The 135,989-nt window shown below is 39.1% G+C and overlaps 3 protein-coding genes and 1 long non-coding RNA gene across 5 annotated transcripts; 2 read left to right on the top strand and 2 right to left on the bottom strand.

Annotated features, from left to right (window-relative positions):
* Nucleotides 1–42,849: 42,849 nt before the first annotated feature.
* alox5 (arachidonate 5-lipoxygenase) lies at nt 42,850–74,201 on the bottom strand. Its single transcript, XM_004915925.4, has 14 exons — nt 73,987–74,201; nt 66,873–67,071; nt 63,281–63,362; nt 62,504–62,626; nt 60,338–60,444; nt 59,186–59,358; nt 57,170–57,316; nt 56,189–56,392; nt 54,552–54,638; nt 53,414–53,592; nt 51,260–51,381; nt 47,431–47,531; nt 45,806–45,976; nt 42,850–45,311 (listed from the first exon to the last, which is right to left on the bottom strand). Exons 1-14 carry the CDS (start codon nt 74,134–74,136, stop codon nt 45,132–45,134), a joined length of 2,025 nt encoding a protein of 674 aa, XP_004915982.1. The 5' UTR covers nt 74,137–74,201; the 3' UTR covers nt 42,850–45,131.
* Nucleotides 74,202–79,209: 5,008 nt separating this feature from the next.
* LOC100493285 (caltractin) lies at nt 79,210–90,606 on the bottom strand. The gene is made up of 5 exons (XM_002935973.5): nt 90,403–90,606; nt 85,064–85,209; nt 83,679–83,783; nt 81,243–81,346; nt 79,210–80,740 (listed from the first exon to the last, which is right to left on the bottom strand). The coding sequence occupies exons 1-5, from the start codon at nt 90,517–90,519 to the stop codon at nt 80,568–80,570; spliced, it is 645 nt and encodes a 214-aa protein (XP_002936019.3). The 5' UTR covers nt 90,520–90,606; the 3' UTR covers nt 79,210–80,567.
* LOC105947754 lies at nt 90,007–91,591 on the top strand. Its single transcript, XR_001171209.3, has 2 exons — nt 90,007–90,043; nt 90,556–91,591. It is a non-coding gene; the product is annotated as an uncharacterized LOC105947754 (long non-coding RNA).
* Nucleotides 91,592–95,953: 4,362 nt separating this feature from the next.
* On the top strand, nt 95,954–122,814 carry LOC100493453. Of its 2 annotated transcripts, XM_002935974.4 has the most exons (20): nt 95,956–96,258; nt 97,407–97,478; nt 98,233–98,718; nt 100,085–100,126; nt 100,212–100,286; nt 101,268–101,306; nt 102,719–103,326; nt 105,899–106,037; nt 107,603–108,421; nt 109,738–109,916; nt 110,452–110,599; nt 112,900–112,970; nt 113,872–113,890; nt 114,367–114,431; nt 117,853–117,981; nt 119,460–119,636; nt 120,153–120,253; nt 120,458–120,611; nt 121,131–121,297; nt 122,080–122,814. In XM_002935974.4, the coding sequence occupies exons 2-20, from the start codon at nt 97,427–97,429 to the stop codon at nt 122,372–122,374; spliced, it is 3,765 nt and encodes a 1,254-aa protein (XP_002936020.4). In that variant the 5' UTR covers nt 95,956–96,258; nt 97,407–97,426; the 3' UTR covers nt 122,375–122,814. The 2 variants fall into 2 exon arrangements, with proteins under 2 accessions (XP_031761936.1, XP_002936020.4); XM_031906076.1 differs by lacking the exon at nt 122,080–122,814 and having other exon boundaries at nt 95,954–96,258; nt 120,458–120,567; nt 121,131–121,240.
* Nucleotides 122,815–135,989: the final 13,175 nt, after the last annotated feature.

The raw sequence follows: 135,989 nt of genomic DNA, 5'->3' as shown, positions 1-135,989 counted from the left end.
CTTGTATAAAGCCTCCAATCTGTGCCCAATCTCCCTCTGCTGCTTCTAAACTCTCCTGTTAGATTTATTGCATATCTAGTGTGGAACTGTGCCCGTTGAAAGTCTGCCTCCCTGGCTCTCAGCCACTGGGATTCCAAGCACTTTGCTCAGGCCATAATCAATGGATTCCACTGAGAATGATCAAAAACTCTAAGAAAAAATAAAAACAATTGAAAAGTTGCAAAGAATTAGCTATTCTATAACATGTTAAATGTTATTTTAAAGGTGAACCACCCCTTTAAGTTACAACTTGTTGTTTTCCAAATGATATTATAAGAGCAGGGTTAATTATACATTTGCTTTAAGGTGAGGCATTCTCCATCCCTTTAACTAAGTAACAAAGCCCTTTACTAGATGATTTCAGTGGGTTTTTGACAGCAATGTCTACCTTATTTGATGCTATGAGAACCAGCAATGCCATCTCTTCACTGGCTGCTAGACTGGGGGGCGTGTTTAGTAATCTGATCTTAGAACAACTGATCATGCCCAGGAGCCAACAGCCAAAGCAAATTCCTGAGGAAGGGGGCTGAGTGGGTTAGAAGAGGAGAAGGAAATCTAAGTGATTAAGGAGATGTTACAGCCTTACTATTAACCTCTGGACAAGCAGTGTGGCAGGTATTGACAGATTTCAAAGAGGCTGTTCACTGATTACATTTTTGTGTGTGGGGTTTACATGTCCTTTAATACTGCTATGTATAGTTGGAATAAAGTATTTTCTTCTTCTTTATAGCAATAAATATTATTTTTAGTTTCAGCAACTGTCAAATTGGGTTGTTATGTCAGTAACATGATGTTCTGTGTTTTGGTTTAGATGCAATTATTATATACCAGAGACCAATAGTAAAATCAACTTGTTGGTCTAATTTGCCCTGTAACCACAGAATGTCAGAGATATTGTTCCTTATGAGAAGGATGCAGGTGCAACCTTGACATTGGGGTTACCACCCTAAGACAAAAAATGCCACAAGAAGTAAAGAATCCCATTTCTGTACCACCAGTTACTCTCTGTTTGATGAACAGACTCTTTCTCGTATATAACTGGAAACTAAAACCTAAAATTCTCAAAGTTTTTAAATATCTTAATTCCATATTTTGGAAAGCTTGGGTTTGATCATTGGGCTTTCACTGAGGTCTTAAAGGAAAGGCAAAGTCACTTGGGGGTGCCAAAATGTTAGGCACCCCCAAGTGACAAATCGCTTACCTTGTACCCCGGGCTGGTGCCCCTGTTAGGAGAAAACAGCACCAGCCCGGGGTACCTGCAGCGAGCGCTTCCTTCTTCCGGCTTCGTTTTGCTGGGACAGTCGCATGCGCAGTAGAGTGAATAGCGGAACTTTAACAGAGAAGTCGGTTTTTCACTCTCCTGCGCATGCGACTGTCGTTGGGTCCCGGCAAAACGAAGCCGGAAGAAGGAAGCGCTCGCTACAGGTACCCCGGGCTGGTGCTGTTCTCTCCTAACAGGGGCACCAGCCCGGGGTACAAGGTAAGCGATTAAAGTCACTTGGGGGTGCCTAACATTTTGGCTCCCCCAAGTGACTTAGCCTTTCCATGTCCTTTAAGTTAGTTTCCCACTAGGTATGTTTAGATATTGAATGGGGTACTAAATAACATACCGTATCTACTAGTATATACTAGTAACTACAGGTATTGGACCTGTTATCCGGAATGCTCGGGACCTTGGGTATTCCGGATAAGGGATCTTTCCGTAATTTGGATCTCCATAACTTAAGTCTGCTAAAAATCATTTAAATATTGAATAAACTCAATAGGATTGTTTTGCCTTCAATAAGGATTAATTATATCTTATTTAGGATCTGTTCTGTTTTATAATTACAAAGAAAAACAAAATCATTTTTAAAAATTAGAATAATTTGCTTATAATGGAGTCTATGGGAGATGGCCTTCCCGTAATTCGGAACTTTCTGGATAAGTGGTTTCCGGATAAGGGATACCATGCCTGTACTAACGCTGTAGTGACATTGAACTGGAACTTACTGACAATAGAAGTGTCACTTATAAAACAGTGCAAATTGTTTAATTGATAATACAGTTTGCAATGCACAAAAATGGTCTCAAAGTCAACACTGACACTTATAGAGATAGATTCACTTGGGTAGGGGCAACTGACCACATGAGGGGCACAATAAGGGACATCTTTTTCCAGCTGACCCACACAGTCCGTGTACCATGTTGTGCCAGATTTTGGCACGGTTTTTCCTACAACCACAAAGCTTGTCATTTCCCTGAAAGTTATTACCCAGTGATTTTTCTATAGCAACGCTAGAGAGTGGTGGTGTGCACTGGAACCTATATATCTCCCATTAAGGCTAATGGATATTTCATGTGCCAATATACCTTGTAACCCACAGGAGGAGACAGATCTGTTAAAGCTGCACTATTTTTATGTAGTTATACTCTGATATGTGCCAAACTGTTGCTGTTACCACAAGGCGTTAACGGGCCTTGTATCTTTTCATATGTAATTGTTTATTCCTTGCATATTAATTATTATTGAACCCTGTTTATATGAGCTCTATTATCTGAGAGCAGTTTTCTACCTCTGTTACTTTTGAATACCACTGCTCAGTTGCAGCAAACAGCCCCTGTGCCATAGCAATTAGAATAGATACATGTATACAATAAGAACCTACATACAAATCTAGCCTAGTGCTGCTTTTAGAAGTATCCCTACACTGCACATGTACCTTGCTATTAAATTGTATTTGATACACTTACTCACCATAATAATTTCATTGCTCTTTGGGTGACTATAGACCAAAGGACCCCAGTGCCAATTCTTCCCATGACTTTCTCCCCTTTGCATCACCTTCCCAAGTTGAGATCTTCACATTGTGTGCTCCTAGAAGTCCCAGAGGGCCTTGAAACCTCTTGGCAGGGAGCCCTGGTGCATTCACACCCTCTGTACTCCAGGCAGTTACACCATTGGGTGGCCTATATTAATACTATTTTATCTCTAAGATATTGGATAATACAACAAAGTGGACACATCCATCTCTGAAAGCAATTATACCCGACCATTTATGCTACCCTGCCTGAATCCTTTGAAATTGGTGAATATCAGCAGATTCTAGATATAGTTTTGCTCGTAGCATTGACGATAAAGTGCAGACATGGGTCTCCTTGACTGTATGCACTTTTTCTGTATATACTGTTGTGTTTGGGGAAGTAATGGAAGGCTATTGCCACCAAGGTAACCTTTGTTTAAGGGCAGAGGCGCAAGTCATGCCTACGGAAGTCTGACAGCTTCGTTCATTTGCTGAATTCCTGCTGTATTAGCCAGTTCCAATATAATTCAACATTCTCTCCTAACTCATCCAGCCTGCCCCATACACCTGCCCAGGCAGCACAGAGCATAGCTTGCCACCCAAACCAATAATACCATATGATAAGTATTATCGGCAGCTATGTAAATACAGTAACAAATGGAGATTATATGATATAATTAAAACCTATGTGCCTACGGCATACGGGGGTGTTTTAACTGTCACTGTGCACTAGGGCAGAACTGCAGTGCTCAAACCGCCACTCCAACTAGAATCCTTCATGCATTTGACTGGACATCTAAACAGCACTATATTAAGCTTTATTACCAAATAATATTGACAAGCAAACTGCACAATAATCTCAATAGGTTGCAATACTGAAATAGCACAAACATTTTCATAAATTGCATGAAGAAAATATAAATCTAAGCAATTTTCAGTTGTACATTAATTTTGACTGGTTCACCAAGGGCCCCCAGATAACCTAATATCAAGGCCCCAGCAGCCAGAGCCCTTGAACTTTTCTTTTAGATAATTAAACACTGGTAACCCACATGAGAGATTCGATGTTCAAATGTAACACTGTTTTTCAAAATTGCCCACTAGATTCCAATTTAGTCAAGTCTATGGGAATCATTTTCTACATCACAGCAACCAGTGTGGCAACTTCTACAAACACACATTCAGGACTAACTCTGTGTGGGCATGTGTGCTTTCTGTTTGTTGCATTACTGCTAGCATTCTTAGAGCAGAGTGCTAAAATAACCCTTTCCTATCTTTCTTACTGCTGGGAATTATTAAAAACACAAGCAGAACCTCAAAATGGTACAAAATAGTTAATCTCAGCCATAAAGCAAAATGGGACTACTACTATGTGAGAAAAAGGAGGCACATTACACTTCCTTAGTACAGACAAAAGTTATACATTTATTAGTAATCCATATATTCTCATTTTTATTGTAGCATTTACTAAATGTTTAGGAAAGTCAGTCTGTTCACCAGCCTTTATATGTCAGCCTCCTCTCCCTCCCAACAGTTTATCTCCCAGACTTCTTCCTCTTCTTCCTTCAACTGGAATATTACAGGGTAACTGGGAGAATATATCGTTTGGCTGGCCTTTCCTATGATATTGCTTCCTTTTTTGAATTAGTAGAAGTAACTTATCTTTTGGCAGATTCAGAAGCTGATTCATTAAGTTTCAGCTCATTTTCTATCCAGCCATGTAATGTTTACTTTGGGTTCCAATTCAACCACACAGGTATCTACTTTTTTAGGAAATTCAGTAAACTTTCTTCTCTCAAAGCAACCAATGAGATGTTTTCTCATTTTCTTGCTCTCATACTTGCAGATGGGGGTTCCGCCAGACAGGAACTCAAATGCATTAGCAATAGCATAAACCCCACAGTCATGATTGTTTTCTTGTTCATCAACATCAAGTGTTTCCATAGTTCCTTCAGGATCATTCACTAGTTCACTATAGCAGTCATTTATTTGCTTCCTCAGTAAGGTGCAATGGTGTTTAGTCACAGCACTGTCTGCAATCTCCACATGATCCATTTTAAAGCAGCTTGTCAACCAATGTCTCTTTACACTGTCATAATGAATCTGTACTGATGGTTCTTTAACTGCATGAAATCCAATTTGGGAAAGGAGGCAGCTTTGAAGCCCCTCTGCCTCAAACTGGATTTTCAGCAAGGACTGAGCTGCATCAATGATTCTGTCGTCCAGACATTCCCTGCCTCGCAGGGCCATTTTATGCTCTTGTGTCAGGTTCAGTTCAGGGATCCAGGCATCAGTCCCGTCAGGGAAGGGCTGGCCTGGAACTCCAATGTACTTGCAAGAATCATCAGAGAATTCATTCTCTTCATCCGCATAGAATCTTGTGCGTGATTTGTATTCATCCGCTATCTTTTCTCTCTTATTTTTTTCCTCTGCCTTGATAGTCTGTCTGTTGTACTTTCTTCCTTTCCTTGCCTCCTTTTTGTCCCTTCTCTCATGTGAGAAGGGTGTAATTTCATGCTCCTTATTCATCCAAGGAGTGAAATCCGGTTCTGGTTTCCATTCCTCAGTTTTGTAAGTGAATGGCTCATTTGTGCAGGCATATAGGGGTTTGTATAAGCCCACAGAGTCCCATTCTGGTCGTTTCTCTATTTCTGCCTTGATAAGGCGTTTCTTAGCTTTTCTCTCTTTTCTGGCCATCTTTTTGCTATTTTCCTCCTTGGAGGGTTTTTCTTCTAATTCAACCTTGATGGTCTGTTTGTTATTCTTCTTTCCTTTCCTTGCCACCTTTCTGGTCTTTTTCTTCTTTTTGCTTTGATGTTCCTCTATTTTGCAAAGAGGGGAATCAGGTTCAGTTTTCTGTTCCTCCTTTTTGCAAGTGGTGGAATCATCTTGATTTTCATTGCAGGTCTCAGATCTCTCTTCCTCTAGGCTGTTGGTTGAGAGATTCTGTTCCTTTTCATCTTTGCAGTCAGATTCTGTGGTTTCTTCCGGTTCCACATTTGAGAGATTCTGTTCGTTTTCATCTTTGCATTCGGATTCTGTGATTTCTTCTAGTTCCACAATTGCCGCCTCTTTGGGGCTTTCCTCTATTAAGCAGAGAGTGGGGAGCTCACATACCTGTTCCTCATCTGCGCAGGCACTGAAGTCTGTGCTTCTTTCTTGCTCTGCTTTGCAGGGGACAGGGAGCTCGTTTCTCACTTCCTCTGTTATACACGTGCTTACAGCAGTGTTTAGTTCTACATTATCAGCGCAGGTTTGTGGTTCTTCTTCTAATGTATTTGTTTTTTTACAAAAACAAAGTTTTGAAAAAAATCCAGAAACCTTTCTTGTCTTAGCTTCAGCGTTTTGTGCACTGTTTTTCACGGCTGATCTTTCATTGTTATGATTAGATGAATTTTTGCTTCTATTTTGGATGTTACGAAGTTGAATAAAAGGTTTAAAGAGTTTTCTGAAACAGAAAAAGCGCCTAGCAGAGGCCATGGTATAACCAAAGTCTAAAGGGGAAAAGGATGGATTATTAAAATATGTTTATGTAAAAAACAATAAGCATGATGATGTCACAAGACAAAGTATTTAGGAACTGGAGTTAATAATCATAAGAGTAATACAATCTGAATATAAAGTTCAGCTTTTCAAGCAGATTTTATCATTGTAATAATTATAAGACTTTATGATCATTAACTCTATTTCATACAAATACAAATATATAATGTGAAAGGACTGTTACACTACAATCTTTGTTTTACCATAGTTAAACGAGACTTCTCAACAACAAAAATGTGGCATTTGGGGACCACTATGTCTAATTCTGATATGCTTTAATACAGCTTTCAATTCAAATTGAAATCAGTTCAACAATAAGATCTTAAAAATGACTTTTCTAACACTTTTATTAATCTCTGCTGGTGTATACAGATGTGCAAACTGTTCATATAAAGTAAACATATTGACCCCAACTTGTACTCACCTCTGCCAGTCACCAAGTCTGAATGCAGACTGATCCCACTGTGCCTGTGATGTGTGTAACCCTTCTTGGGTATTGTGATGTCACAATGCCTGTATCATGTCACATGACCAAGCATTGTTGTATTGAAGATAAACATCATAACGAGTCATATAAATGTTACAGTATTGAAATCTAAAACTGGAATTTCAGTTTTGTAATCGTAATAATTATAAGACTCTTTATGATTTTTAACTGCAATACATACAAATGCAAATATATTAGGCACACAAATATAAATACCTCTAGTGTAACCAGTGAAATGAGTGAAATGTATCGGACAACTGCCATGGATACAAATACAAAATGCATATGGATTGCTGTATTGAAGTATATTAAAACAAGACACTGCAATAAAAAGTCATGTTTGGGAAACATCAAGTAATTTTAGCTGCAGCAACTAATTCTGATATGTGTTAATACAGACTTTCATTCACATTGAAAGGGCTTATTTATTAATTGAGGTTTATATATATATTTTTTACTGCTTATACACATTTTTTAGAATGATCTTTGTTAATACAATTTAGGTTAGTTTACATATTCTTGCTCATTTATATAGGAACTTTCTAATAAATTAAACATAAACATATTTGACCACAACTTGTACTCACCTCTGCCAGTCACCGAGTCTGAGTATAGACTGATCACACTGTGCCTGTGATGTGTGTAACCCTTCTTGGGTATTGTGATGTCACAATGTATCATGTCACATGACCAGGCATTGTTGTACTGGAGATAAACATTGTAAAGAGTCTGTTTAAAGTCACATGACCAAGCTTTGTAGTAACAGAGTTAAAGATATTAAGGAGTCCTGTAAATGTTACAGTGTCACATAATAAAATTTAATTGATGCAGGAAAAATGTAGGTACAATCTAGGTACATTTGAAACAAAAGGAAAATAGAAACAGATTGCTGATTATGATACTTCACTGTCTGATTACTCAAGATACATTAAATATGTTTCCCCAAATCAATGGGTCTTTATGGAGTGTTTTAAAGTTTGGAAAATGTAAAATGTCTATGGTTTGAAAAAAAAACACCAGCCTACAAATCTGAGCTACAATACTGTTTTTCCAAAAGCTGCCCCGGAAGTAATAATCCCAATGTATTGATACTTCTGTTACCACCTTTTTTCCACCTCTCTTGCAAATATTATATTTTAATTATTAACATGTTTCTATAGGTCCTTTGGTTGCACAAATGTGCATGTAATCATAAGGTAAAAAAGTGCAATTTCAAACGCAATCGTCATTTTCCCTAAAATTTCCAGAATTCTAGCACAGTTGCAGTTGCAAGGAGGTGTTGTGTCTGAAGCAACTGTGTTGCATCTGGTGCAATTGTGAGGGATTCCTTTAAATTAAAGCAACTGCATGCCCATTTTGTCGCAAATTGAACACAATCACTTGACGTCATTTCCAGGGTTGAGCGTGCAATTGGCAGATGCACCCTATTCTTTAGATGTAACTGCGCTGCCCCTATTGAGACAAGGTGCAAAGGGAACCCTGGAACTACCTCCTGGTTCAGATGGTGGTAGCGCCACATTTCTCCGGCGTCTATAGGGGCAGCAGTACTTCATGCAGGGGAGGAGGCGGGAAGGACTAAGCAGCACTGAGCTGCAAAGAGAGCATTTTGATGCAAGTACCTTTAAATAATGGGGTAACGTGCAACTTACTGCTGGGAAAGCACAACTGCACTTGTGGTTGTAAATGACCCTTCTTCTCGCGCCTTCACAGACACACACACACAAAATAGGATAAACAAGATATTATTCTGAGCACATCTCTATAGTTTTTTGTAGCAAGGAATGTTACACTACAACTTGCTATTATATATATCTAGGTTCAGCCTCATTAGAATTGGCTGAGCATAAAATTCAGATTACATCACAGAATCACGAGTAAGTTTCACGTTTTAAATAAGTGAAAATGATGACTAATGCATAGGCAGGAGGATTGCTTGGGAAAGTGCTGAGTAGAACCATGTTACCATGTTTCAGTGGAGTTGGCTGGATTTAAAAGTAAACTGTCACCCAGTGACAAACAGTGGGCCCCCTGGCATAAAAATTGTGAGACTGACAGCATTTTACACTTCACCATTGAAAGGTGAAATGTGATTGGCTGTTGGTGGCTCCGCCTGCTTTTTTTTTAACTTTGAATGGCAAATACCCAGTGACTAACTCTGAAAAGTTTAACAACCCTGGAATTAATACTTAAATAATGGCATCAGATAAAATATAAACCAATGAAATTTAATGGGTGGAAATGGATTGGCTCCGCCCATTTGTTCTAACCCTGAATATGTAGTCAGCCAGTGATTGTGTAACGTTTGGGAACCCTGACATTAATAGTGTGAGAAAAGCAGAATTTTAAATTTAAACCAAAAAAAATCAATAGGTCAAGTCTGATTGGCTGTTGGTGGCTCCACCCACTTTTTAAAACCTAAAAATGCAGTCCACTAGTGACCCTGGTGTAAATGCTGTAAGAATGGCAGCAGGTTGAATTTCCCCACTGAAAATCAATAGTTAAAATCTGATTGGCTGTTGGTGGCTCCACCCACTTTTTCTAAATCTGAACCGCAGTTAGCTGGTGACTAGCTCTTCAGAGTTTGGGGACCTTAGTAGTAATATTTAATGAATGGCAGCAGTTTAAATTTAAACATATGAAATCTTTAGGTAAAATCTCATTGGCTGTTGTTGGCCCCACCCACTTTTCTAAACTTGTAACATAGTCACCCAGTGTCTGACTATGCAAAGTTTGGGACCCTGGCATCAAACCAATAAAATTCAGTAGGTGAAATCTGATTGGCTGTAGGTGGCTCTGCCCAGATTTTAAAAACTAAAACTGCAGTCCCCTAGTGATGAACTGTGAAAAGTTTGGGGACCCTGGGGTTAATACTGTGAGAATGGCAGCAGGTTGAATTTCCCCATTGAAAGTCAATAGGTAAACCCTAATTGGCTGTTGGTGGCTCTGCCCACTTTTTCTAACTTTGAACCGCAGTTACCTGGTGCCTAACTCTGCAAAGTTTGTATAGTATGTTGGGGGGTTTCAACCCAACACAATAAGTACTTCCTTTACACCTATGAGGAAATAAATCAGTACACGCTAATGTGACAAAAGGGTTTGAGGCACACACCAATATTCTGTTGGGGTAGAAGAAAAAAATCAACAAAAAAATCAACTAAAGGGCACATTTATGATTGCTCAAGCCTTTTCGGCTAACACAGGGTTTTGGGCAAAAACACCTCATTCGTTTTTTGTTTTTTTTCGCCGAGCAGCTTTCTTAAATAAGGAAATCTTCAGCAGCTTTAAAACACCAGACTTTCTATTGTTTGGGACAGTTTGCTTGGGGAAAAAAGCTCAGCAACAAGGTATTTTTGCCCGAAACCTTGAGTTCCTTAACTCATGTGGGGGTTTCCTTTATGATTTCTCCAGCCGAAAGGCCTGTGCAATCATAAATGTTCTCCTTAATGTACTGGATCCCATCAGCATGTGTCTTTCATGGATAAGAACATCAGCCTTGGTCCCTTTCCACTCTGGTCCCCACACTTGGCAGGGGTCACCTGGGGATTAATAACCCCACATTGCTCCTCCTTGGCAGATCAGAAAATGTTCTTGCAAGTTACTCCTGACTCACACTCCTAGAGTGTTACATAAAGAAGTTTGCCAATCACTTGTTTATCCTCATTCAGGGGATCCTTGTTTACTGAATTTCATTAATGTTTATTAAGGGTTGAAAGCATCTTCTCAGCTACTGAGACCTCTTCTTGCCTCAGGCCCTCCATTAAATCCACATACCTGCTAATGTGGAGTTGCTCAGATGAAAAAAAATTATGGATTTCCTTCCCTTTTGAAGGATAGAGAACTAGGGAATAGCCATGATACCCATGGGCCAATGGGAATACCTACCTCCCATACAGAATAGGTTACCTCCATGTGACTTCCTGGAAGGCAGGAGAAGGTAAATATTTTATATCCTCTACAACAGATTTACATATCCTCCAATAGATTTACAAAGCTGCTAATTGATAGCTGAGATTTGATACTGGGGTAAAGTAATAACCGGCCCCATCTTTGCTCAAGGTTCAGTAACCAATTACAACCAATGAAACTGTTTAAAGAACAGACACTGAATGCTGATTGGCTTGTTTTGGTAAAAGTTTGCTCCTATTATTATGTCACTATTAAATAATAGGCAGGAAAATGTAAATATTTTACAAACTCTATAATGGATTTACATCTCCTACAATAGATTTAGAAAGCTGAGATTTGCCGCTGATAAGTTTCCTGGAAATGAACAATGTCACGCAGGGCCTTGATTACTGCCTTAAGGCGCAGAAAGGGTGAAGTAGATTTCTTTACCTCAACTGGTTGTATCGGCAGATGCTTTCAAAAGTTTATAAAATATACTTTGGATGCTGTTATTCAGTATCAAACTAAGGCTGATGCCACATGTGGCGTTTTTCCGCTGCGTTTTTTCTCTGCCTAAAAACGCCGCACAAGCCACACATGGCGTTCTTCAGCCTAGTACTGGTGATGTAAGTAAATCCTGTTGCCATGGTGCTAATAGTGCGAAATAGCAAAAAATGCCGCGTATTTCCGCTAGGTCTGGCAGCTGCCTTTGCGTATACATAGGAATAGCTTCCTTTGCAAATACTGGCGTATTCCGGCCTACGCTTGAAAAATCTGTGCTAAGGTGTTTTCTAGCGTATTTCCGCATTGTGTGGTTTGCTTTGCGTCTTTTCAAGCTATTTCTATGGATGATGATATCGGGCGTTTTTCAGCCACCGAGAGAATTAGAAAATACGCAGCGGAAAAATGCCACGTGTGGCATCAGCCTTACTTAGTGGGGAACTTATTCAAAAATTGACTGAAGGCTCTTTACATTACATTACGTTTAAAAAAATCTTAAATCTTTTTTAGGTCTTAGTAACCATCCAGAAATCTGTCCCACTGTACCCTCTAGTTCTCCAAAAACATAATTACAGATAAAACACAACTCACCAGGGAGCATTTTACTGACCAAAAAGGGAGTGCAAGAGAATTGACCAATGAGATTGCTGCAGCACCGTGTTGGGCACCTTGCTGTTATCTTACATACAAAGATTATTGTGGCTTCATTATATTACACTGGAATCTCACACGGGGGATAAAGAACTGATTTGTTCGGTGGCAGAAAAGCTTTTAAAATCAATTGCAGGTACAAACGCCATGGAGCCAGGGTCACACAGATCAGAGGAATTCTTACTGGAATAATATTTAGCATTTTAATGGCTGAGGAGTGGTGGTGAGTAAGTTGTGGTTGAGCAACAGTTTTTAGATTCCCTTTAATATCTTTAGTACAGCACACACAGGTACTAGTCCAAGTACTAATACATTTTTTTGAGACAGGAAAGACATTTCTTTCCATTAGAGATGGCTTCAGCTTTTATTTCTGTTTTATCTTCATCGAGAAGTTAGTTTGGATTTTCTTATTTCACTTGTTTTAACCTGAAACACTTTCTATGTACAAAGATTTCCCAGTACAGTTGGTTCAGTCAGGCCCGGACTGGCAATCTGTGGATTCTGGCAAATGCCAGAGGGGCTGCTACACAGTCTGTCACTATTTATTGTGCTGTTTGGGCCTCTGTGTACGTGAAATGGCAGGGCCTATTTTGAATCCCAATCCAGACCTGGGTTTAGTCCTTTGCCGAAAGTCTTTCAGCAAAGGTGCATGTTCATTTTCATTCATTTATATTTTTAATGCTTAAAGGACATGTAAAGCCTACATTTGCCTACAATGTATATCAGTTGGGCACGTCTCCCCCGCTCAAATGGCATTATTTGTACTGCATATATCCCCTCCGTTTGCCAGCACCATCACATTTTCCTAAAGCAAATAGCAGCTTTCACCCGGTGGCCATTTTCCCTCTGATACATAATCACATTTAAATCTGCAAACAGCATACACACACACAGACCCAGTACTGCCGCTCCCTATACGCAGAGTATGCACTCTGCGTAGGGCACCAACTCCCAGGGGGGCACCCAGTACCGCCACTCCCTACGCAGAGTGCGCACTCTGCGCACCAACATACCAAGTCTTCGCCAGCAGCTCCTTCTCTCTTATGCAGCAGCGACAGGCCCTTTTATAAGGTTGCGCCCGTGCGTATGACGTCACACGTCAGCGACGAGGCGCAACCTTATAGAAGTGCCTGTTGCCGCGGCATAAGAGAGAAGGAGCTGCTGGCGAAGACTTGGTCTGTTGGGGGTACATTCTATGGGGGCAATTGGGGGCACTGTGTGTGGGGGCTACTGTCTATGGGGGGGTACTGTTTATGGGGGCAATTGGGGGCACTGTTTATGGGGGCAATTGGGGCACTGTGTATGGGGGCACTTTCTATTGGGGGCACTGTTTATGGGGGCAATTGGGGCACTGTGAATGCGGGCACTTTCTATTGGGGGCATTGTTTATGGGGCAATTGGGGCACTTTCTATTGGGGGCACTGTTTCTGGGGGCAATTGGGGCACTGTGTATGGGGCAGTTCTATTGCGGGCACTTGGGTGCACTGTTTATGGGGGAAATTGGGGCACTGTGTATGGGGGCACTTTCTATTGGCGGCACTTGGGGGCAGTGTTTATGGGGGCAATTGGGGCACTGTGTATGGGGGAACTTTCTATTGGGGGCACTGTGTGTGGGGGCTACTGTCTATGGGGGTACTGTCTATGGGGCAATTGGGGGCACTTATGGGGGCAATTGGGGCACTGTGTATGGGGGCACTTTCTATTGGGGGCACTGTGTATGGGGGGTACTGTCCATGGGGCAATTGGGGGCACTGTTTATGGGGGCAATTGGGGCACTGTGTATGGGGGCACTTTCTATTAGGGGCACTGTGTATGGGGGGTACTGTCTATGGGGCAATTGGGGGCACTATTTATGGGGGCAATTGGGGCACTGTGTATGGGGGCACTTTCTATTGGGGGCACTTCCTTAATGTTTGGGGGAGGGGGCACAAAAGTAAATTTCTGCTTAGGGCACACATTTGCACAGCAGCGGCCCTGGCTGTCTGGATAGGGAGGGGTCAAAACGAGACAGTGATTTGCGCTCTTTGGCCTGGTGCAGTAGTTAGAGGCAGCAGCAGTGAGAGATATACAGTCTGTTCTGGAACTTCTGGTCCTGCAACTGCAGTCTGCAGCAGGGGCAGACAATTTAAATTTCAACACTAGAATAGTATAACTTGACTGACCGTGACCTGTGTAACTTGATATTTTTTTAATGGTGTGAGACGGAGCCTGGCAGTTTTGGGACAGGGGTGCTGTGGTTATACTTATGGATCGCTAGGTTTAGGCCAATGATCCGGGGGCATAAGACTGGACATAGGTAGGGCTAGTTCATATTGTGGTGGATCACAGTGCCTTCTTGCTAGCTTGTCCTCTTGCCTGTTCCTACTTAGATTAGGACCATTGTTCTAACAGAAGTTTATTCTGTCTAAATGTTGATAAAGCGCTAGTTAGGATCATTACTTGTTACTGAAGTTAAGTCAATGTAAATATTTTTAGAAGTGTCTTTCTAATTGAAGTTTAGTCACAGTCTAAATAATTTTATTCAGCACTTAGGAATGTCTCTTGTCGTTCTAATTGAAGTTCAGTTGGTTGATACGTTTTTTTATTAACTACTTAGGAGTATCACTTGTAATTGAAGCTCAATCTAAATAATTATTAAGCACTTTAGAGGGTCACTTGTTTTGACATTTAATCAAAATAGTTTGAATTAGGCGCTTCACTTGTTCTCACTGACGGGTCAGTGTAAATTATTATTCAGCAGTGTCAATCATTCCTGCTGACAGTTCAGACTAAATAGTTTATTCAGCATTTAGTGTAGTGCCACGTCACTTATTTAAAGGAGACGTACAAAAATTAAGAATGTATCAGTCAATTATACTCTAAATATAGAAGGATTGTTCTTAAAAAAAAGTTGTATTTCAAACTGATTTATTGAGAATTTCCACCAAAACCCCACTAGCCCCGCCCATCTGTTCCACTTCCTGCTGGCTGAATTCTCTGGATGTGCAGAGGAGCCGGCGGCTCTCAGTACAGGACACTGTAGGATAGGAACCAATCAGCAGCTAGGCTGACCTGATAGGGAACTGAAGCCTGTCTTTGCTTGTGTGAGTGCAGGGCTGTGATTGGCTCTCCCCTCCTACTGTGCTTCCGGCAGGGACCGTTAGGACACGCCCACCCTTCATTAGAAACAGGGACAGAGCTGATAGGATCTATAGGGAGCTCCAATAAAGGGGCTGTTTTTACAGATAGGATTAAAGTGGACCTGTCACCCAGACATAAAAAGCTGTATAATAAAAGCCCTTTTCAAATGAAACATGTAACCCAAAGTCATTTTTTTATTAACACATCTATACCCATTACATAAGCATTTAAAAGTCCCAGCTGTCAATCATATATTGCCTGACCCCCCTCTATGCCTTAGGCATAGGGGTGGGGCAGACAGTTACTTTCACTTTCAATTCAGAACTTCTTAGATGTCACTGCTCTCCTCACATTCCCCCTCCCTCCTTGCCATCTAATTATATAACCAGTGCATGGATATTGGTGTCAGGTCCCCCCATACTGGCACAGAAACAAGATTTTTAGCAGGATGCACAGCTTGTCTTAATAATAGTGCCACAAAATGGCACCTGCCTGTTTTCTGCAATTGTGAATTCCAGTGCTAAAGGAAACCTGTTTAAAATAATTTATATAGTGTAACTGAAATTTATTTTGCTTGACAAAGACAATAGAAAACAATTTGTAATTATTTCTTAGGGTGACAGGTCCGCTTTAATTTTTAACCCAAAGTGAAACCAGCACCATGTATTATTCATAATTGCCTACAAAATGAGGGTTTTTTCCATTTATCCGATATGTCCCCTTTAAGTATAATCTAAAGATGTCAAAAAAAAAATATTTAAGCTAAAACATTAAATATCGTAAATATTGCTAAGCAAAAACAAGTGAAGAAATTAGTCAAGATACAGTAGATACTATAGTGCTGATTCACTACGGTGCGTTAAAATGAGCGCTATTTATAGCATGCGTTAAAAATTTTATTGCGTCTTATTTTTCGTGTCTTAACGCACGATTCACTAAAAGTATATTTGCGTTAATTTAGACGTGATGCTGTTTGCGTTATTTAAGTCACGAAGACTATTTTTGTGCGGTATTTGACGCAATGTGCGCTAATTAATGCAGCACGCTACTTGTCGCAAGCGCTAATTAACGCACGTGCGCTACTTTTTGCGCCCACGCCATATTAGCCATACACACCATTACGTTCGTAAAACTATTTTTTTAAAAATGACCATTTCGCTGAAAACTGGTGGCTGCATCACTCTAGGGCCAACACAGACTTGAATAAATCACACTGCAAAGTCCATATTTTATTGCCAAAAGCTCATGAACTGTACTTTTCTATAATTACCGCCTGCCCCAAGTAGGTGTTAATTTTCGCATAGAGTAATTCGATATTTAGCACGTCTAAGTGTTTGTGAATCATGCGTTAGTGTTATTTCTGCGCACTAATTAACGCAATGTGGTAAAATGAACACATGCGGTTGCGTGCTAATTAATGCATGCGATATGCGACTTAACGAATACTTTAGCGAATCATGCGTTTTTTCGCGTCTATTTTAAAGCAAAAAAAGCATGCAATAAGCATTATCGCACTTTAGTTACAAGACAACGTTAAAGAAATAAGTGAATGTGGCTGTAGCTCTGCAATAGGAGACACTGGTTAATGACAGTCACAGCAGACTCTGAAAGAGTAGCAGAAAGAAGTGAAAGTAATGATTATTCAGACAAAAAAGGAGATGCCCAAGAACAGACATATAAAAATATGCTATTCAATACCGACAGGGGTCTGTTTCCAGACAAACTAGATGATAATTTGGAATTAAAAATTCTTTTAGGCAAACCTTGTAGACCTCAAGGACCTTTTCCAAAAGATTCAAAAACTGACCGATCTTTTAGCAGTTACTATTATTATACCCAAACAAAAGCAGGACAGAAAATAGAACGACTCTTTTATTCCCCTACTTTTAATGGGGTATTTTGTGAACCATGTTGGCGGTTTTCAGGTGTTTTTTTATGTCAGCTTGCTTTCTGGGGTCATCGGGAGAATATTCAAGTAAGAGGAGAGCAGAGTGGTAATTTTCTTAATATAATTGATCTTCTATCCCATTGTGACCATTTACTTATAGAACACTTATCTAATGCAAAACTAAATAGTTAGACCCAGTCCAAAATGAAATGATTTTTTGCTAAGTGACTGTATTGCAGGAAAATATCAGGGAAATGAATCAGCAGCCTTTTCTTTCCACCATCTTAGACACAACTGCAGACACATCAAAAAAGGTTCAGCTAAGTGTCATTATACGATTTTTTAATTTGAATTTACAAAAACAACATGATGAAAAGTTTGAAATAAAAGAAGTATTTTAGTTTTTTTTGCGGTAACAGACCACAGTGCACAGAACTTTGAAAAGAGGTCATAAAAATTCTAAATGATATGGGTATAGGTCTAAACAACTGTGTAGGTCAGGGTTAGGATGGGGCTGCCAACATGAGTGGAAGATACTCAGAGTTACAAGCTCGTATAAAGACGCACGTGCCAAATTCATTGGATATAATCATCCAGCAGTTAACCTGGCGTTTCAATAGTATGAAGACTGTTAATTACGATTTTTGCTTCTTGAACCCTAAGCAATTAGTGCAAACGAACAATGAAGAGGTGCAACATCACTTGCGGAGTTGTCACATAGCTTAGTAGACCAGTTAATAAGCTTTAAAGAGATACTGACACCTGAAATTAAACTGTTTACATTTATCATTACACTGTCTTTGCATGAGCTCTAGAATTTTGCCATAAAAGTATTTGTCCAATGCTTTAACATTACCTAACTGATCCCTATTGTTCCTCTATGAGGGGGCGGCCATATTTGTGCAGCAGTAGGCCGTTACCATTAGAAGCTATAACTGACAGGCAGAGAAGGGACAGTCAGGTTGGCAAAACAGTCAGGTTTAGGAACTTTAAGTAACAATGACTTACAAAAGCAGCCCTATCAGAAAAAAATGATCAACATGACCTATTGGTAATTTTTTAATGCACATTAATATTTTGAAAAGTAGTTTTTTCGTGTCAGTATCACTTTAAGTCAATCATGGCCCCAGAAATACTGAAAAAAAAAAGATTTTTTTTTTATTTGTTACAAACTGTTGTTTAGCAAGTAGTTAACCTGACTTCTGCACAGCTTTTCAGTTATACTTAACTCTGCCAGTGACAACCAGTGGGGCAGAAAGATCATTCTCAAAACTCAAGTTAATCGAAACATTTTTAAGAAGTACAATGAGCGAATCTAGATGAAGTGCTCTGGCTATATTGCGCATTGAACATGAAACATGTAGAAAACTTAATCTAGATGACGTTGTGGAAAAGTTTGTGACTTTGAAACAATGACGTTTGGGTAAACTGTGATCACTGGTGCTTTTCATTTCTCAATCAAAATTTTCCACAGTTTTAGATTAAATCTTTTTTTAACTTTTATGTGAACATTTTCATATCTCTTCAGAAATGGATTACTATGAATGATAACATTCTTCAGCCCTTGTTTAATTTGTTTTTACTTCAAGTAATTTCATTTCCATAAATTCCATATATGTTATTCTTACTTCAAAAAGAAAAAGTGTATATTTAATATTGTCATTGACTAATATAAATGGTGGGGGCATTGAAAGTTCCTCTGCAGGGGGGCCCCAAAAAACTAATTACTCCACTGTCTCTTGCCTAACATGTTTAGTGAAACACTAAAACCCAGGAAGAACGAGTTCACTCAGGACCATTCCAGTTATTTGTCTCAACCCCACCAGAACAGGTGATGATAAGGTTTTAATCCGTTGGTTTCATAAATGCCTGTGGCTATGTGAGTGTTAGTGAGGGATCTGGGGCACACCATAAATAGTCACTTTAAGGGCCCACTGCCCAAGCCGCCAGAGTCCCCATGTGCTGTTATTGAAACTCTTGGTTGTTTCTTTTTAATCAATGTCAGTCTCCTCCAGCAAGGCAGTCTGCTGCCTTGTGTTATATTGTTTCAAGTGCCAGAGCCACCAGGGTGAATAGAAAAGATTCTGAACCAAATACTGTAGTAAAATATTTTAATTTCAACTGTATAAAGTTAATTGTCTCTGGGCTTGCACATAATGAGGCTTCCCCCAGGCCCCCCCCCAAGCATCCTTCAGCTCCCCCCAGGGCCCCCCCAAGTATCTTCAGCTTCCCCCAGGGCCCCCCCAAGCATCCTTCAGCTTCCCCCAGGGCCCCCCCAAGTATCCTTCAGCTTCCCCAAGGCCCCCCCCCAAGTATCCTTCGGCTTCCCCCAGGGCCCCCCCAAGTATCCTTCAGCTTTCCCCAGGCCCCCCCAAGCATCCTTCAGCTTCCCCCAGGGCCCCCCCAAGTATCCTTCAGCTTCCTCCAGGCCCCCCCCAAGTATCCTTCAGCTTCCCCCAGGGCCCCCCCAAGCATCCTTCAGCTTCCCCCAGGGCCCCCCCAAGTATCTTCAGCTTCCCCCCCCCCCCCAAGTATCCTTCAGCTTCCCCCAGGGCCCCCCCCCAAGTATCCTTCAGCATCCCCCAGAGCCTCCAAGCATGCTTCAGCTTCCCCCAGGGCCCCCCCAAGTATCCTTCAGCTTCCCCCAGGCCCCCCCCAAGTATCCTTCAGCATCCCCCAGAGCCTCCAAGCATCCTCCAGCTCCCCCACAGCACCCCCAGCATTCTTCAGCTTCCCCCAGGGCCCCTAACCTACCCCCAGCGGCCTCCGGCTCCAGTGATGTCTTCCTCTCTGTGCCGCGGCTCCCAGCTGCTTCTGTGCTTTTATAAGGTTGCTCCCTGTGTGTGTGACGTCAGTACGCACGGGCGCAACCTTATAAAAGCGAGGATGCGGCAGAGAGCCGCGGCAGAGGAGGAAGACAGTTCGCCGCATAAGACGCACCAACTTTTCCCCCCCAGTTTTGGGGAAGAAAAAGTGCGTCTTATATGGCGAAAAATACGGTAAATACTACTTCTAATAGCAATTACAAGTCAAAAACCATTACAAATTTAGTGCAAAGTTGCTTAGAATTATGTTTTCTTTTATAAGGCATAAAATTATGTTTTGGGTTGACTAATTTATTTAAAATATAATTAGTTGCAAGGTTTCACATCAAATGTATTTTATAGTGTGACTTCTTGCAGTGGTGTATGATAATGATAAACACAAGTACTGCACCTACTCTCGTGGATTTGAATGGCCATATACTGTATGTTTCACAATAGCCTGCCTGAAGGACCTGTCAAATTTTCATTTATTATTTTTATTTAATCTAAAACATATAGAAGATGCCAACTGTTTGTTTGTTTTATGTATAGACAGATGAACAATGATTAATAATGCACATAAATATTCATACTGCACCATCATGGGCCTATTTAACCACCTGGCAACTAGTCAAGTTCTATGTCTTGGCCCATACTTGCCATAACAGATATGAATTTACTACTAAGAATGCATTGTGGCATTTGTCATGTTTGTCTGTAGAATACATAGGCGTAGTTATACAATTATCTTCCAGTGGTAGAGTGCCCAGCACTATTGAAAAATCCATGCAGTTTTAGATGATATATCTGCAAGGGGTGTGTGCAAGGATGAAGGGACCCTAACTCATAATATGTGGAAATAGCCCTTCACTGTGAAAACTAACTTCATTTATTCAGAAATAGAAGATCTGGATAACTTGAAACAGAAACCCAATGACTGCAGCCCAATAGAAAATGTCAATTCTTGTAACTGCTGAATGCCGCCAAGATGCATACACCCAAATAATGGAAACGTGAATCCCTCCCAAATTATTGGCTACTTTAAATTCAGCAAATACATCAAACTGAAAAGTGGAAAGTAAGCAATAACGATGAATGTCAATATGACAAATCCTCTAGGAGAAGGTTTAATGGGATATCTTTCTCAGTAATGCAGGACTACAAAGATTTATGTGCTCAATGGGACCACCTAGGGACACCAACGAACGTCAATAATTTAAATATATACAGAGGCTTTAAAATAACAGAACAGTAAGGTCTGACCCATTGGGCAAGGTTGACAAATAGGTAAATTAGAAATGTGCAGAATTTATTCTTCCCTTTGACCCTATTTCTTCTCTTTTCCTTAGGTCATGAAATCAGGTTATAAAGGATGGAAAAGTATAGAGAATTTGTAACTTCCTATAAATTCCTGTTAAAAAAATCAATAAATAAAGACAGAAAAAAATGAGCAAATGTGATTGCTGCAAAACTGCAATGGAATCCTTATAATGGTTCCCTGCACCACCCAACTGAACTTGGCTCTGTTGATCTCTTCCTGGGCTGTAGGGGGCACCGCTATTGAGTAGCTGGTGTTCCAGTCCCATCAGGGATGTCTAACCTGTGGCCATTTAGTGGAGGACTGTAGAGCTGACATCCCCAAATTACATAAATATTTTCCCTTAGATCAAGACCCCAGACTTTATGCTGTAATTGGGACCCCTATATCTCTAACTCCAACTCTGCAACAGAAATCAAGTTTAAAGGCTGATTAATTGTACGTTTCATTAAAAAGACTGTATTAATTAGCGTACATCGCATGTAGCAATCTAGCAACTTCATGAGCAAACTACTGATATAAACAGGAATTTATAGGCATAAGATAATTGGTGTTGTGCTAACTAACTTCAATCTACATCTGTAAGCACAAAAGTCCTGTGATGACAGATAGGCTGGTAATTATAAATATAGGGCACATGTTGCAAAAAATATTGTATAATGGACAAAAGCTTTAATAAACTGATAATGCTGGAACACTGTAATGCAATGATGAGAATATTGCTGGATGATTTGACCTTTGTATTTACTAAATATGCCATCAAGCGTCTGTAAACCTTTGCTATTACTGATTAACTGTATTAATTAATATACCCCATTTATTTGTTTGTGTTGTGTGCACAGAGCATCTCATGTGCTTATTTGCATTTATGTGTATGAGCTGGAACAGTTATGTTGCTTGCCTGTGATGAGGCATTCATATTCTGTAACAGAATTATCCAGGAACCTGTTATCCAGAAGGTTTATTATTTAGGTTTAATAATTTAGGTTTAATTATGGGAAGACCATCTCCCATAGAGTCCATTTTAAGTAAATAATTCTAATTTTAAAAAACAAAATCCTTTTTCTCTGTAATTATAAAAAAGTAGTTTGTACTTGATGGCAACTAAGTTACATGAATCCATATTGGTAGCAAAACAATCCGTTTAGGTTTTTTAATGTTTATAGATATGTATGGAGATGGAGAACCAAATTACCCTGATACAGAAAAACCCATGTCCCAAGCATTCTGGATAATAGATCCTATACTTGAACCCTGTGAATGATTTTGTCATGCAATCTATAAAGAATGCTTTCACCAAGGCACTTGCTTACATGTGAATATGCAAGGGATGCACTCTGTTGACATAACTGAAAGGTATCACTAGGTTTCCCTGCGGGAAGTCATCTTTAGTCTTCTTTCTTTATAGTACTTGTGCCTATAATATATACACCCCAGATGAATCCTAAACAAGGAATGTAATTCGGGAAGTAATGGCAGGGACAGATTTACTTTCTATTCCACTCCGCTTTGCTTCCAAGATGGCAGCTCCCATGGCTGCAACACTATGTTGTCCATGTGACATAATCGCACTGTATTTTGGTGTGAATATTTTAAACAGAAAGCGCTAGTGACCCAGGTTTAATGCTTGAATATACGACTTTTCTTGCAAGTTCCCGAGTGCACTTTAAATTTCTTTCTTGAACTGTTATTCTGCTTTTGGACCCTTTTTCCAGATCCTGATTTTGCTGTTTGCTGCCTGAACCAACCTGTTCATGGAAATCAACTAAGAAACTCTTGTTAACCCTTCTGATACTGCGTGTTGGACTGTTTGCCTGAACTCAAGCTCCCTCCTTGGTCCAACTACTATCCTGGCAGCAGCCAAGCAGGCCCTGACACTGAAGCCCTTCTGCTTCCCCATGGTGAATGGCCACAGCCTCTTTCATATCCCAACAATAATAGGCAGAAATGGCTGCTGAACTCCCAGCCTTCAGTCAGTTTCCACCCAAATACATGGACATATTTTAATAAAGGTTTGCCTCCCCAAACTAACTTCAATAAATTCACTGCACCCAACAGGATGGTATTATACACGATAATGGCACTGCCTTGGCTCTGGGGTTATCGTACATGAAATTGACACTGTATTTACATTACCATAAGATCTGGAGGTATTATATATGGAAATGGTGCTGTATATATTCTGCCATGTGTTCTGGGATTTACAAAATTGGCACTGTATTTATCCTGCAATGTGTTCTGGGGAATCAAATTGGAAATTTGTCCTACATTTATCCTGAAAGGTAACCATGATACTGCTAAGACATTGACCTCGCTTTATTTACATTTGCCCATGATTAAGGTTTTAAGTACAATTCAGCTTAATTACTGTATCTCCCTCAGTGCAGTTCTGACTGCTGACTGTTCTTAATGACCTGCATTCTCACACCATGTCCTTTGCAGTCAAATGAATCGTTGCTTATTGATTTTGCCTTTCAAGTCAAACCAAAGCAAGGATGTCAAACAGAATGTCCTTTCATTCAGTTGCCCTATCTTACTATCTCTGAGTAACGCTTAATACCAATATCAGCTTGATGCCAACATGGCAACTCTTCCTGTGAAAAATTAGGTTAAGTAGTCATTCTCACTATAATTCCTGCCTAATGTGTCCCATCAGTCACTCCATCCTCAAAGACAACAGAGTCTCTTTTGTAGCCATTATTTGTAGGCCACAGTTGGCCATCTTGTATTCATGAATTTATACCTTATTGAATGTTTATGACTTGATGCTGGTGTGGAAGCACTTCAGAATACTTTACCTCCCTCATTTATTCAAGTGCTTCCATCACTTTGGTAACTACTTGAGGGAGATGAGTAATAAGTTAAAGCTCACTAAAGCAAAGTGTTCCTGGCCTTTCACATACTCTAGTGCTTTTTGTTTCAGGAGATTCTATTCATTTAGACACGTAAGAGCAGATTTTCAGTTTGCTTAAAACAGTGACCTTTAAATTTGTTCAACAAGTCACTTTCCTTCATCTTCTTCTTGTAATTATGTGAAATCATTGTATCCATGTCTGCATTAGAGCAATAATTAGCCTGAGTATTTTGATTGCGATGTGCACTTTGTTTAGTTAGCTTTAAGCATGGGCGCCCACAGAAAATCTTCCATGGGGGGGACAAACTCATCAACCAAAAGCAACATGTTTTTCTAGGCTAAGCCTGTATACAGGTGCTAAGATAATGGCACGTTTGTAAGCAATTTCTTTTCTAGGCCAGAAAGTCACTTATTATTAATATTGTAACCTTAATAATGTAACTTGGGGGCACTGTTTAAGTAGAGAGTATAAATGTGTTGCACTATAGATAACGCAATAATAGGTGATATTATTTAGGAGGAAAGGTTCCATCCTTATGGCTTAGTTCTGTTATCCATGGGGCTCAGGTTTAATACCCGTATCAGCTACTGCACAGTATATATGAGAGAAAAGCCGAAGCACTTGCTATTGGTATTTCAGCCAAAAGGGAAAAATAATACAGATTTAATTCCTTTTTGCTGCATAAAAAAGAGAAATGGTTTCATTTCAGTGGAAAACAGTGGAACTGGGGTCTCAAATGCAGTTATAGCACCCTATGGAAACACTATAAAGCTATAATACTATGGGAGAGTATCGAAATCAGCAGTAAAGGTGGCACATACACAGGCAGATTTTAGCTGCCGGTTTGGGTTCTTCAGACCAGTTTGGCAGCTTATCTGCATGGGCCCCCCTTATGGGCAGATCTCTGTAGGGCAGGTTGGATTTTCTCGTCTGATTGGGGCCACGTCAGCTTGGTGATGCAGTCCTTGTTTCGATGGCACCTATATCATATCAACTCGATCCAATTAGCTTGATATCGGCCACCTTAGGTGGGCATATCAGGAGAAGATCCATTCGCTTGCCACCTTGCCCTGTTTGAGGGGTAAATTCCAGGGGGCAGGAATTGGCCCCTTACCCCTTATTATGGACACCAATGGTGATATGTAATCTATCCAAACATATAATGGCTAATGTAAGCTGTTTCATATTTGTCATCTCTGTCCCCGGTTTTTAAAAAAATATATGTCTTGTTCTTTTTATTTTTTGTGTTAAGTCAACACAAAGGTGAAGAGTTAGAGTATTGGAACATGAGCTTAGTGATTTGTCATGTAATATGGGGTCTTACATCATTGTGAAATTCCTATTTTTTATCTGTTTCCTAATGAGGACAGAAAATTTCACAATTTTCTAGAAGGAAATGCTGGATGCTATGCTGTTGTAACCATTAGCAATCTATGGATGGCTTAATGTACGATACTGCATAGTCTCTGTCCATGCCAAAAGTTCTTTCCAAGCAGTCCAAAGTATAATCTATTTTTTAGTTTATTTAAAATAAAGAAGAAGTTAATGCTAAAAATGTTTTTCAGAGAGTATTGTAATACTGAGGGTCCACTGGTACCACTGGTAGGTTATGATGTGAATGGAGGACTTTTATTTATGGTTGGATTGAGGAGGAGGTTACAACTGGCCATATGGAATCTCTGTTAGTGGAAAGTTAGGAGAGTGACCCTGTGTGCTGTGTTTGGTAAGGGGCAATATGCATGGCCTTCATAGTAGGTTTGAAACAAATGGGAGTTTTATCAAATGAGCTGTTGGACAGAAGCAGTGCCATGTCAAGGCCCCTCATTGTACGTGAGCCCTACACTGTCTAATGACTTTGAGTCTGTGATGCAATTAAAATAAAGTCCCCCAGCAAACAATGTGACTGAGTATTAAGACCTATTGCACCTACCTTTAGCTCAAAAAGGCTCTAGTGGAAAAGCAGGGAGCTTTTAAGCCCCAGCTCATTAGCACACACATGAAAGTGATTCATTGGTTTAAAGGCTACATAGCAGCTAGAAGCAAAATTTGGCTACAATTTGTACACAAAACACAGAAAGAAATCGCCAGCGCTCGGTCTAACCCACGCTGTAGTGTTGGCCAGCTGCTAGAAACACACTATTGTGCCAGCGCTCGGTCTAACCCACAATCTGGAGTTGGCCAGCTGCTATAAACGATAAAAAGCCATTAATTATACACAAAGAGAAAGAAAGTTTGCCAGCGCTTAGTTTGCCTTTAAAAATAATTTTTACAAAAAATGAGGTGTTAGTACCACACTTTGGCCAAAATATGTAAGCTCACGTGCCACGTCAAGGCCCCTCATTGTACGCGAGTCCTACACTGTCTGAGTGTCTGAGGCCCTAGTAGCCAAATTTTGCTTCTAGCTGCTATGTAGCCTTTAAACCAATGAATCACTTTCATGTGTGTGCTAATGAGCTGGGGCTTAAAAGCTCCCTGCTTTTCCACTAGAGCCTTTTTGAGCTAAAGGTAGGTGCAATAGGTCTTACTACTCAGTCACATTGTTTGCTGGGGGACTTTATTTTAATTGCATCACAGACTCAAAGTCATTAGACAGTGTAGGACTCACGTACAATGAGGGGCCTTGACGTGGCACGTGAGCTTACATATTTTGGCCAAAGTGTGGTACGAACACCTCATTTTTTGTAAAAATTATTTTTAAAGGCAAACTAAGCGCTGGCAAACTTTCTTTCTGTTTGTGTATAATTAATGGCTTTTTATCGTTTATAGCAGCTGGCCAACTCCAGATTGTGGGTTAGACCGAGCGCTGGCACAATGGTGTGTTTCTAGCAGCTGGTCAACACTACAGCGTGGGTTAGACCAAGTGCTGGCGATTTCTTTCTGTGGACAGAAGCAGTGGATGGGCTTCAAGCTCTAGTGAAAGGGTGTTGAATGATCTTGGCAGGAGAATGAAGCAAAGGCTTTGTCATTGCATTTTACCCAAGAGTGAATGGTTGATGGCTGTTATCGAACTGAAGGAGGGTAAGTCATGCCAACAGGATGCTATCATTGGTTATTTTAAACATGTCTGATTATGTGCGGAAAATATGTTTGGTTTTAGGGGAGACAGGTAGTAATTTCATCAAAGATGAGAGAGCTAAAGTTGAGCTGCTTGTGATACAGAATCTACATGAGACGTAGGGGCATATTTATTATAGTGTGTAAGCCAACACTTACACTTACAACTTGTAGGTGACCATTCAAATCTAATTGCTGATTGAATGCTATGGGCAACATCACCTTATCTTTTAAGCATTTTGCATCTTTAAAGGGATACTATCATGATTTATATGGTGTACTTATTATTTCTAAATTACACTGTTTACATAGCAAATAATTCACTCAACCATTTAAAATTTTATTCTTGAACCAACAAATGTAGTTTTTTTAGCTGTAATATTGGTGTGTAGGTGCCATCTCAGTGCATTGTGCCTGAGTCTGAGCTTTCAGAAGGAGCGAGCGCTATACATTAGAACTGCTTTCAGGTAAACTTCTTACTATTGAGTTCTATCCTGATATCTACTGGGAGCTGCTGTCTTGTTACCTTTCCACTGCTATGCTGATTGGCTACTGGGGGGGGGGGGGGGGTGGAGGGAGGGGGTGATATCACTCCAACTTGCAGCTCAGCAGTAAAGTGTGACTGAAGTTTATCAAAGAACAGGTCACATGGCTGTGGCACCCTGGGAAATGAAGAATATGGCTAGCCTCATGTGAAATTTCAACATTAATTATAAAAAAAAAACTGTGTTTTTGATAAACATATTTCAATGCAGGATTCTGCTGGAGAAGCTCTATTAACTGATGAAATAAAACATGTTTTCCCAGGACAGTATTCCTGTAAAGCATGTTAGCAATCAAATACATCTCTTAATCCATACAGTTATTATACCAAAGGAACTATGAATTTTATCTTTCCGGAACTTATTGGATTTAGTAACATACATCCTCTTCAAAGGATGGCTTTGAAAGTGTGATTTGCCCCTACCTATGCCAACATATAGATATATTTATATATAGGTTGCTGGGGGGAGTCCTTCATGCTTTGTTAGTGTGTAGTTTTGGGTGTTTCTCGTGACCTATTTTGGATTGATTGCTGACTACCAAATACAGTTAGGGTATCTGTCATGAAACTTGGTCCTCATTACTTAGACCAGTGCTGTCCAACTGGCCCCCCTCTGTGTGGCCCCCCACCTGTCTGGCTGCTTTGATGGCTTACTCTTGTGTAAACTTTAAATGGTATCAGTACTGAGATTAACTGCCCCCCCCTGCATGGTTCTCACCTCAGATTCAGGCTGTAATCAGGCTGTATTGTTTAAATATGTAATCCCCTGTGTTGTTCACACCCAGGGCCGGATTTCTACTTGGCCCCAAGGCCGCCCCCATTCGGCGCCCCCCCCACCCCCGCCGCGTAAACGCGAATGCGCATGCGCCTAACTTGCGCATGCGCGAACAACCCCTATCGCTAATGCGCATGCGCAAGCGCCTAACTTAGAACTCCCATACGGAGCAGTGGGGAGATGTCCCCATTGCTCCGTATGGGAGCAAAATGTTAACATTTGCTTGCGGCGGGGCCGCCCTAGGCCCGGGCCTTTGTGGCCTCGCCACAAATCCGGGCCTGTTCACACCTTTTAATCTCTGCATTGTTCACCCCCTGCAGTGTTCACACCTCAGGCTCAGGCTGTTATCACCCCCATTGTTCCCCTGTTCACACCTCTGGAGCAGTAGAAACCCACAAATAATCCCTGCATACCACAAAAAGAACATATACTGAGGTGGTACTGCAATTAAAAAGTTTTTTAATATATAGTTATTGTGCAGACTGTAGGAGCAGTGCCAGCATTGTGTCACTGTAGGCTGCCTGTGGCATAGGGCAAGCAGAGTATGGCACACACAGGCAGGGTAGGGAAGGCAGAGTATGGCACACACAGGCCAAGTTTGGCACAAACCAGCCAAGAATGGCACACACAGTGAAAGTATGGCACACGCAGGCAGGGTAGGGAAGGCAGAGTATGGCACACACAGGCAGAGTAGGGCAAGCAGAGTATGGCATACACAGGCCAAGTTTGGCACAAACCAGCTAAGAATGGCACAGACAGTGAAAGTATGGCACACACAGGCAGGGTAGGGAAGGCAGAGTATGGCACACACAGGCAGGGTATGGCAGGCAGAGTATGGCACACATAGGCCAAGTATGGCACAAACCAGCCAAGAATGGCACACACAGTGAAAGTATGGGACACAGGCAGGGTAGGGCAGGCAGAGTATGGCACACACAGGCAGGGTAGGGAAGGCAGAGTATGGCACACACAAAGGCAGGGTAGGACAGGCAGAGTATGGCACACAGGCAGGGTAGGGCAGGAAGAGTATGGCAGGTTTTTGCTGTACTACAACCATTAATATGGGTATGGTCATGTGATAACATGGGTGTGGTTTCAAGTGGGTGCGGTTTCAAAAAGGGGAGTGGTCAAACTGTCTTCCATTATCGGCCCTCCACCACGTAGGTCGGAAAAATTCTGGCCCTCGGTACAACAGAAGTTGGACAGCACTGACTTAGACCATGATACACATTTGCTAGCTTATATGTTTGTGCATTCATGCATTTACATTTGAATGTGTAAACTTAATATTAGCACCAACAAGTATCCACAAATGCTAGATAATTAAAAATACGAATAATTATTATATCACAATAAGCCATTTAGGATTCTGAACATCTGTTTATTTCAAAGAATTTCAGTTTATAAGAAACATAAACCGACATTATATCCTTTACCATATATCCCTCAGTTGCTAAGGCAATTTTTATTTAGCAGTAACTACTACAAGTAATTTATAAGAAGTGTTTCAGAGAGGGAGAGAGAAGCATGAAGGAGTGGATTTCACCCATTATATCTTATTAGAAAGAAATTCCTGGTACCTAGACAGAGGCAGAGGGCTCCTTAATAGACCCTGAATATTTCAGGCTGTATGCTGTGCTTGCTTAATGAGCAGGGGTATTACTCATACTGTAGAGCCTAACCTACAGCGGCAGGTTTTAACTGCACAGATACATGAATTGGTTCTGATGTCTTTCCTAACTTTTCTGAAATTCCTTTTTCTTTGGGTTCATTTGGGTGAATTCAGAGGATGAGGTTTTTTATTTTGTTCTCATTGGTAATAAGTTTTTTTTTTTAAGTGGGAGTAGGAGTGTGGTTTTCACTTGATGGCATTATAGGAACAAATATACACCTATATAGTCTGCTAAAGGATATTAAAAGAGATGAAGGCAATGTATAAAAGCATGGCAGAGGAGAGGCACTGGTTGCTGCCATCATATATTTTAAATTGCTGTACTTTTAGTTGTAATACCATGCATGTACTGACAGAGGAGCTGTTGGATCTAAAAAAGTCAGAAAATTGGAAAGTGACTAATATAGGTATGGCATCTGTTACCTGGAAACCTAATATCCAGAAACCTATTATCCCATAGCACTAAAAGAACTGAATTTCTAGTTTTGAAAGCAGAAATCTTCAAGTAACCAGGAGTGGCTTTTTGCTGCTGCAGGTAACTTGTGGGGCACTGGTGCTGAGGCAAGTTTCTTTACTCCCCTCATGTCAGCAGTGTCCCTGAGAATAAGCAGAATCTAAGCTTATGCTTTAAATTGGACAGTGTTTGCACAGATGAATGTCTTTCTGGCCCCTGAGCCACCCTAGCCACCGCATCACTAGTGCATTGAATAAACTGTGCTCTCTGCACTAGCAATGCAACATTTTCTGTTTAAAAACTGTAAAAAAGGCTTTTAAAGTTACCAGTAGAGGCTTTTGCCACCCCTGGTAACTTTGGGTGTTCTGCCGCCTGAGGCGAGTCTCTCAACTTACCTTATGGCAACAGGGCCCCTGTGGGACTGGACCCTTTTAACAATCAAAGTCTCTTTCTTTGTTGACAGAAGTAGCTATACAATTTACTGCAGTTTTAATATGTACATTTACTATGTATTATTAATGTTATTCTGCAAAGTTATTATTTGTTCAGAGCCTCCTTCCAGCCCCTAGCAAAGTATAGTCCTTTAGCTGTTAACTTTTAGTTGTAATACCATGCATGTACTGACGGAGGAGCTGTTGGATCTAAAAAAGTCAGAAAATTGGAAAGTGACTAATATAGGTATGGCATCTGTTACCTGGAAACCTAATATCCAGAAACCTATTATCCCATAGACTCCATTTTAGTCAAATCATTCAAATGTTTCAAAATGATTTCCTTTTTCTCTGTAATAATAAAACAGTACCTTGTACTTAAGCTCATGAATCCACATCGGCGTCAAAACAGTTCTACTGAGTTTATTTAATGTCTACATGTTTTTAGAAGATTTAAAGTCTAGTGATTCAAATTTCAAAAACACCCCTTATTTTGAAAACCCCAAGCATTTTGGATAATAGATCCCATACCTGTAGTACTCTTTCATCACTGACCTGCAGAAAATCTACAATTCTCATAATGCCATGAAAGTTGTACACCTAGGGGCACATTTACTAATCCACGAATCCGAATCCCGAATGGGAAAAAATCGGATTGGAAACGAAAATTTTGCGAATTTTTAGTCGCCGTCGCGTTTTTTTCGTATTTTGCGAAATTTTTTCGTCACTGTCACGCCTTTATCGTATTTTGCATGACTTTTTCGTCGCCGTCGTGATTTTTTCGTATTGAGCAATTGTAAACGGCGGAAAAACCAATCCGATTTTTTCGTGACGGCAACGAAAAATTTGTCGAAAATATACGATAAAGTCGTAACGCCGATGAAAAAATTTCGGGACATACGAAAAAGTCGCGACGGAGATGAAAAAGTCGCAAAAATACCGACCATTATGAAAAAAACGCGTTTGGACGATTTCGGTCTGTTCGTGCATTAGTAAATTTGCCCCCTAGAGAAGGCAACTGTTTCTAGCCCTAATGCCGTCTGAGGTGCCTTTCCCAGTGCCGCTCCCCCCTCAGCCCACTTCACACTTACCTTTACTGCACTGGAGGGGGTCTGGGGTGGGAGCATCGCTAGGGCAGAGAGTGCAATTGCGCCTCCTGCACTAAAAGAACTGAATTTCTAGTTTTGAAAGCAGAAATCTTCAAGTAACCAGGAGTGGCTTTTTGCTGCTGCAGGTAACTTGTGGGGCACTGGTGCTGAGGCAAGTTTCTTTACTCCCCTCATGTCAGCAGTGTCCCTGAGAATAAGCAGAATCTAAGCTTATGCTTTAAATTGGACAGTGTTTGCACAGATGAATGTCTTTCTGGCCCCTGAGCCACCCTAGCCACCGCATCACTAGTGCATTGAATAAACTGTGCTCTCTGCACTAGCAATGCAACATTTTCTGTTTAAAAACTGTAAAAAAGGCTTTTAAAGTTACCAGTAGAGGCTTTTGCCACCCCTGGTAACTTTGGGTGTTCTGCCGCCTGAGGCGAGTCTCTCAACTTACCTTATGGCAACAGGGCCCCTGTGGGACTGGACCCTTTTAACAATCAAAGTCTCTTTCTTTGTTGACAGAAGTAGCTATACAATTTACTGCAGTTTTAATATGTACATTTACTATGTATTATTAATGTTATTCTGCAATAATTATTATTTGTTCAGAGCCTCCTTCCAGCCCCTAGCAAAGTATAGTCCTTTAGCTGTTGTCTTTGCAACATCAAAATTATAACTGCTTCTCTATGTAAATACAAAGAACAAAGAGATAAGAGCTAGTAAATGCAAAACATAAAGAGTGAAGCTTAAATAAATCCCAGAGAGATGAACAAAGGCTGTTACTAAGCAGTTGTCAGAAGGTTAGAAAAACAGATAATGAGAAGCTATACCTGTCGTTGGTAGGAAGCAAATACAAGGATGGAAACTCCTGTCTGGGGCAACAGATAAGGTCAGCAGAAAGGGCAACAAGGGATAATGAGAAAACAGCAGGGACAACAACGGACAACATTCTGATTGATGAGCAAAACAGTAACTGTCTAAGGGAAGATAACTGTGGAAAGAAATTACTTTATAATATTTGAAATCATTAAATGAATCCATCTTAGAGCTTTTGACCTTGATCGGTCATTTAATGAAGAACCAGGAACATTATTTTTAATTCAATCTAAACAGTACAAACTTTTTAACTAGTTAGAGCAAATAATGAGTTTTTAAGATCTAATGCTGGGGAGCCAAAAGCAGAAATCCCCAGTTCCAAGCATTGAGCCCTAAGTTAATGTGAGTCAGAATGAGGTAAAGGTAGTGGTACTGAGCTCTTGTCACACCACAGTCATATGAGTTGTGAGGACAGCTTAGCACGAGTAATTCACTCCAATAAGTCAAAGTAGAGTAGAATTAGTACTAGCAACATCCACCTATGTGTATGGACGACAAATAGTAAGGGACTCAGGCTACTTTCATCCCTGAGAGGCTTCTACTGGATAAAATCCATTTTACTGAGGTGTTCCAGATTGGTGAGACTATCCCTTCTTCTGTTGCCTATCGATAATGGTATATGAGCTCTGTGAAATGGCTTATTCTTTGGTATACCAATAAAGACTCAAACGTCTCGCTGTTGGAGTGTCAACTACCTCGCTATTGGTTGTCATTCAGTGAATTTCTTCTCTGGTTAAGAACCATTGGCACCGCATTTTTCATTTATAAAATCTGTTGCTATCCAGCAGCTGGGGTAACAAGGGATTTACTGTGATCCCCATTCTTATCAGGTAATACTTACACATTTACTATAGCTGAAATGAAGAGGAGCTCTAACTTTTTTCACTTGCTCCTTTGCTAATGTGCTATATACTGTATATATACACCAACTGACATACCGAAAGGGTTGCAAACAGGGGATCATCTGTGATCTGAAAGGGCTGATGGATGGTGTTTCGAAGGCAACTTTTGACCAAGCATAAATGCCCAGGCAGTGGAGATGATGATTTTTTTTCTTGAACTACAGTTTCCGTCATATAAATGGGCTGTGTGGCATACAGAAAAATCTTTTTTGTAGCATAGGAAAGTAGAAGTTAAAATATCATTATTTCAGTGAAAAGATAAAACATATGGTCCGTACATTCTAGAAGAATTCAAAACCCCAGATGGGATAAAGAGGATTTTTTTTATTTGATTGAAAGCCAAAAATGCCAACTATATACAGTAATTAATCATATAAAATGAAATAAAACAATTTTTGAGACATTATTTAGAGATGTCAAGATTCGGGGACAAGGGGTTAGTCCTGTAACATTGACAATTTAAAACTAATGTACATCATTTAGTAGGCACATTTTAAAGCTGTGTAAAGCTATTTTGGAGTTGCACCACTTGTTGGCACAGAGGACACTGTCTTTTTCCTTCACCACACAGTCCTTTTGAACCTCCTGTCGTCAATGAATGGCCCCATCCAACAACTGTGCTGCCACTTGGGGACACTGTGAAGTATTTTACTCATCCCTGCACTGACCTTACATTGGCATCACAACACTGCAGCCTTCAATAACTACCTTTCCTGTAAAGTTGGTTAGTAGGACACTATCTGAATAGAATTTGTATGTTTTTCACTTGTTATGCATTCATCTTTGTGCTCCAGGTCTTTCCAGAACCATGCAAGCAACTTTAATGCAAATATGTTTAACCTTGTTTTCAGCTCAATAACTGCCTTCCCAGTACCAGTAAAACATGGGTTACACTGAACTCTCTCGCCCAGAATACGCATTCGCTAAGTGAAAGAGGAAGGTGAGGGTGTTGTGCAACAAACCTCGCTTGCTGCTGCGCAAACCACACACTGAGTTTATTGAACATGGAAGGGGAAATGCGTAATCATTGCACCCGCTACATATAATGAATAAAATCCATAGGAACATATATCTAGGATATAGTTAGTGGCCTAGTTGCTGGTCTCAGGACTGAAAAAATGGCATTTTCAAACATACATCCCGGACAGACTTCAGAATTCATGGAGCCCCTAATATTGCCAACCCACCATATCCTGGATATTTAACTCTATTCCCGAATATATTCCAAACGGAACGATTTCACTCTGGGTTCCCACCTTGGAACCTGGTGCCTCACAAGACTCCCACGTGCCCTCACCCACTGAGTAACACCTCACTAAAACTCAAGGGGGCAGTGGTGGAAGCCTTTTCTTCTGTCTGTAACTAACATTGCCTGCTGTTTCTCAAGTGCTATATGATACCATACAGTAACGTTTTCATATGATTTCCCATCCAAGAGGTTTTTATTTCTTCCTATTTTTGTTACTTGTTTTGTCAAGAAGAAAGAACAACAAACATGTTATTATCAGAGCTCAGGCTTTTTATTAGTCAATATATCAGCACGGAACCTGGAAAATAAAAACAGTATTTTTACTGTCAATTCTACAAAGAAAAAAAAAGAGTAGAAGTACCAGTCTTCCATCAGTACTTGACACAAATGAACCAGCAAATAACAATGAGCTCTATTTTCCATGTCATGCGTCATTATAGCGTCTGAACTGTCAGAAACAAAATATGCATTAGCTGAGCTTTTTCTTCCCGATAAGGGTCTCACTTTGCCTCTATCATCAGGGTGGAGAGAAAAACGATATTTCTCATTGGATTTTTGTTTAGGAAGAACAGAAGTATGCTTTGCCTGGATATCAGGGCATGTTTATAAAGAACAGAAGTATGCTTTGCCTGGATATCAGGGCATGTTTATAAAGAACAGAAGTATGCTTTGCCTGGATATCAGGGCATGTTTATAAAGAACAGAAGTATGCTTTGCCTGGATATCAGGGCATGTTTATAAAGAACAGAAGTATGCTTTGCCTGGATATCAGGGCATGTTTATAAAGAACAGAAGTATGCTTTGCCTGGATATCAGGGCATGTTTATAAAGAACAGAAGTATGCTTTGCCTGGATATCAGGGCATGTTTATAAAGAACAGAAGTATGATTTTATGCTTTGCCTGGATGTGCAGTCTGCTTGAGATACCTCGACATGTTTATGGATTTGAAAATGTAGCTAAAGATACATATTGTGAGGTTATTATACATTAAAATGTACAACCACAAATGTATTTTCTTATAAAGCAATATAAGTCCTTTTGTTGTACTTCAATCCAGTTCTATTTATGGTGCCTGTTATTCAAATATATAAAGATGTACATTGGTTATTTTTTAAAACAACAAATGTTGGGGCTCCGGGGGCCCAATAGTGCCTCCACCCCTGTTGTGCACCCTGTTCCTGCACTAATAGCTGTCAAGTCACCCACACATGTGAGCACCCTGCCCCCCTTCCCCCATGTACATGCATAATGTCGTGTTTTATTAGTTACCGCCCGGCCAAGTCTGACGCTGGGCAAGGGGTATATGCTTTCCTGCCTCCCTGAATATTTGTGCAGTATCCCATGCCCTGCTCCCCAAGTTACAGTCTCTATAGATGTTTTTTAGCAGCTTTTTCAGTAACTGGTGTTAAACTGTCTCTCTTTCCCCTGTTTTTTTTCTCCTACCTGGAGTTAGTGCACTGCTCTTAATTTAGTGCTCTGAATACATTTTCTGAAATGGTCTTGGTGACATGTCTGGAGTAAATTTAGTGCTCTAATTCCTTTTTCTGAATGATCTTGGTGACATGTCTGGGGTAAATGTAGTGCTCTGAATCCATTTTTTGCAACAGTTTTACTAGAATGTCTGGGGTTCATACAAGGTTGTGAATCATTGTGTGCAGCTGAGCTTGGTAGCATGTCTGCTGTACTTATAAAGGGGATATTGCCTAATACATTTTCTGGTTTGAACTTCCAGCTTTAGTGTCTGAATTCTGCTGAGACAGTTCTGAGTGTGGAGCTTCCTTAAAGGGATGCTGGAGTAAGTCAGCTAGCAGAGGATCATTGTCTCCACAAAAGAGATTAGTAGTGTCAGTAGCTCCTACTTGTTTAGCCACTAGAGGCCTCATGGTACAGTCAGTGACTTTTTCCCTGTCTTTTTCCCCAGGCTGTCATACCACCTGGCTGGTATTTTACTGGCCTAGCTGGGAAAACATCTGCCAAAGCAGGGGCTGGTATTACATATTTAACGGCAGACGTGTTAATATTTTTTGTACCCGTGTCACTGTTTATGTCTAACTGTATTTTAATAAGATTCACAGCTGTTTGTATTTATTCTATGCAGATTTATTAGATATGGGTATATATGGTATGGATCTTACAATATGGACAGATGCGCTCCCTCCAGAAAAATGTACAGTGCCATAAAAGCAACTGGATGGACCTGAACAGTTCCAATGTCAGACAAGCAATGTCTGTTCTGACTTATAGCAGTTTGCCTTCAGCAGATCAGCAGAACAATGGACTTGACCCTGTAAGTGACAGTAAGCTCCCCAGGCAAGGCTGATAAGGTGATTACTACAGGCACTGCTGGCAGCAAACTGTTATCAGTTAACTCGTTGACTCGTACAGTCTTCCTATAGCTTTGACACGTTTAAGTGTCTCAGGGTAGGAGCCATATGTAATAAACACTAAAATAAATACAAACAGATGCTAAATTGAGAATATATTGCTTTAAACTGGTTTAAACATGTGGTATTATGAAGCACCAAGGTCCAGTGGCATCTGTTTGGGATTTTAAGCATCTCAGTGTCATGTTTGTCATTTCTGTTTTCTGTAAATGTATTTAAATATTAACTCTTATGTGGTAAAACATTTATACAAACAATTAGCACATGATACATGCCCAGTAAAGAACCTTTATCAACAAATAAAAAAGGTTTGCTTGAAATATCATTTCTATGATTTCTGTGAATGGGAGGCTCTGGTTTATATTGCAGTGTGTTTGCTCTCAGCTGTGCCTGAATAATGCTGCACAACTCACAGAGCAGTAGAGGCCGATAACCAATAACAGATAAAGACAAATAAAGCCTCCCCATTGACATTTATAATTCAGTACCAAAGCTCCTGAGCCATATTCCTCACCCCGCTGTGCACCGTGACTCTTATCACCTCCATGCTATGCTTTGCTCATGCCCAGGAAGTCATTTAAGTCTAGTAATTTGCAGGCATATTCAATAAATGTGGGAGTGGGGTTAAGCAGGTAGCTGCTGCAGGTTTAGGTGGTTGGCAAGTCCGGACTGGGATACAAAATAGGTTTGATACTGGAAAGTCAGTGTGTGCTCTACGTCCATGCCGGAACCCAGACGGCAAAATTCCCAAAAGCAGCTTTTGAGAAAGTGGTGTGATACCACGAAACGCGTCAAGCGTGTGGTCTTTTTTTTGTATGTGCACAATATGTTTTTAAAGTGATTTATAAAATAAAGATAAAGATTTTTTAACAGCAGTGTTGGATTGCTCCATACAAATCTTTTTTCTTTGTTTAGGATACAATATAGGCCCTGGCATTATAAGTACACAGAGGCCCAAACAGCCCCCAACCAGGCCAATAAATAGTGACGGTCTTTGGGATCTTATAGCAGCCCCTCTGGCATTTGCCACAATCCAAAGATTGCCAGTCCAGGCCTGGTAGTTGGTGGGTCCAGATTTGGTATTGCCAGACCTGCCACTGCGAGCCCCTGCATGTTACATGCCGCCAAGCCCTCCCTGCGTGTGAAATCAGTGGCAGGTAGGATTGCCACCTGTTAGGTTTTTCTTAGGGCTGTTTGGGTCACAACTGTTTGGGTTCCAGCCTTTTAAAAACCAAACAATAATCTGGCCAATAACCACCTCTGATGTCACAGCCCCCCCCCACAAAGTACAAACATGTCCCACAAATGTTATGACCCCACCCACATAGTAACATAGTAACATAGTAACATAGTAAGTTGGGTTGAAAAAAGACATACGTCCATCAAGTTCAACCATAATGCCTATACCTAACCTGCCTAACTACAAGTTGATCCAGAGGAAGGCAAAAAACCCCATATGTCACATATGTCACTGCTATGTCCCAGAGGCATAAAACCTGTCCCTTTCAGTTGGGCCTGTTCAGGAACATTTCTGTGGCTGAATTAGAACTGCTCTCAACTAACAATTATATATACAAGAATGTACTCATGGGGATATTTATTATAATGTGTAAACCAACATCGCTGGTGATGTTGCCCACAGCAACCAATCAGCAATTGAATGTGTACAGTCACCTACAAGGTAGACTATAAAAGCAAAGAAAATATATGCCCCTAAATGTTCAATATAAAAGGTTCTATAGGATCTATAGATTCTACATGCATCACAGAGTTTAGTAGAGAGTTCTTTGGAGCTAATTGTTTCAGTTTCTTCTGTATTTTAGGGCATGGATCCAGTTACACAGCTCTATTCATAGTTCTTGGGACCTTCAACATCTTGTAATATTTGTTCCAGCCTTTCTGGGGATAAGTCTAGCCAACTGTCATTTGAAAGGGTATCAATATGCCAGCTCACTGAGAACAGATAACATGGGGTAATAATAATATAAATAGGGATAGGGTACCATGTCCGATTGACTCTTTTATCTCTGAACCTCTCTTCAGCCAATCCAATTTGCACACTGTTTGACTGGGCCTAAAGGGGGCCATACATGTTCAGATTTTAGTCTCTTTCCGAGGAACATTCCGACATACATTTAATGATCTAAAACTAACATTCAGACTGAAATTGTAGGGTAAAGCCTATAACATGAGATAGTTGGCAGACACCAGTCTTACAAAAGTGACTTTGTGGAAATAAATTTTAGGTCACCCAAGGATATCATCCGATACACAATACATGCACAGATGTTATAGTTGTTTAACTGAAAGTTTCTAACCTGTCAATCGCCATGGTACTAAAATTGTCAGGGTGATAATTTGGAGCCCACACATGATCTATATTTTATTTGTTTACAGTGGTTTGTGTATGGCCAGCTTTAGGTTAAGGCTAGTGCCACACCATCATAGTTAGTAGTGTATTGGTGAATTCTCAGCCTGCGTATATCCGCTGGCTGAGAATCTACCTGGTGTGACAGTAGCCTTATACCACACGTTATGGATTCTCAGCCTATGGATAAACGCAGGCCAAGAATTCATTCCTACTTTTGTGGCAATCGGAGCGGATTTCCAGAACATGAGCATGCATTTTCACATAAATCTGCTTGGTGAGCCTGACATTGGCTGACACAGTGGCTCCTGGTGCAGAAAGAAAAGTGCTGATATGGGGGGGGGCAAGAACATTTTGAGAATATTTTTCTCCTGAATAATTCTTATTTGCAAATTAGGATTAAGTGCATCCATAATAAGAAATGGGGCTTTTCCCCTTGTGTTTAATTTTACTTTTAGTGCTGCCTCAGTTCCTGCCTGTGTGGGCTCTTATAAAAGTACAGTATTTCTACCAGTAGCAACACAAGGGACTACATTATACACTGTTTTGCTGCCATCCAGCTGCAGAAAGTGACACAACACTAGAAGCCCTGTTTCAGTGCAGTTTCAACATCTTTGTAAACTATATTTTAGCATCATTCATGTTAACAAACTGCCGTGTAAATACATGTTGCAGGGCATCACTGACTGCATTTAAATTAAATTGCAATCAGTTCAGCCCAGTTGGCTGGATTCTCTAGCTGCATCCCTGAAGTGATCGGGTCACCCTACTAAAATCACAGTTCAAAACAGGAATTTTATATACTAGAGATTTGAAATATGTTACCTGTTGCAGTACATTTGGATCAGTCAGCATTTAGGCAGATTTCATTTGGACAGAAGAACTTCACAGATGTGTTTCTTATTTCATCCTAATTTATAAAGTTACTAAGCCACTTGTAATCCCTGCTTCTCACAGTATGTAAAGTACTTGGAGTAACAGTACCTACCTTTTTCACTGTATCTAATGTGCTTTGGGGTTCAGTACACACAGGTTTATATTGTACATAATGTGCAGGGGGTGCAGTTTCAGTACCTGAATACAGTGCCAATACCCATTTCTTTGATGGTTTAATTACTGACACAGCACACACTAGCTTTCTGCTTGTCAGTGAGTTATACAAAAACTATATTGGGTACCAAAACCCATCTATGTAATTTGTCCTTTATATGTGTGGGTGACCACGTCCATTTTTGTGACCACACCCCTAAATACCACTCCCATTTTACTAAATTTGCCAGGTTTTTTAAAGTTTAAACACATTTCTGGGGGTTTTGGGGTCCTGTTTTATGTGTTATTACAGTTTTGCTAAAAAGGTGAAATTGCCCTTTAAGCTGCAAGTCTCGGTTCCCCAAAGAGACCTATTTAGCTTAATAATTACAATTGTATATAAGTGCAGGTGTGGCTTGTTAAGTTTCTGGGCTCTCTGCCAAAAGCCCACTTGTTTAATTAAGTGTGAGAAACATTGTATCTATGTGCAGGTATACTGTAGCTCAGTGCTGTCCAACTTCTGTTGTACCGAGGGCCGGAATTTTTCCGACCTACATGGTGGAGGGCCGATAATGGAAGCCAGTTTTGACCACTCCCCTTTTTGAAACCGCACCCACTGGAAACCACACCCATGTTATCACATGACCATACCCATATTAATGGTTGTAGTACAGCAAAAACCTGCCATACTCTGCCTGCCCTACCCTGCCTGTGTGTGCCATACTCTGCCTTCCCTACCCTGCCTGTGTGTGCCATACTCTACCTGCCCTACCCTGCCTGTGTGCCATACTTGGCCTGTGTGTGCCATTCTTGGCTGGTTTGTGCCATACTTGGCCTGTGTGTGCCATACTCTGCCTGTGTGTGCCATACTCTGCCTTCCCTACCCTGCCTGTGTGTGCCATACTCTGCTTGCCCTATGATGCCTGTGTGTATGGCACACACAGGCAGCCTACAGTGACACAGTGCTGGCACTGCTCCTACAGTCTGCACAATAACTATGTATTAAAAAACTTTTTAATTGCAGTACCACCTCAGTATATGTTCTTTTTGTAGTGTGCAGGGATTATTTGTGGGTTTCTACTGCTGTTGAGGTGTGAACAGGGGAACAATGGGGGTGATTACAGCCTGAGCCTGAGGTGTGAACACTGCAGGGGGTGAACAATGCAGAGATTAAAAGGTGTGAACAACACAGGGGATTACATATTTAAACAATACAGCCTGATGGTGAGAACCATGGAGGGGGGGCAGTTAATCACAGTACTGATACCATTTAGAGCTTACACAAGAGTAAACCATCAAAGCAGCCAGACAGGTGGGGGGCCACACAGAGGGGGGTAGCTTGTAGCTTGTTAAGATTTCTGGAGTCTCTGCCAAAAGCTACTTTTTAATTAAGTTTGTATCTTTTTTTAGCATTCAGTGCAGGAGAACAAAGGGAAATGAGGGACTTTTCAGTAAGAATTCAGGACTGCGGGCTGAGCTGTTAAAATCGGGACAGTTGGCAGGTATTCTGAAAGTAGGGGTAGGCAGAACAGGTATATGCCTAATGAGCAGTGTTGAGGGGGCCTACCCCTAGCCTTGACCCCACCAACATGCGTCACCGCAAGATTCCCCAGGGACATCACAGCGTGTGCGCACAAATGCGATGGAGGGGACGGGGTGGCTGGCAAGACTGATAGGCCCACCTTAGCCCAGTCAGTTGGAGGTGTTCATTTTTACCCCAGTTAAATCCCACATGTCAGATTAGCTTTAAGTCAGCCTATGCATAGCCAACTTTAGCAATTCATTATATTCTAGTTTTGTGTCTTTGCCACCAAATTTTAGTAGTATTTGCCCCCCCCTCCTGGAAAATTTAATGTGGACACTCATGCCAGAAACTGTACTAAACGTGAGATTCCAGAAGCAGATCTGATTCAAAACACCGCAAATGGGTTTCACCAATTTGCACCAATTTTTGGTTGTTTTTCAAATTTTTCAGTGAATTGAAATAGTACAGATTCGCTCATCACAAAGTGACACAAAGTAGCTAGAATTCTGGGAAACATCCTGCAGTTTGGGAAAAAAAGAAGACACTGAGTCTGTTGATTCGCAAGAATGCGAAAATGGCAGCTAAACACTAGCCTGTTTCCTTCTGAATCTCACAAATTTACATGTTTTCAATATTTATATAATTCATAAAGAAAATATGTTCATACCCAAAAACTCATTTTGTATTTTTTACTTCACATACAGTGTTAACATGTATAAAAATGGCTTCACCTTACATTGTTGCATTTGTAATAAATAATCTGCAGTAACATTTATTGAAAGCCAAAATAAAATGGATAACATTCCAATATATGTGTTTCATATCTCTACATTGGCCTTTATCATGTAAAAACAAAAGAAAGCAAAACAATATCTCATGTCCTATACATGGAACATGTGCAATGTTTACTGAATGAGGCCTCAAATTTGCACTTCACCATTCACTCCTGCATTTTAGGATCAGTGAATTCCGTGAAAATAGAACATTTTGGAGCAGTATTAGACATTCATTCTAGAATTCTTTATGCTTTGCATACAAACAAGGGGAATGTATGTTTACTAAATGCTGCTCTTCCCCGGCTCTGCATATTTTGATCAGAAAAACCAGTGAGTCAATAAGAAAAAAAAAACCAGTATGTATTTGGGGGTTGATCAGCAACTGCCCTGGCTGTGTTTTGGAATTCAGTGGGTGAACTTCAGTAGGGTGTAAATAGGCTATTCCATTAAAATGGAATGAAAGGAGTTGTACTTGGTTTCCTTTCCAGAATTCCTTCTTTCTAGGCAGTTACCAATGGAATGCAATAAATATTCAGTTTTATCAGACATTTGTTTGGACAGACTGAGTAATTGCACTGGTTCAGTTTAGCCTCAGTGTCCCTAAATATTTGGACACAGGAAAAAAACACTATTTATTTGTGAAACAGATTGATTAAACATCCACTTTAGCCAACAAATAACAGTGTCCTTTTAATAGGGGTTCCCCAATCTTGTGCCCACATTCCATAAGTCTCAGGTATTTGCTGACACTTTGTTACTAAACCTGTGCTAATGTATAAGCGGGAAAATTGACATGGTAGAATTGTATTGCAAATTGAGAAGCCAATCTGAATTGGGTTGTGCCACCTTTACTTCAGTAAGCCAAGGGTGGGAGTTAAAGGCTAGGCCCCTGGAAAGACATACCCAGACTCTAGTTATTAGTCTACAACTTGGACTGTTTTTATTCAGTTCCCACAAATTGTCAGTTAATTACAAGTTTTGAAATTGTTGTGCAAAGAGAATATTGCTTAATGGCTTTCCTTTGCTACCCAAGGCTTTTTCATAGGTTACAGCCTCTAATGTTAAAGGGGATGTAAATTTAAAATTGTAACTCAGTGTTTATATATATAGCCCTTAGATAGGATAAAACTATAACAAATCTTGTTCTAAAAAATCAGATGGCAAAGCAGTTAAAACAGGATTAAACACAGCTAACTGGACCTTTGTATTCCTCCATGGCTGCAACTGAATAAGGAGTGGTATAGGGCAGTCCCTGCTTTTGTATTTTTTCAAGTCTGGTACAGAGCAGTCCCCTGCTTTTTTTCACATCAGGACGGCCACTGACCCTGAAGGAGTTGTGATCAGAGCTTATTATAGGGGAACAGGATAAGATGCAAAATACAAGGGCTTTAAATGTTAAAAACGGTAGTGAATTAATGGGTTTATGTTGCAAATGTATTTCATTTGGTCTAAATAGCACACAAGGATTATGTTTCTTAACTTAACATCTCTTTTAACAGCACCCATAGAGTGGCCGTAAAAAATGATGGTTTTTGTTATAATTGTGCATGAAAATGCCTAAGGCAAGGCAATTTACATTACTTACATTATGGATTTATTATGGATTATTATGTCATTTTGTATTGTATAAAGTTACTCTTCAAAACCATAAATCTGGGTAGAGCCTTGGATATTTACTTAGCACTGAACTCTATAACACAACGATTGTGTGTTGTTCCTATATAGAACAAGTAATACTGAAAATCAGTAGCATGACTGTAGGTAGATGAGTCTTTGTGGCTGTAGGGGCACCTGAAGGCAGAGGGGGTAGGTAAATTCCCATGAATCCCACTCTCCCACCTGACTGACTGCAGTTGGAGACCCTCTAGGACTAGGCGATGCCCATGATCTCTTACACACAGAATGGTGACTGGATGCAATTTTATATCCTGCTGCAAACGCATATGACTAAATGTACAGACAGCAACACTGCATTAGAAAATAATGAAAGTAAATGTTATACAGGCTTATACTTAACAAATAAAAATATCAGTATTATCACTGGACATCTGGTTTTACACTCATATATTTCCCTGACATACACTTAATATATGGTTCACAGACAATTATACATCTTTACTTTGTTAGACAGCAACGCTATTTGGGATCCTGTCTGGCGACAGATAATAATAAGGCAACTTCTTGTTCTTGTTTCGGTCTTGGATGAAACTGGCGATTTCCTCAAGGTTCTTTCTGAATTTCACCATCGCTTCCTTAACTGATTTCTCAACAAAATGTTCATCTGGGTAGTAGCCTAGAAATAACTAGATAACAACAGGCAACAAAATGTGAGCATTATGGGGGACAAGCAGGTTTCTAACTCTTGTTTCAAATGCACAACATACAGTTATGGCCATCTTCCGCACTACAAATGTATAAGCACTATATGTGTAGAGCTATGGCTCAGGTTTAGGTTGCCAGCAAACATCCCTCGCTGAGCTGTAGCTCCACAAATGAATGTGGAGGATCAGTGATTATTTTCATGTATGCTATTTTATGCATTTATTTCGTAATTCATCATATAACTGGAACATGGAATTTGGTACTGCTACAAAAGATCTAGACAATGAAACCTGTTCTCCCAGCCTTCTTTTCTTTCCCCTCTAGTACCTTGTGACTGCAGACTGTTAAACTCCCAAACAACAATTGCCTTACAAGCACTTAATAACATATAAGATCAGGGATAAATCCCCCCCCCCCATAGATATGCCTGTCTGTATTTCTGTACCAGCATTCAATCTTGCATGATGTTACTCACTTCATTATCCTGAAACTGGCTTAATGCCCACACTGCACCAAGGTGCCAGCAAGAGCGCCCTCTGTCTGGCAGACTTTCAATAATAAACTCAATTGTGACAACACCCTTCTCCTTGGGTGGAGGCTGACGCATAGTGGGAGGGGAATTTGGAATCCATGAACACCAGTCATACTGCAGGAAAGAATAAATTACATGTTAAATAACTAACAATTTATTTCTCACTAAATTTCTTTAACTATACTGACTCTCCCAGCATTAACTACTGAATGGCAGTTTTGATAATATCTGAGATCTGCCCTGGCTGCACCCTCATGTACCCCATATGTCCTACTCCTTGGTGCAAGAAGTTTTCCATAGCATGTCTCCACCATTTTCATGTTTTTATACACCATTAGTAACTTATATAGCACAGTATGTTCCCTGTCTTGGGAAATAATCTAATCCCACTGCACACTTTCCAGCCTTAATGACTGTTCTAGGTTCTGGAGTGAGTGTTTCTCATGCAAATAGAAGGCTGTTTCCATTCAAGATTAGCAAGAAGTTTGCTTTAAAGTGGACCTGTCACCCAGACATAAAAAGCTGTCCTTTTCAAATTAAACATGAAACCCAAAATAATTTTTTTTATTACCACATCCATACCCATTATAAAAGCATTTTAAAATCCCAGCTGTCAATCATATAATGCCTGCCCCGCCTCTATGCCTTAGGCATAGAGGTGGGGCAGACAGTTACTTTCGCTTTCAATTCAGAACTTCTTAGATGTTGCTGCTCTCCTCACATTGCCCCTCCCTCCTCACCATCAAATTGTGTAACCAGTGCATGGACATGGGCCTCAGGTCCCCCCATACTGGCACAGAAACAAGATATTGGCAGAATGCAATGCCTGCTTTGATAACAGTGTCCACAAAATGGCCCCTGCCTGCTTGCTGTGATTGCTGCAATTCCAAGGCTGAAGAAAATAAGATTAAAATAATTTATATAGTGTAAGTAAAGTTTATTTTGCTTGACAAACACAATGGAAAACAATTTGAAATTATTTCTTAAGGTGACAGGTCCGCTTTAACCAACAGATTACTGCATTCACAGATTACTGTATTATTCAAAGATGAGATTTATTAACTAGATAGTTTAGGTATGGGATCCATCCAGAAAGCTCTGAATAATGGGAAGGCTGTCCTCCAATTTTATCAAATAATTAATTTTTTTTAAAATTATTACCTTTTTTCTCTACTAATAAAACAGAACCTTGTACTTGATATCAACTAAAATATAATTCATCCTACTAGGTTTAATCAATGTTTAAATTATTTTTAGTAAAAGGTCCAAATTATGGAAAGATTTCTTATTCTGAAAAGCCCCAGCTCCTGAGCATTCTGGATAACAGGTTCCATACCTGTACAAGCATACATAAAATTATAACTGGAAGTTGCAACAACAAGGTGGCATAATATTAGCAAAGCTTAATCTTCCATACTTACTGTATGCTTGATCATTTTGAGTAAAGGGAAAGTAACACCAATAGACCAACTACTACACTGACATATTAACTGGCATTTTTCCACAATCAATCAAATTATTTGCTGTTTGATGAGTGATAAACACAATAAAAAGAAATATTGATTTACCTGCCCAAAATTCACAGCTGCGTGCTGTCCGGAAGCAGTGAATATCACTAATGTCAGATATTCAGTTAATTTGTCTTTGGTCTTAATAGCTTTGGGAAAGCCTACAAATAGAGAGAAAAACATTTGTTTCACTCTTTTTGTATTTAAAAAAGGTAAGTTATAATATAGTTCCTATAAAGACACAATACAGGAAATACCCATATTTCAGCATGGCAGCAGTGCCATTTAGCATTTATTTCATAGTTTGACAAATATTAAAATGTTGATGATAAACTTACTTCAGTATACTGAAAAACTCTTTCTGGAATATCTAGTATAAATCAATCTAAAGCAACTGGACATGTTAAGTAATCATTGAAGACGTTTCACTACTCATCCGAGCAGCTTCTTCAGTTCAACTGACTGGTATGGGAAGTCCTTGGCATATATACCGTATATACTCGAGTATAAGCCGATCCGAGTATAAGCCGAGGTACCTAATTTTACCTAAGAAAACTGGAAAAACTTATTGACTCGAGTATAAGCCTAGGGTGGGAAATGCAGCAGCTACTGCTAAGTTTCAATAATCAAATTATTTAATAAAAGGACACTCACAAGTGCTTACATGACTATCATATTAATAAACACAAGATATGGGCTGGAAAATGAGGCGCATCCAACCTAAGATAACCATATGCAAGGTTGTACACGTTAATATCTCATTTAATTTTACATACATATTGAAATTGTGATGTGTAAATTTGTTATTTAATTCTTATATAGTTCCGTATACTTTTTGGGGTGAGTGATGTAGAATCACAAGTTTTAGTTTATCTAGAAACTCCGGCTCCATAACTGCAGCCTGAAAGGGAAACAAAATGTACTTCCTAGAGCATGCAAATGCAGGGAAATATATATATATTCACATGTATAGATGTTATCCCAAAATTTTATGTGCAGTATTCTGAATGTCTATAACGTGGCAGTAAAAGACATAGCAAATAAAAGGATTAAACTGAACCTGTACTGGGCTCTGAAATGGCAGTGAAAGGGAAGGTGATAGGTTAAGATTGTAAGCTCCTTCCAACATGCATCATACCAATATAGCAACTGGAGCCCACTTTGCCTCAGGAGTCTATGAAGGAGAATAACAGTATGACAGCTCCCTTAACCATAAATAAACACAAACCTACAGACAAACAGCTTTCTACAATTTAATAAATATAAGAGGGACCAGTAACCCCACCCCCAAGCAGTGATATCCAAATGCCAAGACAGCAACCATACCACAACAACGAGTTCCTTATAGTTATATTACTACCAATGTGTAACTTACAATTTTCCTCTTCTGTGTCTTAGCCCAAAAAGACAGCCAGCTCTTCCAGACATGCTGGACTCCATGTGCGCCGTAAGTTTCAGCGTCGCGTAACCATGGATACCGAATAGTAGCGTACAGCAGTAGTGTAAGTAGCGAAAGCGCTCCCTGCGCTTTAGATTAGACAAATATGCCCCGAGGGGGGGTTGCGTACAGCAGTAGTGTAAGTAGCGAAATCGCTCTCTGTGCTTTAGATTAGACAAATATGCCCACGGGGCGGCAGGGTGGGGTTGTGCTCGTCCTTCAGAGCGCCGAACGAACGTCCCCGGTGGGTGCGAGCGAGCGCACGTCCAGGAGCGCAGAACGTAAACTACCATATATACTCGAGTATAAGTCGAGGGTGCCTTTTTAAGCACATTATTGGTACTGAAAATCTCGGCTTATACTCGAGTATATACGGTACTCTTTCACTAATACAATCACAATGGCACTTTGTAACTCTTCAGAAAGGTGACATCTGAAACTCACAGAGGCGTGAATGCTGTGGAGGTACTTTGAAAGGATTACCAAAGTATCATGCAACTCATCAAAACAGGTGTTACTTGTTAGGGCTCTGGCACACGGGGAGATTAGTTGCCTGCGACAAATCTCCCTGTTCGCGGGTGACTGGGATGGCATACGCGGCGGCGCGATTTCAGTGACATTGCAGAAGTTGCCTTGAGATTAGTGGAAGAGTATATATGCTGAGGACTTCCCATACCAGTCAGTTGAACTGAAGAAGCTGCTCGGATGAGCAGTGAAACGTCTTCAATGATTACTTAACATGTCCAGTTGCTTCAATCTCCCCGAAATGCCATCCCACCGGCGAAAATGTAAATCGCCGGTGGGATGGCATATGCGGCAGCGCGAATTCAGTGAAATCGTGGAAGTTTCCTCTCAAGGCAACTTCTGCGATGTCACTGAAATTGCGCCGCCACGTATGCCATCCCACCGGCGATTTACATTTTTGCCGGTGAGATGGCATTTTGGGGAGTTTAGTCGCCCGCGAACAGGGAGATTTGTCGCGGGCGACTAATCTCCCCGTGTGCCAGGGCCCTTAGAGTTGCATGAATGGATGTGTGAAGAGTTCTGAAACTGCCGGGGTACAGATGTTACCTCAACGGAGCGATTCTATTTCCCACAAATCCAGGTGTCATATTCCCTGCCCACAATTAGAAATTCCCGCTCAGTGGGTTTTACTTTCAGTGATTCCATGCAAATAGAAGGCTGATAGTTTTGAATAACAATGCTTTGTTTGTAAAATCGCTCGAAAAAGGGTCTCATAGAGATTCAGAGCAATAAGTGATCTTGAAGTAGTATTGTCGGTTTAGGTACTGGCAATTTATAGTCTTCTCTATGCTGCCAACATAAGTGGAAGATACTCAGAGTTACAAGCTTGTATAAAGACACATGTGCCTAATGCAGAGTTTGTTCATTGTGCTGCACACAATTTAAATCTTGTTCTAAATGATTCTGTGAAAAACATAGTTAAATTGCAGCAATTTTCTGAAAAAGTTGAGGATGCATATACATTTTTCAGCAGTGGTGCTACTCGTTTTCAACAACTTAACAATGTTTTGGCAGATGACACATGTATAAATAAAACTATTCAAAAATTGTGTCCAACCAGATGATCTTTACGATTTGACTCATTAATCACTATAAAATACAATATTAAACTTGTTATGCAGTGCCTATCGAATGTTGCACTCAAAAGCAAAAAGGCAAGTGAGAGACAGGAAGCTGTCAGTCTTAAAAAACTGGAATTTGTTTTTATTACTTGTATTCCTAAGTAAGGTTATTGAAAACATTAACTTAGTTCCTAAACTACTGCAGAGTTTGGAAGCTGATCTTCACAGAGCCACAACACTTCTTAACATTAAGTAACATTTCATCATTAAGAAATAACTTTGAAAGTCTTGTACAAGAAGCAAGAAGGTTAGCAAAATCATGGGATATTCAACCACAATTTGTATCTAAATGTCAAAAACAAGTGAAAAGGTTTTTTAGTGAGCTCTGCTCTGATAAAAGAATAGAATATCCCATGAAAAATGTTCAAACAATTGCTTTTAATGGTAAACTGGCGTTTTATTAGTATGAAGACTGTTAATGACGATTTTTGCTTTTATAACCCTAAGGGCTCTGGCACACGGGGAAATTAGTCGCCCGCGACAAAACGTGTGCCATCCCGCCGGCGACTTACATGTTCGCCGGTGGGATGGCGGGTCATTGCAACTCAGGGAGATTAGCAAGGGAGATTTGCCAGAGCCCTAAGCAATTAGTGCAAATGGACAATGAAGATGTGCATACGAAGGCAACGTCGCTTGCTGATAAATACCAGTTGGTATCCTGGTGGAAGTACTGCAGATGGCTTGCTTAATAAACCTGCTGTATTAAGTAAATTGTTTAAAGTACAATTTACTTTTATACCTACCCTTTCCATCATTTGCATTGTTTTAAAGAAACAAATTTGTTTAATTTTAAATTGGTCTTTACCTGAGTCTGTATTGTCTCGAAGTCCATACACAAAAACATCCTTCACAAAAGCTTGAAGTTCTTCATCCTCACATACAGTCTCATCACTTGCATAGTAAATGTTTACCACATCTTTCACAAAGCTGCATGAAGTGAAAATACTATTATGCCTAGAAATTAGACTTTATTCATACAAAGCTTTTTTCCAAACAGAATTTAGTTGGCTTATACAAGATACAGAGCGTTAGCAAATGACAGAAGCAGGAATAGTTTAAATGAAACCCTAACTGAATACATTTGAGATTTGACAGTATAATGATTACAAGGGGTTATTCAGAAGCCAGTGTATATTGCACCATGAACCATGGACCAAGTTGACAAAAAAGCTTTAAACCTATACTATATTCTATTTAAAGTAAAATTATCATGTAAACCCTCAACCCCTGTGGGGTTTCTAAGAATAATAGTGCAAAAAGAGGAATGCAGCTTGCAAGGCTGTGCTTATGTCAAGCCTCAGTCCCCCTGCCGTGCGATTGCTCTGGCTGGTATTTGAATCATGCGCAACAGATGCTGCATTGGAACCATGCATGCACAGTAGACTCCAGGGCCCCGCTAATAATGTGCAGATGCATGACATCAGCAAGCTGGTAAAGTAATGGCAAGCAATATGGCTGCCATGGAAAGACAATACTGGAGTGGCTTTTGGTGTTTGGGAGATTGGGTCCTTATTAGGAGGTAAGAGGGTGGCAGTTTGTATGGGGTTCCAAACTTAAACTAATTTATTGCCAAACACTGCAGTACCACCATCAGACCAATAGGGAAATATTTATACATTCATTCTTTCATCCTGATATTTCCATATTTCAAAGCATTAACTAGGGTTGTTAAATGAGAATTAAACCCTTAAAACATGTTTTATATACTAAACTTCCTACACCGACCTAGAGGTTCAGCATCTCAATAGCAGTTGCCACAGGAACTCCCCATTTTGGAAAGTATCTGCAACACTCACATATTCAGTGTGCTCTAAGTAGCCATTGGGAAGCTAAGCTTAGGGGTTGTCTCAAATCATTAACCATAAAATGAGGTTGGTCAGTCATATAAACTGATTATTAAATGCAGATGCTAACTGTGCTTGTTTCAGAACTGCTGTGTAGTAATTATCTGTATAAATTACTAATCAGCCTTATATTATGATATTTATATTCTATATGTACAGTATATTGTTTATCAGCCCCTAAGCTCAGTAGACAGCAGTAAATCAAGAGAAAATATTATGGGGAGCTCAAAACATTTTCTACATTTCTAACCTACTTCTTTAGTTAAGCTTTAATTCTCTTCTATGGTTTTTTAGGTAAGAATCCTGTATGTTAGCAGCTACCTTCCCCTTTGGGTGGATGTAAAACCAGACTACAAAAGCTTAGTTAACTCCTATTGTTTGTTTATCAGAAACCTCTCTTAAGGTGGCCATACACGAGGCGATTTCGCTCGTTGTGCGATGAACGATTATATCGACAAACGATCGTATGGCGATCGAGTTCCCATACGATATGCCATCCACGGGCAACGATAATTCGGGAAAGATTTTGTTGCATCATTATCGTAAAATATGTACGATCGTACATCTACGTACGATCGAATGTCGTTGACTTCCGCTGCTGGCAATCGTGACATGCGCAGAGAACAATCGTTGAAAGACAAATGTCTGACACTCACACCAACTGGCAGATTTTATCGTTAACCGACCAAAATTTTTAAACCTGGCCGATCGATTTTGGGGACGATAATGTCGGCTCGTTTAGTGGGCCGACGATCGTTCGTACACCACCAACTATACGATAACTTAACGATAGCATCGGATTGTTCGGGAATCGGTCGTTTGTAAGTAAAAAATCGGTCCGTGTATGGCCACCTTTACACAACACTATACTTTGAAGTTTGATAGCACACATTTCTGGTGCATCAACAAAGCTAGTAGCAAAATAATTCATACAACAGAGTGCTGGATTGACTTGAAGCCCAAAGAATGAATGTTTGAGTAAAAACAAGCAGAAATTAAAATCCCAAGACACTTCTCTGTAACGTGTGGAAGATTGCTTTACTTTCCTGAGGGTTTGGGTCTTCTGAGTGTAGTGAGCTATAAGGAGATTTAGAAACTGCCAGTATTTTTCTTACTTTAGTGTTGCTTCCCAAACTTTCAAGGCATCATCTCTATAGTAATAATATGGAATATCTTCTTTACTCTCCATTCCCCTCTTTTGGATTGCTTCAGGCAAGCAAAGGGATTCATATGTAAAATACTTCATTGCACGTAGCAGCAACTCCACATGCCCACCACCTCCAGTGGCATTTGCCTGCAAAGGAAATCAAACTGTGTCAGAACTTAAAGGATATGTAAACCCTACATTTTCCTACTATGTATATAAATTGGGCACATCTCTTCCACCCAAACCACACCATGTGTACTGTATATATCCCCTCTGTTCACCAGCACTATTACATTTTCCTACAGGATAACAAATAGCAGCTTTCACACTGGAAACACACTGTAAAGTTTATACAACCAAGAATGCAGGCTTACACAGGCAGAACTTACTTTGATTAAATGTTCTGCTTGGATTAAGCCCTGTAACTGTTAAACTGAGCTCAGAAGAGGGGGTTAAGAGAAAAAACATGTTTCGCCAGAAAAGTGCACAGCTAGAGCAGTTTTTATGGCAACCAGTAGTGCCATCTCTACATTGGCTGCTAGAATAGAGGGTGTATTTGGTAACCTGATTTAAGAAGAACTGCACATGCTCAGAAGCTAACAGCCATAGTAAAATCCTGAGTATTACAGTATGTAGTTTTAGATGTCCAGTTTTTTTAAAGGTCTAATATAGATCCCTGACCACATTTAAACCATTTTCATAAACATAATTGTTATAGGAGAGCCACACATATACAGCATGCAGCTGGGCTGTGTCTACCAATTGCCTCTTCATATATAATATCATAATCCCATGGTGTGGCTTTTCATTAGTAGCTTCTGTTTTACAAGGAGGAGCAACCAGAGATGGCTGACTAAGTAAAATTCAGCTTTCAGCTATTTGAATAAAAGTCATAATAGATAGGGATAAGTTAATTATTTTGGCAGGCATGGATTTGCTGCAAAATTCTGCATTTCGCAATTGGCAGAGTGAGGAAACGGTCACGGTTGCATCAAAAAAGTTGTGGTTGCGTCAAAAAAAGCGAAATGGGACAGCTTCGCTCATCACTAATAATAGATTTTGTAGATACACATTTTTGCAATCCAAGAAGTAGGGAAAAGACAAACCTTATCAAACAGACCACATTCACAGATGAGTTGTTCCCGAGCTTTTGTATTAATGGCAATGGTGAATCGCACATGAGCTATTAGGAGCTGAAAGAAGAAAGAGGTCATTTGAAGATTTCTGCTGTTACATTAGTGGCATTAACCTTCTTCTGTAATGTGCTACTGTTTGCTCCACACTTTATTATTCTCACCTTGCTAGATAAAGACTAATATATTCCATGCTGGGATGTAACATTATCATTTATTGTTAAGACTGCAACACTGGACAATGAAAAATAACTCCATAGTAGGTAACACATGCTGCGTTGTGAAACAAGATAAGGACTGCTTGCTACAGATGGTGCAATCTTTACTCCATGGCCTTTAGCACAAAACAGAGGGAATCTTGATTCCACAAAGTTTGCATTTTCCCTGAAAATCTCTTGTTTTGGAGTTCAACACTTTCTCAAGCAATATGTATAGTTTGGTCATAAACTGAATAAATTGTATGAAAAATCTGTGTATAATTAGCAAACTTTAGAAATTGATAACCACAGCCCAGTAGTGTTTTAGAGCATATAACAAAAATAATATATTGGTTGCTATGGGTTACTGACCAGACTAAGATTTGCCCAGTGTTTATAAATGAGCACTGCAATACAGTTGCACTCTGATTATTGGTTTCCTTGTCTAGTTGGTAGTTCAAATAAATTGATTGATTAGCATTTTAAAAAATGTTACTTTTAAAGATTACTCATGTTTGTACTGCTTGCCTTCACAGTGCTCCCCAAGGCAGTTTCTTACTTTAACCCTCCCATTGTCTATCACTATTCTATTCCAATATCTTCATTCTTAAGGTGGCCATACACGGACCGATTTTTTACTTACAAACGACCGATTCCCGAACGATCCGATGCTATCGTTAAGTTATCGTATAGTTGGTGGTGTACGAACGATCGTCGGCCCACTAAACGAGCCGACATTATCGTCCCCAAAATCGATCGGCCAGGTTTAAAAATTTTGGTCGTTTAACGATAAAATCTGCCAGTTGGTGTGAGTGTCAGACATTTGTCTTTCAACGATTGTTCTCTGCGCATGTCACGATTGCCAGCAGCAGAAGTCAACGACATCGATCGTACGTAGATGTACGATCGTAGGTATTTTACGATAATGATGCGACAAAATCTTTCCCGAATTATCGTTGCCCGTGGATGGCATATCGTATGGGAACTCGATCGCCATACGATCGTTTGTCGATATAATCGTTCATCGCACAACGAGCGAAATCGCCTTGTGTATGGCCACCTTTACTCCCATCCACATACTCCATCTCCTGTACACGCTACACTACAACTTCTTGCAACAATGGTTACTTGCTCCTACGGTTACTCCCAATATATGGAAGAGCAGTCACTTCAAGTATACTTCCTATATGCTCTCTCACATTTACCTGCTTTTACTGACTGCAGGGCAAATCCTGGAACCTTCTCCATAACAAATTAAATTGTCTTTATTCTTGTTACTCTTTGCTTAGAACCTTTCAACTTTCACTCTACCCCTCTAACCTTATTCGGAATCCCACTCTTATTCCTACCTCCCCTTTTCTTGTGCCCTTATTCATTTAAACATGATTTGTTTCATTTGGAATAATATCCTACCTTAAAAATGGGATGAACTGCAGGCAACTGCCGATACATTGCAATTGCAAAAACCTCTGAAAGAAGATGAGACCTCAAGAGGTGGCTTACAGTTTGGTGCACATGGAAGTCAGATGAACGCACCCATATTTTAGCTAATAACCAGTCATAATGTGTGTCTGATGGCAGAAATATTGGGTTTTCTGGCCCAGGCTCTTGATTTAGCTATAAAGAATAGAAAGAATTGTAATTACATAACATGTGGACAGAAACATGTACAAACGTTAATATTTTGAGTGCATAAAATCTATACTAAGATAATTTCAAAATATTTCTATAAGGTGACACCTATAAATACATATTTGATTTTTCAAATAATTTTATAAATATCAGATCTTAATTACAAATATAATGCATAGTGTAGCAGGAATGATTTTGTGATACAGGCTGACCAGAAGGTGCTTCTATTCAGTGTTTGTGGGCAGGGATATTTTCTATATTGTCCCTTTAAAGGTATTGCGGAATACAAGGATTCTGTAGGCTCTACAAGGAAACGTTCCATGGGCAGTATGCCTGACTATCTTGATTATCTCTTTTGACCATATTGCTTCAGAAACATTTATGGCTTTGAAATTTTTTTCTATATTTTGAGACAATTTGCAATTTAATTTTGTATTATTTGTGTTTTGTGGAAGACCGGAAGGTAAATAGAAGAGGACATGAATAGAAAGATAATCAATACAAAATAACAATAAAATTATAGCCTCACAGAGTATTAATATGTAGGCTGCTGGGGTCAGTGGCCCCATTTAAAAGCTGAAAGAAGAAGAAGGCAAATACATTTAAACATTTTAAAAATAAAAAATGAAGACCATTTCATTACATAAGCCTTTTATGCATTACACTCATTTAACTCATTTAATTGGCTAGATATTGCCTCATACTAGTTTCCCACTTTCTAGAGCATAATCATTTTCTTTCTAGAACATAATAATGCTTTACCTGTATCGCAATGGGGACAATCTTGTTTTCCAGGTTCTTGTATAACAAACAGATGGGAGCAGCAATGTATTGCATTGTGCAGGGGTCAGTTTTGTTGGCAGAGATACCATCCAAAAGTTCATAATTAACAATAAAAATATTTCCCTTCTGTAGAAATAAAAGAATATACAATTAAATCAGGTAATGATTCACCTTACATTTGTATAATATACCAATACCAATATTGTCAAAGACTTAACTCTACAATATGGGAGTGTAACATAATATTCAACTCAGAAGTTTTTACCCCAAATAAATACATTTCACAAATTGCAAGTCTGGCCAAGCAAGTGGAGCATCTGCTTAGTGACTACAGCTCATTTAATTAGTACACACTGATTGGTTGCTGTGGGTAACTGTCCATGGGCAAATGTGCCCAGTGTTATTAAATGAGACCTAATGTTCCCTTCTAAGCACAGAGAACTGGAGATACATAATTTAGCACCAAATCAGAGGCACTCACCTCAGAAAGCACATAGTTTTTCAAATTTGTGCATAAGATCATTTTTGTGCATGAGTTTATAGTGAAATTAAAAGGGAACTCTGGCTTTTTGAAACTAAATTTGGTAAAAAGCCTCACACATTACATAAAACCCTAATATAACTATTACTGTAATCTGTTCCTTATAAAAGTATGAGTTATGCTGAAATCCATCTGCAAAACAGTTCTTCTCTTTCTCCATCATTTAAAATCCTGGCAGGGGAGGAGGGGCTAAAACATTGATGTTACAAATTGTAACAACGTCTCCACGGCTTACAGACAGCATGCAGGAACTACATAACCCACAATGCACTTTGATGTTGCATTCCTTATTGACATTATGTATACAGGGAATTGTGGGAATTGGAGGATGCAGGCTGAAGGCAGGCTGAGGACAGTCAACTACTATTACATTTTTTTTGAGACAGCCAGATCAGCAGAACGGGGGCTAGGCTTAAAGGACAAGGAAAGTCAAAATCAATTAAGCACACTATTAAATAGCACTACTATTGCTGTGTAAAATCGCTATATTTCTGGCTTGCCTAATGAAAGATTTACAGAGATACACATACTAGAACCTACATACTTGTTTCAGTGAACGGCGCCGCCATCTTGTCCAGCATGTCTGTATGGGCTATTGCTGAAAAGCACAAGCACAAGCCAGCCCCCCCTCCGATCCCCGCACCTGCCACAAACCCCCCCGGCTCCCCGCACCTGCCGCAAACCCCCCCCCGGCTCCCCGCACCTGCCGCAAACCCCCCCCCAGCTCCCCGCTCCTGCCACAAACCCCCCCACTCCCCGCTCCTGCCACAAACCCTCCGCCACTCCCCCCACCTGCCGGGTCTGCATGTCACAGAGCAGAGTTCTCCTGTCGGCTGCGTCGCCATGGCAACCAGACGCTCCTGCTGTGTGCGCATGCGCCGCCTACAGCCCCAAGTCACCAAGTCTGGGCAGGAGCGTTGCATTATGGGAATCTTCTCTACCCTGCTCAGCGTTTTTTTTATTGTTTGGCTTCTAATCTTCTGAACAGGTGAAGTATGGGGAGACTTAAGGGCACTATTGAGACAACTGAAGGTATGCCTGCAGCTTGAGATTAACTCTTTGTTAGCCTTTCCTTCTCCTTTAAGTAACTTTTCCAAACCACATTATTATATTAAAAATCACGAAAAGGCTGCATATTGTTTAACTGGTGTATCAATATTTCAAAGTTGCTTGAAATGATGTTTACGTTTCAAAGGCCTCAAGTTGTGGCTGGGTAGAGTTCCCCTTTACAAGGGAACATTGTGCACCACATTTATTTTATAACGCAGAGCTGCTTACAGCTTAGATGCATACTATAGACTTCACTGAGGAGTTTGCACATGGACAGAATTACATTTTAAAATTGTTAATGCCATTTTACATTGTAAATGTAACATTCCTGAAACTTCCTTGGGTAACACAATGCACATTTGTATATGTGTATTCAAAGTAAAATCCATTCTTACAATATTTACCTCAATTTCTTGCTCTAAAGTCAGATTCCGTTCCAGGCTGCATTCCACCATTTCATTGGTGACAGGGAAATTGGCAGGGATTTGTTTGCATTTTTTAATCATGACTGGGTTGCAGCCGTTCAGAAATTGGTATCCAAACATAAAATCTTCCTGCCAATGCTGCATCACATATTCTGTGAAGAAAAATTACAATGCCATTATTATTAATTATTCCTCATATAATTTGTTCCTAAGTTTTGCTCAGTATCATTCAGAACTGCAATATAAACACTCAGGTTTAGTCTCTGCCCAGCAGAAGAAACAAAGGGGCAAAAAACTCCAAAATAAACCTTAAGCCACATTGATCCTAATTAACCCTCCCCATGGTTAAAGTGGCAGTATAACCCCTTTCAACAAGAGCCCAATGAACAGCACTGATGATTAACATACTTTTTGCAGATCATTTTAATTAAGGTCTGTATTATTTGTGGTTTTTGTTGTTTCAAAAACTAAATGCGAAAATAAAAACGTCTTTTGATTTCTAACTTCCTGTTAGAAAATTAACCCCTTCTGCCAGGTACAGGACCAGCTGATGAAACATTCTAGTCCATAAACAGGCTCTCATTACAAAGATCTTGTCCTTATCTTATAGATGTTCATACATGGGCCCAGAAACATTGCTGACAGTCGGTGCTTATTGGCTAGTATATGGTGACTCCCTGATGGCCTGCCTGACCAATATGTGGCTGGAATTTGGCCAGAATATACCAAGCATGTTAGAATATCCCACCAGGCATGACTGCATCAGCAAGTTCCTGGGATCTTCTCCTGTCCAGTTTCTATAAGCGCATCATATCATCTAATTCTTGGCCTGGTGGCCCAATAAACGATTCAGCCCATTTTGGCCCAGGGGGTGGGTGACCAAATTGAGTACCTCTTCATTGTTCCCTCTAAGCTGTGTGCTCGTGCCCACACACGATTTTAAAAAATGCACACAAAATACATTTTGTTGCCCACACAGACCGCTCATTTGGTGAGGTTGATTAAACCATAAACAAACGGGTGAAAAAACAGAGAGGAATTCAGCCACAGATAAACACGCACAGCGGACACTCACATACTGACACAAACACAAGGAGACTAACACAACAAAATCATTTTACTGAAAAAAACCTGAAATTGTATTGCTGATTCTTACGAAGATCTTCTCAAAGTCAGCGAAGTCGTTCCATGACGACTGGAACATGTGCATGAAGCTGTTAACAAAGAGGTTTTCCATCCTGCAAGGCAATATCGTCCAGGTTTCATTTTCAGGGTTTTGAATGATTTCAAAATATATAACAATTTTGATTAATAGGTAGTAAATTTGAAACATTTGGGTATATTTATTAATAATATTTCATTCATCTTTTTCTAATATTTTAGGTATAGATTTATATTCCTATTAACCCCCTTATAGGAAGTAGGTAGGCGGCATTCAGTAACATCTCATGGAGAAGAGTCCAACATTATTGGGCAGCTGAAAATGGCTAGTAACTAAATATAGCAGACATAGCATTGTGAGGAACACATTCTTACTGTGCCCATAGTCTATACACAGACATTCCAGAGTTAATTTATTATTATTGAGTTCTTTATACTTAGCAAAGTGTAGCAGGAAAATGTGAGTTTATAACGGGAAGTAAAGGCAATGACAAAATTGCTTTATACTGTTTACCCTTTAGATGAATGGTGTACGATACATGAGTCATGAAACAAATGACAGCACTACCCTCCAAATTTAACCAATGACATCACTCAGCACCATTTATAAGGATATCATTTACATTACAGGATATTCATGGCTCGTGTGTTATATATATACTGTATATATATATATGTGGGCGTGTGAGTGTGTATATACACAGAGAGTTTGCTTATGTTAACAGCAAGATAAGGAAGGAAAATAGGAAGGAATGGATGTGGTTATGGCTTTCGAAAGAGTGTGAACAACAACTTCCTCAACACGTACTAGAAGCTAAAAAAACAGATGTTGTAAGAGGCTCCAGTTTGAAGAGCTTAACTTTTGAAACTCTCAAGTAGACTAGCCTTGTACAAGAAGCAAAGGAAGCTGGTAATGAGGTTCGCTGGATTTTTTGGGGCTTATTTACCAATAGGCAGCAAGATGCAATGTTCAAACATGTGCAGGGCACCACAATGCTGTTCTAGAGTTGTGCATTGCACACTTAGGCCCAAGAATTAATAACAGTGAGTTGTTTTATGCATCAATAAGATGTACTTATTGATGCATGTACTTATTGATGCATGTACTTATTGATGCATGTACTTCTAGCCTGCAAAAAATATTTATTAAAAAAAAACATACACCCAGAGTTGATTGCTATTTTGTGTCTGTTGTATGGTGACCTGGTAGGCTTCAGTTAAAAGAGAAACCTAATTCTAAATGTCTAATTTGCACAGACAGGATAGCTGCTGCTCCTTATATTCATAGGGATTAGAGGGAAACATGGGTGTTTTGGATAGTTACTAATTCCTCACCCTCTCTCATCCTGTAATCCTTTTTAGAGATTGCATTTATCTAATTAGTAGGGCTCTAACTAAAATAGTAGGGCTCAATTACGAAGCACAAACTGCACTTGCATTCAAGGTTGGGGCAGTTGTTGTGCAATGTGGCACAATTCATTAATTTACTTGTGTCTTAAGGTACTTCTTAATCATAGGTAGCCCGTAATCATATGCAGTTGCACTGCCACAGGGGAAACCTATTATTACTGCCACCGTTAATTGTATCTAGTAAAATATGTTAAATATGGGAAAAGTAATTATTTTTGCATCACAAAAGTCAGTCCTGAAGAAGTAACTTTAATCAACAAATTGGGTTGCCACCTTTCCTTCCTGGACAGGAAGGCAGGACGTGACATCACGGGGGCGGTCCGTGCCGCCACAGGGGTGGGGCTATGACATGGTGATCAACGATTGGCTAATCGCTGTGTCAGTCTTAGAGAATCCTGCCCAGTTTTTAAAATAACGGGAAGGTAGTTTTGATCTGGACAGCCCTAACAAAATCCAGGCGGTCCAGGTAAAAATGAACAGGTGGCATCCCTGTTAACAAATTACAGAATTAAAAATTTCGAATGATTGTCTGGGTCCCATGGATGTCCCAAGATGGACAGTCACTGCGGGTGAGAGCAATCATTAACCCGTTACATACCACTGTGTAAACTCAAACTGGTACAGTGTCACAGAGAGCTAGATTTACAAGCAAATCTAATAACTTTTTCTTCTTGCATAAAACATCACTTTGCATTAAAACATTGGTTTGTTGTTTTCTTCACTTACGCTTTGGTGTAATTTAAGACAAAATCAACTCCCTTTTCACTGTCAAACTGTATGTCATGTGGCAAGTCACTGTGAGAATGTGCATCAATGCTCAGGGGGAAACCCGGGTACCACTCTTTCCATCTACAGACAAGGAACAAAATTGCAGAGAAATGCATGTTTCATTTCTAATATTACTACAACATGTATTTATAAAGCACCAACAAAATCCAAAGCACTTTACAGGTATGGGACCTGTTATCCAGAATGCTCTGACCATAGGTTTTCTGGAGAAGGGGTCATTTTGTAATTCGGATCTCCATACCTTAAGGGTAGTTGGGATCAAGCAAAAGGTGCTGGTTTATAGGGAAAAAGGAAATTTCTTTTTAATTTCAATAATTTGATTATAATTCAGATTGAATCTATGGGAAATGGCCTTCCAGTAATCAAGAAATTTTCAGAACTTTCTGGATAACGATGCCTCTACCTGTACAATGAAAGGATTATGTACAAATACTGATCCATAGTTTAATTTAATTTAACCAATAATGGGTCACTTTTCTAAATTAAATGTAATTTTTGTACTATAAAAACAGGAATAGTGATAGAATTACGAAGTCTTCAGGATGTCTACTCTGAGACATGATCATATTATACACACAGCATATACTCTAATACGGCTAGCTAATATAACAATACCAGAGTTAGTCTTAACCAGTTTAAAAGAACTGTTACATACAGAGAGCTTTATTTTATTATTATATAGAGATTATTAATTTAATATTAAACCTAAAGTACCTGTATAGTTTTTGCCTCTCTTGCAGTTCTTTACGTCTGTGTTGCTTAAGGACTTGAGTAACATCATCTCGAGACAATTTTGCTGCATTGAAACATAATAATACAGTATAATAAAGAGATTATTTAGGTTACTTCATCTGAGGTAATGCCACATTTTCTTGATTTAGCTATTCTACAGTACTCGTTAAAAACTGACCCATATGGCATAGTGTCAGGGTTGGTAGGAATGCATGTTTAATAAGCAATTATCATCTTGCAAATTTAATAACCCTTTATTTTTTTCACTATATATTTGTCCCAGAACTCCTTTTGAAGAAAGAATCATGCTATTCAATAGAATAGAATAGTTATTCTATCAGTTTCCCTATACCTAATAGATATTAGACTCGAAGACTGGACTGTGCTTAATGAGGTCAGTCACCTTCAATGTCCAAATATTATTAAACCACCAATTTATTGGTTGCTTGTGCACTCTAACAAGTTGCATAAATTGGAAGGTAATTGGTTAATTTAGTGGCATAGGCAAGCAGATTCAGCATATGTAGTGAATATCTCTTCAGTTGCACATTTTTTGTTAACTATGTATATGGCAAAGACTGTTTTATTAATGCAAACTGTTAGATTTGTTGTACAACCCCTTTAAGCTCTAGCTTCAATGGGGCCATTTATTTATTTTTTTGTAAGTCTTTATTTTCATTTTCAAATCTTTTTTGGGGTGGGGGGTACAAAAGGGAAAATAAGGGAGGGGTAAAATTGTTTTTCCTCTAAAAAATTCATAGTCAAATATCAGAGCATATAGTACAGGTATGGGATTTATTAAATGGAAGCCCTTATCCAGAAAGTCCCAGAATATGGCAAAAGCATTTCCTATAGAGTTGTATTTAAGTTTTTTTTAAGTTTTCAGTGACTAGTACCATGTATTTGATGTTAACCCATAGTGACTACAAGCCAACACCGCAGGCTCATCCTTCTAAAGTGTCCATTTACTTACAAAAATTGAGCCATAGATGTCAAAACTGAGTGGAGGCAGCATTGCGGAAGCCGCCTCAGGTGGCATTAGGCCACATCAATTGACACCGCATTATGTCAGCACAACTTTGTGTGGGATAAAACACAGGTGAAGGTGGTAAATTCACTATGTGCTATATGTAATAATTAGTTAATGACCTGGCTTCTGCTTACTGTGGAAAGTGTAAATATGATAACAGAGCACAATAGGCTTCGTCAATAGGCTTTTGTAAAATGCAAATAATCTTCATGTTATAATTCCAAATAAAAAAACATGCAAAATCTATTCAGTATTATACTCCTTTACTCTTAACAGTTGCTTCTCTTAGATCTTATCAAACAAAGGCAAAGTTCCAGCTCTGGAACTCACCAGAAACTGCTGTACATGACTCATGAATGACCACCAAAAATACCTTCTTTTGATTACTTGATCGCTATGTCTTTTAACACTGTTCTCCACAGACCTTTTTCCTTCCACATTGCAACACTTATTCAACCTTCACAGTAGCCAGTTCCTCCTCTAGGTTAATAATACTCCAAAAAGGTTGTATCTATTTTGAGTGGAGACCCGGTTCCCTTTCCAGGAAAGCTTGGAGAGTCAAGGGGAATGTATATTGTTCTCTACTTTACCCCAACATTCTGGGGTTGAAAGGTACCTGCTTTGAGTCAAGGATGTTTGTGAGTGGAGTGGGCTGTTGATATTGTAAAACAGTAAATGAAATTGAGACGACAAAAAAGAAAATGTAATAAAAAAAGACGGATTGTGTTTAGAAGAAACAGTGTTAAAAATACATAGGGGTCAATGATAATTACTACTAAGAAACATTTCTTTCAGTTTGATGATCCATAGAAGAGCAGTTTCTGATGAATTTGGAGTGTCAGGTTTATGCAAATAGAGGATCGTGGCTTGCTGCGCGGCTTCTGTTTCATGCTGTATGACCCATAGGAAACACATTAAACACATCCTTTATATGCAGAATGCAGTATGATGTTTGTCATGAGGCGAAATGAGAACTTTGTTCCTTTGGTGATTTTGTATTTCTTTAGGGTTGTTCAGTAGTGAGTGTATATCATATGATTTATATTTTATTATTGAACTACAGTGTGTGCATTTCTCCTATTTCCTAGGTATTTTCCTGTTTTACTCATACAGGTATGGGACCTGTTATCCAGAATGCTCGGGACCTGGGGTTTTCCAGATAAGGAATCTTTCCGTAATTTGGATCTCCATAACTTAAGTCTGCTGAAAATCATTTAAATATTGAATAAAACCAATAGGCTTGTTTTGCCTCCAATAAGGGGTAATTATATCTTAGTTGGGATTAAGTACAAGGCACTGTTTTATTATTACAGAGAAAAAAGCAACATATTTCTAGTAATCTTCTCAGAAAAGAGTAATAACATGTATTTATTATTTGATGTCATCCTTATCAGATATTAGTTTGCATAAATTGGCAGGCTTATGTAAATGTGTAAATGATCCATGCATAATATTGTTATGGAAAAAGTAAAACGTGAAATAACTTTCCTCTTTGGATCAACAGGTGTTTTATACAGTATGATTAACTCTGCTGGATGCAAATGCTCTAGGGCACGGCATCATAAAACCCCCATTGCAACCCTCACCTCATCAGCTTAAAAATGTAAACTGTTTACACAAGACCATAGCAACCAGATAGCTGCTGAAATGCTGGTCTACATCATACTAAAAGTTAATTTAAAGGTGAACAACCCCTTTAAGAGGTACTAGAATTCTTTATCAAAATGCAAAGTGAGTGTAGAACTGACCAAACAGGGATGGCTTTGACATAGTTGACCAGCTTGAATATATTGAAATATATGGACAAACAATCCCTACTGGTTTGGTTACAGGGAGGCATTTTTAGTAGCTATATATATGTGTGTGTGTATATATATATACTGTATATAGGGTATGGATCCCCTCGTTTAGTATATTATTTTTTGTGACATGTATTTAACCTTGACCGTTGATGGGGACACAGCTCTCCTGGTCTGATTACGTCACCTCTGTTATTTTTAGTGCTTTTTCACAATTATTTAGGAGACATCATGGATAATTATGTGGGTGCGTTTACCAGATCCTGCAATAGAGGTAGTAATTGCTGGTGACTACAGGGGCGCATGGCGGTCGTTATGGCAAATACCCATGTTATTGGGGACCTACTTAGGACAGTGCTGGGACTAAATGGAGACGCAGTTCTCCTTATAGACCTGTGGTAGTTTAACCGGGTCTGTGCAGCAGGTTGTATGCACTTTTGCGTCCTCAGGATATCCATGACAAATAAATGTCTTCAGTCACAGTCTGATTATTATGTCCCCCTTACCACCAGTCAGTTATGGCCATAAACACAAACCGGTGCATGTTACAAGTACAACGTGCTTCACCCCTCACGTTTTATGGCCGGTTTAGGTTACCATGACAATGGTTATGCCTTTCCAGACTTAGATGTCCACTTTCCTTGAATCCTCCATGATGCATGGTTGGGATTGATATTGACAAGTTTAGAGAAAACCAAGGCAATACATTCTCAGACATTTCACAATTCCATTACATGGTTCTTACCTGTTCCTTCCCGAAGAACTATCTCTTTATCGTTAGTGATCCACCTGTAGCATGGGAACTCAAGATAATCTCCTGATGGTGTTTTGACGGTTAAATGTCTGCAGTACCAGTCATCTTTGTACCAGTATTTATGTTTCTCAATTTTTAAAATCTGAATGTCTCCGATGTCTTCTGATTCTGTTACATCATAGGAATCAATCTAAAACAGGAGTAAAGGTATAGTATGAACCAAAGTAAGTGAGAAATGAAAAGTTATTGAGTGTTCAATTAGCCAAAATTTTACATCTGTCCATATGTAAAACATTGCATGAATATTATTTTAACTCGGTGTATTTCAAATTTCTATTCAAGCTAAATTTTATTCAAGTGAGGGAAAAAAGGGCTAGTGTTTTGTATTTACTCTATACACAATAAAAAGGGGGTGATCCCTTTGAGAACTGCATACCAAGTGGGCTCGAGACATACTGCAGATAGATGCTGATGACTGGGAAGACCTCATCCACTCCTACTTATCCTCTGTAATTGGTAGTAATGATGTTCCTATACAATACCATATGATACACAGAACGTACGTTATACAAACACTCCACTCCATGGGCCTTAAACAAGACAATTTATGTTTCAAATGTGGGGCAAGTACCAGGTACATTCTTGCATGCATTCTGGGCCTGCCCAGTGATAACCATAATGTGGGGGAAGTGGTTAATTTTCTAGTACAGACATTAAACAGGCCATATTCACTGATGCATGCCTCCTGGCCTTGGGTGAGAATATAGTTCCTGGCAGGTATCATTGTATTCACCTGAGGTTTCTATAGTTCTGTGATAGGAAATGAATAATACTAGCAGGGCTGTATTTAGATCCAGTGCTGCCCTAGGCACAGGCCCTCAGCCCACCCACTTCTACCTTGATTGGGGCATGCACCATTCGTTGGCTAAGCAGGGACACCCACCTGTCCCCTCAGCTCTGCCAGTGGATTTAGCAGCAAGTGTCTGCTGGCAAGATGGATACTTTTGATTTTCCTATTTACGATACAGGAGCCTGCAGGCCGTTTTAGGCAGGGGTGCGTATATAGTAGATGCAGCCCTGAGGTTTAGTTAGAATATAGCAAAATAATCTAATACGAAAAAGGTTATTTAGCAAAATGGCCTCTATATTCTTTATAAAACCAATATATTATATGGAGCTGTATTATCTATAATAAAGAGAAGACTCTTTATTAAGCACTGTAGAATATGTTGGCACTAAAAAACAACAATAAGCAACAAAATATGATCCAGATAAATTGTTTTGGTATTCTCTGATCCGTAAACTGCTGAGTAAAAACATAACTTGATTAGCACAAGAATTAGAATGGAGTTGCCATACATCTCTAGTAATAGTGCCTGATTTGTTTTTTGCGAAAACCTTTTGAAAAGTATGCCCCAAAATGCACTTCCTATAAAGTATTTTGAGATTGCGTGTGTGAAAAAAATAACGTATGAGGTAAACAATAGAGATAATCTCTATGGAAAATCAGCAATTTTCAACTAAGAACATCTTTGAAAAACAATTTTTTGAGAATCATACTTCTGCCCACACCTCCCACCATCTGTATACTTTTCTACTTGATTGAAATCACTATGCTAGTAAGATAAATTACTTCTCTTTTATGTACTGTACGTTTAATGGGCAAGAAAATCCCATTCGTAGATATGTCTCCCACTGCCTAGTAATCATAAAATCATATAAAAAGCAGGACCTTGCATGTAATGTAAAACCATAGGGTTGTTCATCTGAAACAACTTGTTCATAGAATGCATTTTATTTCAATCTGGTCAATTCCAAATTTCTCTCCACCTGTACCATTCAAGCATAACTATACAGAGGAAGGTAAGGTAAACTCACCCTTAGTAAAACTAATGACATTTTCAGACTTGTTTACTAGGATGCACAGTGGAGGTAGCACTCCATCCCAGGGGTCAGGTGCATGGGGAACAAAAAAACACATGGCACTGTTTTTGCACTTTGAACCCCCTTCAATGATAAATGAGCCTTCTAGTCTCAGAATGGGTTTATCATATGTGTGAAAGGCTTTGGTGAAGGATTTGTTGTTGACTCCCAGTGACAACATGAAGGAAAGCATCTGGAGCTAAGGACTTTAGTAAACAGGGATTTAGCCACAACAGAAAAAGATACTAATCTAATAAGTTCCACAAATAGTGGGAGTCTGTGGTTCCCTAGTGGAGATAAAATATGCACTTGCTATCTAACTGGGAGTGCCACACAGGGCAGATTCTCAGGCTGCGGATAAACAGAGGCCAAGAATCCACCCTACACTTTAAAAATCTGGAAGTTGTACCTGCATATGTGCTGCATATGCCTACACCGAGCCAAAGCAATGCTTCTGGGTGCAAACAAAACTTTCAGATTCTTCACACGTAGGGGCGACTTCTCGGCTTGTGTTTATCCACACCCCAATAATCTGCCCTGCATGGCACTAGCCTTAGATATCTCATAGGCAGCGGCAATCTTGGGCTTTTGCTACCCCTAGTAACTGACCACTCCCTCCACCTGAGAAAAGATTCTTTGCAGACCTCTTGTCTTTCAGCTGTACAGCAATAAAAGTAAGTAAAATTAAAGGAACATGGAGATAAATGAAAACATTATTTGACAACTGATTGGCAAAATGAGCATCATCAGGTTAGGGCTGTGACAGACGGGGAGATTAGTTGCCACGCGACAAATCTTCCTTGTCGAGGGCGACTAATCTCCCCGAAATGCCATCCCACCAGCTAGAATGTAAATCGCCAGTGGGATGGCATACGTGACGCCGTAATCGCTGAAGTTTCCTCTCAAGGCAACTTTGGTGGTTTCGGCAAATCGCCACGCCGCGCATGCCATCCCTCTGGCGATTTACATTCTAGCCGGTGGAATGGCATTTTGGGGAGATTAGTCACCGCGCAACAAATCTTCCTTGTCGCGGGCGACTTATCTCCCGGCCTGTCACAGCCCTTAGTTGTACCATTCCTCAGTCAGTTAACCCAAATAAATAGACAACACCATTGTAAACTCCAGCTCCAGCAAAAGCCTGGAATGTAAAAGATATAACGTGCTGGTGTTAATGCTTCCAATTTTTAATCATTTATAGTTAGGTCATATAGGTCACTTAAATAATCGTTAAACATTCTGAAATTATGAGATGTACTATAAACTCTTAAATATAAATGGCTTTGCATGATTGAATAAGGTGTTATCTACATGTCAAAGATATAATCAAAATAAAAGTATCTCAGTGATGTCTTTCTGGATAGGAATATGAGCACTACCTCTGGTAAATTAAGCCTGAAGGGGAAACAGGTTATTTAGATTTTTACTCCAAATCACTCAAGAGCAATAAATAATATTGTGCATTATAGTTCCTGGAATTGCTAAGGACAAACAAGCATAAATAGTAAACAGACTTTCCTTGCACTAATGTATATCATCAGACAGTCTACAGACAAGTTTTTTGTTTATGAGTAAGTGTGAGTCCACTTATACTTTCACTGTGTGGGTGCTATGAGAGATGAGAAGGTTTCCTCTCTTGCCTGTTTAAAGTGGAAATCTGAAGCTGTTTAAAGGGATGCACCAACTGGAATCCTACTTATTATTTGTTTTAATCAAATGTATTTTTAAAACCAAAGGTTTTAAAGGATATTTTACCATTATAAATTAATAATCAGTTTTGCTATCACTAAATTCCTCAAATACAATTTCAAATTATTAAAAATGATCCTTGGTCAACACCCCCACAGAGTGAGGTAGAGGTTGCTGGGTGGACTTTTTAAGCTTAAATAGCATTTCTTCATAATGACAGAGGCTGCCACTCTTGGTTGAGTTGGAAACCTTCTGGCATGGTATATCTAGTATAAGTAAATCTTGAGCAACTTGACATGCCATGACCTGGATGAATGAAAAATCTTCATAGTCCTATTGGCATGGATCCAGAACCAGCCCCTGCCTGCAGCCAGTGCTGCGCCAGACAGTAAATGTGACCAAGGCAGGACCCTATTTACTGCTCAGGCCCCTCTCTGCTCATCACATCTCCCACCCGCTTCTCCTCCTAATGGCTACCAAGTAAATTTCACTTTTACCTATTGGCCGCTATGTTGTTACCCAAGTTACACAAGGGTGGAGGGGCGGAGTGGGAGGAGCTACTGTATATCCAGAATTCAAATTTGAAGAAGGCAGAGGTATGAGCCTAGTGCCCCCCACCATTGCACCCAAGGCAGGTGCAGCTTCTGCCCACCCCTAGTTCCAGCCCTGTCTGTGACTGGCATGTGACTGGGATTTAAAAAGATTTTAAAGGAAAACTAAAGCTCAACAAAGATGTAGATTCCCGCACCTCATGGCTAATGCCAGACTAAGATGTTTATTGTATCTTCACTTCAATCAGTGTGTTAAAAACAGTAGCTAAAAACAGAAATGTAAAAATTCTGAAGAAAATAGGAAGTGGTTTTTAAGTTTCAAAGTGATAAAGCTAAATTTGCAGTTTTGCATGTAAACATTTCTATATAAGACACATGGCACAATAGAGAAGGCTTTGCTATCTGTATGACTTCCATTTCAGACAAAGCAATGGTAACTACCCATTCTGCACTGGCCTGGGGAAAAACCCTATGCAGTGCTATGGCGCCATTTTCCCAGGTGTCTCTAGATAGTCCAAGCCAAGGATGCCTGGGATTAAGTTTAGATATCTGAGTGGCTCTCTGTTTGTTATTTCCCCAGGCTGGGTTAGTTTTATTTTCAAAAATAAGCACAGGCCTATGATAAAACCTAGAGGCCTATTTAACGAAATTTGTATTTATGTAATGTTCCTATTTTGGTCGTACTTTTTTTCTTTTAAAAATATGAATGTTACATTATTTATTAAAAAATCTAAATTAAAAATGTGATTGAATGAAACTATAAAAAAATATGAATACCTCCAATTCCTAATTCCTAATTCGCATCATTTTTAATGGGTCTGCCCATTGAATCAAGGTTTCCTTGCCCTTGTCCATAGTTGCCCATACAGTTTAACAATAAAAGATGTAGCTTCACGTCACTCACTATGGGTGTGAATTAAGCACAGACCTGGGCATCAGCAGACGTATTATAGAACATGTTTGAAGACACATACCAACGGGGTCATTTATAAAGTTTTTGCAGCGTTTATAAAGTTGAAATTTTGCACTGCTGTGCCCGTCTTTCCTTTTTTTTGGAAATCGCTGTGAAATGCAAATTGTGCAAAAAAATTTGCAAATAAGATTGTGATTTGCATGATCATGCCCTCTGCGTGTTTATTGAGTGCAAATATAGCATACTATATATAATATTATATACAAATCATATGGCATTAGATCTTTTACATTTACCGCACTACTAACTCAAGAGTTCTCTGTAAGAGATGATCTCTGTGGCACCACAAACTCCCTCCCCCCCCCAAATAAATACAAATAGTCCCTGTAAGAAGGCTATAATGCTGTAGATTTTGTATAAATAGCTTCATTTTATTATACTGCATGTGAAAATTAACCTACAGTACGCCACACAATCTTGTACATCTGTACGGTTGGAGAGGATTATCCCGTTATCTAGCATATTATTAAAGAACTTTCTATTCAAGGCAAAACCAGCACATAATAACAAGCAAATAAAGTTAAAGCTGCCTCAAAGTCTGTGAACATTTGCCCCCATATGTAATAAAAGGCACTAAGTTTGCCTAGTAACCCATAGCAACCAATAAGATGTGTACTTTTAAACAGGTGACCAGTAAATTCGAAACTCAGGTCTGTCAGTCTGCTGCATTGTGTTATATTGTTTCAAATGCCAGAGCCCCCAGGGCAGAGAATAGAAAAGGACAGACAAACACATAGCAGTTATACACACAAATAGATCAAAAACCATTATAAATTTGTAATGAATGTATATTGCATGTTGCTTAGAATTATGTTTTCTTTAATTTGGCAAAAGAATATATTTTGGGTTGACTTGTCCTTTAATTGCAACCCTAAATCAATTATGTATCACAAACACACTTATATTCTGAGTCCACAATCTACAGCAACCTGTCAGACATCATACTTAAAGGGGTGTTTGACCTTTAAGCTAAATTTTAGTATATTATAGGGTGGCCAATTCTTCATTTTCAAGTCTTCATTTTTATTGTTTCTTCAAATATTTGCTCCTCTTCTAACTCTTAAAAGCTTCCCTGACCCCAGAAGCTATAAAACTATTGCTCTTTGAGGCTGCGTTGTCATTGTTATTGTTAATTTTCATAACTTATCTTTTTATTCATATTCTATCATATTTCTATTTCTCATATTCATATTCCAGTTTATCATTTAAACCACTGCCTGGTTGCTATAGTAATTTGGATCATAACAACCATATAGCTGTTAAAATTCCAAACTGGAGAACTGCCGAATAAAATGCTAAATAATTAAAAAACCACAAATAATAAAGACCAATTGTTTGAGAATACCACCCTCTACAGCATACTAAAGTTCATTTAATGGCAGTAGACTAATCAAAGTTTACAGTTTGTGGGTTGCTGTTTTTTCCTGCACTAGCACAAAATGGCCCCTACTGTATATATAGAATGCTTAATGCAGACATGGGATCTATTATCTTTCTGGAATTTGGAGCACCACTCCTAACAGTTAAACTCAAAAAACAACAGGACAGTAGGATTGTTCTGCCACTATCATGACTTTATGCATCTTAGTTATCATCAAGTACAACCTAATGTTTCATTATTAAAGAGAAAACTATTGTAACCATGCATTGTTGGTATGAAAAACCTTAGAATAAAGTAGCTTTATGCACATAGCATATAATAACATATTTGTACATATGGAGCAAAGGCAAGCATTAAATACAGTGCTCCCTGCACACTGCACCTTACGCCAGGTCTTTAATCCAGAGTAAGGTACCAACTGCCACTGGAACGGCACATGTTCTGTGTGTAGGGCCCATAAAGACCCCTAATTTTGCAGTCCAGCTCTTGAGCCTGTACTAGTAGCAAATTACCTTATTATGTTTCCATTTTATAAGAGGTAAACATCTGATATGAAAGCATTAACAATACTTCTTTAATAGAAACACTTACCGCTCCTCTTTCAAAATCATTGTAGAAGGCTTTATCTAGAAGATGCCTCTCACTGCACCCTTTGGAACCCACAAGTGTAAGGTAAATATAATCATCTGTGCCAGCAAACCACTGGCTGCCCGTGGCCACCGTGACTGTATAGGATGGCATTCTGTCTTAGTTAACTGATTAGTTGTTAACCCACAAAGAAATGCAGGTCCTCTAAAGTAACCTATGGAGTCTGAAGGTCTATATTACATTGCAAAAGGCATGGGCACACCCCCAACTCTTCTAATGGCTCTTGCAATTCAGCCTTGCCTTTCAATGCTTCCTCTTTTTATTTTTAACTGAATTGCTAAAAGCTGTGAAAAGACAATGACTCGATTTGTCAATTGCTTAGAATGTTATCATATCCTGACCAGAAGTTCTGTGTTTCTAGAAAAAGTCTGCTGTTCAAGTGCTGGTGTGTATAAAGTGAGTGGAACTGTACAGGCATAGGGCTGATGTATGCGATTTTGTTGGATGTTATGCAATATATAAGTGATTGCAAGAGAATGTATTCTTATCTATAGGTGCCCTTTGTTAATGTTTTCTTCTTTTTCCCATAGTTATCAATGAATTGTTCATGTCTTATTCTTTGCTGCATAGTTATCCATGAATGACACCTATGATCTAAGACCAATGCATAATGCAGTGATTGGCTATTCTTTAAGTTCCTTTACTGCTCTGTTTTTATAATCTTTCAATAGAACACATTTTATTTATTTGTTTTCTTAAGTGTTTTACTAGTTTGCAGGAATACAGGTATGGAAGCAGAGCATTTTGTTATCCAGAATACTCTGATATCTGGGGTTTTCTGTAATTTCGATCTCCATACTTTATGTAAACTAATAAATCATTTAAGCATTAAACGAACCTATTAGCATTCTTTTGCCTCCTGTAAGTATTAATTAAAATCTTAGGTGGGTACATGGTATTGTTTTATTAGTGCAGAGAAACTGCACACCTGTGTTTTAAAATGGAATCTCTGGGAGATGGCCTGCCCATAATTTGGGATCCCATACTTGTATTTTCATTTTTTTGTGTTATTTACATTATTTCTAAGGCACCAACAAATCTGCCACACATGTACAATAAGGACTATTGCATTTGCAACAGTGTTTATAAAACATATATCACTAGTGGGAGCATAAACAGCTCACTAGAGCAGTGCTGTCCAACTTCTGTTGTACCGAGGGCCAGAATTTTTCCGACCTACGCGGTGGAGGGCCGATAATGGAAGACAGTTTGACCACTCCCCTTTTTGAAACCGCACCCACTTGAAACCACACCCATGTTATCACATGACCATACCCATATTAATGGTTGTAGTACAGCAAAAACCTGCCATACTCTTCCTGCCCTACCCTGCCTGTGTGCCATACTCTGCCTGTCCTACCCTGCCTTTGTGTGTGCCATACTCTGCCTTCCCTACCCTGCCTGTGTGTGCCATACTCTGCCTGCCCTACCCTGCCTGTGTGCCATACTTTCACTGTGTGTGCCATTCTTGGCTGGTTTGTGCCATACTTGGCCTATGTGTGCCATACTCTGCCTGCCATACCCTGCCTGTGTGTGCCATACTCTGCCTTCCCTACCCTGCCTGTGTGTGCCATACTTTCACTGTCTGTGCCATTCTTGGCTCGTTTGTGCCAAACTTGGCCTGTGTATGCCATACTCTGCTTGCCCTTCTCTGCCTGTGTGTGCCATACTCTGCCTTCCCTACCCTGCCTGCGTGTGCCATACTTTCACTGTGTGTGCCATTCTTGGCTGGTTTGTGCCAAACTTGGCCTGTGTGTGCCATACTCTGCCTGCCCTACACTGCCTGTGTGTGCCATACTCTGCCTTCCCTACCCTGCCTGTGTGTGCCATACTCTGCTTGCCCTATGCTGCCTGTATGGAACACACAGGCAGCCTACAGTGACACAATGCTGGCACTGCTCCTACAGTCTGCACAATAACTATATATTAAAAAACTTTTTAATTGCAGTACCACCTCAGTATATGTTCTTTTTGTGGTATGCAGGGATTATTTGTGGGTTTCTACTGCTCCAGAGGTGTGAACAGGGGAACAATGGGGGTGATAACAGCCTGAGCCTGAGGTGTGAACACTGCAGGGGGTGAACAATGCAGAGATTAAAAGGTGTGAACAGTACAGGGGATTACATATTTAAACAATACAGCCTGATTACAGCCTGAATCTGAGGTGAGAACCATGCGGGGGGGGCAGTTAATCACAGTTCTGATACCATTTAAAGCTTACACAAGAGTAAACCATCAAAGCAGCCAGACAGGTGGGGGGCCACACAGAGGGGGGTCCGGCCCGCGGGCCGCCAGTTGGACAGCACTGCACTAGAGGATCACAATACTGATTCAAGCAATATCTCCTGAAGTCGGCATCACTCCAACATAAGTACAGTATAAAAGGCAATACTGGACTTCTATTGCCATAGAACGTAATAACAGGTCACTATAATGCTTTAAACCCATAAATCTCAACCCTGTTGTTTCACCAATAGTAATAGATGTATATGAAGGGGAGTGACAGTCTGAGGGGGTGAGCATGCACAAGTCTAGCAAGGGGCATGTTTTCCGCTATGTTGCATCACCTCTTCTTTTAATAACACTTTAACCATGTGGGAACCGAGGAGACCAATTGCTGGAGTTTTGTTATGTGAAATGGTGGCCCATTCTTGTCTGATATAGGATTTTAGCTGCTCAGCAGTTTGGGATCTATTTTGTTGTCACTTTCCTTTCATAATGTGCCAAAATGTTTTCAGTGGGTGACAGTTTAGGACAGGCAGGTCAGTTCAAAAACCGGACTCTCTTACTACAGAGCGATTCTGTTGGGCATTGTCTTGCTGAAATATTAAGGCCTTCCCTGAAAAAGACATTGACTGGGTTGCAGCATACTGTATGTTGCTCCAAAACCTGTGTATATTGTTCAGCATTAATGATCCCTGCCCAAGCTCCCCATACCATGTGCACTAATGCACCCTAGGGTGCCTTTTTTTTCTTGCAATACTGGCCTTTGGCTTGGAGTAGTGGGCTATGCCCCCGTAGCATGGGGCAGGGCAACAATGTCACAGGGTGGAGAAATGGGCAGAGAAGGTGGGGAAATGGGCAAAGTATAGGTGGGTCTGTACTTATAAAGAGTAATCCTTTAGCAGAGTAATTCATGAAATGGAGGGATTTGTAATTCTGGCCCCAACCCTTGCTGGTGATTTACTGGTAGGGCTGATTAAATATAGGGTGGGTGGTAACCCGAATGCCATCTTGGATGCTGGCTTTTGAACTGTGCACTGATAGCAAACCAGATGGTCCTTCTCCTCTTTAGCCTGGATCATGGGACATCCATGATTTTTTACATTTGGTTGGTGAGACTGCAGGACAGTTTCCCACTGTCCAGAAAAGGCAGGTGCGTTTCTAGACTGTGTTCACAAACAATGGTTTTGCAATATTCGTGAGTTCTTATAGTGATCTCCTCCACAGAACTATTTCTATTTCTAATTCAGTGCTGTTGAGCTCTGAAAAATATATGCTTGTTTTGAATTTGATGCTAGCAACAAAAACTAGGCAAGCGTTAGGGGAGTGGGCAGGGTGTAGCATGGGGCAGGGCAATGATGTCACAGGGTGGGGAAATGGGCAAGGTATAGGGGGGTCTGTACTTATAAGGAGTAAGCCTTTAGCGGAAGGGATTTGTAGGATATTACAAATTTACAAGTAATTACATTGCCGGTAAATTTGTAATTCTGGCCCTGGCCCTAGCTGTTGATTTAATGACTGGGCTGGTTAAATATAGGGTGGGTGGTAATCCAACTGCACCCCCATAACATAGTGGACTCTGGCTTTTGCACTGTGCACTGATAACCAACCAGATGGACCTTCTCCTTAGCCTGGATCACACAACATCCATGATTTCTAAAAACAATTTCATATTTTGATTGGTCAGACCACAGGACAGTTTTCCACTGTCCAGAACAGGCTGGTGCGTTTCTAGACTGTGTTCACAAACTGGTTCACATAGTGATTTCCTCCACAGAACTATGTTTTTAATTCAGTGCTGTCGGAGGGCTCAAAGATCATAGTCATTCAATATTGGCCTTGGACCTTGTGTACAGAGAATTCTCTGGATTCTCAGAATATTTTAATGATATTATGTACTGTAAATAGTAAAACCCAGAAAATCTTTGTAATTTTACATTGAGGTATGGTATTGTTAAATTGTAATTTAAATATTTGCTCCCCACACAGTGTTTAACTCTTTAAGTCTGAGAGACCCAGCCTCTCTGGGATCCTCTCTTTTTTAGCATCACACAACATTTTCAGTCTTTTTGTTGCCTTTGTCTCAACTTTTTTGAAACATGTTGCTGCCATCAAATTCAAAATAAGCACATATTTTTCAGAAAAAGATAAAATCTCAAGTGTTAATTTATTTTTTTTGCACTTCCTGTATTTAATTAACCCTTGGGTTACTGATTCTCAGTTGAGCCAAATGCCTGATATTAGCAAATATTTTCATTTATTATAAATGTAAATTGAATAAAGGGCTTAAAACATGTGTTACATTTATGTGTTACATAATTTGCGGTTTTCTAGAGTTGGACTACGTATATCTCTCAGAACCCCACAACATTTAACTGCTGGTAGGTTGCTGGAACCATATCATGGTTATAAACAGATAACATGGGCTTAAATCTTTTTTTTGCTCCCTCAACCTAACAATGTCTTCCTATCACAAACAGTAGTATAATAGTGATGGTTCCCCTTTAAAGAAAGGTTTGCAGTTATTGTAGTAAATTTTATGCAATAAATAAGTGAATCTAGGGTGGGTATTGCTTTTCAAATGGGGACACTGGATATCACCTGACTAGTTATGAATGGGAAGAACACAAAACAGTCACTGGCAGAAACATGAAGAAAGTCAGAAAAACATGATATGGGGCTAAAACATTTTCAGAAAAAGTATACTTTTCCTTGGGGCAATATTAGCTGATGTGAAGATCTGTAGAGTGATAATACATTACAGTTTTCAAAATGCTGCATTCATTATTGGGTTATATAGGCAAATTCTGAAGGGCAATGGAGCAAATCTGTCTACTCATTAAGTAGGAGCATGATAAGCAATGTATAAAATTGTAGTTGTTCCTATTTTGTTCAGATAACAACTTTCCAAAAATTACAATGGAACTTAAAGCAAAAAAGATGAACTGGGAAGAAAATCAGACCTTTATTTTATTACACCCAAAACATGCAGTATGTTGTGTAAAACTTAATACATGTTTATAAAACCAATTATACAAATGCCAAGCTTTCCCTTTGGTGTAATAAAGGGTCTTGGTTGCACTCTATACAGTATATTCTAAACACTCAATGAAGTGTATGTCAAAAGCATGTTCAGTACATGGACATCCATGTAAGGTGGGTCAAGGGCAGGGTCAGACTGGGGGGTGCAGGGCCCACAGGGGCTCCTGCAGGTGCCCCCACTGGCCGCGTCCCCTAACCCCCCTCAGGGTCCCCCACCCCCTAAGCGTGAGGAAATTTAACATGGGAGGGGGAGCGCCAGCAAAGGTCGGGTCTGGGCTACCAGGGCCCACCAGGATTTTTCCCGGTGTCCTGGTGTTCCAGTCTGAACCTTGGCCAGATGGCCACTTGACCAGGCATGGAGTTTTACTTTTAAGCAGATAAAGGGCTCCCTGTCCGTATAATAATTTAATATCCAAATGATCCACCTATTGCTGAATCTCTGCATAATCGTGGGGTCCTGGGTTTGAGTCCAGCAAGAACTTGGCATATGTGGTATGTGTGGGGTTCCTTTGGATACTCTGGGCAATCTGTGGATGCTGTGGATGCTGTCAAATGCCAGAGGGGCTGCTGTAAGATGCCATAGACAGTCACTTTATATTGGGCTTGTGGGGGGCTGTTTGGCCCTCTGTGTATTTGAAATGCCAGGGCCTATTCTGAATCCCAGTCTAGACCTGTGATGGTGTGAGTTTCTACTTCACAATATGGGAGAAAAGCTGAATTAGTTTGGTTTGTGTGTCCGTATGTGAGAGAGATTGAGTGAGTGTTCTAGTTTGTGTGTATGGGTATTTGTAACTTTGTGAGTCTGCAATATTGTGCTGTATGTGGGGCTGCTGCACAAATAAACACACCAAAATCAGAAATTTGCAGCAACTGGTAAATTGCATGTAGGTTGTGATACTACTACTATTTTACTGGTGCCTGAAATTGGACAGGAATTCCGTTTTGTTGTATCCATGCACTTTCTTCGTAAATGAGTGGTAATGTATTGAGCAGCCAAGCTACATACTGTATGCCTAGGTACCACAAAGAGGCTAATGTCTAAAGGCACTAAGAAAGCTGTCATTTTTAGCTCTATAATTTTTTTTGTGGTCAGGAAGCAGACACACTTCATTCCATGGTATTTTGTTACCCATAGAATTGTGCCCACAACAGATATGAATAAGGCAAGTAATGAGTGTCCTATTTCCGCACTCTGTATAATTAACTGTGAATGAGTTTATATTGTAGCTTTATTGACTGACTATGACTATGAAGTGTCCCTAAAACAAGTTGGTTTTTAGCATAATTTCAATAAATTCGCTAATGTCAACTGCCCGGTCTCCGTTCTGATCAGCTTCAGCCATCATCTCTTCAAGCTCTTGGCGCGACAAATGAATTCCCGCCATCTTGGAGGCTGCATTCAAATCACTCATGCTAATTTTTCCATCTTTATCTGAACAAAGACATCGGTTACATATTTTAACTGGCATCATAGATATAATTTGTACATCCAAGATAATCAAGAGGAAAAACAGCAATATAGTTCTAAATATTGCTATAAGTCTTCATATGAATTGGCATTTGTTGTCTAGAAAAATGGCCATTGCAATTAATATGTTTGTCTCTGCTATATCTGGGCTATGATTTAACACTTCAGTTGGCTAAGAATTTAAGACATACAAGGGGTCAGAACAAGCAGTAGACTGACTGCATGTGCAACTATACAGAAATGCAAGGTGCACATTTTGATCCTGGGAAATTTGTTTATATAAGTCGGTTTGCATCATAAATAACTCATACAGCCTAGAATAATTAAAAACATGGCATCTCATAACACACACTTTTTTTCCCTCTGTTTGGGAGTGCACTCTCTCGCACTGATCTTATGTAGGTGAAAATTTGTAAAAGAATTTAAGAATCACAGTAACTGACTAGGTTTCCAATAAGTTTCTCACCTTGATCAATCAGAGAAAATCCTTTCTTAAGCTCATTATAGAAATCCCTGGTTACGCCATGCCAGTCTGCAACGAGCTCCTGAAACCCACAAAATCCAAGACTCCTAAAATATGGAAAACAAAGCCATGGAAAATAAGATAAATATTATCAGATAATAGTAGATATACTTTACAAAATAAAATAAAGTGTCAAATCATGCAGAACCTTTTAACTGGAGAACCTTTTTAAAATATAAAAAGCTCAGGAAAGTTCTTACTATGCAAAGCAGCATTAGTGGAGGTGAAGTGGCAGTGGCTTATACAGAAAGATGAGCGAGAGGCAGAACACTGGCAAATAATGTGGATAAAACAAAGGCAGGTAGGGGGTCTGGCTAGTAACAGAGATTCTGAATTGGGGGCTGAAGGCCAAAGGGTGTGAAATGAAGACAACAAATTGTTTTCTATTTTATCTAGTAGCAGTGTAATTCAAGTATATTTAACATCTCTTATTATACTTTTTGCAATATACAGATCTAAATATGTTGTTTCTTTAGAAGTGCTGTTAATTTCAGTTCTGTAATTTGGTGGGAAGTGGAAGCACCGCGTCTGTACTGCATTTAATTGCAGCACTATGCAAAATATGGCTTCTCTTTTTCTGTGCTCTGGCATATGCTGTACCCTAGTCTTCCTTGTTAAATGTATTCTTCTTATGGGTAGGATTTATCTCTAATATATTTTTCTCCAATGGAAAGAATGGGAGCACAATTTGCTTATGATTTTAGCAAACTGTATTTATGTATAGGGGTTGCCATTTTTCTTGAATCAGCAGAATTGCCACAGGGCACACTGCATGTGATCCTCCACTATGTTCTATGAGTACCGTGGGACCCCATGGTTTCCAAGTCCCATAGACTCCATTTTAATCAAATAATTCACATTTTTAAAAATTATTTCCTTTTCCTCTGTAATAATAAAACAGTACCTTGTACTTGATCCCAACTAAGATATAATTAATTGGACCCAAAACAATTCCATTGGGTTTATTTAATGTTTATATAATTTTTTTAGCAGACTTAGGGGGAGATTTATTAAGACCCGAACGGGTCCGAATGCGCCGAGCGGATTTGTGCCTGATTTTTTTGAGCGGCCGCTGCGTTTTCGCGCAGGCGCACGAAAAAGTCGTGCGAAAAGTCGTGCCGCTGTTTGCAATGGTTTGGTACGAAAATTACGTGACTTTCGGATCGCCAATACGATTTTTTCGTGACTAATACGATTTTTTCGTAAGCATTTTCGGGATATTTGCGATCTTCAGAAATTTTCGTTTCCAATCCGAATTTTTCCCATTCGGGATTCGAACTCGGGTTTTGATAAATCTGCCCCTTAAGGTAGGAGATTCGAATTACAGAAAGACTCCTTATCCGGAAAACCCCATGTCCCGAGCATTCTGGATAATGGGTCTTGTACCTGTAACATTTAATTAATGAGCACAATCTTAATTATGTCCTAAGGCCCTTTGAAATAAATATTATCGCCTGCATTTTCGTGTAGGATTTTTTATGTGCGTGTGCCACTGCAAGGCAATGCATTAAATGATTCTGGTCTTCCCTGAGGGTCTTAGACAACGAAAATGGGTTTAAATGCTGAACGCAAATAAACTGGGAGTGGTGGCGTATGGTGGTACTCATAAAAAGTCCACCACATAGAAACAAAGTTGAAAACTCCTATGTTTAAGGGTCCAACGTAAGTGTCCTTTCATATGAAGAGCTGACTTGCACTCCTGTGAAAACTGTATTAAGTATTACTTAGGATTATCTGAGAAATAGTCATATGGCTGTTGAGAGTCAATATTGAAAGCTGATGGACCCATGTATAATCATTATATGGAATAATATATATATAATAATGTACCCAAATTAAATATTAGAGATAATTTACCATGGGTAGAGGTGCAAGTGCTGGAGTTCTAAAGGATATAAGGGTATAATATAGCACCCCATAGAGTCCATGCACAGAGCACTTGCGCTCAAGTACCAACTCATGGGCAGCCAATTGCAAATAACTTTGTGCTTAATGTCTGCATAACCCCAACGCCTATGTGGTGGGCCATTACCCCTGGCCCACCATATAGGTGATCAAATAGGGCAAACCCCATTTAGCTATATGGTCATATAAATGGATATTTGGTTCTTCCAACTAAAATAAGAGCCCCATCTAGTGTCTGGTTTCTGAAATTTTTTAAAATTTTCTTTGGTCCATGTAAAGGAATTTCTATTCAAATACATGAGCTGCTGTTGATATGTGCTTTCTATTGAAGAAATTGAAAACAATACTAAAGATATAACTAATTTACATTTGAAGTAGCAATGCATACTATACTGAAAGGGGAACTGTCATTGTTTTCACAGAAATATATATTTATTTTAAACCAAAGCTCTAACTTCAGTCTTAAGGTCTCACCCTTTATTTAAATCCATCCATTTTTTTATATGTTCTTCACCATGCTTGTTTATCACAAATCCCATCAACTCAAGAGCACTCTGGACTTCATTTGCATTTAGGAATCTGGAAAAAAAAGAGTACATAAAAATGTATCTCACTCACCAATCATATGCTGAAGTCAATGAGTGGAATACCAACATTCACATATTCTGGTAAACCAGCCTCATTGCATTAACATGTCTTCTCACAGTCATACAACATTACTGGAAGCCTGACTGGGGTGGTTACATGGCAGCCAAGGTAAAAAATGTTCCTAAAATTAGGCATACACCCCCCAAAAGATTGAAGCATCACAGCAGCTAACTGAAGTCCAGAACATCATTGAAAGTCTATCACAAGGGTTCCAGTTTCAGAGATGTAAGCCTTACACGAGTCTCATAATTAGTGATGGGCAAAATGTTTCACCAGGCATGGATTCGCTGCGAATTTCCGCGTTTCGCCATTGGCGAATTGTTTCGCAAAATGGATGAAAAAATTTGTCACGGAAAAATTCACTGCATGTCCAAAAATTGTCACCAGCATCAAAAAAGAATAGTCACGGCCATCAAAAGAATAGCCGCGTTACGAAATAATAGCCACAGGTGACAAAAGAATAGCCGTGCGACAAAATAATAGCTGCGGGCGACAAAATAATAGCCGCACAACAAAATAATAGCCGCGGGCGACAATTTTTTTTTGCCGCACAACATTTTCGTGATTCGCTCATCACTACTCATAATACATCTGAATCCAAAATAGTTAGGCACCCTGGGAGCAACTAGTGCATTTACCATACTTTAAACTCAGACTTCTGCTTGTGTATGACATTATATAGGGAATAGGCAAAGGGAGGCATAAGTAAATTAGCCTCACTCTGTTGGAAAGTCTAGTAATGTTGGTCAATGACAGTTGAGTAGATCAGCTCCAGATTATCTGGTTGGTGTCTGAAAAGAGAAATCATGCAGGTGTATGTAAACGAGACGCCATTACTTTGGTCAATGAAAAAAACTGATAAAGGAGCAAAGAGTAGGAAATGTCTCTGCTTACAGCTCTCTTGGGAAAGGGGTTTTCTAAGTTGAAATATACTGTGAAAAAATGGACCCACAACCTACTGACGTCACTAATACACATATCCCCAAGCATTACTGGAGAAGGACATGGATTAAATAAATATACAATTATTTCTGTGTTTATAGGTTTCACATTATATTAATCTTATTTCCAGAATGTGGGTTCCCACTGTAGGTAGTTTTTAAAATATATTAAAAAAATTGTTGACTTCCATGACAGATATCGTTAGTGAAGACTAAACAAGCCATATTATAAAAGATATAAACAATGTGAAAGTATGAAAAGAAACGTACCCTTTTTTATTTACATCAACACACTTGAAGACAAGCCTCAGCTCTTTGCTCTCCTGTTCTGTATTCTTGCTTTCCATTTCTGTGATAGAACTGGGCACAGGCCGGGCCTGCAATACATTTTTCCATTCTTGCAGAGCTGCTAAAAGCTTAATTAGATAGAAAGGTTGATATTAATTGTTATAATCAGTCACAGTACACATGATGCCAATGCTTTTACAGCGTTAAAGAGGTAGTTCACCTTTAAATTAACTGTCAGTATTTTTTGAGTGATGTAAAGATTATATTATATTTCTGGGTATAACATTAACTAAAATTCCAAAAAAAATATTCCACTATAACTTTGAAACAATTAAATTGAGATTTTTATATATTTCATGGTGTGGCAGAATCACAGCTATAAAATGCTATTATTACCCAAACTATTATATTTTTATCATTGTATTCTTATTACTATTTCATCTAACATTTAAAGTTAACAGTATATTTAAACAATTTATTTGGGATAGTTATAGATAGAGCAAGAGTTGCCAATAACTTCAAAGTAGTAAAATCACAGCAGGTCTTGGGAGACAGCACATTAAAAAGTACTATATTGCCAATATTATACATTTACCACTGAACTACTAGCTCCACAACCAAGGAGAAGATAGTCAGAAATGGAGTCTGTTACCCCAAAGCCATATTCAACAAATACAATATTTTGGTCAAAAGAAAAAATGACAAAAAGCTATTCACAAATCTACCCTCCACTGTGAACAGCTATAACAATTTGTAAGGAACAAGCTGAGGATTCATTAAACTCTCCTTTTCCTCCCCCCTTAGCTACTATTTCTCTCTAAGAACTAATACCGAATGTAAATTTTAAAAAATGGAACCAAAAGAGTTAATTAAGACTCTGATTTATTTCAGAGTTTGACCATATGAAAACATTTGGATTAATAAAGACCTAGAAAAAGAAGACCTTTGTTAATACCTACAATTGAGACATGTATTAAAATCTCTTACTCAAACTAAAATAGGACCTTTATCTGAACTGACCAAATGCTACAATCTTAATTACCAGTTCCAAGAGATTTACATGAGAAAACATATACAGGAAGCTTGTCAACTTTCCTAAATTACAAGAACAGATAAAACAGATTAATTATTTCCTTTGAATTTTACAAAGTACTACTTTGTTTTTTCTTTTCTTTTGATTATCTTAAGCTTTGGATATGAAAAAAACCTGGGGGCTGTGGCAAGGGCTGAAAGACCTAATGAGCATTAACAAATAATAAGTGAAGTTTCACTAGTGGATCAGGGCATGGAAAGGTTGGTATTGGCTAGTTTAAATAATAATACATTTAAAGGGTTATTATGGTGTTTTTTTATGCAAGAAAGTTACAAATATTTTCTATGGCAGTTTGCTACCTCTGGTTGGGCTTAATATTATCAGTGGTTGCCTTGTTGCAGCAGTACCACTCTGCCTTCCTATAGCTACAATCACTTTTTCTTATCTACCCATAACTGAAGCCCAGCGCTTGTACATTCAGCTTCTGCAGAGATTGAGTTTATATCACCCCCACAGCAACTGGAGTACCAAAGACTCTATGGCTTCTCAGGTATAAGTAGCAGGTAGATCACATTAACCTCTATGCTCCTCATATGGATAATCAGGTCTGTATGTGAATAAATAAGATCTGCTTTGTAGAATAATGCTCTGATATTTATGGATACATAATCAGACTCACTTCAGACAATTCATTTTCATATGGACCATATACCTCTTAAGTTGAACCCACTGTATAAGTCCCAGGGTGGGGCATTCCACCCATTTAAGTATGCAGGTAAATCAGACTCTCTTTGCAGTGTATCCTGTGCTAATATTTTTTGGCATCCACCACCAAATTTAATTTTATTTTTACTGTAGATATTAGTATCACAATAGCCTTGGATATTCTGCTTGTTCAAGGACTCATCCAGGCCCCTCTTAAAGGCATTAACAGAATCTGCCATTACCACATCACTACAATCTTAGATCAAATGGATCCAATAATCTGACCATCCCTAGAGTTCAACTGAAAACCTTTGGATCCAGAACTTTCTGTCATGCTGCCCCTACCCTGTGGAACGCCTTGCCAAACGGGATCAAGACAGCTCCAACCTTGGACACGTTTAAATCAAAACTGAAAAGCCACCTGTTTAGCCTAGCATTTATGTCCACATAACTTATCTGAGACAAGCTTATGCGCTTTGGGTCCCACGGGAGTAAAGCGCTTTACAAATGTTTGTTGTTGTTGTTGTTGTAGGAAGGCCATTCCACAACCTCACTGCCCTCACCGTGAAAAACCACTTACACTGCTTCAAATAGAAGTTCTGTTCCTCTAATCTATAGGGGGGGCCTCTGGTGCACTGATCATTTTTATGGGAAAAAAAGAACATCCCCTATCTGCCTATAATCTCCTCTAATGTAGTTGAACATGTTACCATATATGGAAGTAATACTGTTTATTATATAGATAGTGCATAGTATTATAAGACAATGTGGCTTTGGGGCAAATGAGACGCTGAGTCAGTTATAGTATTAAATAATAGCATTGCCATATAAGAAGTGGATTTTGTGCATGAAAAGAAAACCACAAAGGCCAGAAGTAAACAATATTTCTCTTACAGTGAATGTTTTTGCATGTGTACCTTCAAAGATGTTCCAATATGAGTGGTTTCCTTGCCCTGGCTGATAACAAGCCACAACTGTATATCTACCATCTAGTCATGCAGAATGCTAAAAAGTTCAAGATTGGTCAGATAACTCCCATTACAGTATAACTGTTGACTTGTACAGTAAGATTACATTTTTAAATGGGTGTATGCATGAATCCATAATTTTTAGGATTCCCTGCATGGGGAACTAAAAACAAACTTCAATTTACATATTTACATTTTAATAGCAAGCCCCAAAACATCCACATAAACAACAACATAAAACTTGTGTTTGCTTTAGAAAGACTACTATAGTTCATATAAAGGAGCTGCTGCATAGACATGGGTGCAGCCATTCAAAGGAGAAAATTACATTGCAGATAAGCTATATAGAAAACAATGGTGTTCTACAGAGCTTATCTGTTATCCGCCATTTAGGACCATTTCATCTGCCTCCATTGCTACACAGCAGTTTTAATACATCCTGTTTTAATACATCTTTGTAGCAGTGCTCTCCCCACACTCGCAAACCTGATCCTATAAGCAGATGAACAGGCAAGTGAGGATGATAGACCCTGGTTGCTGAGGTGGGTGACTAAAGGGCTTCAACTTCCGTTATTAATTGCAGTACAGCACCTCCCAACCAAAGTTCCCTCTAATTTCTTCTTGCCTGTGTGCGCAAAAGATTTATTTTTTGCACACTTTTTAAAACCATGCGTGCACGTAAAAAAACTGTGCGCAGTACAAGACTGTGTTTTCCATAAAAAATTATTTGTGTGCACCACAATTTATTGTGTGCTTTGGTCTCAAAATTTGTGTGCAACTTGTCAGATAAAAGCCACTCATTAATCGATTTCACTATATAACCACAGATGCTGCAGTATATGATATTTAATCACTGTAGGCAGTGGTGCAACTACCTATACAGCAGACCCCACCGTCGTGGGGGGGGGGGGGGCCTGGACCGAGGGGTCTGCTGTATTGTAGTCCCCTCTCCTCGGCCCTTCTCTTACTTTTTTTAAAGAGTGGCTGGGCATAGGAGGTCCAATGCGACCAAGTTACACCACTGACTGTAGTTCTCACTATTCCTAACCGATAGAATAAACTATATGAGGGTCAATTTTTTCCACTTTTTTCCCATGAGCTGTATGCTCAAAAACTAACTTTTGTGTGCACTTTTTTTGTGGGTGGGTCAGAATAAGTACAAAATTATGTGTTTTCATACAACATTTTTTGTATGCGCTGGAATCCAAATTTGTGTGTGTGTCTGAGCATCCGGCTTAGAGGGAACAATAATGAGAGTTGTCTGTCTGGGGTCCCAGGGGCAGGTGATAGCCACCAGTCATTTATTATCACCTGGCTCCAAATCTGTGGTTTTACAGAGAATCAAGCGACAACATAGGAAGTCTGAACAACACGGAGCTACTGCAGTGAGAATACAATGTTATTTTCTCACTTCCCACATTAGCTTGACAATGACAAATGCCATTAATATCTCCTAAGCACTTATGGGATAAACAAATTGCTCACATTTGTGATGCTGATGCCAAAAGGTGTTTATCTAATGTATAAAATTGCAATGCATCCAGGCTTCCACTGAAGGGAAGATAAAGTCTATTAGTCTGGTACATAACCAGTTTAATCTGGTGTAGGGACCCATAGGGTTAAGCTCCCTATGGTGTTATCCCTTATCTAATCTTATCTGTACTGTTATAGGGCAGAGCCCTCTACACTCAGGTTACAGTTCTTCGGCTACCCCCTATAGGTTTAGCCCAGGTTGACCACTCCCCTTGGGGGACTATATAGTGTCTTGCAAGGAGGAGTGTCTTCCTCTTTTGGCTGCATGCTATGTCCTAGGCAGAGCCCCAACTGAGCCTGGACCGGACATAGGCCCAGAAGACAATTGTACCCTAGGGGACCTTATACCCTAGTGATAAGTCGGGGACAGGGCCCCGTGAACGAGGTTAAGCCAGCACAGTCAGTTTTATTAATAGCACCCTCTAGGAGTGGTGAGCATAGTCAGCTTATTTAGCAAGGGCAGTTAATAGCCCCAACCAGGAGTTGTAAAAACGTTTAGCCTACCCCGGCTCTGTTGTCGTTCTTTAGGGACCGGTTTATTAGACGCCAGGTACCAGTGTTAGGAGCTCTCCCCTGGACCACAGTCGGCCGGAACACTCCCTTCTGAAAGGTCTTCATCTCAGGTATCATCTAATCCCCTGTGCATCCTCCAAGTGGGGTATTCTGTTCCTAAGTGTCACATCTGCATTCTCCATTGTGACCAACTCATATACTGCTGTGACTGTGAGTATATACCCTGTTGCACTATTCTCTATGTGCCTTGTCAAATAAAGTATCATCCAGTTATTCTGCAAGAGCTCCTGGCGTCCTACTACTTCAATCTATTGCACAACACCAGTGTGAGTTGTAGTTCAACAACACCTTCTAGCCCCTGACACAGCTCCCATATAGCGGAGGCCCATCCTGGGAAAGGGGATTGCATGTAACACATGCTCTAAGTCCAAACTAGCCTGGTAATAATACCCCTATTAAGCCAAACAAGTGTTACACTGGTTAATGCAAAAGCAACTCAGTAGCTGTATGTGTCAGGAATAGCCCAGCTCTGTTCCCAGGTCTCTCCCAGCTCCTCTATGCGCTCCTACCTTTTCCCCAGGAACCCTCTTGGGAAGTTGTACTTCAGGAATAGACTCCTTTTTCACATCCGTGGAAGATGATTTTTTAATGCTTTTCTTCTTAATTTTCTTTTTGGTTCTTAACATATTTGCTGAGCACACTCACTCTTTGTCTCTCCCCAGGCACGCTGATAACATTTGTTTGTTTTGGTAACCAAGTGCAATGGAATCCAGTGCGAGCATCGATTCGACCATTAGAGGGCACCTGCGGGCTGGTTAGAACTTCCATAGAAAGCTTTCATACTCCTGGTTTCTTCAGAGCAGAGCACTTCACACAAATTCTAAATATGACCACCACAAAAAGCGTATGATTTCCCTTTTGATGCAAGATTTACTGGTCATTTACTGGTTTAATTTATTCAAAACACTAAGGGGGTTCCATTAAAATGCTAAATAATATCCTAATGAGACATTATCTGGCTTATTTGTTCCTACAATTGAAGTTGGAAACATTACACACAGTTTTCCCTGCACTAAACAAGTCTGCTCTCTTTCCCCACATTTGAATACCCTGTAATATATCTCCTTATGTAAGATAACACGTGATTCTGGTAAGAAGCTTTCTCATGGGTGAATTGTATGGGGTGCACTGGAGCAATTTTATAGATTAATACCCTTTAAATGTATATCATCTATATTTTGTTCTCTTTGAGGCTGAGTTCAAGCTCATTGACTCTGATCAGTGGGCTTGGGGATTTTGGACCATGATCCACCAGAATATTTCATTCATTTGGCAGCACTGTATTTATGAGTGGCAGACAGGGAGGCACAGGAGTGTCCCCCCTAACTTGTGTGTCATTTATAATTGCTAGTTAGCAGGTGCATTCCATATAACAGACTTACGATTTCTTTAGTAATTCTGATGTTTACACACCTTCAAAAGATGCAGAAAATAGAGAATAACAATAGAATAACAACTGAAAAATAAAACCCCTGAAAATTCCCCTCTTACTGCTAGCACATCTCCATGACTGTGTGGTAATTTCCTAAAATGTTTTGCAACATATTTCCTGCTACCAGCACTTTTCTGTGTATTATGCCCAACTTCTGCTTGTGTGAGGGAACAAAAGCTGCTTTTCAGGTCTTTCCTGCAATGTTGCTTTAGAGCTGTTCATGAAAAATAAACCGGGTCTGTGGTCACACAGTGTATAAGAACTTTGCTTGCAAACAGTAGTAAATGTCTCTTTATAATCTGATGTTATTCATTACTGGACCGGGAGTACTGGAGTAAGGTGTTACTTCCCTCCTGAAGTGGATATAAACCTGATCTCCTTGAAGTTAGCAATAAAGGTCAGTGTTGGACCAGTTGTGAGCTCCTGTTCCTCTTCCCCCTGCGCTGCGTACCACACACCCCTCCGCAATCATGATGGGAGCGCCGCCGAATGCAGTTCTGGATGAAGGAAGCACCGGCAGTTCCTGTCTGGGGGGGAGCAGGCTGCGTTGGCGCGGGCTGGGTTGGCGGGGGCTGGGGTCCTGTCCAACCCTGATAAAGGTTCCAAGTCATCACTAAAACACTGCCATTCAAGTAACAAGGCATGAATTAATCTGCAATAATAACACTTAAAAGAACACAAAAACAACAATAATGTGACAGTAATAAAAATCTCATAATGATAACAATCATCAATACCTTGATGGTAATTAGGCTATCATAAATCCATGTTGATGGAAATACAATCCTATAGGCATTTTTAAATGTTTTTTACAACCCTTTATATGGAAAACCCTGGGTCTTCCAGATACTTAGTGGCAAGTATGGCCAAGCTTAGTTAATATACAAAAGCCCACTACACAGCTGAATCCCATTAAAGTATGGCTGACAAGTTACTAAATAGAGGGCCTGATTGGGGCTAGTGAAAAACATGTGTACATGCTTAAACAAAACCCCATAATTACAAGTCACTACCAATGGGAGGAGAAAGGCATCCAACCCACTGGAACCCCAGCAGCTCTAGTCATTGTTACTTCCTGTTTAGCAGTACAATATAAAGAACATGGAGCACACAAAGTACATGTAGCGTCTATCTCATGCAAATGGACTAGGGGGCATTAATTATAATCACTGGCTTCCTAAATATTAAGGGCCTTTAGCCCTCAAAATGATATTTATAGTGTTCCTGGAAGGGGTTGGGGGAGAGGGAATATTTAGGGGCAGATTCTTCAAAATGTGAGTTTAGAGCTTTATACTGTAAACTCAACAACAGACGCTTTCTTCACTTTAAGGCAGTTTATTTAACACAGGGGTTCCCATTTCTGCATACAAAACATAAATCATAATACAGGTATAGGACCTGTTATCCAGAATGCTCGGGACCTGGGGCTTTCCGGATAAGGGGTCTTTCCATAATTTGGGTCTCCATACCTTAAGTCTGCTAAAAAATAATTTAAACATGAATTAAACCCAATAGGATTGTTTTGCCTCCAATAAGGAAAGTACAAGTTACAGAGATAAAGGAAATAATTTTAAAAAATTATAATCATTTGCTAATAATCAGCAGGAAGCTGACTCATAGGGGGAGATTTACTAATCCACGAATCCGAATCCCGAAAGGGAAAAATTCGGATTGGAAACGAAAATTTCTGCGTTTTTTCGTCGGCGTCACAACTTGTTCATATTTGTCGCGCCTTTTTCGTCGCCGCCGCGACTTTATCGTATTTTGCGTGACTATTTCGTCGCCGTCCCGATTTTTTCGTATTGAGCGATTTTAAACGGGGGAAAAACCAGTCCGATTTTTTCGCGACGGCGACGAAAAAGTTGCGGAAAATATATGAAAAAGTCGTGACGGCGTCGAAAAAATCACAAAAATACTGATCATTACGAAAAAAAAACGCATTCGGACGCCTTCGGACCGTTCGTGGATTAGTAAATCTCCCCCATAGTCTAACTAACTGAGGTCTGCATGTCTGTGCAGGAGTGAGGCATTATGGGAACTTTCTTTACACAGCTCAGCGTTTTGTCTTCCTGTTTGGCTTCTGATCTTCTGAACAGGTGAAATATGGGGAGACTTAAGGGCACAATAGAGAGAACTGAAGGTATGCTTGCAGCTTGAGATTAACTCTTTATTAGCCTTTCCTTCTCCTTTAAACAGAGACAACCTTCTTTGTTTAGTAACATCTCCTTTTGAGCCACCATGAAGAACTTAAAAAAGGGAAAACTCACCTTTTGATTAATTTCTTTTGATACTCTACCACAATACATAAACACTCACCCATGTTCTTTTCATTCTTATGGGATTTTTAGAAGCATATTTATCAATTGATGACAGAACTTACAATTTGATAAATATGCTTTTAAAAATCCCATTGGAATGAATAGAAAGTAGGTGAGTTTTTATATATTAGGGCTCTGGCAGAAGGGGAGATTAGTCGCCCGCGACAAATCTCCCTTGTCACGGGCGACTAATCTCCCCGAACTACCATCCCACCGGCGAACATGTAAGTTGCCGGTGGGATGGTACACGCTGCGCAGGAGATTTCGGCAAATCGCCGAAGTTGCCTTGCGAGGCATTTTTGGTGATTTTCCGAAATCGCACCGCTGCGTGTGCCATCCCACCAGCGACTTACATTTTCGCTGGTGGGATGGCAACTGATGGAAACATAGCAATCAGACAGCTGGGGAAATTCCAAACCAGGGAGTTGCTAAACAAAATGCTAAATAATTCAAATGCCAAAAAAGAAAAAATGATAAAAGAAGACTGTTTGCAAATTGTGGTGCACTACCCTTTTAAATATCAAAGCAAATATTCTTTATTTTTAAGTGACTGCAAGTGCACAATGAAAGAATAGTAATTTGAACAATTTTTACTTATACAGGTATGGGACCTGTTATCCAGAATGCTTGGGACTTGCGGTTTTCTGGATAAGGGATCTTTCTGTAATTTGGCGCTCCATAACATAAGTCTGCTTAAAATCATTTAAATATTGAATAAACCCAATAGGATTGTTTTGCCTCCAATAAGGATTAATTATATCTTAGTTGGGATCAAGTACAAGGTACTGTTTTATTATTACAGAGAAAAGGGAATCATTTAACCATTAAATAAACCCAATAGGGCTGTTCTGCCCCCAATAAGGGGTAATTATATCTTAGTTGGGATCAAGTACAGGTACTGTTTTATTATTACAGGGAAAATGGAAATCATTTTTAAAAATTAGAATTATTTGCTTATAATGGAGTCTATGGGAGATGGCCTTTCCATAATTCAGAACTTTCTGGATAACGGGTTTCCAGGTAAGGGATCACATATCAGTATTCAAAAATTTTACATTTTAAGTGTTTTTTTCAAAGTTAAATGTAACTTTAAACTGAAAGTGGTATTTGTTTATGCCTCACTGTTCTGACACTTAGCAGACGTCAGTTCAACTCTAGGGGGCTGATTTACTAATCCACGAATCCGAATCCCGAATGGGAAAAAATCGGATTGGAAACAAACATTTTGCGACTTTTTAGTATTTTTTGTGATTTTTTTCGTCGCCGCCGCGACTTTTTCGTAGCCGTTACGACTTGCGCGAATTGACTTTTTCGTATTGAGCGCTAGTAAACGGTGGGCAGACCTTTCCGAATTTTTCGCAACGGCTACGAAAAAGTCGCGACAATTTGCGCAAGTCGTAACGTCTACAAAAAAGTCGCGACAATTTACGAAAAAGTTGCGACGGTGACGAAAAAAAATCACAAAATACCGATCATTACGAAAAAAATGCATTTGGACGCTTTCAATCCGTTGGTGGATTAGTAAATCGGCCCCTAGGTCTATTAATCAGCTGACTTCTTGCTTTTTGGTTCAGGTATCAGAATCATTAGAGCAGAAAATATAATAATAATAATATAAACATCCAGACAGATTCAGTTCAGTAGCAATTACAGCTGCTTTAAATTAATGTATATTGGAATGTTGCTTAGAATAGCATTTTCTTTAATTCCCCAAAAATATATATTTTTGGGAAGACAGATACCTTTAGTAAGTCTTATGCTGGGGAGCAGTAGTGTATGTGTTCAGCCATTGCCAGGTGATACAAAGCCCTCTCTCTCTCTCTCTTTGGGGTTAATGGCCATTTACACCACCATATATAACTGAAATGCCAGTTTAAAGGTCAGTTATGGTGAGATTTGGGATGAATATGTATTTGCCGTACTGAATATTTTTGGAACTACAACTAATGACAGATATACCAACATGTTCATATATCTGTGCTTATATCATGAACTCAGGGGGAGTTCTGACCAAAGGTTGGACTTTTTAAATGGGCCTTAAACTGAAAACAATGGACAACAATGCTCTCTAGAGGTAGACATTTACTATTGATAAAAAAAGCATGCACAAAAAACTTGAAAATATTAGTATAAATTTCCCATTCAGAGTATTGTATGTTTGGAATTTCGACTGAAAATTTAATGTTGAGGCTGGCATTATTTTAAAAAAAATATAGATTCTACTAAGCTTGATACTTCCTCTTGTGAAGGGACTTCTTTGAAAGTAGATTACTCAATAACCTCATATGACATTTTGCAATGTCTTGGGCAATGTTGTGCAGATGAGGAGACAAGAAAAAGCCTTTTTTGTTTCACACTTTGTGTAAAGTCTGGAATGTGCTGGATTTCATATCGTCGTGGATACTTCAACATGGAAGATTTTTATTGTTACCAGCATTTATGGTCTTATGAAAAGATTTTTCGCTTATGAATCTTTTTGAGACTCTTTTTAACCAGAAGAGCTTCCTGTACTTCTGAAGGCGTTTTATCGAGAATCTGGTGGTCAGCTATCTACCCCGAAGAGCCTGGCATCCTCAGTCACTTAATAAGTCCTTGTCATTTGGGACCCTGGAGAGGTCAGTGAAGAATGCTAATGCTGTGTCATATAAAACAATGAAAGACAAACAATGAGTCAATATTTAGGAGATACTGATAACTAAGAGGCAACTTCACACTAATGAAATAAAAAATGTAAAAAAGCAACAAAGCAAACAAACTGCTAAATAATTTCTATAGCAACCACATATTCACAATGAAAAAGTAAGTGTAAGCCCAATAAATTAAAAAAAGGTTTAAATGGTAATGTATACGTACATTATAGGGATCTAATTAAGTGGGTTAAATTAATGTCAACTCTACAACAACATTCCCTCTAATTTTGGGAAGACTGTGGCACATTTATGGAAGATCAAATTGTGTAATCCAGGAGTTTGAATTATTTACCCCATTTATCAACACATTTCTGTTTTAACAAACTGGCACATTCATCAAAACTGATAGATGTGATGAGTTTGACTTTTCTGTGCATTCATATCAGTGGATTTAGTACTCAGAAAGACTTAGTAATCAGAAAGGAGAAACTGTAGCCTCTTTCCAGTGCGAGTAAGTAAACTTCTTGAAGGTTTTGATTATTATTTGGGCAATGCTGTTTTCATATTTTTGCTAACTGTAATTATGCATTATTCTGTTAAGGGAGATGCTCAGTGCTATGTGAAGGAAAAGCCCTGTCCCTAACCTTAAGCAACCAATATTCACATTTGGGAATAACTCCCACAATAAATTATTGTACAAAAATTTCAGTCCAAGCCGCATTCTAAAAATTGTGCATTTGAACACATTGCTGTATTAGGCAATCCACCATAGGTCCTAGAGTACCTAGGACAGATGTGTTTGCCCCCAAATCTGACCTTCAAGATACTCCGGGAATATCTAGGAGTGCAAACAGACATTTATATCTTAAGATTACACCCTAACTGGCATCTAAGCTGAGCTTCCCCAGCTAGGCTTTAAAATATCCTAGTTTATGACACCATAACAGACAAAGTAGTTACTTTGTCCTAGCAAAATCGTAAGTGATTGAGTTTTTGTAATGCTGGTTTGTTGCATCCCTACTTTACAATCATCTGCATTCGGTAACTGCAGTGTCATTCACAGTTATTCAGTTTTTACTGTCCATGCTGTATAAATTGTAGTTAAAGATATTCTCATTTCCTTTTTTTTATAGAGCCTTTTATACTTTTGGGAATGGCTCAAGCTGATACAGAGACCTGCAAAGATTGTGGAGCAAGAAAAGATGGTAAGTACAAAAATGATCAGCTAGTCTTTTGAGCTGTTTATTTCCTAGTTGTTTTAAAGATTCCTAAAGGTGCCATAAGGTGCTTGCCATGGATATTTTGGGTAGGCAAAATAACACTGTAAGCCAAGAGTTTGGAAAGATTGCAATGTTGCTAACCATTATAGATTGACAAGGTACAGGGGTGTGATAGTATGACCATGGTCTCAAATGAATAGCTCCATTGCTAAAGCTGACTTGTGAGTCATCCACAGTTGTGGGAGGAATAGTAAGTGCCCTTTTAGGCCACCGCTGTATAAGTAACTCATACGTTCGAAGGTATTTTAAAATGCTGGGAGAAAAAATGGTGGATGGCCTCTATGACAACCACAAGAGATCAACCATCATATGTAATAAAACAAACAAAGGTGCAGTTATCCACAGCAACCAATAAGATATTTGTTTTTAATCAAGTTATCGTTAAATGCTAACTGCTGATTGGTTGCTATAGTAGACTGGGAGTCAAAATTCTCTAAACCTCATATTCACATGTATCACAACTGGCAATCAATGACAATATTAAATAAAATAATTGTTAAAATGCATAGAATTTATGTAATCAGTTATTAGAACTACAATACAGTAACATTTCTGTTTATCTGTGCTAATCATCACTTCATTAGAAACCTATTGTAGTTATAGAGAAATATACTAGAGCAATTGGTGAAATGTATATTTATGTTATGTCTATATTCATTTCTTAAACTTCATTTTTTAGCAGGTACGGATACAATTTTCCACCATTATTTTTGCTATGATATTTACATTGTGTCAGCACCAGAACCACAGTCTACAAAACAAAGAGTCATTGATGAGTTTATGGATGAGAGGATAGTAAAGCCACTTGAAGAACAAGGCTATAAGTGTTTCCATGGCTGCAGAAACATGGTTGGGGGTGAACTTATTCTGCATGCCATGAGTTACCCAATCACTATAATACCTACAACCATTGTACCTGTTTATAAAGACAAGAACTTTGCGTCATTTCGGAATTTACTCCTTCGTCCTGATTATTTGGAAAGAATTGTGTTTCTTTCATTTGATTCAACTAAGATTTTCCCTGCCATTCTTTCAAAGAATAGTTACTCAATAAATAGCAAAGATGCCAATTTATTACAGAAACTTATTCACACAATTGATAAAAACAGGTACCAGATACCACTCTGCCAAAGGAAACGACAATATGAAATGCGGCATGACCCAGGTAAGCATTCGGGAAAGATCTTTATACGTAAATTAAACAAGCCAATTCATTATTTTGTTGCCCCAGTGCCATTGACCAAAAACTGTATAATTGAATTTTTAAAGCTATCTTTGGACTCAGGGATACATTATGTTGCACTGAGCAGAAAGCCACGTCAGATGAAAAAATACAATACAAAGCAAATGCAAATATAAAAAAAGAGAACCTCATACAACCTGTGTTCTAAGAGCTTTCTTTGAATATACTATTTATATATATATATATATATATGTACGGGAAACCTGTTATCCAGAAAGCTCTGAATTTTGAAAAGGCTATCTCCCATAGACTCTATTTTAAACAAATAATGAACATTTTTAAAAATTGAAAACATTTTTTTTAGGATTTTTATTTGAGGCCAAACTATTCTATTGGGTTTATTTAATAGTTCAATGATTGTTTAGTAAGTGCAAGTTATGGAAATCCAAATTATGGAAAGATGCTTTATCTCTTAACCCCAGGTCCTGAGCATTCTGGATAACAGGTCCCTTGTCTATATATATATGTGTGTGTATATGTGTACGTATTATCTAGTTATGTTATATAGTACCTACATTTTCTGTAGCACTTTCTTGATCATTACCATCAGTTTCTGCCCAGGGAGCTCACAATCTAGTCACCTCCACAATAAAACATGCTAGTGTCAATTTTATGAGAACCCATTTAACTTACCAGTATGTTTTTTTAACATGTGGGATGAACTAACACAGACACTGAGAGAAAATATAAACTTCCTGATGATGATTGGAATCCAACAGGAACCGAATGATTCAGCAAATAAAAACATTCCTTCCCAAATCTGAATTTTTAAGAATAGGTACATTTTTTAACTTAAAAGTTGAAAAGAAAGATGTGTGTAAATTAGCCCTCATGTCATGTGACTTTGAGGCTCTTAGGGAATAATTTTTTATGCACATATTTTTTTGATACTTTAACACACAAGTCAAGATCTGGTTTGGTAAATGCTTAATCCAAAAATACTGGATGGGGTGCATGCCGAATAATAAATAGGGATGCACTGAATCCAGGATCTATCAGGGTAAGGTGGCCATGCCCCGATAGATCTGATCTTTTGGAAGAGTGGACCTTTTTAGACCAATGATCTAATGTCAAGGCGGTGCCCATACTGACATGTTGGGAGAGAATGGATCCACATATCTATTTCTCATTTTCACCTATAATTTTTGGGCCTTTTGCATTTCCAGGATTTACATTTATTTTTTTTATGGATCTTAGAAGTTATTTCTTTGTCAGAAACAGATATTTCATCAAAATAAATCCTGTGACAGTTAAATGCGACTAAATGATTTATTAAACTGTATTTTAGAATCGACAGTGTCTACTACTGGATCTGAATTTCACAGAAACAGTAAGTTCATTGATTTATTAATCGATATCCCTTGTAACTTTTGCCCCTTGATAATATATGTATTCCAAAAATATTTACCTTGCAGGTATATTCCGTAGAGCAGATAAATTACGAATTCCCATTCAAAGGAGGGCGAGCGCTGCTTCAGTTATTTCTGAAGGTATTTATTAAAGCATTAAAATTTGACATACTGTACGTATTTTCTGCCAAGGACATTCTGTTTTAGAGGGAACTGTTCACAAAAAATGCACCCAGACAGGCAGTGAAAGTTTAATAAACTTTTTCCAACAGGTTTTGTTATATTTTCATATATTTTGAGATAATACTGTACATTAGTTTCTGGTGCAAACAAACAAATAATGCTGCTTGGTAGTTGCAAGTGAGTTTGTTATACAAGAGAAAATGATACTTGCTATATTTTACATCTTGTTAAACTGGTAATTTGACTTACTTTCAGATATGCAAGTAAATATGTTACAGGCTGCTTTTGTAGAATAAATATGGGATGGGATGAGAGGCATTAAGCACACACTATGTAGAAGTGCAGAGGTGTAACTACAGTGGAAGCAGACCCTGCAGCTGAATGTAGAAGGCCAAGTGAGGAACTAATTAACAAGCTATTTCAATATATGCTGGCAGAATGGTTCAAATTACAAATATATCAAGGCCCTAAACTGAATTTGCTGTGGGGCCCAGTAACATCTAGTTATGCCTCTGCAGAAGTGTAGCAAGTGTCCTTAGCCACAATTAACTAATGGTTCTGTTCTGAGCAGTTGTAAATGATCCCTAATGTCTCTTATACCATTCAGCCACACAACTAAGTAATGACCAACTTATTACATATAATGGGCCAATTATTTCTCTTTTAGCATGTTAATTAATAGTATATAATAATAAATTAAAATTAATGTCATACAGTGAAGTCTGTGGAGCCTTGCGGCCATGAAAATTTTTTGGAGGGCCACATTCAGCCCACATTCGGGGCCACCCTGGTCTAGATAGAAAAGCTTTTTTCTAGCTCATGTAAGAGAGATATAGCATAGGAACTGGTCCAAATTAAAATGGGTATAGCACTTGTAAAGTACAGTAAATATTTCCCAGATTCTAAAATAATTTATTTTAATGCTTTTTTATATTTTAGAAATGACTGTATACTCTGGTTCTGAAGTTCAAACAATAGGTAAGAGCCTTATTTTATTAACATTTAAATTGGAATGGCTTCTTTGTAGTAAAAATATACCAACACAATACCAATACCATCCAAATAATCATTGCCTGCGTACTAGTCAAGGCAAAAAAAAAATGGAAACTCAGCCACAACTTCTTTTTTAATTTTCAATATGGATTTGTCTTATTGAAATAATGTATATTTATTTTCATATTGCCTTGCTTCTTACAGCCAGGGGTGTGATATGTTGACCTTAAGGACAGTAGTACAAGTATAACTATATTGATCAGACATCACTAATGGAAAATCTTAGTTTTATGCAACACTGGCTCACACTAGTGTTGGATGAGTTGGCAATTTCTGTCTAGCCCTTATGGATGTGGCCACTCATAAAGGAAATTTCATACATATACCAGGAACAGATACCATAAACCTGTGCTGGAGTATTCTACATTTACATTATTTCAATTGCTTGTCTTTCTGGTGTAAGAATATCCCAGAAGCCTATCTATGACTCCACTGCAACTAGCATAGTTCCTGTAAGGTGCACTAGGAAAACTGAGCATTCCCTACAGCAAACACTCTGATACTAAGAAGCACTTCCTGACATTGTGATGTGGGCAGAATTTATGCAGACTGGTTCTAAACCAATACTATAGAGATTCACATACAACATTTTCTGTTTTCTGCACAGTTTTCTTGTTTGTGCTGGTGTCATAGTTTGTGTGTTCTTATTTTTTCAGGGCTTATGCACAAATGTTCACCTTAGAGGGAACATTTCCCAATTTCATATGACGGGTAATATAGAGCAGAATAATGGTCAACTATTAAAAGCAGTCAGCAGATGACAGTTATCAGGTTTCTTAAATGAAACATTTGTTTCAAGATAAATTTGAAAATACACCAGGCTTATGGGAATCCTTTAGAATTGATAAATAAATCCACTTTTCTACTTTTTGCAGATTCTTTATTTATGTCTTGGGTCCAAATTTACTGTGTAGTTTAAATCATATGACTAAAGGGTAGCTCCACTAAGGCAGGGATAAGGCTTATACCACATGGACTGATTCCGGCCTGGGTGCAGAGTAGATTTCGGCACTGAAAAATGCTCTGTGTAGCTGCACCCAGGCCGATGCAATGGCTGTGTTTATCCGCAGGCTGAGAATCATCTCTGTGTGGCATTAGCCATAAAGCTGTGTGTCTGTATTTATTGCAAGGCTGGTCACACATTGTAAATAGGCTCACAATAAACACAGGCACTTCTCTTTTAGTAAAGGGGAGCTATTGTTTAGGTCATTGTTACTGCAGATGCCTTTTAAAATATATATTTGGGTGACTTGCAGGAAACTGATATTTGCAGAAACTGTAAAAATATTTTTTCATTGAAGTTTTTTTTTTTCTTTAATTTTTTTTTTTTCCTGCAGATGATGATGTTTTCCTTGAGGATCTCAAAAATGTGACCTCTCCCATGGAACTGCTGTGTCACTGCCATCACCATAATGACAAGATAAGACATTTTGCAGCCAAAACTTTAGTCAGAATAATCCAGAAGGACATTACCACATTCTGTAATAACACCAATTTGCAAAATGTGGAAAAAGAGGTCAGATCTATGGTAGAAAATGAAAATATGAAACAATGTGAAACAGACTGCAACTTTCGGAAGTTGTATTTCTGGATACTGGCAGCTATCTATATTAGAATATACAAAAACAATGATTCCGAACTGAAAGCCCATATCAAGAGCCTGACATTAAAAAAATATAAGTCCGGCACAAAAGCCTTTGATGATGTTTGCCAAAAGAACTACAATAAACTCACCATTTCTGTACATGCAAAAATAAAAACCTGGCCTAAAAGTATGGATAGTAATGACATGCATATCCAAAAGCTGGAGAACTGCATTGCCTTGCTAGACCACAAAGCCTCTCAGGGTGCTGAGAAATCTGATGATATAAACGCCATGATAAAGTATTTAATTAACCTTCCTTGGGATATCAAATACATCTTTGTAGTCATCATTACGGAGAAGGTAAGCTCATGGACTTGTGAGTATATATTAAAACAGAAATTGTCCTTTGGCATATTTTTTCTTTCAGAATTGTTGTGGTTTTGTCTCCGACAAATTCAGGTTTTCTGCGTCAAAAAGGCAGAAAAAAGTGCTTTAGTAAATGTCCCCTATAAAGTGGTTTTGTTCTCTTCCTCCTTTAGCTGCATTTACCCCCATGCAGAGACTGAGAGAAAGTGTCACCCATAATACACATTTCCTAATTCAGTTACTGGGCATTAAAGGGCATAACATAAGGGCTCTGGCACACGGGGAGATTAGTCGCCCGCGACAAAACTCCCTATTTGCGGGCGACTAATCTCCCCGAGTTGCCATCACCTGCCATCCCACCGGCAAAAATGTAAGTCGCCGGTGGGATGGCACACGCAGCGGCGCGATTTCGGGAAATCGCCGAAAAAGCCTCGCGAGGCAACTTCAGCGATTTCCCGAAATCGTGCCGCCGCGTGTGCTATCCCACCGGTGACTTACATTTTCGCCGGTGGGATGGCAGGTGATGGCAACTCTGGGAAATTAGTCGCCCGCGAACAGGGAGTTTTGTCAGAGTTTTTGTTAATCTCCCTGTGTGCCAGAGCCCTAACAGTAACCTACTTATTCATGTTTGCAGAGGCCCAACATGTCCCAGACCTACAAATAAAATGTGAGTTTTGGTGTGTGAATCCCCAGGGAAATTAGTTTAATTATTTTCAAATTCCATTAATTAGTTAGAATATTTAAAAAAAAAAAAACTTGAAAAATAAGATAGCCTGAAAGTAACCCTGTGTATACCTCCCAATGACTTACGAGCTGCCATATTTTGTCATTTGAGTTTTTTCGAAAAACATTTTTGATAAATCTCATAACTTTCATGATGGGAAAACTTCATTTTAAAATATCTGAACTCATGTTTTTGTGTTATTATTTCCAAAATGACAAAAACCCAAACTTTAATAAATTTGCCTCTTTTTGTTGCTACGTATTAACTGAAACCCAAAGCATTGCATTACCAAAATTCATTCAATTTTGGACTGTTGTTTATAATGTGCTAGGATATATCACAAAGAATATTACGATGAGCATGAGCGATGATGTTGCAGGTGCGTTTATACCAGTCATGGGAACTTCTTAGCACATGACTTTTATTTACTATTATTGGGCACACTTGCCCCAGTGCAGTAACCAATAGCAACTGCGGTAGACTGATCAGGGCTAATTTGTGATTGGTTGCTAGGCTAGGATTACTGCCAAAGGGCAAATGTGCTTAGTGTTGGTAAATGTACCCTTGTGTGCATGAGAGGCCTTTTATCCTTATTATTAGAGATCTCTATATGGGTCAAGTTATTAAGACACATGGGGCCCGATTCACTAAAGTCCGAAATAAGGAGTGCTATTTATAGCATGCGTTAAAAATCTTATCACTTCTTATTTTTCGCTCGATTCACTAAAAGGACACTTGTCATAATTAAGAAGCGATGTTCTTGGCGTTATTTATCTTACGATGACATCTTTTAATGAAAAAAACTATGCGATAAGCGTTATAGGGGCCGCTTTCACTAAAGGTCAATAACGCTTATCGCATAGTTTTTTTCATTAAAAAGCATGCGATAATTAAGTACCGATTCATCAAAGTCATTTCGCATGTGTTAATCCGCATATCGCATGCACAAAAAAAACGAATTGCGTTAATTAGCGAATAGAATTAGTACTAACGCATGATTCACAAACACATATGATGCATTAAACGTGCAAAATATCGTGTTAATCTGTGTGAATATTAACCCTACTTGGGGCAGGAGGTACTTAAAGAAAATTGCGGTTCGTGAGCTATTGGCAACACAACATGGAGTTTGCAGTCGTATTTTTTCAAGTATATGTTGGCCCTAGAGTGATGCATCCTCCAGTTTTCAGGGAAATGGTGGTTTTCAGAAAGTAATGGTTATGTGCGTAATATATTGCGCTCTGCGTAATATCTTGTGCGCTGCGTAATATCTTGTGCGCTGCGTAATATATTGCTTGAAAATATGTCATCGTAAGATAAATAACGCCAAGAACATCGCTTCTTAATTATGACAAGTGTCCTTTTAGTGAATCGAGTGAAAAATAAGAAGTGATAAGATTTTTAACGCATGCTATAAATAGCACTCCTTATTTCGGACTTTAGTGAATCGGGCCCATGAAGTCCTAAAACTGGTGCTTCCACCCTTTTAACTCCTTGTTACCACCACCCTGCCTATGTCTATGACCCACAAAATGAGAAGGAATAAAGTGTCCATAGAAAATGTGCATATTTGAACATTCAAAATAGTTTGCATACCAAACCTACTGATTGCTGCATGAGGAGCATAGTTCTTTCATTTACTCTGCAGCTGAAAAAGCTAATATTTTTTCCATAATATGGAAAGAATATGAGTTAAAATTAAGCTCATAAAACTGTATGACAATTCCGTTCATAGGCATAGAAAGGCCAAGTATCCGGAACCATTTTCAAGTGCAAAACAAACAGAGATGGTTTGAATAAAAACACATCACCATCATTTTTAAAATAATTTTATGTTTTTAGGTTTTCCAGAAAAAGTATGCCGATGGCAGTATATACTTTTTCTCCCAGATATGTGCTTCAGTGGGGCAAAAACACAGGGAAATTCTTCTTGATGTGGTTGAAAGAACAACTGAACATATTCTACAGAGCTACACTAAAGGTAAAGGTGCCTGGCAATAAATAGCATCTGTTTGAAGTTTCCTAAATTTTGGAAAAAAAAATATATAACTGAATACATGAGAATAAAAGTTAAAGGAGAAAGAAAGGTAAAAACTAAGTAAGCTTGATCAGAAAGGTCTATGTAAATACAGCCATAAGCACTCACAGAAACGCTGCACTGATTTGTTGTATCTGTAATTCATGTGCCAGAGACACGCAGCTCTCTGCTGTCTCCTCTCTCCTGCTCCCCCCTCCCTCAGGAATGCTAAGAACTCACTTCCCCCCCCTTAGGAATGTGGATCTGAGCCAATCAGTAGGAAGCTGACTCATAGGGGCACATTTACTGATCCACAAACGTCCGAAAGCGTCCAAATGCGTTTTTTTCGTAATGATCGGTATTTTTGCAATTTTTTTCGTAGTTGCCGCGATGTTTTCGTATTTTGTGTGACTTTTTCGTCGCCGTTACAACTTCATCATATATTTTCTGCAACTTTTTCATCGCCGTCGCGAAAAATTCAGATTGGTTTTTCTGCCGTTTACAATTGCTCAATACGAAATTGCGACTAAAAAGTCACGCAAAACACGATAAAGTCATGATGGCGACTAAAAAGTTACGAAACAATCAGGAAGGCGACGAAAAAATTGCAAAATTTCCGTTTCCAATCCGATTTTTTCCCATTCGGGATTCGGATTCGAGGATTAGTAAATGTGCCCCATAGTCTAACTATCTGAGCATGTTCACTTGGTCTGGGTGTCTGTGCAGGAGTGAGGCATTATGGGAACATTCTTTACACAGCTCAGCGTTTTTCTTCCTGTTTGGCTTCTGATCATCTGAACTGGTGAAATATGGGGAGATTTAAGAGACAACTGAAGGTATGCCTGCAGCTTGAGATTAACTCTTTATTAGCCTTTCCTTCCCCTTTAAATGTTTATCTCAGATATCATTGTGCAATATACTACCGTGTCATTTAGTACAATATGTAATGTTTGCCCACAGGCTTAAACAAGCCTGTTTATGGATAGGTGGGGTAACACACAGATGCCCCCTGTCCCAGAGGCAAGTGCAAGTGCTGAGGGGCATTTGTACATGGTATCTTGAAACCAAAAAACGTCCACCGAAGAGCTGTGTTGGTGCAAATAAGGTTTTGGTTTATTTAGAGATACATAGCACTGTGTGTTTTGGATCACTAAGCTCCTTCTTTTGGTGCAGTATGCAGCACACTACACTGGGGCCAGTCTCACCAGGAACCAAATAACCTGTCTGTGTGAGAGGGAAGTAAAATCATAGAAGAAACTCGTGTCCCATGGGCACAACATAAAACTGCTTGCAGATAGTGCCTAGGTTACAATCCAAATCAGAACTGCAACATTGCAAGGCAGAAGTGCAAGTCACTGAACCACCGAGCTGCCCAGACAATTATGTTTTCATTACTCCAGCGTATCCATGCACGGTTCTCATTGCATTTTCCTGTTATTTTTGTAACACTTTTTACACTTTGTTGTTTGTTTTAATAATTTTCTGCCTTATATAATATTTTCTATCTTTAATCCCACTGTTTTTTTTAGGTTCTGTAAAATCAAGTTTGCAACTTCTTTCAATCATCTGGGATCTCCATATGAAAACAAGGAAGAAAGATGAAAATTTAATCACCATTCTTAAACACTTCTTTAAAAAATTAATTTATCATCCTTTAAATGATGTCAGAAATTTTGTTGCTCCGCTGCTGTTCAGTGAAGATGTGAACGGTTTTAAGATTCAGCATTTGGGAAGCACTTGTGTCATAGCTGACGAAGACCTTGTTGAGTCCTGTATCCGTGAAAAGCTATCCATTGACCACCCTGATATGATAGTGAAGGGACAAGTTCATACAACCCTGAAAGCTTCCGTATTTGAGGTCGATACTCAAGATGGCAATGCCCTGTTGTACATGTTTCGGCAAAAAACCTTAAATGATATATTGCGGACTAATTCTACAGATGAGGTATATGAAAGGTTTGAGGAAATGTCAAAAGTGGTAAAGTTATGCCAAGGGAATAGTTGTATTGCAGCGCTGAAGAACATCATTTCAAATGGCATACCTCCCTTTTATGTGGTGGAAGACAGCAAACCACTATTACATTTTCTTCATGAGAAAGAAAACCAGCTCACATGGGCACAGATGACTGGAATACTCATTGACATCAATAAAGCTGTTGAACATTGCCATAGCAAGTTTGTCATCCTCCGAGACATAACTCCTGCTAGTTTCATTGTTTTTCCCAAAGCTGATGGATCCTTTCAAACAAAACTTGCACATTTTCCATATGCCAAATGTTTGTCTAAAGATGGCAACAATTTGAGCCAAGAAGACATGATATATGATATAAATCTGTTGCGCTTTCGAGGTAATAATAAAATTTTTTAAATACCTTTCAGGTTAATATATATAATATACATGTCATGGTTGCTATGGGTTGCACCAGTGTGCCATACTTGTAGTTAATCCCCTATGAAAATTACTAAAATACTACGTAAAACAGTGACACAAATTATAATTTGTGTTGGAAAAATTACACATTGTAACACATTTAGACAAAGCTATAAACAACTGGAAATGTGGCACAGGACTCTGTTGCAGTGTTCCTGACCTATGGTAAGGATGGGCTATGGTAAGGACAGGGCCCCATTGCTGCTTGTTACTCCTGCTGCTTCCTATCTGTTTTGTCTTAATGAAGTGGAAGGTAGGGAGCAGGAGCGAGGATGTAAGGATGTCTATGTGCCTCCCCCTGCCCCTCCCCAACTTGGATAGAGAGCTGCCGAGCACAAGCAGTGCTCTATTTTAGGGGCTAGTCTGCACTTCAAAGGCTCAAGGTTTCCATAGACTTCTTTGTAGGATATTATCATTTTAATAAAATGTGTCCATCTTCATTTAAAAAGTTGCACAGTACTGCTCTAAGTCATAGTTAAAGCACATAGAAAGTTTGACCCAAGGGTCGCAGGAAAAATATAAGAGCTAGAGGTGCAATAAATGACTGTATTTTCAGTACTGACAAATAGATTTCATTGGCGATTTAGAGATTAACCTTTTATACCAAATTGATGTCATCTTGCTCTTAAGTATAAGGAAAGTTCTCAAGGAAGTATAAGGAAAGTACTTACTATGGAGACTAACAATATCTTCACAATATGTTGATTTTACTTTACTGTCTGCACATTTTCAAAAAATGTAAACTGCCTTATTAGCCTCTATTAGTCTACAGTCAATACATCTTATTTATTTACTATCAGCATCCCATCATAGTATCAAAAATATCCTTTATCTCAGTGTTGCTGATCATTCCTGCCACTAAAGGTTTTTATAAAATCTAAATATGGTACTAATTGAAAGCAATAGTCAGTGCACAGTTTGGGTTAAAAGCCCCAGGACAAACCCTTAGATAGGAAACAAGTGGATTTGGTATAATATATCATCCTTAAGAGGATGGTGAAACCTTTTAGGGCTGTCAAATGATTACATGTAAGACAAGGCCCTAAATAGGATCATTCTGAATTTCACAAACAATAATTTGGAATTGTTTTTTAGGGTGACAGGACCCCTTTAATATGTAGCTCAGTTCCAGTATATAATGAACATTGGGTGATTCATCAGCTTGTACCAAAATCTGCCATTCTATATGCAGTATATTATAAAGTAACATTTTGTCATATTTCTGTTTGTAAGGTGATGCCCATGAGCCAGTTGCTGCCTATTTCAGCTCTCCAGAAACCCTGAAAGATAAGGAGTTCTCCATCTTTTCGGAATCATGGATGTTGAATGCCACATTCTATTCAGTTCTTCTTTATGGCAAACAGCCATTTCAGGAATTGGCTCATCTCAACATGTTTGAATTTGTAAATGAGGTAAATGGTTGCAATCTATATATGTACTCATGTTTTCTGGTAGATTCTCAGTCGGAAGTTATCTTATTTGCTTTTTGTGTCCTGTTACTATTTAGTAAGCCCATGTAGGAACCCATGTAGGTATACAGTACTTTAAAATGTACTGTACGTGTGAACAGGTTTCTGTTACTGAAATGTATGGTATGTAGGCTACAATCTTTCAATCTTCTCTTTCACTGCACAGACTTTGCATTGGTACTGAGTTTGCCATATACAGTGTACATGTAGATTTTATAGTATGATAACAGCTAGAGACGACCTGCCCATGCTGGTTATTTATAAATAAATTACTCACTTGTTATATTGTATTTCAGATGTAAATTCACCAGCAATTCCCCACAGGCAAGCCAGGAGAGTTATAAGCAATCAATTTTTTCTATGTGCTCTGTGCTCAGGACATTTTGTTGATCAGTTCTGAATTGCTGATTTTATACCCAGTCACAAAATACAGACATTTTCATAACCTTTACTTTGCATTTCCATGTTTATTTGGCAGATAATATCATGCCATAATGCAATCATTCCAGCCTCCTTCCCTCCTGAATTGTGGAAAGTCCTGAAAAAGAATTTTGCCTATGTATACCTACATCGCATGGCACCTGAAAGAGTATTAGTGGAACTAGAGAAATACAAGAACAATTTAGGTATGTTTACAACTGATAAAACAGCAACTACAAATCATTTAAAATGAGTAAATAATAATCAGAATCATTGATAATCACTTCCTTGTCCTCTGAAATAGTGATGGACCCATTATCCAGTAGGTGCTAACTTCATTATAAAATTTCAAGGAAACTAGCAATTTTTATTAATAAGTACCTATTGAAGAAATTTTAAAGGAAAACTATACCCACAACAATGTAGGTGTCTACAGGGAAACTTCAGGAGCACAGGAAGGATGTATTTCCCCACTCTGACCCACGCCCAACTCAAACCTGCAATGGTCGCCCAAATATCAATCCTATCCCACCTGACCTAAGCGTAAACCAGCAGGTCCCGTGGGTTGTAGACCAACCTGCACATCACTAGTTAGTGATGTTAGCTGCATTATTTTTGGTCAGTTGATCTCTAAGGGAGCACACAGCCCATCATAAAATGTTGGCACAAAGTACAAGATGTAAAAGGACAATATAAACTGATATATATAGATATATTCCAGTTTGGTACAGTTCTACGAGGCCACTTATAAAGATGTTAACTATCTCTTGGGTAAGAGTTTATTCGGGGGGGGGGGGGTATAGTTTTCCTTTAACAATAAAGACGATGGACATCCCATTCTCGCAGTACTAACATTTTCTAATAAAATAAAATATTGACATTAAAATCTACCTATTAAAGAAACCTTCTAACCTTGATAGAAGACATACATAAGGCTAGAAGGCATGAAGTTGAATATGCTGGCAATTCAATTTAGACTTTTTATGTAAACCTGAGGAAAGCAAACCCTACAGACATTTAAAAAAAGATTCCAATATCAGTCAGAAGGGGAGGAACATTCTTTTTCAGTTTAGTCTTAAAACCAATTTACAAGGGACCTCCTCAATTGACCCTTTGCTTTCAACCATCCCTTTAAATTCCATTGTTACATACCTTAATGAAACACCAGGAGTAAAATAACCACAGCATTTAATTACATTTTATCACATAAATAGGACCTTGCCAGCCTATCCCAAGGCAATATTCTAAGGCCAGATTGCATAAGAGCTCACTACTATGCAACACCACTGAGTATTAGGCTGCCTCTACCTACAGAGAGGATGGCCCCCGCAGGAGCTGCATCACCAACCATGAGAGGAGTATCCTTAATCTGCAGTGTCTCTTTGATAGGAAATCCAAGCAGGCTGTCACTTAGCACAAGCAGTAGTAGCATCTGTATCAATCAATCCACCGTGCAGTCACAGGAGAGAACCTCCTTTCCCCCTCTTATAAAATTTCCTGTGCAGTACTCTGGCAAGGTCCTACTGCTGCTGTGACAGGTACAACTTAAAATACATTAACATATATCCACTGTTTGATCCAGAGGAAGGCAAAAAACCCAACCTGAAACCTGTGCCAAATATGCCTCAAGAGGGAAAAAATTCCTTCCTGACCCCAATGGCGATCAGAAACATTCCCTGGATCAAACAATTGTAGTTAACATGAATTAATACAATACTGACTCATAAGTTTATACTATATACCATTATCAAAACCACAGTATAGCAGTGCATGCAGGAAAACATCCACATTCGGTTATTAATAGATAATATGAGAAGAGACACTCCTGACATTTCACAATATGCAAAAAAGAGGGGAGGCTGGGTGGGGTGTACCTACCTGCTCAGAAAATAAGCAAGTGAACTGCTTTTTTTGTAACATCACATTCCTCTCCTTCTCTACCCCAGCCTTCCCCCACCTTGGTTACTTTTCACCCAATCACAGCTACATCTGATTCTGACAATCTTTAAACATAAACCAGTGTAATCTGGCTGCTGCTCGTCACGTAGCCCCTGCTTTATAGCTCAAGGGCTTTCCTTTCATCAAAGGTCAAGATGCAGATTTGGTTTGTGCCTGCTGAAAAAGTTTTGTTGATTTTCCAGTAGATACATATAAAATAGACTTTAGCACCTGATAATCTTTTTTTCTGTATCAACTAAACTGTACCCTGAACATGATTAGAACTTAGCATACATTCATGTTGGCAGCAAAACAATCCTATTGGTTAGTTTTATAAATAGCAGTCTTAAGGCATGGTGCTCCACAGTACAGAAAGATTCCTTACCCAGAAATCCCAGAAGTCCCAGGCATCCCAGATAGATTGCATACCTGTAAAGGCAATACTTACACCATCAGTGGTGTCTTAATTGCACAATACACCCTTTGAGAGTGTTTTATATTTCTCGTGCATAAATGTGATCCATTAATGCAGTAGGAAGAGCTAAATTAGAGACTACATATTTTCCAGGAGTTGTGAGAGATGCAGTTTATTCTATAAACTCAATTTGCTGTTATATTAATCCAGAAGATGTCCAAAAGGTAAGGTTCTGATTTATGTTTAATTATTCTTGGTTTTTATCATAGCCATTGAAGCAATGTGTTGATGACAAAATTTACTATATTTTGGTGAGAAGGAAAGAAAATTTAGAAACATTTTTGTAGCCATATTGATATTGCTATCAACCTGTTGCTATAGGCACAAATCCTATTAACATAACTGTTGTTAGTGCAAAGTTTTAGAATATTTAGAAGAGTAGAACAAGTAAGTGTATACCAGGTGGGCATAAGGGGCCCAGTAGTGTGACCCAATATTTGATTGATTGAAAAAGATGGGGCGTGTAATTCATGTCTGTCTAGGGCCAAGGTAATCGTCCATGTCCACAAAAAGTGGATTGGTGCATTTGGTAGAAGTTCCCATATAAGTATTTTACAGTTACAGTTCCATGCATAAACACACATATAAATTACATCTCTTAGGCCAGAAATTCAATTTACGCATTCCTGCAGTAGCAGGAACAGCTTGACTTTCTCTAAAATCCCTGTTATATATATTTTATAGTTATGGTATTACTTCATAGATACCCCTTGACATCATGGAATGCCAACCAAGATAAAAGAGAAAAGGAAGGGATAATCAATTTGAATGCCTGCATCTTTACTGTCATATAATTGTTATGAATCTCTTCTATAATAATGTGCCTGTGTACCTTATCTATAACTCTACAACAAAGCTTTATAAAAAGCATGTAGTGAAGTATGTGAGTGCTGAGAAATCACTTCTGCAGTTTGTCCATTTACAGTATCTCCATTTCCAGCATTCTTACGAACAATTACTTTCCAGAAAACAGTTCATGCTATATGGGTACCTGTACTTTGTTTTCTTAACCTTGTGACTTGTTTTCATAACCTTGTAACATGTTAACATTTTTGTCTTTTTCAGGACTATGTGAACTTCAATGGTAGGTTTGCCAATCCCATATCCCTCATATAAGAAACTGATTTTGTGATTTGTCTCTTTAGTTCCCACATATGGATCTTTTATAGCAGCAGAGATGTCACAGTAGACACGTGCTCATTTGGATAAGACATACTTAAAAATGTTAAGTGTTAAAGTGGATATGCACATCTGGCCCACACGGCACTCAAGCTCCAAACTGAAAGGAGTATTAGGTCTAAAATATTTATTTATACATTGTCCTTCACCACTTTTTCCATATATAGTGGCTTATAATCCAGTCTTCTCCTTTTGAGTTACTGATCATAATAAAATGAGGATTTCATGCAAAGATGTCCTTGTCTGGGCATCCAGAAGTTGCCTATATTACTAACATGCAAAATAGGATTGTTTGGCTATAATCTTATAATTAGGATTGTTTAGCTATATGCACCTGAATGGCATATGCTCTATATTTGCTGTTATTTCTTCTCCCCATAGATGATTTAATTCCAAAGGAAACAGAACAACAGGACAAAAACTTTTTCAGGGATTATTTTGCTAGGGTGAGCTATCCTATATTTTACTTATGTAACCGAAATGTATATGTATAGTTACATTTGTAAGAGAAACGTAGTAAATAACTATTAGAGAAGTCATTGTGTTAAAATAAAAAAACATGCAAATGTTAATGCACAGTTACATTTTAGTTTAGGAACTAAAAAACATAGGAACAAAGAAAATAATATTTGTGGCATGTGCAAAAGTTTGGGCCTTCCACTTGTCCTGTGATAAACACTGTTTTTGCAAGGCCTCTCGCCCTGATACCTCATTGGGCCTTAATAGCCATTAATAGTTGGCACCTGTTGACAATTGCAAAGCTTAATAAACTCTCCACCCCAGGGCTCAGCAACCATGGGCTCCTCTACACAACTGCAAGGACCTGTAGAACAGTAGTACAAATTTGATCTGAATGGAAGAGTCTATAGCAGTGCGGGCCAAGCCGGCTGGGTGCCCTAGGCAACCCAGCCAGCTTGGCCCACCCCCCTACTGTGGGTGTATGTGCATGTGCAAGCGAGCACGCACTCACAGTTGGGGCCGCTGGAGTGGGGTGTGCGGTCGGGGCAAATAACATGGAAATAAGGGTTAGCGAAAGAAGAGGTACTTGCCTGGCACCCACCCACTGTTGCTCCCTAGGCAGGTCCCTCTTCTGCCTACCACTATTTCTGGCCCTGGTCTGTAGGAGGAAGCCCTACCTGCAATCTCATCACGAACATCAACTTCTGAGGTATGAAAAACAGCATCTAGATAAGCCAGATGTCTTTTGGAAACATGTCCTGTGGACTGAAAATGTAAAAATTAGCCCCAATCAACGTGTGTTTGTTTGGATAAAAAAGCAGCATTTGATAAAAAAAAAATGCCTTCTAACTGTTATACAAGGGGGAGAGACGCTTATGCTTTTTGGTTGTGTGGCAGCCAGTGGCACTGGAAACATTATACATGTAGAGGGAAGAATAGATTTTACTAAATATCAGCAAATTTAATCAGCCAAGTAGATAGAAAAGGGGACCCGGCTCCTACTACAAGGCAATGATCTAAAACATTACACTAAGGGCAATCTGAAGGTTTTGGAATCCCTCATAATGTCCTGATTTACATATTTTTAAAAATGTGGGTAGATCTGAAACAGAGTGGGTAGACTCTGGGAACAAAAGGCATTTATTTTCTATCATCTGTGCCAAAAGGGAAGTTACGAAACGCTGACTTAATAGTGTCCAAACTTTTGCAGGTTCCCCATTTACTATGTGTTTGCTAAGTTTTTTTTTTAATTCACTGATTCATGCAGTGGTTGTTTCCTACATTTCACTTACAAAATTAATCAAATATGTAATTTGGCAAAGGTTCCCACACCTTTGCCTTTAAATTTATATAACATACCTGTATTTATATAATATGTATTGATGTATTTTTGTGTTACTTTACATTCATATTTGGTCCAAAAAATGGATTCAGAAAATTTTAAATCACTACTGGCAAACAGCCTGATATATATATGCATAAGAGTCATTTTTGAGGGGACCTTATTTTGGTTATCTCTATCTGAGCCTGAGAACGTTGGACTGAGGAATATCTTTTCCAGAGACCAGTACAGTGAACTAATGCACTGCATGAGAGGACTCACAGTGCAAGGCATTGGATCTTCTAGGCCCATGGTGTATTCTCCAGCATGGTTCTTTTGCAGAAGAAAAGCCAAAATGTGTCTTTTACTTACATGTGCATTAACTTAAATGCAATGTGCCACACTAATGGTGCAATTCACATAACATCCACATAACTTTTGGTCCCAGTGCTGAACAGTAGTGATGGGCGAAATGTTTTGCCAGGCATGGATTCGCAAATTTTTCTGCTGCGAATTTTTTCATACGTTTCACAAAACAATCCGCTACTGGCGAAACGTATGAAAAAATTTCCCGCAGAAAAATTCGCTAAAGAATAGCTGCGCGACAAAAGAATGGCCGTGCAACGAACTAATAGGCGAGCGGCAAAAGAATAGCTGCGCAACGAAAGAATATCCGCGCAACATTTTCGCAGTTTCGCAAATTTTTCGCCGTTTCTTGAATCTTTTGAAAGATTCGCAAATTTTCCGCCGAAGCCAAACGGGACAGATTCGCTCAGCACTGCTGAGCAGGCTTCTTGTATTGCCTATGCCTTTTATTAAAGGAATATTGTCATGGGAAAACATGCCTCAAAAATGCATCAGTTAATAGAGCTTCTCCAGCAGAATGCTGCATTGATATCCATTTATTTAAAAGTGCAAACAGATTTTTTTTATATTTAATTTTGAAATTTCACATTGGGCTAGACATATTCTTCATTTCCCAGGGTGCCTCTGATACATTTCCATCACACTTTACTGCTGTGCTGCAAGTTGGAGTGATATCACCCTTCTCCCAGCAGCCGATCAGCAGAACAATGGGAAGGTAGCATGATAGCAGCTCGCAGTAGATATCAGAATTGCACTCAATAGTAAGAAATCCAGGTCCGGCTTGGGACTCCTTTAGTTATGTGGGAGCAGGAGAAACAATAGATTATCTGAAAGCAGTGGCTCCTTCTGAAAGCTCAGACTCAGGCACAATGCATTAAGATGGCTGCTTACACACCAATATTATAGGTTGTTGGTGTAATTGCTGTGTAGAAATGAAAAGTACACCATAAAAATCATGACATAATCCTTTTATGGATCTGGACGAATCAATAGCACTCTTCTGGGAGTTCCTTATTTACTGCCTGCTTTAGGCAGGGGGTAAATTGCCTCATAAATGGAACTTTGATAAGGGGTATTTCATAGGTTGCCCAAGTGCTGCTTTAACACGGCTGATGCACTGCACAAGGCTGATGCTACCTCTCAAAAAAAGTTTAAGCCTGATTCCAGAGGTTCAAATATATGTGGATAAGAGAAGTGGGCAGAGAAACAGGGAATGATAATGCATTGGAGGCAAAAAAACAAATTTGTAAACGAAAAAAAAAAGAATAAAAATTCCCATTTTGCAATGTAATATTTTTCATGAGACTGTTATTGCATTGCAAATTTTAACTGCACATTGTGAATGTTTAAGATATGCTTGAAAATGGCATAATTGTTAGATCAAAAATATCGACTTTTTCATTCGAAAGTTTTATTACATATACTGTGCACTGACGCAAGCTTAATCATTTGCAATTACTATCTTACTGTGGCATGAAAGGCAAAGGGTTTGCAAAAAGTTTATTACATTTGCGTGAAGGCAAAACTGTTTGCAATGACCATTACTTTCATTGTTAGATAGAGTTTAGGAGAGAAAAAAAAATATTTAAAAACACTTTTAAAATGGCCAAAGTTACCAAAATTACCAATACGTTTTCCTTGATAATTTACATTTATCTGATTGTTTATAAAAAAATACATAAATCAAAAACTAAAAATATAATTGTGATGCAATTTTATAGACCAATCATCTTAGTGAAACCGTGTCAATAAGAATGAACATAAATACGAGGAAAAAAATAAAAGCATTACAGCATGACAATATCTTATGTATAGCAGAGATTCTTACCGATTTATATACAACTACACTGGTAAGTTCCCACTTTTGGTAAGTATATCTTTTTTTTCTTAAATAACATAATCAAATAAATACATGCTTATTTTATTTAATACTGACTATAATCAGTAGAAATATAGGGGTACACATCTATAACGCAACTGATTGCTTCAAATAAGGGGCAACAAGGAGTGTCCATATGGTTTCATATGGTTGCCAATGGGCCCATCCTGCCTCAAGTGATGCTGAGAAACACTAAAACTACTCACGCCCATGACCTGCTAGTAGCGCCAAGACACCACCAAATGTTTCATCAATAAGCACTCCAGTAAATCAGATGCAAATGCCATTTTCAATGTATGCTCTAGAAGTGATTAAATCCCCACCGTGTAAATGCTATTTGCAATTTGCTCCTGATTTTGTCAAACTACAAAGCTAAATGTGTCCTTTTTGATGCATTAGGCATATTAGTATCAGATGCATTTGTAAATTACCCCTATAGAGTTTTGGGAAGCAAACTTTATCTAAATGAAATGAATATTAGGACTAGGGTTGCCACCTGCCCTGTTTTTAGATGGGCAACTGGGCAGGACTGTCCCGACTGACTTAAAATGGGGCCAATAACAGACCGCCATATCACAGCCTGCCCCTAAACATCTTGGCTACTCCCCTAAAAGCAAATACCAGATTGGTTGCCATGAGTTGCCGTATTGTATTATATGCTTTTTGCTACGTGGGCAGACTATGATGATCATTATTTTTGTACCATGGGTATCAGTTGACTTTCCCATCACGTAGGTTTAATAATGTAGTCGGTATATTTTTAATCTGACTATAACAACAGTCAGTAGTCTCCTTCTTAAGCAAATTCTTTAAGCAAAAATTGTCAATCTGACCTGGAGTCATAATAATTCCATTTTTTTCTAATGTTAATGGGGTTATTCACCGTTAGGTTAACTATTAGTACACTGTAGAAAGTGCTATTCTGAGAAAATTTGCAATTGGTCTTTTATTATTGGTAGTTTTTTAATTATTTTACTCCTTGTCCTGCAGCTCACTAGTTTGGAATTGTAGCAGTTATCTGGTTGTTAGCGTCCAAATTACGTTAGCAACCAGGGAGTGGTTTGAGAGATTAATTGACATATGAATAGGAGAGGGCTGAATAGAAAGACAAGTAATAAAAAGTAACAATAACCTAACCATTCCAGGTGATAAAACTCATCAGTATAAGCATTCTAGGCAACTTTACAGTTCATCATTGCGAATGCCCCTGCCTTTCTATTCTCCCTTTGCCTTTTTCCATTGTAGGATGACTTTCAAGCCGCTCCACCTCTAAAAGTGAGTGAATTTGTTGATGAGAATATAAAACATTCAAAATCATATTGCAATTATCTATGCCTAATGTATTTTTTTTTTTATAATAATAGTGATATTAAGACTAATTTAATGCCTTTTCTTACGTTATTTTATATTTTAAAGTCCTGTAAAAATATCACATTCTCTACTCTACAGGTGTCCTATCCTTTTGGTACATATACCATTACTTTGGATAACATTGATGCCTATACGCCAGTAGATCAACTTCTGTCTTACTTTGAACAAATTACTGCCGCATTGCTAGAACTACACTCCCAGAACATTCTCCATTGTGATTTGCGCTGCAGTCACATATATGTCAGCCCTTATGAGGTAATTAACATTAATCAGTTTACCAAAATCTTTATGTGGAATATAGAAATCAATAGTTCATTACTGATTTCGGCAAAGGTCAGGAAGGTGGCACACTGTTTCTTTTTTCCTCCTCTGAGAGGGGTGTGCGAGCAGTGTAGGGAGGCATTGCAAGGGGAGGGAGGACTAGGGGCACAAGTGTTCTTGAGATCTATGTTTTTCTTTGGCTTTCATGAAACACCAGTCTAGAGTTCTAGCCCAGGCAATGAGGTCCCTTGCATGTCAAGCAGTGCACAGATATTAACAGATATAATGGTTGCTTAGTACAATATAGCATGTTTCTACCATAACTAAATAAATTACTTCTAAACCGATTTTTTTGAATTTTTCCCTATGCCCTACTATTCCCTATGCTCCAAAGTGCTGTTCACAGTATGTAAGATCTGTGAAAATGTATGAGCACTCAGTGGTCTGTTTTTTGTTTCTTTGTTTGACATTTTCTTTGCTTGAATTAGAATTTTTCATCTTCTCCTACAGGGCTCTTTAAAACTTGGCCATTTTAGGAGAGCTGTATCCTTGGAAGGCCAGAGGACCTCCCCGTACGTCTTTAAAATGATGCCTCCAGATGCAGAAAAATGGTAAATGTAAAATGCATTTATATTTAAAATAAGTCTGCCATATTAACTTAATGGCGAGTTGCATTATATCATACAGTGTTTGCAGGGTTGCAAATATTATTATTCCCCTTTTTCTCATGGGGGCTACACAGATTATATAATTGTGAACATTACTGTATATTTCAGATTAAAAATATAAAGGAACTATCCCTTTTTATATGACAGGTCAGCTCCAGAAGTAAGAACCAGTGGCATGTACTCACAATCATCTGACATTTTTAACCTGGCAGCAGTGTTTTGGGAAGCTTTAAGTTATCAGAAAACAACAATCTATGGTAATCACCCACTTTTACCATTTGACGCATGTAATAGCCATATGGTAAGTTATTATTCTTTCTTTCTGTCATCTGCATTCATTACCGCCAGAAATGCATACAATAAACGAATTCAGAGTTGCATGGAATAGTTCTCAGGGTACAGCCACACTGAGCTGTTTCTTGGGTGCAGACACATGGAGTGGATTGCATTGCAAAAATACTCATGCGTTTTGGTGCCAAAAGCTGCTCCTTGTGTCAGCAGCCTGGCTAGCGCAGTGCCTCTGTGTGCAGACAAAGAAGCACACAGATGCAAGCAATGGTGCTGTTTCTCAGTCTGCACTTGAACGGGAAACAGCCCAGTGTGGCATTAGTCCTAAATTTCCACATATTTTTTCCCTCTGTAGAATCTGACTTCTGAATATATTTACAGCACTACAATGTATGTTTTCTGCACAGGCAGTTATGTAAAAGTATAAATGCAATTTAATCCCCCCAAAAACATAGCAGTGTGTAAATGTAGTACCATTTGCATTTTTTTTTGTGCTAAATTTAATTTAAAAAAAGGATTTTTCCTTTTCCAGGAAAAACATTGTGATCCCATAATCAGTACAGAAAGATGGAAAGATTCTTTCAGTGAACTGGTAATATGGTTGCAAAAATGCTGGCACCTCAATCCAACAAAGAGGCCTTCACTGAAATGTGTTAGTGAAACCATTAAAGATATGAGTACGAAGAGCAAAGTGCACAGGTAAATATATATTTAAAATATATTATATATTATAATCTGCGCTCATTTGGTGGCAATTGTGTGCGCTCCATTCTTTTGATGCAACTCTGCTGCGGTATTTGACTATTACCATTTTTTTGAAGATCAGGCACTCATTGAGCAAATCTTCAGGCAGAATTGTTGATTAAAAAGTAACTTTATTGGAGTACTATAATTGACTTTCGTTTCGTGTTCACAGACACTTTATCATAGCTGCCTATAACATTCTATATTGTTATATATTGTGCCGCTGTTTTGAGTTCGATGCACCGGATCAATACATTTTTTCTCTGATCGAGCATTATAAGGGTCTACAGGTGTGGTGATTTCCAAGAAATTAAACCAGATTTAACAGTGGTAAATATAGAGGGGCAGAGCCTGTGACCACAGGGGGGGCCCAGGGAAACAATGGGGCTCTATGAAGGGCACAGTTGACGATTTTGCATGCAACTCATGACACAAAGAAAATTGCAGGTAGTTTGTCACAAAAGCTATGTGGGACAGCTCTCAACATTTATACATGAATTAAAAGTTAACATAATAGTGAAGTTGTTCATTAGTACTTTATAGGATAATCAAGCTCAGGACAACAAGAATACGATACTTAATTTCTAAAATAAACTTAATGTAGTTTTTGGATTTCCCACCGTATCTCTGCATCATTGCAACACTTGCATATAATCAGTAAGAAATTGCCATGTAAAAAGCTTTTAAGCAGTCATTGTTAACATGACAAATAACCTTATTGTTCTTTCTGAACGCAGAAAAGATTTTTCAGAAGACATTTACAATGATGAAGATTACTTATATGAAGAGATACCTGTTGGTTCAAATGTTGTTCCTGCCTCAGATCCAAACAACATCTCTGGAGAAGAAACCTCAAATGAAAATCATTTCAATGTAGAATATGCCTGGCTCAGTGTGGTTAATGGACTTGTATCAGAAAAAGGAATTGTAAACAATACCACAGAGTTCATTTTCTTTAAAGAAACCACTGAATATTGTGATGTGGGCATTAATTACAAAAAATCAAGAAAAAATAGAGCTATAGTTCTATAAATTTCTATACAGAGCCAACAGAATCACAGAAATATCACATGGAAGCTTCTTCATGGGCCTATGCAGTTTTGTCCTACTAGGTCAAGCCCAAGGAAAAGCTTAGAGATGCATCTCAGTGGGGTATGCAGGGGTGTTTTTGACCCCTGAGCCGCCCTGAGGCTGCTCCTGCGATGCCAAATCTCAACCCCCTGCACGCTTACCTTTACAACACCAGAAGGGATCTGGGGGGGCCACACTGCAAGTGTAGAGAGCACAATTGCACCCCTGGTTTCTTGACTCGCCTCATGCAGCAGCGCCCCAGTGAAATAGACTTTACATGTCCTTTAAGTTTGAAGTAACTAAATCATAATTACAAAGGCAGTTACACTCAGTGTCGGACTGGGGGGTGCAGGGCCCACCGGGGCTCCCGCCCCAGGGGCCCTGCAGGTGCCCCAGCCGCATCCCCTGAACAGTCAGTAGGGGGAGCGCCGGCAAAGGTCGGACTGGGCCGCTGGGGCCCACCGGGAATTTTCCCGGTGTCCCGGCGGCCCAGTCCGACCCTGGTTACACTGCAGTTATTAGTAGACTAATTGCCAGTTAGGAATGTGAGTCTGTAATAAAAGAGATATTTAGGTCACCTCTTTTTAATATTTGAGTTGTCAATGCAACATGGTGTAAGGATCACAAACCACTGCTCATTGGTTCTGGTTTTGTGATCCTAACCAGATTATGTATCTTCATTTTATAAAACCAGGTGTACCCTGATTTGAATCCCTTGAATGTGAAGTTTCCATATTCAGAGATGATAATGCCCTAACATACTGTATACAGGGGCGCTGCTGCCATGAGGAGAGTTGAGAGATTTGCTTCAAACAGCAGCGTCCCGCAAGGTAACAAGGGTCGCAAAATTTTAACTTTAGGAATCGTATTTCCAGTTTTTAAACCAGTAATTTGGCTCTTCTAGTGCAGGTACCACAATCATGCTCTCTGCACTAGCGACACGCCAGGGGAGAAGTGCCATTGTGAATGCCACCTCAGGCGGCATTAGGGCTAGAACCGCCCCTGACCGCTACACACATTGGTTTCATCAACACTAGGATGAAGTCAAATGGCCTCCCAAATCACCAGACATTTTATGGGACTTTCTGTATCACAAAGTCTGATATCCACCTACTTCATCCTCTAACGGAATGGAAGATTTTCTTTTCAGTGATGTCACAATTTATTCAATGTCACAACTATATTGTTATAGCCATACTATTATGATATTACAATGTCTGTATGAGATCACAATGCCATTGTAACATAATGATCTCAGAATTAAATATATTTTATTTTTTACCAATCTTTGCATTATAAGTTTTTTTTAAATTACCACAGCTTTACAAAATGGCTTTTTTTCTTATATGCATGTGTTTGCTTTTTTTTCAAACAGCTGTTTTACACACCTGGAAGGGTTCTGTCCTTTCAGGTTGATTTTATCTCAACTCACAACTATGATTCTAAAGACAATGCTGGAAGTTTGCAAAATCTAAGAAAAAAGCCCAGAACTTGGCCTTTCTGTTTAACATAGTGAAGCTCAGTGGTATAATATGAACAGAATTTTTCTGTAGGTGAAGTTAAGGGGAACCTTTCCAACCTTTCCAAATAATGTCTCTGTGCATTACCTTCTTCCTGAAACATTAGCATCAAATTATGTCTATAGTAAATAAATCATGGCTAAGGCTCTAAGTATAAAGGACATGTATAAGTGTTTGACCATATGGTGATTTAAATATTCTCATGTCTTGTTTTTTTTTAAAATATTCTGTTAAGTGTTTTGCAAAATGCCAACAAAACATTTTTTTTGCCTTAAGCAAGTTAAGGTGGCCATACATGGGTAGATTTAAAATGCAAACTATCATGTAGTTGAACAGCAACCAGTCAGAAAGGTTTAAAAATCCCACCTTATGAGGATCACTTTGATGTGTTAAAGTGGCCAAACACGGGCCAATTCTAGCTGCTGATTTCGGTCCTTTAAACCGATTCGACAGCTTAATTGCCAGTGTCTGGGCATGAACAACTGGCCTTCCCGACCAATACCTGGCCTGAAATCGGCCAATACCTGGCCTGAAATTTGATTTTTCCTACATGTACTGTACATGTACATGTACTTACCATGTATGGCCTTTATGGTAGTTCTCGGCCCAGCATGTGGGTGGCCAAATCCAATATAATAAAAATAAACAGATTAGCAATACTTTCAAGCTGAAGTACTTGACTGAAAATAGATCTCCAGTCCTTTAACACATGTTAAGATTTATTTTATAGAAATAGGTCTATTTATGATGTCATAGGTGGCACTATGTTTCTCATACAGACAGGGTAGAGTTGTTTTATTCATCCCTAGAACTACTTAGACTTTTCATATCACACCATAAAGTGTGTAAGAATGTGAATATAGTTCAGTATTTGACATGCTGTGAGAGGCTGTTAGAATCAATATACCAAGTCTTACAGAAACTGTTATATTTTGTTTTTTTATATTGCTTTTAACTACTCCATGCAGAATAGGGCTGGGTCTATTGATGGTTCAAAGCTTTTCCTAGACGTTGCAGCTTTTTTTTATACAGTAACTGTTCATTTTCCACTAATGTAGTGATATTCTCTTAATTACACATTTAACAACCACTGCTCTAGTGAAACTTCTACATTGTAAATGGGTTAAATAGGTTAAACCTCAATTTCAGCAGTTGAAAGTGAGGTATAAAAATATAATAAAAATGATAATAAAGGGTTCAGACAAGACTGGAGTTTATTTGGCAGCAACTTGTTATGGTGCATGTTGCAATGTATTCTGCACAAGTGGGAGCAATGTCTTTCTGGTCTTAGAAATGCATTGCACTGAGAGGGAAGACTTTACTGCTGAGACATTACCATAAAATATGAAGGAATATAACTGTAATAAAGAAGTAATCTGTGAAGCCTAAATGACATCTACTGGAGGTGGCAATCAGTTAATAATTGTCCAGGGGAATTTCCTGGTATAACTTGGACTCAATTATGGTGCAAATTTTCCTGCAACAATCCCCGCCTCAAAAGCTTATAAGGTACAGTCAAGCAATATAATTCAGCAAGGTCAGAAACCGGTCAGACTTGAGCTGGGACAAAATTTGGCAGGGAATAGCAGAAAGCAGGTGTACCAGAAGTGACATTAGTCAGAAGTAATGTAGCCCTTTCACCTCTCATTATGAGCCACTACAACATTTGTAGGCACAGTTATTATCACCTACAGGTACATGAACTATTAATACAGAGACCAATGCACCCCTTCTCAATCAATAATCAAAACATAGATCCAAGATGGTGCTCAGTGATGTCATCAGTTATAATTGGAGATTAGTGATGTATTTCTGTCACATGACTCACTGATACGTATATATTATAATAAATAAAGTACTACCCTTTTGTAAAATGAGGATATTAGAAGTCACCTCTGCGTTCCATGACCAATTGCATGACCGCATTCAATGTTTTTGTTTTCAGGGGAACCAAACCAATGGATTCATAGGACATAAATATACATAATATATAAACTGAAGGAACTGGTCCTTTCTGGGAGAGATGCTGGGGTCATACATGACTGGAGCCAGGACACTTTTGCTTGCATGATTCCCTTCCAAGTTCCTGGTACAAACTGGGAAGGGCTGGGTGTGTATAAGGGACATGAGCACTGGCTACTGTCATTTTAAAAAATCTCTGATATATCAGTGGAGTCTTCAGCCTCTGCACTGTGTATCCTCCCAAATCCTAATTCCTATGTCACTGCGCATATTCCACATACTGAACAATAATTTGGCGACTGTAAGTGTCAAACATCATGTCTGAATGAGCAGCAGGATTCCAATCTGGTTCTCCTTGTGTCAGAGGGTGTCCAATAGTGATGAGCAAATCTGTCCTTTTTAGCTAATTTGCAAAACTATGTAAAAAGTGACGAAACAGCAGAAAATTTGCCAAACGGTTGATATGTGACTTTTTTTTTACACGTACATCTATTTTTGCAGGACAGCTCTTTTTTGCCGTAACCGCGCACATGTTTTCATAGTTTTGCCCACAAAAAAGCGTAATTTAGGAGAATACAATGACTGAAATTGACCAGAAGTTATACTTTTAGTCATTTTTTTCCATGGGGGGTGCAAGTGTTTTACATGAAAACTATTTGAGGACATATGAAATTGACCAAAAGTAATCTTAGAGGTTTTTTTTAATCTGGCATGAGAAGATCATAGTCTTTTATGTGAAAACTACTGTAGAGCAACATTTTTTACAGTTTAAAAACAATTTTGGTGAAATATACAAAAAATTATTTTTTATATAGGTGGTTGTCTCTGTAAATTACTGTAAATGATATGTGCTTGATTCTGCACTCCAGTGGTATCTTCCAGCCTGTGCCCAGGTTGAGATATGTACCTGACTCTTCCCAGTAACAGTATCTTCCAGCCTGTGCCCAGGTTGAGATATGTACCTGGCTCTTCACTGCAGTGGTATCTTCCAGCCTGTGCCCAGGTTGAGATATGTACCTGACTCTTTCCAGTATAGTATCTTCCAGCCTGTGCCCAGGATGAGATATGTACCTGGCTCTTCACTGCAGTGGTATCTTCCAGCCTGTGCCCAGGTTGAGATATGTACCTGACTCTTCCCAGTATAGTATCTTCCAGCCTGTGCCCAGGATGAGATATGTACCTGACTCTTCCCAGTATAGTATCTTCCAGCCTGTGCCCAGGATGAGATATGTACCTGACTCTTCCCAGTATAGTATCTTCCAGCCTGTGCCCAGGATGAGATATGTACCTGACTCTTCCCAGTATAGTATCTTCCAGCCTGTGCCCAGGTTGAGATATGTATCTGACTCTTCCCAGTATAGTATCTTCCAGCCTGTGCCCAGGTTGAGATATGTACCTGACTCTTCCCAGTATAGTATCTTCCAGCCTGTGCCCAGGTTGAGATATGTATCTGACTCTTCCCAGTATAGTATCTTCCAGCCTGTGCCCAGGATGAGATATGTACCTGACTCTTCCCAGTATAGTATCTTCCAGCCTGTGCCCAGGATGAGATATGTACCTGACTCTTCCCAGTATAGTATCTTCCAGCCTGTGCCCAGGATGAGATATGTACCTGGCTCTTCACTGCAGTGGTATCTTCCAGCCTGTGTCCAGGTTGAGATATGTACCTGACTTCACAGTAATGGTAAAATTGCGAAATTCAACATTGGCAAAATTTTGAACACCATAATAACATACAGGATACCCATCAACTAGCAACATTATTAATGAGCTGATGTCATATATTCATATTTTATATTTCATTCTATTTGTGCATCATGTAAAAGAATTCATTATATTTATTACTGATAAAAATAGAGAATTCCTTGCCCAAGACTATTTAGTTTGACATATTTTTGGTATCATCCTATAAATGATAAAATGTTCACTAATCCTATATGTCTGTGTAACCAGCGGCATGCCTTCTTTGTCCTGGAATATCTGAGTGGGGGAAGCCTGAAAGATGAGCTGAAGCGGCACGGCAAGCTGGATGTGGACAGAGTACTGTAAGTGGTTCATTTGGTGAATGCTACCAGTGAAAATAACTAAGAAATAGCTTTATACCAATTATTTCAGGGTAGCAGTATTTTTGAAGGCTCATATTAATGACTGCATTTTATATCCCCTTTCTTTCTTTAATGCAATAAAGTGTCGGCTGCTTGTCGAGTAACTCATAGCAACCAAGAAGAAAATAACCACTTTTCTATTAAATTACCATATATATTTGCTTCTTTTTCATTCTACCAGGCACATTTAGTAATACTGGGTTAATTTGCCCCGGGCAGTAACCCATGGAAACCAATCAATAATTAGGTTTTTTTAGCCAACTGCAGCTAGAACAATTAAAAAAAATAATTGATTGGTTGCCGTGGGTTTATAAAGAGTCCAATATTTTGCCATACATTAGTTACTAAAGCAAAAAAGTTTTTTTTTACCATATCATTCATTCTTTATAGATTAATCGGAAAAGTTATGTTATATGGAATAGAATTGTGTTATATGCACATTTTGAATATTTAGAACATAAATTTAGTGGTCAATGATTTTTTCATTTCTAAATAGAAAGGCAGTGTAATATAGGATAAACTTCATGGAATTAAGCATTATTTCAGCGGCCTGCAATTCCTGCACAGCAAGGGGATTATCCATCGGTCAGTATAGATTTATTCATTTCTATAACATTCTACAGCAGGGGCCACACACAGGTTGCTCAGCAGATCAGCAGCCCTTGCCTTCTTCTATGTAACTCCTTTAATCTCTATATTACAGAGACATCAAACCCGACAACATTCTGATGGATCAGGAAGGCCATGTTAGGATCTCAGACTTCAGCCTGGCTACACAGAATGTCTTCCATGACAACACCACCACTGGCTGGGCCGGAACCCTGAGAAACATGGCCCGGAGGTAAGGAATTAGTATATTCACAAACCAAGTAAAGGCATGAGGCATCAGTGAATGTGCCAAAGACCACCAAATGGTATATAAAATACAGCCGGTGCCATTCAATTACATATATATATATTATATATATATACAAATAACTATTAGCAGGCTTATTTGGATTAATATAGCTTTAGAGATCAATATGTCAATATGCCAGCATGTGAGTGTTCACAGCTATATTTATTATATTTTTAAAGTCATTGATTTTTGGCCCTTGGCAGTTTGGGTCCCTACACCTGGAGACACCTGACCCTAAAGGGTATTGTACACTGGTGTAAGCACTCCATTCTATGTTCTAGCTTTATTTACTACAGGCCAAAAAATAGAAAGGATAACCAGAACATACCAAGGGGGCCATTAATTTACCATCAAAATGTTTTTTTCAGTTTTGCATTGTTGGTGCTAAAAAATTGCGACTTTCTGAGATTTACTATGCGTCAAAATGACTAAAAATCTGACAATTCCTTGGACAAACCTTGTTGAGTTCATGTAGAAGTCAATGGCAGATATCCCTCTTTTGCTGTGAAACTATAGAGGTTTCTGATTTTTGTCGCTGGTTCCAAATTTCTAAAAAGTTGCCGTCTTCATGCGACAAGTTAGTAAATGTAAGACTTTAATGGAAATTAGTTTATTCAAATTTTTATAAAAAAAAGAGAAATGTTTCCACTTTAGTGATTTATTTATTTATTTTAAGATTCAATGGAGAAAGCCATACAGGGCAGCAGCTGACTGGTGGTCTTTCGGTTTAACCATCTGCGAGATGGCCACAGGAAAGCCCCTATTTAGTGACAGTGCCATCGGGGAGCTCACCTTGAGATCAAACACCTCGTATGAGCCTGAAAAACCTGACTGGCTGGATCTAGTAAATCTGCTGGAAATGGTGAGTAGCAAAAGTGGGAGAGAGTAGAGGGGAACAGAATTGTAACCCAAATATGCTCCATTACTGCTCCACTGCTTTGACTAAAATGGAATTGAAGGTCCCATCTGATTTGAGTTTATGACCTTTTGTGTATGCAACAACATGAGCACAGTAAATACAACTTGAATTGAACAACCCATATTTTAATTATTGTTTGCCATTATAAAGCATGTGTTTTATTTCCATAGGCTGCATTGTATTTAGGGATAGTTAACCTGAAGGCTTGAATATACCAAACAGCCTGTTATGGACTCAATGACTGCTGTCATGTTAATTTCATCTAGCCTGCAATGTTTGCAAATCGTTTTCAATTGTTTTATTGGTTGGTATGTTAGTAAGTGTAAAATTTGTGGTATTAAAACGCATTCTTTGTTCTTTTAGCTCCTTTAAGTGGACCCAAAACGTCGACTTGGTGGGCAAGGAGACATCAGGCGCCACCTATTCTATAAATCCATTGATTGGGTAGCGCTGGAAGTAAAAGGGGTCCAACCGCCTTTCCAGCCGAGAGCAGTAAGTACAAGTTTGGGGAATACAAATCATGAATGATTATGGCCCTGGGTCCCCATACTCACACAGCCATGAGAGCCCATGGGAAACCTATACACATAAGAAAGATGTTTCTGCAAAATCAAGCAATATTGTACTTCCTCTTCTAAACATTGTGGTGTTTATACAAATGGCCTGTAGGTGTCACTGTGAACAAACACAGTGCACATTAATACTGTGCATGCATAGTACTTTCTAGGCTACTAAAAGTGTTAGAGTTGAAGTTCCTGTGTTATGTAATGGCTGCATGAACCTGCTAATAAAGCACTGTTATACCCTACTCCTTCTTGGCTATCAAACATAACAATTGGCGACAAGGATGTCTCTTCTATCCCTGCAGCAGCCTGCACCGTTTCTTCCAAACCCTGGTGAGCCTACCATGAATTTTACTGCTTGGATTCGTATGTTTGAAAATTACATTATTGCTACTGACCAAGGGGAGATTTCTGATGCTAGAAAGCGTGCCTTACTTATTCACTGTCTGGGAGCAGAGGGACAGCGGATATTCTATACATTACCATTAGCTGATAATACTTATGAAACAGCTCTTACTGCTATAAAGAACTTTTTTGTGCCAAAAGTAAATGTGGTTGCTGAAAGATATAAATTTCGCCAACGTGGACAGCGTAATGGCGAATCCACAGAACAATTTGTAGCAGCTTTGAGAGAGCTGGTTGTTACATGTGAGTTTGGGAATCTCACAGATGAAATGCTAAGAGACCAAATAGTGGAAAAAACAAATTCACCTCGCATTAGAGAGAGACTGCTCCTGGAACATGATTTAACCCTTGCAAAGGCTATTACAATTGCTACCCAAATTGAAACAGCAGTGGCAGAGGCTAAAACTCTCAGTCAGGGAACTACTGGGAATGTACAGGCTGTGAATTCAGCAACAGGGCCTAATAAGGCACATTCACATGCAAAATACAGTGCTAAGGAAAGGGATTCACCTACACTGCAAAACCATACACCAGATACAAATAAAAAATACTGCTTCCGCTGTGGTTCAACACAACACACTGCAAATTATGCTGCATGTCCTGCAAAAGCTGCACAGTGTCGCAAATGCAAAAAGGTAGGACATTTTGCTAAAATCTGCCGTAGTTCTGCTAAAGATGTTCATGAAGTTACTGCTCCGAATGTTACTGTGTTAAGTGTGGCTAAAGATGGTACATCTATTCCAGACAAGTTTCTATGCACTGTTAATGTCAGTACTGCTTCTACTGGCAAAGGAGAAACCATTAACCTGATGCTTGATACAGGTTCAGCTGTTTCTATACTACCAGAGGATATTTACTTGAAATACTTTGCAAAAGATCCGCTTGTTGCACCTGCTCTGAGACTGGTCAGTTACTTAAAGGATCCAATTCCTGTCCTTGGTTGCTTGCAAGTGACTGTACAATTTGAATCAAATACAGCAAAATGCGACTTTTACATTGTGAATAATGGTACTGCTATACTTGGAAGGGATCTATTTGCTGCATTAAACCTACAATTAGTTGATAGCTGCATTACTACAGCACCAGTACCTCCCTCACAGCCAGTGTCTAAAATTTCACCACAAAACAACACTCCACTGGGCTGTGCAAAGAACTTTGTACACAAAGTAAAATTGCGACCAGATGTAAAGCCAGTACGTCAGAAATTGAGGCGATTACCCTACTCTATAAGAGAGACTGTCTCCCAGGAACTAAAGAAACTGGTAGAGCAAGATGTGATTGAAAAATCAGAATCCTCTGAATGGGTTTCACCCATTGTTGTAACAATGAAGAAAACAGGAGGTATTCGATTATGTGTTGATCTGCGTGAACCTAATAAAGCAGTTGTTATTGATAATCACCCCTTGCCACACATAGAGGAAATATTTTCAGAACTCAGAGGAGCAAAATTCTTTTCTACCCTGGATCTTCAGAGTGCTTATCATCAAGTATTACTGCATGAGGAAAGCAGAGACCTCACTGCATTTATCACCCATGATGGTTTGTTTCGTTTCAAGCGTGTACCTTATGGACTTGCTTCAGCACCAAGTTGTTTTCAAAGACTGATGTCTTCTATCCTCCATGACATACCTGGTGTACAATGCTACTTGGATGATATAATTGTCTATGCTCCAACTTTGGATAGTCATGACAAGTACCTTAAAAAGGTTCTGAAACGTATTGATTCTGCAGGACTGAAACTGAACCATTCCAAATGTCACTCCAGACAAACTCAGCTGTCATTTCTGGGTCATATAATTTCACAAAATGGACTACTGCCTGACCCTGACCATGTCAACGCTGTTACACAAGCACCTACTCCATCGTATTTCCAGACCTTACGAGCTTTCCTAGGTCTTACTTCATGGTATTCTAAGTTTATTCCAAACTATGCTTCAGTTGTGGAGCCACTTAGAGCACTATTACGTGGAAATTCAAGTCTGGTTTGGTCAGAGACTGCTCAGCATAGCTTTGAAACAGTGAAACAGTTAATTGTGAACAGTCCAGCGCTGGCTTTATTTGATCCTGCACTACCAACTATGGTTACTACAGATGCTTCAGACTATGGCGTTGGTGCAGTCCTCACACAGATCCATGCCGATCAGTTAGAGAAAACTGTTGCATTTGCATCCAGAACACTTACAGAGGCAGAGCGCAAGTATTCAACGGTTGAAAAAGAAGCTCTAGCATGTGTTTGGGCAACAGAAAAATGGAGAACCTACCTATGGGGTAGAGAATTTACATTTGTGCACTGATCATAGCCCTTTAACTACACTGCTTACAACAAAGGGACTAGGAAGAGCTGGAATGCGTATAGCTAGATGGTCAGCAAGGTTACTGAATTTCAACTACAAAATACAGTACAAACCAGGTTTGAAAAATGTTACTGCTGATTGTTTGTCACGTTTACCTTTACCTGCAGCTACTGATACACTGGAGGAGGACATAGAAGTCGTGGCATTGACTGACGATATACTATCATCTACAGTTACAGCTGCTGATTTTAAGCAAGCGTGTCTCACATGTCCAGTTCAAGAAAAACTACGGGACATCTTACAAAGCAAATGGCCAAATTCCGAGAAGAAAGTCAGCCCTGATCTTCAACCTTACTACAGGATTAGACATGAACTGTCCTTAGTAGATGACTATGTTGTCCGAGGATCTCATCGCTTACTGGTACCAGAGACTTTGCGGGAAAAGTTCATACAACTTGCACATGAGAGTCATCAAGGAATTGTACGTACAAAACAAAGACTACGAGAACTATACTGGTGGCCAGCAATGGATGCCGATGTGGTAACTGCCATTCATTCTTGTGTTACTTGTCAGAATCATGACAAAACAGCTATCACACATACACCACCACTTCAGCCAGTACCATTTCCTGATTCAGCCTGGGAAAAACTTGCTATTGATATTGTGGGTCCTTTTACAGATGCTACTATAGACTGCAGATTTGCTATAACTTTGATAGACTATTACAGTAAATGGCCAGAAATTGCATTTGTTTCTCATATAACGTCAGCTACAGTAATAACATTTCTGTCTACAGTTTTCAGCAGAGAAGGTAACCCAAAGGAGCTAATATCAGACAATGGGCCACAATTTGTCTCATCTGAGTTTGAATTCTTTCTGAGAGAGAGAAATATTGTGCATAGGAAATCTTCTGTGTATTACCCACAAGCAAATGGAGAAATTGAGCGATTCAACAGAAGTCTAAAAGAAGCGCTACAAACAGCAAATCTTACTGGGAAGTCTTGGAAAGCATTTACAACAGAGTTCTTACATAACTACAGAGCAACCTGCCATGCAACAACCCAAGCATCTCCAGCTGAATTACTACATGGCAGACAGATGCGCACTAAGTTACATGTTGCAGACATCAAATTCCCACAACATGCTCTGGCTACAAAATCATCTACTGCTGACATTGTTAAACGTCAACAAGCCAAATGTAAGACTTATACTGACAGAAAACGTGGTGCAAGAGAAGTACATTTTCAGCCTGGATCTCTAGTCCGAGTTAAAAAGCCAGGACTACTGAAACAAGGACAGTCCAAATTTACTACACCACTTGAAGTGAGACGCCAGCGAGGTCCATACACATACGAACTGTCTGATGGACGCATATGGAATGCCAGTCGTCTCGCTCCGGTTAGACATGACCTTGCAGAAGTCCCATTTGATGAAGGGCATATTCCTACTCCTGATATTACCTGTGATAGGCCTGAGCAAAGTGAACCTATAAGGCGGCCTGAAAGAAACAGAAAACAACCTGCATGGACCAAGGACTATGTGATGTGAAATATGCATAATATGGCTTTAAGATGCATACTATGTCATAGTTGTTGTTTATTACATTTACTGTACTGAAAAAAATGCTTTCCTACTATAGGGGGAATATGTGGTGTTTATACAAATGGCCTGTAGGTGTCACTGTGAACAAACACAGTGCACATTAATACTGTGCATGCATAGTACTTTCTAGGCTACTAAAAGTGTTAGAGTTGAAGTTCCTGTGTTATGTAATGGCTGCATGAACCTGCTAATAAAGCACTGTTATACCCTACTCCTTCTTGGCTATCAAACATAACAAACATTGTATATTTCTCCAATCTTTATTGAATAATTATGTCCATGGCAACACAAACTGCTACAGAATTTAAACCCTACATATGGACCTCTAAAAGCAAATACAGTAACTACTCTCTTGCTCATATTAGATATTTGGTATCATCTTGACTAAAATCATTTTTTCCCTTTCATGCAGCCATCAGCCGAGTTGTTCAGGCCTTATAGTGGAGAGCCACCGCTGCCCTATCTTGAGAAGGATAGAAATTTCATCAGGAAACTTCTCATTTTTACCTTCGCCCTGGCTGCAGTAGGTATGTATTGGAGCATGTAACCCAGCCAGTGATACTAACATGCTGTTCCATCCAGCATAGGTAAAGATCAGAGGACAGGGGAATATCTGGGGCTTCAAGATCAGCTCCACCTGCTGTACAAAGGCTGCATCATCTTCAGCATTTCCTAGTCGCACCGTCAGCTCCACATTCACCCAAAGACACCATCTTGCAGAATATGAGACTGGTAACATCAGGCCTAGAAGTATGAGGGGCAGTTACTCATCTGGGTGCATGATGGTATAGGGTAAGTATAAGGTAAGTATTATATGTGAGCGAATGTGTGCATGACTGTGTGAGAGAATGTGAGATACGAAAGGCCAAGGGTATAACTAGAAGGCAACAGGTGCTAAGATCCCAGCCTGCTTTGCCTTCCTGCAAAAAAAAAAATCATGTCTATACTGTACATCCCATACCTGTTAGTTATGTATAAAGTTTTAAAGTTTTGTAGTTTTTTTCAGGTCAAGTGTTTTCTTCCCATTCTGTGGCAAACTGACAGCAGCTTCAGATGGGTTTTTTTTTTTACCTTCGCCTGGAAGCAGTTGTATTGAGTTGTATAGTTGTATATGAGCAAAGGGTGGGACTTCATAGACACGTGCAGTTTAAACCTCTTGTGTGTTTGTCAGGTTTGTCTTGTTTTGTGTTACAAGGGAAATGACATCTCACTGAGGGGAACCAATGGCAAATTGTTCACATTGGCTCCCCCCTGAGGCGTTACACCCGGAGGGAATGGTGTGTGAATGCCAGTAACAGGGTTGAAGC

The sequence above is a fragment of the Xenopus tropicalis genome, chromosome 7, assembly GCF_000004195.4.
Source record: "Xenopus tropicalis strain Nigerian chromosome 7, UCB_Xtro_10.0, whole genome shotgun sequence".
NCBI lineage: Eukaryota > Metazoa > Chordata > Amphibia > Anura > Pipidae > Xenopus > Xenopus tropicalis.
Note: the sequence above shows the minus strand (reverse complement) of the source record. Positions and strands in the feature narration are given on the sequence as shown.

What these genes read in the sequence shown, in the direction of transcription:
- alox5 (XM_004915925.4), bottom strand. Translation starts at nt 74,136, where the DNA reads ATGCCATCCTATACAGTCACGGTGGCCACGGGCAGCCAGTGGTTTGCT. An exon ending in AATGTGGTCTGTTTGATAAG is followed by an intron (nt 53,593 to 54,551) that starts GTTTGTCTTTTC and finishes TTTCCTTTGCAG; the next exon opens with GCAAATGCCACTGGAGGTGG. An exon ending in GTTTGGGAAGCAACACTAAA is followed by an intron (nt 51,382 to 53,413) that starts GTAAGAAAAATA and finishes CACTTCATGCAG; the next exon opens with CTTTGTGAAAGATGTGGTAA.
- LOC100493285 (XM_002935973.5), bottom strand. Translation starts at nt 90,519, where the DNA reads ATGTTAAGAACCAAAAAGAAAATTAAGAAGAAAAGCATTAAAAAATCA. An exon ending in GTTGATGTAAATAAAAAAGG is followed by an intron (nt 83,784 to 85,063) that starts GTACGTTTCTTT and finishes TTTTTTTTCCAG; the next exon opens with ATTCCTAAATGCAAATGAAG. An exon ending in ATTTTCTCTGATTGATCAAG is followed by an intron (nt 80,741 to 81,242) that starts GTGAGAAACTTA and finishes GTCTTTGTTCAG; the next exon opens with ATAAAGATGGAAAAATTAGC.
- LOC100493453 (XM_002935974.4), top strand. Translation starts at nt 97,427, where the DNA reads ATGGCTCAAGCTGATACAGAGACCTGCAAAGATTGTGGAGCAAGAAAA. An exon ending in TCTACAGAGCTACACTAAAG is followed by an intron (nt 106,038 to 107,602) that starts GTAAAGGTGCCT and finishes TGTTTTTTTTAG; the next exon opens with GTTCTGTAAAATCAAGTTTG. An exon ending in GAAATACAAGAACAATTTAG is followed by an intron (nt 110,600 to 112,899) that starts GTATGTTTACAA and finishes CATATTTTCCAG; the next exon opens with GAGTTGTGAGAGATGCAGTT.